Source organism: Eubalaena glacialis, chromosome 18, assembly GCF_028564815.1.
Source record: "Eubalaena glacialis isolate mEubGla1 chromosome 18, mEubGla1.1.hap2.+ XY, whole genome shotgun sequence".
Taxonomy (NCBI): domain Eukaryota; kingdom Metazoa; phylum Chordata; class Mammalia; order Artiodactyla; family Balaenidae; genus Eubalaena; species Eubalaena glacialis.
In genome coordinates, this window is record NC_083733.1 from 69788975 (window position 1) to 69933153 (window position 144179).

The 144179-nt window shown below is 44.1% G+C and overlaps 3 protein-coding genes, 1 long non-coding RNA gene and 3 pseudogenes across 12 annotated transcripts in view; 4 read left to right on the top strand and 3 right to left on the bottom strand.

The window, feature by feature from the left end:
• Positions 1-10779: 10779 nt before the first annotated feature.
• Positions 10780-32892, bottom strand: LOC133077952 (uncharacterized). Of its 3 annotated transcripts, XR_009697819.1 has the most exons (6): positions 32685-32892; positions 29576-29705; positions 15378-18012; positions 14730-14818; positions 14453-14582; positions 10780-12538 (listed from the first exon to the last, which is right to left on the bottom strand). It is a non-coding gene; the product is annotated as an uncharacterized LOC133077952 (long non-coding RNA). The 3 variants fall into 3 exon arrangements; XR_009697818.1 differs by having other exon boundaries at positions 14453-14579; positions 14730-18012; XR_009697817.1 differs by having other exon boundaries at positions 14730-18012.
• A 3477-nt stretch (positions 32893-36369) lies between these two features.
• On the bottom strand, positions 36370-45822 carry C18H19orf18 (chromosome 18 C19orf18 homolog). The gene is made up of 4 exons (XM_061172551.1): positions 45643-45822; positions 40794-40896; positions 37636-37802; positions 36370-36657 (listed from the first exon to the last, which is right to left on the bottom strand). The coding sequence occupies exons 1-4, from the start codon at positions 45722-45724 to the stop codon at positions 36539-36541; spliced, it is 471 nt and encodes a 156-aa protein (XP_061028534.1). The 5' UTR covers positions 45725-45822; the 3' UTR covers positions 36370-36538.
• A 1895-nt stretch (positions 45823-47717) lies between these two features.
• ZNF606 (zinc finger protein 606) lies at positions 47718-76938 on the bottom strand. Of its 7 annotated transcripts, none has more exons than XR_009697810.1 (9): positions 76569-76938; positions 75391-75486; positions 74599-74655; positions 73907-73995; positions 65555-65681; positions 65228-65326; positions 60039-60156; positions 50497-50957; positions 47718-48813 (listed from the first exon to the last, which is right to left on the bottom strand). XR_009697810.1 is itself a non-coding variant. In XM_061172734.1 (8 exons), exons 2-8 carry the CDS (start codon positions 75419-75421, stop codon positions 48888-48890), a joined length of 525 nt encoding a protein of 174 aa, XP_061028717.1. In that variant the 5' UTR covers positions 75422-75486; positions 76569-76938; the 3' UTR covers positions 47718-48887. The 7 variants fall into 7 exon arrangements, 4 of the variants coding, with proteins under 4 accessions (XP_061028717.1, XP_061028716.1, XP_061028714.1 ...); XR_009697809.1 differs by having other exon boundaries at positions 47718-48891; XM_061172734.1 differs by lacking the exon at positions 50497-50957 and having other exon boundaries at positions 47718-48891.
• Positions 76397-98053, top strand: LOC133077814 (uncharacterized; annotated as a pseudogene).
• Positions 98054-98303: 250 nt separating this feature from the next.
• Positions 98304-98975, top strand: LOC133077947 (ATP synthase subunit a-like; annotated as a pseudogene).
• A 2939-nt stretch (positions 98976-101914) lies between these two features.
• LOC133077815 (NADH-ubiquinone oxidoreductase chain 5-like) lies at positions 101915-103825 on the top strand (annotated as a pseudogene).
• A 29662-nt stretch (positions 103826-133487) lies between these two features.
• ZNF135 (zinc finger protein 135) overlaps positions 133488-144179 on the top strand; it is a 12300-nt gene continuing 1608 nt past the window's right edge. The window contains exons 1-5 of the mRNA XM_061172741.1: positions 133488-133571; positions 134914-134998; positions 140063-140189; positions 140910-141005; positions 142820-144179. The exon at positions 142820-144179 is cut by the window's right edge and continues 1608 nt beyond it. Coding sequence (XP_061028724.1) covers positions 133555-133571; positions 134914-134998; positions 140063-140189; positions 140910-141005; positions 142820-144179 — 1685 coding nt within the window. The 5' untranslated portion in view covers positions 133488-133554. The remainder of the gene's footprint in view (positions 133572-134913; positions 134999-140062; positions 140190-140909; positions 141006-142819) is intronic.

Consider the following 144179-nt stretch of genomic DNA (forward strand, 5'->3'; position numbering starts at 1 on the left):
TTTCCTTAATTTCTCTTTCAGATTTTTCATCATTAGTGTATAGGAATGCAAGAGATTTCTGTGCATTAATTTTGTATCCTGCTGCTTTACCAAATTCATTGATTAGCTCTAGTAGTTTTCTGGTAGCATCTTTAGGATTCTCTAAGTATAGTATCACGTCATCTGCAAACAGTGACAGTTTTACTTCTTTTCCAATTTGGATTCCTTTTATTTCTTTTTCTTCTCTGATTGCTGTGGCTAAAACTTCCAAAACTACGTTGAATAATAGTGGTGAGAGTGGGCATGCTTGTCTTGTTCCTGATTTTAAAGGAAATGGTTTCAGTTTTTCACCATTGAGAATGATGTTGGCTGTGGGTTTGTCACAGACATTTGTTTTAAAATGTCCAAAAGCAAAATTAAAAATTTGAATTGTACCCAGAAACGACCCCTGCAGTGGAAGCACGGCCTCCTAACCACTAGGCCTCCAGGGAATTACCAGACATTTTTATAAATTTGCTTGAGTTAATTAACTTAGCCTGGTGATCTTCAGTTATTAATAAATATGCAAATATAATACTGATTTCATCTCAGGAATACATATTACTTTTTTAGAAAGACTTAAGTGATTTCACAGCAATTAAAAAAAAAGACTCTTACTCATGAATCATGCCTTTCATTTCAATCTGACTCTTCTAGCTAAAAATTCAGAAAACTAATACTGAAAATGTCTCAGAGTATTTTTTCTTTTTTCTTTTTTCTTTTCTTTTTCTTTTATTTATTTATTTTATGTTTTGGCCATGAGGCATGGAGGATCTTACTTCCCTGACCAAGGATGGAAACCATTCCCCTGCATTGGAAGTTTGGAGTCTTAAACACTGGACCACGAGAGAGGTCCCTTTTTTTGTTTGTTTTTTAAAAAAATATAAGCTTCTATTTTAAGTATTACATACTTATAGAAAAAGTACACAGATCTTGAATGAATGAATGTATAGCTCAAAGAATTACCACCAAGGGATTTATCACCAAGTGAACCTGTGTGTTAGTGAGAAGTAAAGATCAAACTATCCCACTAAATAAATTTGAAGTAGGTCATAATCAAAATCATAGAAGCAAAAACAATCGAACACATCCAAGAAAACAGGATAAAATATGCCCAACGTGTGTCAGTCTATGTGTGGGGGAGAGATACGTATCTCTCAAAGGACTTATATCCAGAATATAAAAGCTCTTATATCCAGAGCTGTGATCACAATAGGACAAATAAGCCCCCAACATGAGCAAAAAACTTGAAGACACTTCACAAAAAATAGACAGTTGACCAATGAGCACAGGAAAAATGTTCAACATTATTAGTCATCAGGGAAATTCAAATCAAAGTCAGCATGAGATACCACTGAAGATACACATAAATAAATAAAATTAGAAAGATGGACATAGCAAATGTTGGTGAGGCCTTGGAGCAACTGGGAATCTCATCTACTGCTGATGGTAATGTTATCAACACTTTGGAAACCAGTTGGGCAGTTTCTTAACAAAGTAAGTACAATATGACCTAGTAATTCTACTTCTAGGATTTTTTGCCAAAGGGAATGAAAAATACGTGCGCAAAGACTTGCACGTGAATGTTTACAACATTTTTTGTCAAAATAGCCCAAACTTGGAAAACATCCAAATATCCAACAGCTGAACAACACATGTGTATACAATGTAATCTTAGCTTTATAAAGAAATGAACTGCTAATACACACAATACCCAAGAATATCAAAAACCTTATGCTGAACAAAAGCAGCCAGACACAAAGGAATATACATGATTCGGTATGTATGAAATTCTAGAAAAGTAGATCTAATCTCTGAAGACTAGTAGATCATTGGTTGCCTTGTGCTGATGGAAATGGTTGGGAAGGGGACAAGGGAATATTTTGGGGTGATGGAAATATTCTGTATCTCGATTGTGGTGGTTGTTACATGGGTGTATATATTTGTCAGAAGTCATGAAGCTCTACCCTTAAGTTTTATTGCATGTAGATTATATTAAGCTCATGAAAAGGTACTTCACACCAGTAGTCATTTGAGAAAAGCACATCAAACCCACAATGAGAAACTACCTCACATCTAAGACAGCTACAATTTAAAAAGCAGCAACAACAGAAAATAACAAGAATGGAGAGAATTAACAAGTGTTGGGAGGAGAACGTGGAGATATTGGAACCCTGTACTTGGCTGGCGAGAATGTAAAATGATGCAACCACTGTGGAAAACGATTTTGTCGTTCCTCTAAGTGTTTTTTGTATGTATGTATTTATTTATTTGTGGCTGTGTTTGGTCTTCATTGCTATGGGCAGGCTTTCTTTAGTTGCGGCCAGCAGGGGCTGCTCTTTATTGTGGTGCACGGGCTTCTCATTGCAGTGGCTTCTCTTGTTGCAGAGCATGGGCTCTAAGCGCACGGGCTTCAGTTGTGGCACATGGGCTCAGTAGTTGTGGCATGCAGGCTCAGTAGTTGTGGCTCGTGGGCTCTAGAGCGCAGGCTCAGTAGTTGTGGCACATGGGCTTAGTTGCACCATGGCGTGTGGGTTCTTCCCGGACCAGGGCTCGAACCCATGTCCCCTGCATTGGCGGGTGGATTCTTAACCACTGCACCACCAGGGAAGCCCTCATATGGTAATTTTAACTCTTAGAGGAGGGACTTCCCTGGTGGCACAGTGGTTAAGAATCCACCTGCCAATGCAGGGGACATGGGTCCGAGCCCTGGTCCGGGAAGATCCCACATGCTGGTGCAACTAAGCCCGTGTGCCACAACTACTGAGCCTGCGCTCTAGAGCCTGCGAGCCACAACTACTGAAGCCCGCGTGCCTAGAGCCCCTGCCCCACAAGAGAAGCCACTGCAATGAGAAGCCCACACACTGCAACGAAGAGCAGCCCCCGCTCGCTGCAACTAGAGAAAGCCCACGTGCAGCAACGAAGACCCAACGCAGCCAAAAATAAGTAAGTTTTTAAAAAATTACCATATGACCTGACAAATCTACTCCTAGGTCTATACCCAAAAGAACTGCAAACAGGGATTCCAACAGATACTTGTACATGAATGTTCACAGCAGCGTTATCCACAACAGCCAAAAGGTAGAAACAGCCCAACTGTTCATCGGCAGGTGAATGGATACACAATCGTGTTAGACAGTTGACCCTCAAACATCACGGGTTTGAACAGCAGGGGTCCACTTATACTCGGATTTTTTTCCAATAAATATGTACTACTACACTATCCATGGTTGTTGCATCCACGGATGTGAAACTGAGGATACAGAGGGCTGACTGGAAAGTGTACACAGATTTCTGACTGCATGGAGGGTCAGCGCTTCTCACCCCTGTATTGTTCAAAGGTCAACTGTACATACAGTGGAATGTCTTTCAGCCATAAAATGTAATGAAGTTACGATACATGCTACAACATGCATAAACCTTAGAAACATTATGCTCATTGAAAGAAGTTGGATGCAAAAGGACAAATATCTAGAAAAGACTAATTCTGAGAGGCAGAAAGATTTGTGGTTACAAGGAACTAGGAGGAGGGAAGAAATGGAATGATTGGGTACAGCGTTTTGTTTGGGGTGATGAAAATAATTTGGAAATGGGGTGATGGTTGCAAACATTCTGAATGTAATTAATGCCATAGAATTATACTCTTAAAAATTATACACTTTAAAAAAGTGTAAAATTATACACTTAAAATTACCAATTCTCAAAGAAATAAAAAGAAACAGTAATGGCAGTTTTTAATTTCAGCAAAAGAATTGAAAGCAAAAAAGCATAAAGATTGGGACTTCCCTCACAGTCCAATGGTTAAGACTTCGCCTTCCAATGCAGGGGGTGTGGGTTCGATCCCTGGTCAGGGAACTAAGAACCCACATCCCTCACGGCCAAAATAACAAAACAAAACAGAAGCAATACTGTAACAAATTTAATAAAAACTTTAAAAATGGTCCATATCAAAAAAATCTTTTAAAAAAAGTATTAAGATTTAAATTTTGTAAAGGTAATGGTTCTCAGAGATGTAATTTGATACTTTCATCTCCACCTGCCTATCCTACATCTTCACTTCGATGTCTAAGAACTGCCTCAACCTCACCCACGTCCAAAGCTATGACTTTCCACCCCCACTCTGTTCCTCCAGGTGCCTCCCCCATATTTGACACCTCTTCTTGTTTCTCAGGCCCAACCAATGGGGTCATTCTTGGCTCCTTCCTTTTCCACAAACTCCAGATCTGAATTGAAAAATAAAGCTGATTCTGATTTTGAAATACATCTATACCTACCCATATATGAGCACTTGCTTTATTACGATATGAGTACTGGTGAGCAGTGAAGCAGATTCTCAGTAAATGGTGCTTCATCAACTGACCATGTAGATGGAATAAAATTCATCAAGAGTCAATTCCAAGTGAATAGTGGATCTAAATGGGAAAGGTAAGAAAAACCAGAAGATGACGTAGGAGAATGTCTTCATGATCTCATGTAGGCAAAAATCTGAGGGCAGGAATTTGTGTCTGTGATGTCTAATGCTGCATCTCCAATGTAGACGCCCAGTATTTACAGAATGAACGTAAAGGAAACTTCCACACTCTCTGGAGGGATATACACACATACAAGTACTTGGGTCATTGTGAAGACACATAATGTTCTTAGTGGTCAGACTGAATGTCATATAAATGTCACTTATTAGTCTATCATCTAATGCAATCCTAATTAAAAACCATTCAGATTTATTTTCAGAATAATCTGATTCTAAATTTCATACAGAAAAATGAGCAAGAATACCTAGGAAAACCCTGAGGGGGAAAAAGGTGGGCCCAAGTAATGAGGTGTGATAAGGCCTACCAGGAGGTAAAACGTATTTTACGGCCACAATTATTACCATCTTGTTGAATCTAAGACACTGTATTATAAGGTGCATCACTGGTTCGTGTGCCACTAAGAAAAACATTGGCTATTAGGCTATGACTTGTTAGATGCCTCCTGATTCAAAGATCTCACAAGTGTGAAAAGATATCTGCCTTGGAATGGCATTGATGCATGGATTCTCAGACAGATGAACAAAACAATAAAAAGGCCAGACACAGACCCAAAATCATACATGACTTTAGTAGAAAATAAATATTGCAGATAGTTGGGAAAAGAGGGGTCTTTCATTGACTGGTATTGAGAAAATTAGGTAGTCATTTAGGAAAAAAGCCTCCTATTTCACACCTGATAGACACACACACATACACACACACTCCAGCTGGACCAAAGATGTGAAACCAGAAACCAAAAAACAGAAGAACAGTAGTAGAAGAACTCGAGGAATAATAATTTTTATATTATCAGAATAGGGAAGGTCTTTCCAAATATGTCATAAGTGGAGAAGCCACATAGAAAGTCTGATTATCTGACTGCTTCAAAACAAACAAAACCCAGTGGTGAGGCCAATGCTGCCCCAACATCGAAGTGAAAAACTGAAAGGCAAGCTGCGAGGTAGCCTGGCCACTCACCCTACCCCATCCAGGGTGTTTTCAGGGTCTCATTCTCCCCAGACCCCCACCCACATGGCTGCTGCCAGTGCCAGTCTATGTGGGACCTCAGTCACCTCCTAAAACGAGAGGGTTATTTTACACAAAGATAGTGGGTTGAATGGTGGCCCCAAAAGATGTGTCCCTCAGAACGTGTGAAGGGACCCTGTCTGGGAAAAAGGTCTTTGCAGGATTAGTGAAGGATCTGAGATGAGGACATCCTGGATGAGGGTGGCTCTAAATCCAATAACAGTGTCTTTATATGAGACGGAAGAGGAGAGGCACGGGGAAGCCATGTGAAGACGGAGGCAGAGATGGGAGAAAGGCGGCCACAAACTCAGGGACGCCTGGAGCCCCCAGAATCCAGGAGAGGCAGGCAGAACACTCCCCTGGAGCCCCCAGAGGGAGCATGGCCCGGCCCACACCTTGATTCATACATCTGGTCTCCAGGACTGGGGGAGGATGGATTCCTGTTGTTTTAAACCACCCCACCCAGCTTGTGGTCATTTGTTACAGAAGCCACAGAACAGTCACACAGACCCTGCTCTGTAGGATCCTGGAAGTGCGGGTCTCATTAAAGGCCAACAGAGGTTGGATTGTAGAGCCCTTAGAGTCAGCATTGGGCCCCCGAAATCCTAAAGCAGTGGCTGGACACCAGAACGTTGAGGGGTCAGTTGGAAGCCCAACCCTAAGGGCGCCGGCTGCACACGGCCTCCCCAGGTTTTTACGCCTGTACATGTTGGGGATAAGTATTTCAATCCTGACTCAGGACCTTTGATGTCACCATTCACATTGCTAATTAAGAACCCACCAGTTATACAGATGAAAACCCTATCAGGACACTTGCTCCAGTGGTAAACAATTCTGAAGTTGGTCACAGGTGGGGAATCGTCTCCCATGCAGCCAGCAGCCCCCCCGCCAGGAGCGTCCTCATTGCAAAGCTGGGGAACCGTGAGGAGGCGTCTCTGAGTAAACGTGAGCTGAGCCCCAGGCCAGCTGCTGCTGAACTTTTCCCACCCTTCCCAGGTAAAACACCTAAATGTGTGCAAAGACTTTAAAGCCTAGAGGAAAGGGCTTGGAGCCACACCAGCGACAGCACGCAGGCCGAGCTGGTGCCTGCAGGCCAGCCAGGATGGTCCTGGCCCCGGGCGCTCTTCTGGAAGCTTTCCATTTCCCTGCCTGAGTTACCCCTCCTGTCCTGGCCCCCACTGCTTTTTTCCTTCCTCACCTCTGCCCGGGGAGAAATTCCAACGACAGGTATGGGTGACACATCCTCTTCGTTAGCAGGTGGCAGCCCGGCAACTCCTGCAGAAAGTCCAGCAGAGCCCCACTCACACCGGGCCACCCACAGAGCTGTGACCCCCTCACTCCCTCCCACCAGCCCAGCCCCGAGACTGCTGACGGGGCAGAGAATATGGCGTCAGGCACAGCTGCAGGTACTCTTGCCTGGAGAGGGTATTTATATTGACCTCAACCCAGCTACACCTGGGGAGGGCTGGCCGGCCGGGTCAGGCTGCCCAGGTCAGCCAATCCTCACCCCTCAGGGGCTCAGAGTTGCTCAAAATGGGCCTTGCTGCACCGGCCAGGTCCAAGGAACAGGTGTGGGGTCCTGAGGGTCAGGATAGACAAGGGGCTGCAGCTCTGGCTTGTTTTCTAATCATTTTATACGGTCCATGAGTGGGAGACAACTTCAAGAAGACGGTCTCCTAATGAGAGGAACCCAGGAGTCAGGGAGAGGAGGGGTGGCGGGTGGAGACAGAGGCCTGGTGCCCCGGCTGCAGTGGAAGTCTCTGGAAGACCCCGTGGAGGGAGACGAGATAAGCCCCATGGGCTGCCCAGGTGAGTCCCATGTTCTGGAAGGTGCCTGCCCACCTTAGCCCCGTGGGCTGCTGAGTGCCTGCTCAGGTGAGCTCCATATCCTGGGAGGGGCCTGTGTAGAAGAGCCCTTGCAGTGAGAGGGGCTGTGGAACGAGCATCCTCTTTGCCACCAGCACACAGTTGCTTCCTCACCCTTGGGCAGTGCTGGGGTGAGATGAGAACCAGGAGACACTGTGGGCTCCTGAAACCCTGCGTGGGCTCACGTAGAGCAAGGAGGTCAGCAGGTGGGCACTGGCTGCTGTGCTGCAGACTCGTTTTGAATGTAGCTATTTGTTTTATAGCACTTCATATTATGTGAGTATAAATTCTTTATCACATGTGTATTTTGCAAATATTTTTCTCCCAGTTTCTGGCTTGCCTTTTGGCTTTCAGAATAAGGTATTTCACCAAGTACAAGTTTCAGTTTTATAAAGTACGTTATTAATTTTTTCCCTTTTGTGTGAGGGCTTCTCACGTGGTGTTAGAAATCAAAGCTCGTGATCTATGTGACCAAAACCATGGCCATGTCAATTTTCTTCTATATGATCTTCTATAATTTTTAAAGTTTTATATTTTAAATTTGCCTGTGGACAATTTGGAGTGACTTTTGGTGCGAGTTGTAAAGTCTGTGCCTACATTCGTTTCGTGGCACGTGGTTCCTAATTCTCCTGTAATTAGGTTCCAGAAGTCCTGGGATATCGGCCTCTGTCCCTTGGAATCTGCAGAGTGTAGTGCATTGAGCGGGGCTGCCCACAGGGAACTCAGCCTCCCCTGAAGTGGGAGTGGGTGCTGCCTGCATTTTCCCAGGTGGCCAGCGGAGGGCGACAAGCCGGCCTCTCTCACCAGCGCGGGACCTGCCTCTTCTGCACACAGGCTTGGCCCTGTGCACAGCTGACAAGGGTTAGGTCTCCGCAGGACCGGCCAGGGCTTTGGCTTCGGAAAATGCAGACCTGCATCCACATGAAGGGTAGCTCGGTTTCCTCAAGAACTTCCGGGAGGTTCCACCCTGGGAGGGAAAGGTGAGGAAAATGTGGTGGGATGCTTCCTGCTGGGGGGATGGGGCACGCGGAGATGCAGAGCTGCCTGCAGACGCTGCTACAGAAACCCCCGATTCTTTCCTGAGAATATTGGTGGAGGGGGGGCATTCAGGCAACAGGGCAAACAGCTTGCTCTGGAGGCTCTTGTGGGGAAGTGGCGGCATAGCAACAGGGGCTCAGCCCACAAAACCCCAGAACTGCTCCCATATCAGCTCTAGAACTGCTCCCAGAATGGCAAGAAGTGGGTCTTCCACCTACTAGACGTGGAGGAAAGGGGTGGGGTCTGCAGGGCCTCCCTCACCTTCGGGGACTTGCTGGGAGGTCACGGGGCTCAGCACATGCTGTGTGCTCAAGGCTAAGATGGGTCAGGACATGCAGTAGGGATGCAAAGGGGGATCCCTGTGCCAGCTTCTTCGTGACCCCTCCTTTCCTCAAGGGTCTCGAGAACGTCTCTTACCCCAGTGACGAAGGATAAAACCATGACATTTCCCCCAGGGAAGCTCATTAGAGACTTGGCACTCAGCTGGGGTGATTTCCACCCTCACCCTCCCAAATGCCAGGGCCCAGAAGGGGAGGCTTGTTCAGCATGAACCACATGGTTTGTGCAAACAGTGTAGGTGCAGGGGGCTGCCCCTAATGGGAGGGAGGTTTAGATAAGGGCGGGGTGATTTTCCAACTCTCCCCCACTCCCTTGGCCCCCAGGGCATTTTACAAAAGCCAGAGACTCAGCCAAGGAGGAGAGGGAGCAGGCCTCTTCCTGATCCACGGGCCTAGGATGCCCCATATGGCGAGGGCACTAGACTCAGGGGTCTCCTACACCGTGCCTGGTAGAGGGGCCCTGCAAGTTCTAGGGCTCTGAGACCACCCCACTTCTGACCTCAACTGCAAGACTGGGAGCCCCTAGACCACCCCAGGTTTTTTTCTTAGAGGCTCCCAGGACTCACTGAAGCTTTATACTCAGGCTTAGGATTTGTTATGGTGAAAGAAATCAGATAACATCAGCTGAGAGCAGAGGTCAGGAAGAGAGTTGGGGGTCCATCAGGTGTGGCCACCTAGGGAAGCGACCTGAGTCCTGGGGTGCAGGGTGTCACTGAGGTCCACCACGTTGACGTGGGGAACTCTGTGTGGCTGGAGTTTGACTCCAGCACCTGTGAGGGGCTCAGGAAGCCCCACCATGCTTCATGCCATCAGCACAGACCAGCCCAGTGTGAAGACCACGGAGCACGGACACTCCCATCTGATGCAAGGTGACCACCCGGAGCCAGGAGCAGAGGCCTGGCCTCTCTGTGGGCAGGTTTGCGGGTCTTTCACTTCTTGGGTTACATGTATTCCTAGGGGTTATGTCCTTTTTTTTTTTTTTTTTTAATTTTTTTTTTAATTTTTATTTTTATTTGTTTATTTATTTATGGCTTGTGTTGGGTCTTCGTTTCTGTGCGAGGGCTTTCTCTAGTTGCGGCAAGCGGAGGCCACTCTTCATCGCGGTGCGCGGGCCTCTCACTATCGTGGCCTCTCTTGTTGAGGAGCACAGGCTCCAGACGCGCAGGCTCAGTAATTGTGGCTCACGGGCCTAGCTGCTCCGCGGCATGTGGGATCCTCCCAGACCAGGGCTCGAACCCGTGTCCCCTGCATTGGCAGGCAGACTCTCAACCACTGCGCCACCAGGGAAGCCCGGGGTTATGTCCTTCTGATGCTATTGTAAATGGGATGGTTTTCTTCATTTCTCTCTCTGATGTTTCATTATTAGTGTATAGGAACACTGGACTTCCCTGGTGGCACAGTGGTTGAGAATCTGCCTGCCAATGCAGGGGACACGGGTTCGAGCCCTGGTCTGGGAGGATCCTGCGTGCCACGGAACAACTAGGCCCGTGAGCCACAATTACTGAGCCTGCGCGTCTGGAGCCTGTGCTCCTCAACAAGAGAGGCCGCGATAGCGAGAGGCCCGTGCACCGCGATGAAGAGTGGCCCCCACTTGCCGCAACTAGAGAAAGCCCTCGCACAGAAACGAAGACTCAACGCAACCAAAAATAACAAATGAAACTATTAAAAAAAAAAAAAAACCTACGTAGAAATACCACTGTTTCTAAAACATCCAGGTCATCCAGAACACCAAGACATGGTGGCTACTAACATAATCTTCCCGCCGTGCCCCTCCAACCTCTGCCATCCTACAGCGGTGAACTGAATCATCACTTTGGGGAGCAGGATCTGGGTAGGGCTTGGCCTCCATAACAAACTATGACATCTTCTCTACTTTTCTGTCCCTTCATTGACATGGTTGTTTTGAAAAGTAATTGACTCCGCAGTAATTTCCAAAGTCTAGAAAATTGTCCCTAGCAGTAGAAAAGACTCACATTTGCCATTTCACACTGAATTCTATATTGTGTTTTATGCAAAGCAGAAATCCTCTTCCAGGGAAGCAGCACGTGACCTCCAAGTGAGGACATTTTTATGGTTTCCACATTATAATCCAATCCACAGGCCCACGTCCACTTTCACCAGGTGCCCCAACGCTAGGGAAATGTCTTTTTCCATTCTGATCCAGGTTTCTTTTTCTGAAACATTAACAGATCCTTTCCCTCCTTTTCACAACCTTGATGGATCGAGAGCACACAACATGAGTATGACCTGGGTGGCCTTTTCCGTATGGTAACACAGATCAGTACTTCATTCATCGTTTGTTGTGACTAAATGGGCATCACAGTTAGCATCTGAACCATTTTTCAGTACACAGTCCTATGGCATTAACCACAGGCACGTTGTTGTACAAATATCCTCACCATCCACGTCCAGATCTTTTCCACTTTCACCAGTGAAATGCTGTACTTTGATTGGACACTAATTCCCCTCAGTCCCTGGCACCCACATTCTACTTTATGCCTTTGAATTGTACTTCTCTGGATACCTCCTGTATGTGGTAACTCATCATGTGTGTCCTTTTAAAGTGACAGGGCTATTTCACGGATCATCATGCCTTTGAGGTTTGTATATGCTGTAGGAGTTGTCAGAATTTCCTTTGTTGTTAAGGCTGAATGACATTCCTTTGTGTGGATATCACATGTAGTTTATCCATTCATCCATCGATGGACACTTGGGTGGCATCTGCCTCTTGGTATTGTGATTCACGCTGCTTGGAATGTGGGTGTACCCATTTCTGTTCCAGGCCCTGCTTTTAATCTTTTGGGTATGATCTTCTCTGACGAGGTGTTTTAAAACTTTTGAAAACTTTGAACAGACTTTCCAAATATCAGATTCTTTGAACTCCAGCTAACTTTGGGGTGCTTCAAAGGGCCCCTGGAGCATCCCAAAGAGAGATCCTAAACTAGTTGGGTTCACTTGGTGTGTTAAATTACATGGAAAACATTGTCCAAGCTCGCTGTTGCCTGTGGCAGATGGAATCATCAGGCTCTCCCCAGTTTTTTCATAGCCACCAAACAGACGGGAAAGGATTTGGGGTTCTTCTGCTGTCTAGTCTCTCACCTCACCCAACTTCCAAAAATCTAAAGAATTTCTCTGTTTCCCGGCCTCGGGTCTTGAACCCCTTGCCCAGCTCCACTTTCTCCAAGGATTCCTCTTTGAATCTATCGGACCGCCTTCACTCCAGGCCTTGGCAGCCCATACACTGCTACGGACAGCCTATCGGGCTGGCCGCTGCCCAGAAGCCCATATTATAAACTCTGTAGATGCTCCAGCGTGAGGAATACACCCCAGTGTAGGGAAACTTGTTATAGGACATAGGCTTTATAAACAACAGATCCCCCTCAGGGAGAGTCCTGGCAACGCACTGGCACTGGTTCAAACGTCCCCACCCCCAACCCCTGGGGACCCTCGTGAAAGGTACTGGGTTGCCCACAGACATCTGGTTGGGCGATGGGAGAGCAGAAGACACTGAAAACCCCATTAGGTTCTAAAGGAATTCGGAGGATGCTCTGACCCCTCCACGTTAAAGCCTCCTGGTAAATGTTTCCAGGACGCCGGACTCCATTTCTAGGAACGCTCGGTTGTAGGTTGCTCAACATCGGAGGATCCCCTTCTAAGCCAGAAGAAACATCTCTGGAGTGCATCCTTAAGAACTGGAAATTTTTACGGACTTCCCTGGTGGCACAGTGGTAAAGAATCCGCCTGCCAATGCACGGGACATGGGTTCGAGCCCTGGTCCGGGAAGATCCCACATGCCGCGGAGCAACTAAGCCCGTGCACCACAACTACTGAGCCTGCGCTCTAGAGCCCGCAAGCCACAACTACTGAAGCCCGTGCACCACAACTACTGAAGCCTGCACGCCTACAGCCCATGCTCCGCAACAAGAGAAGCCACGGCAATGAGAAGCCCGTGCACCGCAACGAAGAGTAGCCCCCACTCACCACAACTAGAGAAAGCCCATGTGCAGCAACAAAGACCCAAAGGAGCCAAAAATAAATAAATTAAATAAATTAAAAAAAAAAAAGTCCACAAACAACAAATGCTGGAGAGGGTGTGGAGAAAAGGGAACCCTCCTACACTGCTGGTGGGAATGTAAATTGGTGCAGCCACCATGGAAAACCGTATGCAAGTTCCTCAAAAAACCTAAAAATTGAGCTACCATATGACCTAACAATCCCACTCCTGGGCATATATCTGGAGAACAACGTAATTCTAAAAGATACATACACCCCAGTGTTCATAGCAGCACTGTTTACAATAGCCAGGACATGGAAGCAACTTAAGTGTCCATTAGCAGATGAATGGATAAAGGAGATGTGATGCACACACACACACACACACACACAACACATACTCACTATGGAATATTACTCAGCCATAAAAAAGAATGAAATAATGCCATTTGCAGCAACATGGATGGACCTAGAGAATATCATACTAAATGAAGTCAGAGAAAGACAAATATTATGTATCACTTACATGTGGAATCTAACAAATAATAAAAATGAATCTAATCATGAAACAGAAAGAGACTCACAGACTTAGAAAAAAAAACTTATGGTTGACAAATGGGAAGGGGGGGAAGGGTGAACTAGAAGTATGGGATTAACAGATACACAACACTATATATAAAATAGATAAGCAACAGGACCTTCTGTAGAGCACAGGGAACTATACTCAATATCTTGTAATAACCTACAATGGAAAATAATCTGAGAAAAACAAACAAAAAATATATATATAACTAAATCACTTTGCTGTACACCTAAAACTAACACAATATTGTAAATCAACTACACTTTGATAAAATTAACATTAAATTTAAAATAAAAATAAAAAAAGAGGGACTTCCCTGGTGGTACAGTGGTTAAGAATCCGCCTGCCAATGCAGGGGACATGGGTTCGAGCCCTGGCCCGGGAAGATCCCACATGCCACGGAGCAGCTAAGCCCGTGTGCCACAGCTACTAAGCCTGCGCTCTAGAGCCCGCGAGCAACAACTACTGAACCCTGCGCGCCTAGAGCCCATGCTTCGCAACAAGAGAAGCCACCGCAATGAGAAGCCCACACACAGCAACGAAGAGTAGCCCCCGCTCGCCACAACTAGAGGAGGCCTGCGCACAGCAACGAAGACCCAATGCAGCCAAATAAATAAATACATTAATTAATTAAATAAAATAAAATAAAAAGAGAATTTCAGAGGCGGGTCTTCAAGAACGGACCATGGTCCACATGAGTAGTGACCATGTCAGCGATGACAATTCCTGGCACAGGCAGGCATGAGGAAATGTCAGCTAGAGGAAAAAATTAGAACCTGGTGTACACAGGTGCCTTGGATCTGGACAGTTACCTGGCCAGGGCAAGGCCAAACAAGGGGGGGGTCCATTAAGGTGACTGCAAAACCTCTGCCTCTGACACCTTCCATGTGACACCACAGGAAGCAGGTGTTGGGGCTGCTCAAGGAGAGCAGAAGGCAGTGCTCACACATCATCCCAACCAACCACAGCACCACCCAGGGAAATGGAAAAGGAAGCAGTATCCGTGGTCCTGATGAGAGAAGGACAGAGCTGCCACTGGAGAAAGGGGAAGGACACAGGGGTGGATCTGAGGTTCTTACCCAGGGAGGCTGTAAGTGCCAAGTTCTCCAGCTTCACATCATGGTACAGGCATCTCCGAGACTCATCAAGGAGACCCCATTCCTCCCCGGAAAAGGTCACAGCCACATCTTCAAAGGTCACGCCATCCTGCTATGATGGTGACAGATGAAACCACAAACAGCCCCACTCCCAAGAAGCCACAATCCATTCTCCACCAACCCACCCACCCCCACATCTACCATATGCCCATCCTCCTCCCAACCTCCCCAACTCAGAGAAGAAACCAGGCCCTGGTACCATTGGTGCCTCTGTCTCCTCAGGGGTCCATTGATCACTGGGCAAAGCCATCAGCAGCAGGAGGCACATGGGCAATCAACAGCTAAGCTCTAGGACAAGCACAGAAGGATGTACCACCTCCACAGGCTATTGCCCGGGTGTGGCCACAGTCATGTGGTTTCCAGTGCAGTGCTCTAGACCATCAGACGTGCTCCCTGTCTGACGCACATCCCTCACAGCCCCATGCCCACGGCCACCAGCATCAGTACCCCTTACTGTAGGCGTCTTGTTACTCGTATTTCAGTCACCTCCTCATAACCCCACTGGTGAGGGTATAATTCCCACCCTAAAGGTGTGGCCAAACACATGACCCCTGACACTGGCCAGATGTAATCAACAGCCATTTATTAACCACATATTAACATGTGGGAGACAACACACAAGGCCATGGGAAGGCCACATGCTGGCGGAGTGACCAACCAAGGGCTGTGGGATGCAGTCTCTTTGGGATCGAGAGGGTACGGTGCCCTGCTTCCCGCAAGACGACATGATTGCCTTGTTTAAATGACTCTGCAGGCTGGTAGGGAACTGAAACTCACTACAAAGGGATAAGCAGGAACTGTGCCTGCTCCCTTTGATAAAAAGGGTTGTAAGGTTAGGAGACATTACCTGTGAGAAGCATGCGGAGGGAAACTTGCACCACGGCCATTTGAGGGCATCCTTGTTTCACCAGATGCCAAGGCAGCATATCTATTGGCCTTAATTTTAGAACTTACAACACAACTTGGCAGACAGCATCCAGAATATCCTTGACAAATTCAGAGAGGATCCAGTATGACTACAGACTTCCCATGGTTCCTGTTAGCAACCACAGCTCCAAATCACTCCATGCAGGTCTCATTCAACTCCTTGGCTCAGACGCAGCCACAGAGAACCATGTGTGGATCTCAGCTACCCATGGTCCTATCTGCTTTTTCTGCACTTGCTGTGCCCTCAGAAATCACACCCTTCCTCTGTCCATCCAACCATCATTCAAAGCCCAGCCCCACTGATAAACCACCCCAGGTCTGGTGACTCACAGATGACTGAATTTGCCCCTGATCATATGCACCTGGCTGAATGAAACATCCTAGACTCCACCAAAGTCCTCACAAAATCTTGGTGAGTCCATAAAATGGTGAAAAAGCACAAGTTTCAGCCTGAGTATATCTTTAAGTATGCACAATTTATGGCAAGACAATTAGTCAATCCTCATTTTTCATGGATTCTGTATTTGTAAATTTGCCTACCTGCCAAAACTGGAAACCCCCCAAATCAATACTTACATTTTTACACTTATTCACAGACATGTGGAGACACAAAAAATCCGAGTCACCCAGTGTACGTGAGATACATAAGATGATGCTCTGCCTTCTCTTTGCGGCTCTCATACTGTAAACAAGCATTCTTCCCATGATGTATTTAGTGCCCCATTTATGCTTCTTCTTGGTGGTTTTGTGGTCCAAAATGGCCTCCAAACCTGGCGCTTATGTGCCGCCTAAAGTGCCTAAGCCCAAAAAATGGGCCTTAAAGAAAATACATATTAGGTAAGCATTGTTCAGGCATGAATCATCGTGCTGTTGGCCATGATTTCAGTGTTAACGAATCAACAGTATACAGTAAATGAGTTGTCTTTAAACAGAAACACATGGAAAACCATGTTATGTACTGACCAGTTGACAAAAACGTTGTGACCAGAGGCTCTCAGGAACCTAATTCCAGATTTCCCCTAGGAACAATGGCTCTATATTCACTGATTCACTGAATTAGAGAACATGACTAGCGTGAATGACAACTGATTGTACTTCAGTAAAGCTGTTTAAAAAGCAAAGGTAACTCTTAAAATTTGTAACTTCCTAATTATTTCACTATGCTTTACTATTCTATACATTCTCAAGGTTATTTGCGTCTACTGTTACCAGTACGGCAAAAACAGAATACAATGAGGTACCTTCTTTGCACCTTTGTCTCTTTTCAGGCTGCCACAATAAAATACCACAGACTGGGTGGCTTAAAGAAATGTATATTCTCCTATTTCTAGAGGCTGGGAGTCTAAGACCAAGGTGCCATCAGGAATGGTTTCTGGTGAGGCCTTTCTTTCTGACTTCTAATCAACCACCTTCTTGGTGTGTCATTAAATGGCCTTTCCTCTGTTCGTGAACACAGCGAGAAAGTGAGCACCTTCCGGTGCCTTGTCTTCTTCCACAGACACAAGTCACAATGGATTAGGACCCCGTTCTTATGACCTCATTTGTCCTTAGTTATCTTCTTATAGGACATACCTAAAAACATAGTTACATTGGCTGTTAGGGCTTGAACATATGAATCTTGAGGGACACAATTCAGTCCATAACAGACTTACCTATATTATGTAAAGGCCTTTATTCCTTGTGAACATTCTGGTATTTTAGGAGAATGGGGTTGAAGGTAAAGGACTTTCCATTCACTGCACTCATAAGGCCTTTCTCCAGCGTTAATTCTCTGGTGTCTAATGAGGCGAGAGCTCTGGCTAAGATTCCCCACGTTCACTGCACTCATATGGCTTTTCACCAGGGTGAACTTTTTGATGCATGATAAGGTTGTACTTCTTGCTAAATAATTTTCCACCTTCCCCACACTCATAAGGCTTTTCTCTAGTGTGAACTCTCTAATGCTCCCTGAGGCTACAGTTTTTTCTAAAGGATTTCCCACACTCACGGCACCTGTAAGATCTTTCCCTCTTGAGGACTCTGGTGCTGAACAAGGGTGTGTTTGGGGCTGCAAGCTTTCATGCACTCTAGCCAGTTGTAATGGCTGTTTACACTGTGGAAGGCCACCACACACTCCGGTCCGCTGTTTGACTTCTCCCTGATGTGAGTGGCCTGTTGCTGAAGATGTCCCAAGCTGGCCAGAAAGTCCTTCCCAACCTCCTTACAGGTAAAGGACTTCCCTAACACATGGAATTAGCAGCTCTTCAAGAATAAGGCTCTGTTCATGCTGCTTTTGAAGCATTTCTCTCTAACATGCTGCTTGTGCAGCTGATAAAGGTCTGCAGTGAGAGGAAATTGTTTTCCACATGCCCCACACATGTGCAGTTTCTGCCTGTGATGTGTTTCCTGGTGTTCAACCAAGTGCAAACTGTCTCTCAACACGGGTCCACACATCTCACAGAGGTGGGCCTTCTGGGGAGACAGACCTGCTTTGACAGTCCTATCCTGTGGCATTACTTTGGCAGAAATGCTGTGCTCGGAAGATGCCTCCTTATCCTCCACTCCACACCAACAACCTGAAAGAAAGAAATGCTGGTGAAGTGCATGTTGATTCCGGTGAGAAGGGTAACCTGTAGAAAAGTGTGTGTGGGACAAACCCAGGAACAATCAGTGGGATTGTTCTGGGGACCAAAGAGTTGGGTACAGGTTGAGAATGGGTTGCTTAGCAGAACCGGGCCTCTAAAGATCACAGAACAGGGGAGGACTCACGAGGTTAAATACACCACCACTGGGTGCGGCACAGGGAGGAAAGGGTCTACAACTCCTTCCTTTGGAAACAACTCTCTCCAGAGATCTGGTCTTCTGCTGACATGGGTGTGTTATGTAGAAGAGTGTGTTCAGGCCCAAGAAAATGCAACTGCAACAGAGTAGCTGGTGTTCAATGACTGTTTAAGAATATGTGTGCGGGACTTCCCTGGCAGTCCAGTGGTTGGGACTCTGCATTCCAATGCGGGGGATGTGGGTTCAATCCCTGGTCGGGGAGCTGGGATCCCACATGCCTTGGGGCCAAAGGGCCAGAACATAAAACAGAAGCAATATTGTAGCAAATTCAATAAAGACTCTGAAAATGGTCCACATCAAAAAAATCTTAAAAAAAAAAAATATGTGTGCATGTTACGATGCACATGTAGAGGCCAATGTCAGAGTACTACAGGTGGAGAAATGAGAATGGCGAGTGACATGTGTAGCCCACAGATGTGGTGAACAGCCCTGAGCTGGAAGAGCAGAAGTGACAAATAGCAGAGCTGACAAGTTGGCAGTGTCAAGAATGGGAAAGGAAAGGCATTAGGCTGCCTTTGTCAGCAGCACCAAAATACTACTCAAACAGAATAGGTTTCTGTATGATCTGAGCACAGCTCAGACATCGTGCCTCCCCCAAGGCTAGGCTCCCATGGAATCCATACTGCTGTAGCTGGATTTATGCTACAAACTCAAATGTTTATGTCCCTGCAAACACCATATGTTGAAATCCTAACCCTCAATGTGATGGTAGTAAGAGGTGGGGGACTTTGGCAGGTGATTAGGTCATGAGGGTGAAGCCCTCACCAATGGGATTAGTGCCCTTGTACAAGTGACCCCAGAAAGCCTTCTCATTCTCCTTCTGCCATGTGAGGACACAGCAACAAGAAGGCCATTTATGAACAAGGAAGTGGGCCTCACCAGACACTGAAACTGCCAGTGCCTTGATCGAGGACTGCCCAGCCTCCAGACCTGTGAAATAAATGTTTGTTGTGTAAGTACCAGCCTATGGTAGTTTGTTATAGAAGCCTGACTGGACTAAAACAGAAATAGGTTTGAGAAGTGGGATGCTGCTTGCAAGAAAAACCTGAAAAATTAGAAGTGGCTTTGGATCTGGGTAATGGTCAGAGGTTACCAAGAGTTTTGAGGTGCATATTTGCAAAAGTCAATATTGTCAAGAATGCTAAGTAATTCTGGTAAGAGCTTAGGAAGAAAAGAGGGGAGTTATAGAGAAAGCTTCCATCTTCTTAGATGATAATGAATCATGAACAAAATGTGCATAGAAATATGGATGGTAAATGCTATTCTATTCTGACGAAGTCTCAGAAAGAAATGAGGAATATGTTATTAGACAAGGAACACTGAAGATCCTTTTTATAAAGTGGAAAACAACTTGGCTGAATTTTGTTCATGTTCTAGTGTTTTATAGAAGGTAAAATGTGTGAGCAATGAAATTTGATATTTAGCTGAGAAAATTTCTAAACAGTGCTGCAGAGTGGCTTGGTTCCTCCTGACTGCTTAGAGTAAGATACAATTAGAGAGGTGACTTGAGGATGGGATTGTTAAGCAAAAAGGAACCAGAACTTAAAGATCTGAAAAACTCTCAGCCTATCCATTTTGAAAAGAATGAGAAGGTGTTTTCAGAAGAGAACACTAAGACTTTGATAAGATTAGCATGCATATGACCCAGGAACCTCATCTGCCATCTCAAAAATGATCCCCCTTAAGGTGATCAGGGACCCTCACGGCTGCCACCCCCACCACAGGCCCAGAGAGCAAGGGCCAAGGGAGAGCAACATGACTCCAATGGGTGGGGCCACCTATCTAGGTCAGGCACACCACGATGTTCCTGCTCCGTGCCTCATGGTGGGGCCCCGGCAGAGAGCTGTGGTGTGCTTGGTGGACACATGGGGCCAGGGATTCACAGAGCCATAGCACCTGGACCCAACACCAACAGAACCACCAACTAACAGTGCCAGTCTGAGAGCCACCATCATGAGATCCCAATCCAGGAGAGCAGCAGAGGCAGGACTGCTCCCCACTGGGCCTGGAGGGCAGAACACTGAACCACAGAGGATTATTCTTGAGGCTTAAGGTCCAAAGACATTTGCCCCAGTAAGCTTTGGACTTACTCGGTACCTATCACTCCTTTCTCCCTTCCCTTTAGAATGGGAATTGCTTCATTCTCGGATGGGAATGTCTACCTCATGCCTGTTCCACCACTATATTTTGGAAGCACATAACTCATTTGGTTATATAGGTTCTCAGCTGGAGAGAAATCTGTTGCAGGGTAAACTGTATTTCAAGTCTCACCAATATCTGATATAAATGATATTTAGATGAGACTTTGGAATTTAGAGTTGAAGCTAGAACTAGTTAAGATTTTGGGGGCACGTTTGCTGGCCCTGCAAGGTGGAAATGGTGGCGTAGTAGGTTTTTGTTTTGTTTTGTTTTTTTCCTTTCCACCCACAGGGTTTGGGTTTCTGGCTGGGAGTCAGGTTTCTGGAAATCTTTGTGGAAAATTAACAGTATATGCAGTATCTGTCTTCAATAGGGCTAAAAGGAGCCCAAGCCCATTAACCAGCTGAACAAAGGCTATGATGGAATAGACCCTTGCTGAGATTTAGACTGGAGAGGTTGTGGAAGTGGGGCTGGGCCAGGATACAAAGAGAAATATGGGGGAAGAGAGAAGTTACTGAGAAGAATCAAGAGATCCTAGCATTCTTATTTGCTGTGTGATCCTAGTCAAGCAACTTATTCTCTTTAGGAATTCTTTTATAAAATTTGACCAACAGGACCCACCTCACAGAATTACTGAGAAGAAAAAAATGAGAATTCTATAAACCTGAAGAGTAAGCTTTTAGAAAAATCATCAGAAGGAAGGAAATTGTAGAAATAAAACTGGAAGCATTCAGAATCTTGATGGTGTGCCAAACCAAATGTCAACTGGAGCTCGACCAAAAACTAAAATGAGCAAACCAAGGCCCAGGAAAGCCATGTGGCTGACAGGGTCTTGGTGCTCTGGCCTGGTGTCAGGCCTGAGCCTCTGAGGTAGGAGAGCCGAGTTCAGGACATTGGACCACCAGAGACTTCCTGGCACCATGTAATATCAATTGGCAAGAGCTCTCCCAGAGATCTCCGTCTCAACACTAAGACCCAGCTCCACCCAGTGGCCAGCAAACTCCAGTGCTGGACGCCCCATGCCAAACAACTAGCAACACAGGAACACAACCCCACCCATTAGCAGAGAGGCTGCCTAAAATCATACTAAGTTCACAGACACCCCAAAAACCACCACCAGACGTGGTCCTGCCCATCAGAAAGACAAGATCCAGCCTCACTCACCAGATCACAGGCACCAGTCTCCTCCACCAGGAAGCCTACACAAACCACTGAAACAACCTCACCCACTGGGGGCAGACACCAAAAACAACGGGAACTACAAACCTGCAGCCTGCAAAAAGGAGACCCCAAACATAGTAAGTTAAACAAAATGAGAAATCAGAGAAACACGCAGCAGATGAAGGAGCAAGGTAAAAACCCCCCAGACCAAACAAATGAAGAGGAAATAAGCAGTCTACCTGAAAAAGAATTCAGAGTAATGATAGTAAAGATGATCCAAAATCTTGGAAATAGAATGGAGAAAATACAAGAAACGTTTAACAAGGACCTAGAAGAACTAAAGAGTAAGCAAACAATGATGAACAACACGATAATTGAAATTAAAAATTCTCTAGGAGGAATCAATAGCAGAATAACTGAGGCAGAAGAACGGATAAGTGACCTGTAAGATAAAATAGTGGAAATAACTACCGCAGGGCAGAATAAAGAAAAAAGAATGAAAAGAATTGAGGACAGTCTCAGAGACCTCTGGGACAACATTAAATGCACCAACATTTGAATTATAGGGGTCTCAGAAGAAGAAGAGAAAAAGAAAGGGTCTGAGAAAATATTTGAGGAGATTATAGTTGAAAACTTCCCTAACGTGGGAAAGGAAATAGTCAATCAAGTCCAGGAAGCACAGAGTCCCATACAGGAGAAACACGCCGAGACACATATTAATCAAACTATCAAAAATTAAATACAAAGAAAAAATATTAAAAGCATCAAGGGAAAAGCAACAAATAACTTACAAGGGAATCCCCATAAGGTTAACAGCTGATCTTTCAGCTGAAACTCTGCAAGCCAGAAGGGAGTGGCAGGACATATTTAAAGTGATGAAAGGGAAAAACCTACAACTAAGACCACTCTACCCAGCAAGGATCTCATTCAGATTTGATGGAGAAATTAAAACCTTTACAGACAAGCAAAAGTTAAAGAGAATTCAGCACCAGCAAACCAGCTTTACAACAAATGCTAAAGGAACTTCTCTAGGCAGGAAACACAAGAGGAGGAAAAGACCTACAAAAACAAACCCAAAACAATTAAGAAAATGGTAATAGGAACATACATATTGATAATTACATTAAATGTAAATAGATTAAATGCTCCAACCAAAAGACATAGACTGGCTGAATGGATACAAAAACAAGACCCATATATATGCTGTCTACAAGAGACCCACTTCAGACCTAGGGAAACATACAGACTGAAAGTGAGGGGATGGAAAAAGCTATTCCATGCAAATGGAAATCAAAAGAAAGCTGGAGTAGCAATTCTCATATCAGACAAAATAGACTTTAAAATAAAGACTATTACAAGAGACAAAAGAAGGACACTACATAATGATCAAGGGATCAATCCAAGAAGAAGATATAACAATTGTAAATATTTATGCACCCAACACAGAAGCACCTCAATACATAAGGCAACTGCTAACAGCCATAAAAGGGGAAATCGAAAGTTAACACAATAATAGTAGGGGACTTTAACACCCCACTTTCACCAATGGACAGATCATCCAAAAAGAAAATAAGGAAACACAAGCTTTAAATGACACATTAAACAAGATGGATTTAATTGATATTTATAGGACATTCCATCCAAAACCAACAGAATACACTTTCTTCTCAAGTGCCCATGGAACATTCTCCAGGAGAGACCATATCTTCAGCCACAAATCAAGCCTTGGTAAATTTAAGAAAATTGAAATCTTATCAAGTTTTTTTTCCGACCACAATGCTATGAGACAAGATATCAATTACAGGAAAAGAACTGTAAAAAATACAAACACATGGAGGCTAAACAATACGCTACTAAATAACCAAGAGATCACTGACGAAATCAAAGAGGAAATCAAAAAATACTTAGAAACAAATGACAATGAAAACACGACGACCCAAAATCTATGGGATGCAGCAAAAGCAGTTCTAAGAGGGAAGTTTATAGCAATACAAATCCTACATCAGAAATGAGAAAAATCTCAAATAAACAACCTAACCTTACACCTAAAGCAAATAGAGAAAGAAGAACAAAAAAACACAAAGTTAGCAGAAGGAAAGAAATCATAAAGATCAGATCAGAAATAAACGAAAAAGAAATGAAGGAAACAATAGCAAAGACCAATAAAACTAAAAGCTGTTTCTTTGAGAAGATAAACAAAATTGATAAACCATTAGCCAGACTCATCAAGAAAAAAAGGGAGAAGACTCAAATCAACAGAATTAGAAATGAAAAAGGAGAAGTAACAACTGACACTGCAGAAAAACAAAGGATCATGAGAGATTACTATAAGCAACTATATGCCAATAAAATGGACAACCTGGAAAAAATGGACAAACTCTTAGAAAAGCACAACCTTCTGAGACTGAACCAGGAAGAAATAGAAAATATAAAACAGACCAATCACAAGCACTGAAATTGAAACTGTGATTAAAGATCTTCCAACAAACAAGAACCCAGGACCAGATGGCTTCAAAGGCAAATTCTATCAAACATTTAGAGAAGAGCTAACACCTATCCTTCTCAAACTCTTCCAAAATACAGCAGAGGGAGGAACACTCCCAAACTCATTCTATGAGGCCACCATCACCCTGATACCAAAACCAGACAAAGATGTCACAAAAAAAGAAAACTACAGGCCAATATCACTGATGAACATAGATGCAAAAATCCTCAACAAAATACTAGCAAACAGAATCCAACAGCACATTAAAAGGATCATACACCATGATCAAGTGGGGTTTATCCCAGGAATGCAAGGATTCTTCAATATACGCAAGTCAATCAATGTGATACACCATATTAACAAACTGAAAAATAAAAACCATATGATTATCTCAATAGATGCAGAAAAAGCTTTCGACAACCTTCAACACCCATTTAAGATAAAAACTCTCCAAAAAGTAGGCATAGAGGGAACCTACCTCAACTTAATAAAGGCCATATATGACAACCCCACAGCCAATATCGTTCTCAATGGTGAAAAACTGAAACCATTTCCTCTAAGATCAGGAACAAGACAAGGTTTCCCACTCTCACCACTACTATTCAAGATAGTTTTGGAAGTTTTAGCCACAGCAATCAGAGAAGAAAAAGAAATAAAAGGAATCCAAATCGGAAATGAAGAAGTAAAGCTGTCACTGTTTGCAGATGACATGATACTATACATAGAGAATCCTAAAGATGCTACCAGAAAACTACTAGAGCTAATCAATGAAATTGGTAGAGTAGCAGGACACAAAATTAATGCACAGAAATCTCTTGCATTCCTATACACTAATGATGAAAAATCTGAAAGAGAAATTAAGGAAACACTCCCATTTACCATTGCAACAAAAAGAATAAAATACCTAGGAATAAACCTACCTAAGGAGACAAAAGACCTGTATGCAGAAAACTATTAGGACACTGATGAAATAAAGATGATACAAACAGATGGAGAGATACACCATGTTCTTGGATTAGAAGAATCAACATTGTGAAAATGACTATACTACCCAAAGCAATCTACAGATTCAGTGCAATCCCTATGAAAGTACCAATGGCATTTTTCACAGAACTAGAACAAAAAATTTCACAATTTGTATGGAAACACAAAAGACCCTGAATAGCCAAAGCAATCTTGAGAAAGAAAAACGGAGCTGGAGGAATCAGGCTCCCTGACTTCAGACTATACTACAAAGCTACAGTAATCAAGACTGTATGGTACTGGCACAAAAACAGAAATATAGATCAATGGAACACGATAGAAAGCCCAGAGATAAACCCACGCACATATGGTCACCTTATCTTTGATAAGGGAGGCAAGAATATACAATAGAGAAAAGACAACCTCTTCAATAAGTGGTGCTGGGAAAACTGGACAGCTACATGTAAAAGAATAAAATCAGAACACTTCCTAACACCATACACAAAAATAAAGTCAAAATGGATTAAAGACCTAAATGTAAGGCCAGACACCATAAACCTCTTAGAGGAAAACATAGGCAGAACACTCTATGACATAAATCACAGCAAGATCCTTTTTGACCCACCTCCTAGAGAAATGGAAATAAAAACAAAAATAAACAAGTGGGACCTAATGAAACTTAAAAGCTTTTGCACAGCAAAGGAAACCATATACAAGATGAAAAGACAACCCTCAGAATAGGAGAAAATATTTGCAAATGAAGCAACTGACAAAGGATTAATCTCCAAAATATACAAGCAGCTCATGCAGCTCAACAGCAAAAAAACAAACAACCCAATCCAAAAATGGCAGAAGAGCTAAATAGACATTTCTCCAAAGAAGATATACAGATTGCCAACAAATACATGAAAAGATGCTCAACATCACTAATCATTAGAGAAATGCAAATCAAAACTACAATGAGGTATCACCTCACACTGGTCAGAATGGCCATCTTCAAAAAATCTATAAACAATAAATGCTGGAGAGGGTGTGGAGAAAAGGGAACCCTCCTGCACTGTTGGTGGGAATGTAAACTGATACAGTCACTATGGGGAATAGTATGGAGGTTCCTTAAAAACTAAAAATAGAACTACCATATGACCCAGCAATCCCACCACTGGGCATATACCCTGAGAAAACCATAATTCAAAAAGAGTCATGTACCACAATGTTCATTGCAGCTCTATTTACAATAGCCAGGACATGGAAGCAACCTAAGTGTCCATCAACAGATGAATGGATAAAGGAGATGTGGCACATATATACAATGGAATATTACTCAGCCATAAAAAGAAACGAAATTGAGTTATTTGTAGTGAGGTGGATGGACCTAGAGTCTGTCATACAGAGGGAAGTAAGTCAGAAAGAGAAAAACAAATACCATATGCTAACACATATATATGAAATCTAAAAAAAAAAAATGGTTCTGAGATTGCCAACAGACACATGAAAGAATGCTCAACATCATTAATCATTAGAGAAATGCAAATCAAAACTACAATGAGGTATCATCTCACACCAGTCAGAATGGCCATCATCAAAAAATCTAGAAACAATAAATGCTGGAGAGGGTGTGGAGAAAAGGGAACACTCTTGCACTGTTGGTGGGAATGTAAATTGATACAGCCACTATGGAGAACAGTATGGAGGTTCCTTAAAAAACTAAAAATAGAACTACCATACGACCCAGCAATCCCACTACTGGGCATATACCCTGAGAAAACCATAATTCAGAAAGAGTCATGTACCAAAATATTCATTGCAGCTCTGTTTACAATAGTCAGGACATGGAAGCAACCTAGGTGTCCATCATCGGATGAATGGATAAAGAAGATGTGGCACATATATACAATGGAATATTACTCAGCCATAAAAAGAAAGGAAATGGAGGTGTTTGTAATGAGGTGGATGGAGTTAGAGCCTGTCATACAGAGTGAAGTAAGTCAGAAAGAGAAAAAGAAATACAGTATGCTAACACATATATATGGAATCTAAGGAAAAAAAAAAAAGGTCATGAAGAACCTAGTGGCAAGATGGGAATAAAGACACAGACCTACTAGAGAATGGACTTGAGGATATGGGGAGGGGGAGGGGTGAGATGTGACAGGGTGAGAGAGTGTCATGGACATATATACACTACCAAATGTAAAATAGCTAGTGGGAAGCAGCCGCATAGCACAGGGAGATCAGCTCGGTGCTTTGTGACCACCTAGAGGGGTGGGATAGGGAGGGTGGGAGGGAGGGAGATGCAAGAGGGAAGAGATATGGGAACATATGTATATGTATAACTGATTCACTTTGTTATAAAGCAGAAGCTAACACACCATTGTAAAGCAATTATACTTCAATAAAGATGTTTAAAAAAAAAAAAATGGTTCTGAAGAACCTAGGGTCAGGACAGGAATAAAGATGCAAACGTAGAGAATGGACTTGAGGACACAGGGAGGGGTAGGGTAAGCTGGGACAATGTGAGAGAGTGGTTTTGACATATATACACTACCAAATGTAAAACAGATAGCTAGTGGGATGCAGCCGCATAGCACAGGGAGATCAACTTGGTGCTTTGTGACCACCTAGAGGGGTGGGATAGGGAGGGTGGGAGGGAGATGCAAGAGGGAGGGGATATGGGGATATATGTATACGTATAGCTGATTCACTTTGTTGTACAGTAGAAACTAACACAACATTGTAAAGCAATTATACTCCAATAAAGATGTTAAAAAAAAAAAAAGAAAAAAGACTTTGGGGGCTGTTGGAATGGATAAATGTATTTTGTATGTGAGAGGACATGAATTTTGGGAGCCAGGGGTAGAATGCTATAGATTGAATGCTTGTGTCCCCCCAAAATTCATATGTTGAAATCCTAATCCTCAATGTGATGGTATTAGGAAGTAGGGGTCTTTGGCAGGTGATTAGGTCATGAAGGTGGGGCCATCATAAATGGGATTAGTGCTCTTATAAATGAGACCCCAGAATGCTCTCTAGCCCCTTCCAACATATAAGGACATAAAGAGAAGGTGGCAGATATGAACAAGTAACAGGGCCCTCACCAGAACAGGACCATGCTGGTGCCTTGATCTTGGACTTTCCAGCCCACAGAACTGTGAGAAATCAGTTTCTGTTGTTTATAAGCTACCCAGTCTTTGGTATTTTGTTACAGCAGCCTGAATGTGCTAAGACAGACAGGGATAAACATGTGGGTAAAAGGGTTTCGTAAGCTACTAAGCAACACACTAATGTAATGTATTATGTAATCATAATTTCTGCCCTTTAGCTCCCTTTCTACCTTTTAAACTGTCTCCTAAACTGCAGGTTTAAAATTTTACAGTGTCAGGATATAGTTCCTAGAATGTGAAGATCACTGTGCTCTACAGATCTAAAGGAGAATGAGGTTTGTTACTCATTTAAGCACTCCAGGTTGCAAGTGCTAAGGCAGGATTTGGAACCCTGAAGTCCCTAATGGGATTTGTGGGTGTTGAGGCCATAGTTCCTTGGACAAGCTGCTTCTCCTCTGTGAGACCCAGTTTCCTGGTTATTAACCATTTTTCCCATAATCTATGCTTGGCTTCTTTGCTGAGAGAGGCCATGTTTAGAAGTAGGATTGGTTGGAGGATGGAGGCTGTGAATGGAACCACACTGTAAAGACCCAACTGTTCACCAGAGCCTCCAGGAGAGGACTTTTTTGTTTTATGTCCTCATGGAATGTTGTCCAAATCCTGATAAGTTGTCAAAGAGAGGCAAACCATCCTAGGGGAGTAGACAGTACATACCTATTCTTTTCGTAGAAAAAGAGGAGGCTCTTTCTACAAGGCCAGTACCTTGATCTTCAACTTCCCAGACTCCAGAAGAGTGAGAAATAAATGTTTGTTTAACCATCCAGCCATGTTAGTTTGTTATAGCAGCACGAACTGACTAAGACAATTTATTTCCATTCTGTGAACCACCCAGGGCTCTCCACCACAACCCCAAGATGAGCAACTACATGGGACCTGGGTGATGGAAGTGTTAAGGGCAAGACAGGACAGATGGCATTCAGGATTGGTCCGGAATACTGATAGCCCACAGGAAAGAAAACTATTACAAACAGAACTTTCGGGGAGGCTCTTACAAGAACAGAACATGATCCACATAAGTAGTGACTATGTCAGTGATGGTAATTGCTGGCACAGGCAGGCATGAGGAAATATCAACTAGAGAAAGTTAGACCTGGGTCACACACGTGCCTTGGATGTGGACAAAGTCACCTGGCCAGGGAGAAGGCAAGTAAGGTAGGACTCAGGATGAGCACAAGACTCCTGACCCTGCATCCTTCCCTGGGAGTCTGCAGGAAAGCAGGTGTTGGGCCTGCTCCAAGAGAGGAGAGGGCAGTCCTACCAACCACAGCACCTACTCAGGAAACTGAGGGAGCAGTGCCCACAGTCCTGATCTGAGAAGGACACAGCTGGCCCTGGGGAAAGAGAAAGGGCAGAGACTATCTCTGGGCACAGGGGTAGGTTTGAGGGTCTTACCCAGGGAGGTTACAAGTGCCAAATTCTCCAGGATCACATCTTGGTGCAGGCATCTGTGAGGCTCATCAAGGAGATTCCATTCCTCCAAAGAGAAGTACATGGCCACATCCTCCAAGGTCACATTGCCCTGCTAAGATATGACAGAAGAACCAAAAGCAGTCCACTTCTGAGTCACAATCCCTTCCCCCACACATCTATTCCATGCCCACCCTCCTCCCAAGCTCCTTAACTCAGCGTTTTGAAAAACTAGGCCTTAGCACCACTGATGCCATTGTGTCTTCATGTGCCCATTAATCACTGGGTCCAGGAGGCAGGTGGACAAACATACAGTTGACCCTTGAACAACACAGGTTTGAACCGCAAGAGTCCACTCATACTTGGATTTTTTTCAATAAATAAATACTACAGTACTCATGATCTGTGTACAGGTAGGTTGAATCAGCAGTTGTGGAACTACAGATACAGAGGGCCTCACTGTAAACTTTTATGCAGATTTTCGAATGTGCAGAGGGTTGGTGCTCCTAACCCCTTGTTGTTGAAGGGTCAACTACATCTAAGCCATGGGCCTAGCATAGAGGATCCAGCGGCTCATATTACCCTGGTATTACCAAAGTCTCAATACCAGATCCTGGAACCTTCAGGTATACTCCCTAAGTTCACACCACTCTTTAGAATGCACATTCCTCACATCCCTAGATTCCACAGTCACATGCCCATGGCCGCCACCACCTTAGGGCCCACACCATAGGCATGTCCTTGGTCTCCCCACATTACTCGTGTCTTAATCAACACCTCTTCACCCCACTGTTGAGGGTGGAATTCCCAGTGTGTAGTTATGGAGACAGCCAAACATGTGACATTTGACACTGAACTTATGAGACAGACAGCAGTTTATAAATCACATATACTCACAGCCTGAGAGAGGAGGACACACCACACTACACAGGGCCACATGGAGGTTGTACTCCAGAAGAGAGGCTGTACACCGGGGGCTGTGGGACATAAGCTTTGTAGTATCAAGAGGGAGAAGTGTTCCTTGGTTCCCATGGGAGGATGTGATTGGCTTTGTGCAAAATTCCATGGATTGGTAGGAACTGAAACCTGCTACAAAGGGATGAACAGGAACTGCTCTGGTCTCCTTGCTAACAAGGGGGTATCTGGTAGGAGCAGAGTGGGGAGGGCAACTTGCACTGAGGACATCTGAGCCATCTCATTTTCTACCACCCATGTTAAGGCTACCCATAATGGGCCTATGCTGCAATTTGGCAGATGACATACAGATTATGCTTGACATAGTTAAACACAATCCAGTATGACGCCAGACATCCCATGGCTTCCACTAGCAGTCACAGCCCCAAAACTTTCTATGAAGATCTCCCTGCCTGGCTCAGTTCCTTGTCTCTGACTTAGTCACACAGAATCACACGTGTATCTCAGACACACATGGCTCTCCTCCACTTGTGTGCTTCACTTGCTGTCCCCCTACCACTCACAACCTTCCTCTGTCCACCTACCCCTCGTTCAAAGAACAGCCCACAGGTGGCCTACCCCAGGCCTAGTGACTCTCACAGATGACTACATTTGCTCCTGACCTTATCCTCCAGGCTGAATGAAAAACAAGCTCCATGGACTTCCCTGGTGGCACAGTGGTTAAGAATCCACCTGCCAAAGCAGGGGACACGGGTTCGATCCCTGGTGCAGGAAGATCCCACATGCCGTGGAGCAACTAAGCCCATGCACCACAACAACTGAGCCTGTGCTCTAGAGCCCGTGAGCCACAACTACTGAGCCCACATGCTGCAGCTACTGAAACCCGCACGCCTAGAGCCCGTGCTCTGCAGCAAGAGAAGCCACCGCAATGAGAAGCCCGCGCACTGCAACGAACAGTAGCCCCCGCTCAGCCCCTGCTCGCCACAACTAGAGAAAGCCTGCGCGCGGCAACAAAGACCCTACTCAGCCAATAAATAAATAAATAAATAAATTTATTTTTAAAAAAAGAGAGAGAAACAAAGCTCCACCAAAATCCTCACAAAATCCTGGTGTGTACAGAGAGTGGTAAATAAACACCAGTTCTGGCTTGAGTGTCATCTCACTTCAATTGCTGCTATGACTCTGCATCCATCTCATGTCCAGTCTTTTCTTGGGAGCCCTGGCCACCTGCCAACAATACTGTCTCTGAGAGCCTCCTCAATTCCTTTTCCACCACCCCAGGTGGGACTCAAGGACTGGGGAAATAGCACTTACGAGTCCAAAAACACCACAATCCAGAGAACATGTGATTCAGTGTCAGGCCCAGCGAGGGAACAGGACACCTTCCACTTGACTGTGTTGGTTCCATAAGCAGCCATGGAAATGTGGAACAAGTGATGAGTCTATGGAGGGGTTTGATGGGCTCAGGTTTCCATGTACCCCTGCCTGGCCCTGAAGTCTGGGATAGCTACTTAATCTCTGAGCCTCAGTGATCAGTTCGCCTTTTACAAGGTGTCCCTGTGCCTGTCACCCTCCCCCACTTGCCACCACACTGTCAGAAACAGGGCCCCACCAGAAACCTAGCAGGACCCTGAGGGGCTTCTGGGTACAGAAGCCTTTCTGTGTCTTGCATTTCTTGTTTGTAGGTCAAGGGATACGCATAACAGTATCCTTGAGCTCTACTGCAGAACTAAAACCCCCAACAAATAGAAGATGCTAACTACTTGATGAAGCATTCTTCAGAGAAGATCAGGAGACCACCTGAGGCCAGATTAAAGGAATGCAAGCCCTGCTCACACCCTGATCCTTAACAACAACCCCGCTCTTCAACTGTTGCTATAAAACTCCTCACCAAATTCCCCCGGGGTTGGGACAACAGGTTTCAGGGCACGAGCCCACTGTGTCCCCCCTTGCCTGGCAAAGCAATAAAGCTATTATTTTCTGCTTCACCGAAAACTGTCTCCGAGATTCGATTCGGCACCTGTGCACAGAGGCCAAGCTTTTGGCATCACACCCACGGCCGCCTCACCGTCCTGGACACCGGGGCCTGGGCTGCGAGCACGAGAGCAGGCGCCCCGCACTGGGAGCTTTAGTGTCTGCTGGGGTGAGGGCGGCGAGGGCCCGGAGGACAGGCATCTACCTGAGGCGGGTCCCTCAGCACCACCGCTGCCACTGGGGTCTGTGGGCAGAGCGGGACCCGGATCGGCAGTCCCTCTCCCAGGCCTGGCGCGGGGCATCAGGGCGGCGTCGCCGAGCCTCAGACCCGCTTTTGTCCTGGGGGAACAAGGCCTCTTCTCGGACCTTCTTGGCCGTCACGTCGGTGCAGACCCAGCAGTCTGGAGCCAGAACAGACCCAGAGCAGTTAAAATGGCCGCCACCAGAAGGAAACCGGAAGTCCCTCCCTTATGAATTGCACCTGATACGGAAACGCCCCTTTTATGAGACTTTGATTGGCTGAGTGGCGCTGCCGCCCGTCGTGGAGCGTTCTGGGTAATGTAGTTCCTGCAGAGCCACAGGCCGCGTGTGAGGATTCTCCCCGCTGACCTCTAGTAAAGAAGGCAGAAAAAAAAAAAAAAAAAAAAGAAGGCAGAGCTCCGCTGCCAGGGGCGCCGGGAAATGGTGCGTCTGGGTTCCCGGGCAGAGGAGGGACTTCGCTCCTTCTTGAAGAGGCCATACTCAGATTTCTGGGGAGCCCTTTCTGCAACTGATCACGCAGGTGTTTGGAGACGTATTAGTTTGGACTCCCGGGAAGCTCAGCGTGCTCTGAGAGGCTAAACAAATTCTTTCAGACGCCCCCAAAGGCTACAGATACAAATGAACCTGTCATTCCATAGAGTCACAAAAGTTGTGTCCCCGGGTATAGGAAACTCATAAAAATTATCGTATGCAATTCAAGCGTCAAAATTATAAAAATTCAACCATGTTTAGGAATTAAAGAAATTATCTTTAACAATCATACGGCAATGATCATAGATAGACAAAAATAAATTAACTATGTAAGTTTGAAGTAATTGCTCTGAAACAAATTGAGATATAAATATACAGTAAAAAACAAACACAGGGACTTCCCCGGTGCCGCAGCGGTTAAGAATCCGCCTGCCAATGCAGGGGAGATGGGTTCGAGCCCTGGTCCGCGAAGATCCCACATGCCACGGAGCAACTAAGCCCGTGCGCCACAACTACTGAGCCTGTGCTCTAGAGCCCGCGAGCCACAACTACTGAGCCTGCGTGCCACAACTACTGAAGCCCGCGCACCTAGAGCCCATGCTCCACAAGAGAAGCCACCGCAATGAGAAGCCTGCGCACCGCAACCAAGAGCAGTCCCCGCTCGCCGCAACTAGAGAAAGCTTGTGCAGCAAAGAAGACCCAACGCAGCCAAAAATAAATAAATTAATTAATTTAAATAAATAAATAAATATGGTCTGGGGACTTCCCTGGCAGTCCAGTGGTTAAGACTCCACGCTTCCAATGCAGGGAGTGCGGGTTCGATCCCCGGTCAGGGAACTAAGATTCCACATGCCGAGTGGCGTGGCCAAATAAATAAATAAATAAGGTCTGCAGCACTGAAGTACACAAATAGTAAAATATGAATTTAGACCTCCTCTTCAAACTATACACAAGTATTAGTTGCCAGTAAGGGCACTGGTAGATTCCAAACCTTGGGGCAGCTGCAGGGAGACTGCAGTCCTGCAGTGCCGGGCAACAAAAAGACTAAGGCAGAGGAATGCAATAGAATGTTTAATGCCCTGAGAAAAATCGGAGCAAGGGTGGGGAGTGAGACTATTAGGGAAATTAAGACATTTAAATGCAGCATAGGGACTCCCCTGGTGGCACAGGGGTTGGGAGTCCACCTGCCAATGCAGGGGACACGGGTCCGGGAGGATCCCACATGCCTCGGAGCAGCTGGGCCCAAGCGCCACGGCTACTGAGCCTGCGCTCTGGAGCCCGTGAGCCACAACTGCTGGGCCCATGTGCCTGGAGCCCGTGCCCCGCAGCAGGGAGAGGCCACCGCAATGAAAGGCCCAGGCTAGCCTCAACTGGAGAGGGCCCGCACGCAGCAGTGAAGACCCAATGCAGCCAAAAATTAATTAATTAATTAATTAATTAACTTTAAAAAAAGACTAAAAGGCTTTCAATCCTACTTTTAAAAAATAAAAATAAATGCAGCATACTGTATATGGTAGAACTGGTGAAACACACACACACACACATACACACACACACACACACCAGGGAAGATGCATGTCTGGAAAAAATCTGAGAAAGCCTGAAGCCTTCACACTGGGTTGATTAGTAAAGGTCTTTCCCTGCATGGAGCCAGTCCCTAAAGACTTGGACAGGTGGCTTAATGTAACAATTAAGAGAGCGACAATCCCATCACTTTTGCGTAATCACAAGAGTGACATCTGTCATATTCAAAGACCCACACTCAAGAGAAGGGAACTACACAGCTGTGTACACCAGGGGGCAGGAGTCTTGGGGCCATCTTAGAATTCTGCCTGCCTCGGTGATTCTTGCTAAGACACATCTGCCTGAGAAGATTCATGCTCTTCTCATTTGCTTGATACTTGATAAAAAGCAGTCCAGGGATTTCCCTGGCAGTCTAGTGGTTAGGATTCAGCGCTTTTGCTGAGGTAGCCCAGGTTCAATCCCTGGTCGGCAAACTAAGATCCTGCAAGGTGCGGCCAAAAAAAAGAAAGAAAGAAAGAAAAAGAGTGTATATATATATATATATATGTATAACTGAGTCCCTTTGCTGTACAGCAGGAATTAAAACAATGTTGTAAATCAAATATAACACTTGTCTCTTGAGTATTGGTCTTTTGAGTGGTGAGCAGCTGAACTTGGGTTCGGTACCAGCCTCCTCAAGTTACACTAATCTTTTTTTTCAACATTTTCATTGCCCCCAAGAGAATCCTCCTACCCACCAACCATCTTTCCCTTTTCTCCCCTCCCCCGGCACCTAGAACCACTTATCTACTTTGACCCTCTATGGATTTGCCTATTCTAGGTATTTTGTATAAATGGAATCATACGATGTGTGGACCTTTTGTGTCTAACCGCTTTTACTTAGCATAATGTTTTCAAGGATCATCTATGTTGTACCATGTGTCAGTACTTCTTTTTTCTTGCTTAATAACATCCCACTGTATGGAGAGACCACATCTTGTTAATTTGTTTATCGGTTGATGGACATATGCGGTGTTTCCACCTTTTTGCTCTTATGAATAATGCTGCTATGAACGTTTGTGTGAGGGTTTCTCTTGTGTGCAGATACATATATTTTCAATTCTTTTGGATATATACCCAGGAGTGGAATTGCTGGGTCAGGTAGTGACTCTATGTTTACCTTTTCAAGGAACCATCAGACTGTTTTCCACACCAACAACACCGCTCAGATTAAATCCTGCCCCTTTTGTGTTTCCACAGCTCTCGGTGACTTCCAGCTTACAGCACTCAGTACATCTGGCAATGCTTTATAGCTCTTTGCCCGCAGACCTATTTCCTGAACCAGGTCCCAGATCCCTAAAAACAAAGGTTACTGTCTGCTGTCATATTCATTTTGACATTCTCAGTCTTGTTATACATAAAATGGAAGCGAGCTTCTGGAATTAACAGATAATGTCACTGGGGAAGCTTTGTTTCATGAAAGTGGTTTCCTCACATGGTCTGGGAGACTTACCCGAAGAAACTACTGGTTAGGAGTGAGAAAAGAAAATCCTGACAATTTCTCTTTCACACTTAAGAAGTTGGATTTTTTTCTTTTCCAATTAAGTTATATTTATTCATAAACTCTAAGAACTAGGACGCAAGATTGCTATGAATTGCTATGAATAAATTCATATGAATTTATTTCCTGTTTTTACGTCTGGTGTTCTTCCTTTAGAGTGCTCTTGCACAAGGTTCTCCAGGAGCAAGTCATGCTCACATTCTGTCATCTGTCACTGTTTCCTCCACACTGGCTGGCATGTCCTGCCTCTCTTTCATTTCTTTTCACAGACGCCCTGGATTTGTGGTATGTACAGCATCCTTTATTTCCACTTCCTTTACCAACTTTTGCTCTGTGTTCAATCTCTTCTTTTCCATATGTTTTCTTCTTTTCGATCTAATGACTAAAATGTAAACATAACATTATTTAGATGCTAATAAATCAGGAATTAGAGACAAAAGAAGTGAGGAAATATATGGAAAAATAAAGGAACAAACAATGGAATTTTCAGGCTTTCATGAATGTTATTTGTCTGATAAGGATGGTGAAAATTGCATTTTGAAATGATTTTCCCACTTTCTGTATTCAAGCTTTATAAATATCCAGTTTTTAAAATTTATAATATTGTAAATCAACTATACTTCAATTTTTAAACATTTAGAAAAGTTATAATTCAATGCAATGAAAAGACATTAAAAAATATTTTCTAAGAGTACAAGGGCGGTCTGCCTCAGTAAGCATCAATTATCTCTTCTACTCTTGGCCTCTCAGCCTCTCTCTGACTACCTCTGGGGGTTAGAGAGCAGATCCATGCAGCAGATGCTTAATAGTATTGAATCAGACACTGAAATCTACATCATTTTGCTCTAGAATTTTTTTAAGCAAGTACTGAAGAATCTCAGAACTTCTACAAAATCAGGTTTCTATGAGCATATATGTTGTTCTTTCCTCACAAGGATTTGCAGGGGTAGTGGGCAATTCTCACTGAGTCGTCTCTGACCTGGGGGTAGTAACCTCTGTTTCGTGGGCCTGCATCCCATTTCCACATCAGACTGAGGCAGACAGCGCAGGAGGGCATCTGCCTGTCTGTGGTCAAAACTCGGCAACAACACGACACTGATAAGTATGTTTAAGGGAAATGTTGAGTCCAGGAAAAGTCTTGTTTCCTGAACTCTCTTTTCAGTCCTTGGAATTGCCTTGCAAAAGGAATCGAACAACCACACAGCTGTTTGCCCCTCTGTGTAATTTGATGTGAATGGCTCATTCCTGCATGTGTGGCTGTAAATATTCATTAGCTTTGCCTTTGAAAACCCAACCGTCATTGTCAGTTCAGCTTCCCTTGGATTTTGGATCTGACAAGATAAGCTTGTTGACCCTCTACCTGAATGAATGAACTTTTCCAGTTCCTTCTCACTCTCTGGAAGGAGGTGCGTGGACTCATCCTGGCCCTCATCCTCAGAGACCTCCTCTTCATCTCCTAATAATGGTATCTTGACATTTTTATAGAGCGACGCAAGTTGTTGTTTTTCCTCAGCCTGTACCAGTCGACTGGAGGACAAAATAGATAAATTTAAAAGCACAATTTTCCCACTAAATCATACTGTCTTAATCTTGTGACTTTCTGACTGAAAAGGGGTCACTAGTACATGGGGGAGGAGGCAGAAATAGACTTAAACCCAAATAATTATAGAACTCAGATTGGGGCTGACACGCAGAAAAGGGGTGACTGATTTGGAGCCAGGTGACGGGAATGGGGCACTCGGGCTGGGCACAAACCTCCATGATCAAGTTCAATAATATCTTAATGCAATATTTTACAAAAGAAAAATTAATGCCAAGAAATCCAAGAGGAACACAATGTCAACATTTTAAATGAATGTAGCATAGGTACTGCTGATTTTTCCTTTCGCTTAGTCTCCAATATGCTTTGGCCCGACACCGTCACTGATCATGTATTTAAAATGTTGATATTTTGTTCATCATGGATTTTTGAAGGCATTAATTTAGACTTAAAAATATTGCAATAAATTATTATTTTTCTTGACTACTGAGTTTCTTGACTACTGCACCCCCTTAAATTTTGCACCTGAGGTGAGTGCCTCGCTCTCCCCACCCTAGGCCCAGACTTGGAAGTGGATCATTGAACAGATATTTCTGTGTGAAGTGAAAATGGGTAATAGAGTGTTCTACTTTTTCCTAACATACTTACCTTCCTAATTGTGTTTGACTCATGTAATAACAAACCATTTTAGGGTTAGCTTATTTGTGTTCTAAGGGGCTGTGATGGAGGAAGGGATGTAGGGGGAACATTCCAGAATCATGCTCTGTAGCAGGAAGAAATGGCCTGATTGTAAACACTGTTACAGATAATCAGGAAGCTGGAACAGGACCAGATTTTGGGTGAGGAGAGTGAGGTGCTCGCTTTAGGTGCACAGTTTAAGGGGGTGCCAAAAAACTCAGTAATGGAGATAAATATTTTGACTTAATATTGTAAAAAATTGAAATGAGGGGATTCCCTGGTGGTCCAGTGGTTAGGACTCGGTGCTTCCACTGCCTAGGGCCCAGGTTCAATCCCTGGTTGGGGAACTAAGATCCTGCAAGCCTCATGGTATGGCCAAAAAAAAAAGAAAGAAAGAAATGAATGTGAAAAATCCATGATAAACCAAATATCAAAATTTTAAAGACAGGATCCATCAGTGCTGTGATGAACCATATGGAAGACTGAGTCAAAAGGAAAAATGTGAGTCCCTATATACATGTTTTTATATATTATTTTATGGTTCTTCTTTTCCAAAATATTAAAGTAGTTGAAATATATTTTAAAAATTGAAAAGTGCTGTATCAAAACTCACAGCATTATTTTAAGTTTAAATACTTTATCTTTACCAGAAACAAAATTTATTATAACTTTACTTTCCTGGTTTAAGTGAAATCAAACTTACCAATATATTTTCAAAAATCTACTTCTGGAAAAAATTAACCACTAAAAATTATGTAAAAACATGTACTTTGGGGCACACGTTTTTCCTTTTGCCTCAGGTCCTAAAATGTCACTAGGGGGTAACACAAATATAAAAGCTGTAAATGTTGACATTAGCTCAGTAATTTAATTGGGCACTGAAATTCCAGGAGGATACGTTGCAGTGAGTTACTTTAGCAATCTTCATATGTTAACATCTTTGTCTAGACTAATGAAATAAACTGAAATTCCAGTTACATAAATTGAGTCATAGATAACCCAGAACCAAACATACTGGGGACACTCTCTCCTTAGCAAAATTTCTTCAATTTTACCTTTAATTTTGCCTTCATTTGACATACTCCAACTGGTCCTAAAATGGCTACCTTAAAAAATATCCCATACATGGCAATACAATTCCCATGTACACACTTAATTCTGATAGAGTAAATAATTTAGTACTTCCTCAAGCTGTTTCTGATGGGATATAATGGAGTCCTGGAACTAAATCCTAGAATAAGAATCAATGTGTTGGTCCTGATCAGAGAAGCATGTTGTCACAGCGCGGCTCGCTTTCGTCTGACACTAATTTCAAAATGATCACATAACCTGAGCTTGACCACAAGCTTTATTTGTGCGAACAAGATGAAGTGTCTTCCCTAAACACTACTATTACCCCTACTATTGCATTGATAATAAGTTTCTAGTGAAAGAGAGAGTGGTCACTCTTTTCTGCTTTGCACTATTAAGATTCCTTCCAAAGTATCAAGTTCACTCTAGAAAGCCACATTTTGGGAGGATGACAGCATCTCTGACTGTGGCTTTCAAACATTTTTGATCATGATCCACAGTAAGAGATAAGATTTACCTCACAATCTTGAGTCTGAAAAGGTTGAAAATCAGCATTTACTTTTTGTTGTTGTTGTTGTTGACTGCGTTGGCTCTTTGTTACTGCACACGGGCTTTCTCTAGTCGGGGTGAGCGGGGGCTACTCTTTATTGCGGTGCGCGGGCTTTCTCATTGTGGTGGCTTCTCTTGTTGCAGAGCACAGGCTCTAGGTGCACAGGCTTCAGTAGTTGTGGTGCGTGGGCTCAGTAGTTGTGGCTCGCTGGCTCTAGAGCGCAGGCTCAGTAGTTGTGGTGCATGGGTTTAGTTGCTCTGCGGCATGTGGGATCTTCCCGGATCGGGGCTCTAACCCGTGTCCCCTGCATTGGCAGGCGGATTCTTAACCAGTGAGCCACAAGGGAAGCCCAACATTTACTTTAATACCTTCTATTCTACTAAATTGTATTCTGTCCTGTTTCTTTTTTGTTTGTTTGCTTGCTTTTTTTTTTATTAATTTCTATTTTTACTTTAAAAATTCTTTTTATCCAGTTTCTTTTAAATTTTTTCATTTATATCATGACCCAACATGAATATAGCCCATATTCTGAAAAACACTGTCTGAAAATGTATAATGACCATAGTAATTTAAGGATTATAAGAATTATCACCATCATCATCATTACTATCACAAAATAATAACCTAGTTAACTTATGTCTTACTTAAGGATGGTAAAAGTTATTTAGCATAGACTTACTATATCATGTAGGAAATAGTGATCCCACATATCAGGGCAATACTGAAGGCTATACACGCAATTGTAATTACTTGAACAAGAGCAGCTCTATGAGGAATCAGCGCTAAAAATGGAAAAAAAAGGTTCTCATAAAATCTCATTTTGGGTGTGACTATCAGTTAATATATTTGTTAATCATATTGTTTTGGCAGAATGGGAGAGAAAATCAGAAATAACCTTAAAAATAGTATTCTTAACTAAAAAAAAAAAAAACAGAGAGGCTAGATTGTACAGCCTGTGTGAACAAATATAATTTGAATTCCCACCCAATCTCTGATTCCTTTTTCCATCTGCCTCCTGTCTTTGGTCAAAGCCCTCTCTTATGAGACTGGATCCCTGACTCAGTACAGCAGAACCGGCCATCGATGTAGCTGAAAGGAGAGTGGCCTTAGTTTTACAACTCAAGTGTTGCCCAGATGGTCTTAGGTTGTGTAGTGCTGTTACAAAAAGAATATTGTAGGGCAATTCAGAATCTATTCCACAAACCTGTATTGGGGTTGGTATTTAGGCCCACTGAATGTGCTACAAAACCTTGGATGCTTTTTGTAGGCTCAGGTGTATCACTTCTCCCATTATCTGAAATAAAAATAAATAAACAGAGCTATTGTTGGTACAAACTGAACAAAAGAGCAATTGACTAAGTACATTACTCAATCACTTGTAGGAACTTCCCTGGTGGTCAAGTAGGTAAGACTCCACGCTCTCAATGCAGGGGGCCCAGGTTCAATCCCTGGTCAGGGAACTAGATCCCGCATGCTGCAGCTAAAGAGTTTACATGCCGCAACTAAGATCCCATGTGCCGCAACTAAGACACGACACAGACAAAATAAATAAATAAATATTAAAAAAAAAAAAACCACTTGTAAAAATCTGACAAATTGAAGTGCCTACCCCTTGTCGCAAACGTGGCCTTCCCTCACTTTCTGTCCCTTCACTGGTTCAACCACTGAGCTGAGAAATATTTTGAGATGCATACCTCAATGTGAAGTCAGCCTGACATGACAAAAAGAATCTGGACTGTAAAAATGCTTGCAGATTAAACGCTTAATTGTAGACTTTAGGTGTGGTGTACATAGATGTTCATTCTATGATTCTCTCAACTTTTCTGTGTTTTCAGATTTTCTTAATGAAATACTAGGTGGGGGGGGGGTAATGGGTTACAGTTGGTTTCAATACAGTGACTCCTGAAAATTGGTTGTTGGACTTGGCAATGGGAAGGTCATTGGAGACCTAGTCAAAGGAGATATTATCGATGTGCATGAGTGAAACAGGTTCGAGAGAGAACAGGGGGAAAGGAATTGGAGAGAGCAAGTTTTGGAAATTTCCTGAAGTGTTTTGCTGTCATGGAAGGAAGAGAAATGGGGGCAGCTCCCAGAGGGGGCTGAGGGATCAAGAGACAAGTTTTGTTTTTTAATATGGGAAGACCGACAGCATGTTCATATAAGAACGGGGATGATACTTTTAAATACTGTGATGTTCCTGGAAAGGGAGAGAGAATTGCCCGGGCTGTCCCCAGTTGGCCTGAGGGGATGTTAGCTGGTGCACAGGTGGGGGGTCAGTCTTGGCCTAGACAGGAGGAAAAATGAGAAGGTACAACTGCGCTAGATCAGGGGATGCAGACACTCTGCTTGTATTTTGTCAGTGATGGAGGAAGAAAGGTCACCCCCTAAGAGCGAGCCTGGGGTAGATATGTTGGGAGTATTTGTGGGATGAGAAAAATAGACGAGAAAGTCACCAAGCAAAAGAGGAGGGTAAGTGAACTAAGGAAATGGAGTAGCTTTCTTTCTTTCTTTCTTTCTTTCTTTCTTTTTTTTTTGCCGTGGCACATGGCTTGTGGGATCTTAATTCCCTGACCAGGGATTGAACTCGGGCCCTGGCAGTGAAAGTGCTAAGTCCTAACAACTGGACTGCCAGGGAATTCCCTGGAGTAGCATATTTTAAATAAAATTCCCAGAAATGGAATTGCGGGGTATATCGACTCTATTTTCTTATTTTCTGTATCTTTGATGGTCTACCATTTGGGGCCTTCATCCTGGGAAAGCTCCACGTCTCAGGGCTGGCTACTTCCCAGAGACAGCAAGCGACTCCCCTGTGGTGTCTTTGATATTCAAACCAACCATCAAACCCTCACACACCAGGCCAATACTCCCTCTGCCCTGAATCACCCCAGGGCCAGGTACTGGACACCTGAGAACCACTCCTATAGCCCAGGGCCCACCAAAATTATTCAAACTATGCAACACTAAGCTTACTCCATGTACCTACCCCACCTCACCCATTCCTTCCCTCAAAAACCCCAATAGAAGCTCTGGGTCATCCTCTCCCCTCTCCTCCTCCTGCCTCCTAACCCACTCTGGTCCTTCCCCACATGGCCCAGCATGGTGTGCCATGCCTTCTGTTTCTAGAATTCCATGTGTATAAACGTCTTCCTAAATGACGATCATTTCCATGTCTGCGTGTCTTACCATACCTGATTAAAACAAATCCCAGGGATATTTCAACACTCTGGGTCAAAAAGTGAATGCATTCTTTTTAAAAGAATTGCCAATTGCCCTCTGTAGAAGTTGTACTCATTCCTAGCCTACAAACAAGATATGAGATTATCTTTCCCTACTCCTTTGCCAGGAGAGTTTGTTGTGAAATATTTTGCCTATTTTCAACATGATAGCTGAAAACTGTAATTCTAGTGTATTTTCAATGTGTATTTTCCTTATTGTGAGGTAGGCATCTTTCCATATAACCAAGAGCTGAAAGTTACAGGAGAAAATGGGAGTCTTCCAGTGATCTGACTAGACAAACAATTCTGTCTCTGTCTCTGTATCAGAAGCTACACTTGGGACCCAAAGCTCAGGCGTGGCAGAGGTCTCAGCGAGCCTCTATTGCCATCTTACAAGACAAGTTAGTGTCAAAGTAAGGACTAGAATGTGGGCCTTCTGATACCTTGGCCTGAACTCCTTTTCTGGGCTTTGGTGCTGCGGGGTGGCGGGGGGTGAACTGGGAAGTGAAATATTATAGCTGAGCTTTAGGAAGGGTAATAACTTCTTTGGGATGGATGGAGGGATGGATTAATTGCGGGTTTGGTATTTTTTTCCCTGTATTTCCTGATGCTTTGACCTCTGTGCTATTTTCTAATCTGCCCCAAGCAACGTCATTACTAATCCAACCATGGGGCGGGGGGCGCCTTTTTCTAATTTGCACAAAGGGGCTGTACAGGTTAGTGACAAGCAGCGCGGGGTGCCCTCTGGAGCCACACAGCACAGCAGCTTTGTGAACGTCCATGGATCCCACCCACCCTCCCAGATGCCTTGACTTACCAGTACGCCCTGGGAATGACGTGGGTGTAGTACGTGCTGGAGCTACACGGCCGTTGAAGGGGATCCAAAAGAAGAGACATGTTTAAGATGCATTTAGGAAGATTAGGATGTAACTTGGTATTAGATGAGGGGGCCTAAAACGTAGTTTCCAAATAGCTAAGATGGTAAATGTTCTCAATAAGTTTATTCCAATGCCTAGTATTGATAGAAATGCGCGGCTTAATTTGCAAAAACACTGCTTGCATCCAGTGTTTCCTCTGATGAATCTGGACCATTAAGAACACAATGCAGGGGCTTCCCTGGTGGCGCAGTGGTTGGGAATCTGCCTGCTAATGCAGGGGACACGGGTTCGAGCCCTGGTCTGGGAAGATCCCACATGCCGCGGAGCAACTGGGCCCGTGAGCCACAACTACTGAGCCTGCGCGTCTGGAGCCTGTGCTCCGCAACAAGAGAGGCCACGATAGTGAGAGGCCCGCGCACCGCGATGAAGAGTGGTCCCCGCTTGCCGCAACTGGAGGAAGCCCTCGCACAGAAATGAAGACCCAACACAGCCAAAATAAATAAATAAATAAATAATAATTAAAAAAAAAAAAACAAACAAAACAGTGCATTTGGGTCCTGGTCTGCTTTTGCAGTCACGCAAGCTGGGAAACCTCCTCCCAAGCTGAGGACCTGGAGAAACTTGGCACAGAGCTGAAGGGGGCTGTGCTCTCATCAGGTCAGAGAGCCGGGGCCAGGGAGGGCCCAACAGTCACAGCCCTTCTGTCACTCAGTTTACAGAGAATGAAGAGTATAGGATGTAATTTCCAAGCAATGCTTATCTAGTTTTATTATTTTATGGACCATGCTACTAACAAATATACAAGAAGAGACACATTCGGCTTCCCTGGTGGTGCAGTGGTTAAGAATCCGCCTGCCAATGCAGGGGACACAGGTTCAAGCCCTGGTCCGGGAAGATCCCACATACCGTGGAGCAACTAAGCCCGTGCTCTACAGCTACTGAGCCCGTGCTCTAGACCCCGCAAACCACAACTACTGAGCCCACGTGCTGCAACTACTGAAGCCCGCGTGCCTAGAGCCCGTGCTCCGCAACAAGAGAAGCCACTGCAATGAGAAGCCCGTGCACTGCAACGAAGACCCACGCAGCCAAAAATAAATAAAATTTTTTTTAAATCTTAAAAAAAAAAGAAGAGACACATTGATATAGCACATAAGAGGACCCCAGAATACAGTTCTCACTTCACTGAACGAGTACTAACAATGACTCACCTCTGTGTTTTGAGAAAGCTCTTTGAACGTGAGATAATTGAAATTCCTTAGCATACAGTGTGGGCTTTTTGGTGACATTTGTGGGTCTTTGTGACTGTATATAACCTGGAAAAGAAAACTTGTAGCAGTGAAATGTAATTACTCCTTTTTACTTCCTCTAAAACAACTGAAAACATGCTTGAAGTGACCCATTAAGTGTGTTGTCTGTCCAACTGGTTTGAACTCACCTGCATAAGGCAAGCACAAATGAAGTGGGAATTCCATTAAAAACAAAAATAAAATGGTGAAAGAACTTTGAACCTTGTCCATCGTTCCAAAACTGCAAGTTTGTTATCGTATGGATGAAAGGAAATATTTAGTTGTAGGCTAGCATCTGTCCTATATTTCTCTGAGCAACTAAGGAGCTCTTCTCGCTACAGAATGTTTGGGTTCTGACTGGGAACCACCAGTGTGAGGTCAGCTCACGTTGCCACATGGAATTCTTTCATGGAACCAAGTCAGCCAGTGGGGAGCCTAACAGAATGAGTGAGCGCGTTGGGAGGGATGCTAAGCTCTTGGGTACAGGTGTGAATAAGACCAGGTCCCTGCCCTCAGAGACCGTCCAGATTAGTGAGGAGGCAGAAAGAAATCAATTATAATCCCATGTGAGGCCTTCCCTGGCAGTCCAGTGGCTAAGACTCTGTGCTTCCAGTGCAGGGGGCCCGGGTTCGATCCCTGGTGGGGGAACTAGATCCCGCATGCACGCCACAACTAAGACCCGACACAGCTAAATAAATAAATAAATATTTAAAAAATAATAATAATTCAATGTGACACATCATAAGAAGCCAACAGAGAAAACAGCAGGGCTCTGTGTTCAAATGCCTGAATTCTAACCCTCATCTCTGGCTTCCTAGATGTTTGAGCTTGATCAAGTTACTTACCCCTCTGAGCTTCAGTTTCCTCATCAGAAGAATAGGACAGGAACTAATACCTACTTCACAGGGTTACAGCGATGGCTCAATAAGGGAGTCCACGCAAAGCTCAAAAAGAGTGTGGGCACTGAACGTTAGTTCTGGTTGTAAAATGGGAGAGTATAATATTTGCAATAAAGCAATTCAATACTCCTCCAGCCTCTGAGGGTGCTGTTCAGAAACCTAGACCCAAGTTTCTTTAAAGGAGATTAAATGAATCATCTGAAAATGTGGAAATAGGATAGAAAACTAGATGGCATGGAAGAAGGTTGTCCCTTGGACGTGCCCTTTGCCCATCTGGTAGTTCCCACAATACAGAAAACAGGTTTTCATTCCTCCTACCAATTAGAATAAGTGAACAGACCAGAGACCTTTTGAGGTTTGTAAAGTCCCCTGGGGTTAGGAGTTGGTTCCTCGTGTGCTGTGCCCCAAAGGGCAGCTGTCCTTCCTGAATGTGAGGAGATGACAAGGCAGGCCTCCAGATATACGCCCGTTGTGGGCCATGAAGTTTCTTGCTCTGCTCTTACAACAGCCCAATCTGCCTTCCTCCCATCCTGCCATGCCCGGGGATGAGCCAGGTAAGAACAAGCGCCCCATGCTCTCTCTCTAAATCCCGCAGTCTCAGAGTCGCCCCCAATCAAGCCCGTCTGGATGAGTTCATCTGCTGTGTCTCTTTGAACTTAGTTTGGGGCTCCCTATTGGTACTGTGACCTTTAGACTGGATTTAGGTCTCTCAAGCTCCCCATGGACACCGCTGTCTTTGGGGCTGGTCTGGGATATCAACTTCCCAATGGTCACTACTGCCTTGCCCAATCCTTTCCTATAGGTCTGTGAACACCTGGCTCTTCCTAGACTTGGTTCTTACAGTCTGTGCACCCAGCCCAGCTGGATGAATCCTACAAGCATCAGAATACCACTGTGAGTTATTAAATAATGCTGACAGATGTGTAGAGAATAATACCAGGTCAAGCTATGAGGATTAGGCCAAGAGATAAGATCTTTCATAATGTCACCAAAACCTTTCAACAGGTTCCCTTAAATCCAGAGGTGCCTGACCTGTTCTCTTGGCTTTCTTCCAAAGTAGGGTGTCCGGTTGCAAAACTGTGTTCCCAACCTTCGTCATATGCCTTATAGGACTATTCCTCATTGTCACCTTTACCAAAATTTGCCGTCAGTGGCCATGTCCAGCCGTCCCAGTCACCTTTAGCATCTCCACAACCCAGGTGGAAAGTGTTATTCACCCCCAAATAATATTGTTAATGATGTTGGAGCACTACAGTGTGGATTGTATTGTAGTTTTTTTTTATTGAAGTGTAACTGACATTAACATTATATTAGTTTCAGGTGTGCAACATAATGATTCGATATTTGTATGTATTGTGAAATGATCATAAGTCTAGTTAACATCTGTCACATATACATATTACAACATATATAATTACAAAATTTTTTCCTGTGATTAGGACTTTTAAGATCTACTCTCTTGGGACTTCCCTGGTGGTCCAGTGGTTAAGAATGTCTAGCAATGCATGGGACGCCGGTTCGATCCCTGGTTGGGGAACTAAATCCCACATGCCGAGGGGCAACTAAGCCCTCGCGCCACAACTAGAGAGCCCGCACGCCACAGTGAAGAGCCCACGCACTGCAACTAAGACTTGACACAGCCAAAAATAAATAAATATTAAAAAAAAAAAAAGATCTACTCTTAACAGACTGGTGGTTTGCAAGGGGGAGGGATGGAATGGGAGGTTGGGGTTAGCAGATGTAAGCTTTTATACAGAGACTGGATAAACAACAAGGTCCTACTGTATAGCACAGGGAACTCTATTCAATATCCTGTGATAAACCATAATGGAAAAGAATATATTTTTTTTAAATGTATATATATGTATAACTGAGTCACTTGCTGTACAGCAGTAATTAATGCAACATTGTAAATTATCTATATTTCAATAAAAAATAAAAACATTTACTCTCTTAATAACTTTCAGATATGCAATACAGCATTATTAACTACAGTTGCGATGCTGTACATTACATCCCCATGACTTATTTTATAAATGGATGTTTGTACCTTTTTACCCCTTTCACCTATTTCATTGTATTGTAAAATTTTAAATTTTGTATTTTCCTGCTGCCTCAACATCCCCGCAAACAGGCTGTGAGCACCCCTCCCAGGGGACCAGGCTTATCAAGTGATAAGGCTGGCCCCTGCTACAAGGGGCTTCCTCTTTGCTCTCCCCTGAACATGACCTAGTAACATTCAAAAGCACCAATGACATACCTCATGCCTATTCCTGTGTATTCTACCCCCACCCCTAATAAAAGCACTTGCCTGTGGGCTAGTCTTCACTCTCTGCTCCCCACCTGCTTGGTTGAGCCCGCTCCCTGGCTTGCAGCATGTGTGGACCTTCGTGGCATGCCGTAACTCCATCTTTCTAGGACCTGTGAGTATAATAAACTTTGTTTCTTCCTGCTACTCTCCTGTGTCTCCTCTTATGGCTGCACCTGACTGACCATCACCTAAAAGAACATAAAACAGTGTTCATAACATTATTTATAATAACCAAAAAGTTATTATAAACCCAAATGTCCATCAACTGATGAATGGATAAACAAAAAGTGTATATCCACATGATGGAATATTATTCATCCAAGAAAAGGGGCAAAGTACTGATTTATGCTACAACACTGATGAACTATGAAAACATTATGCTAAGTGAAAGGATCCAGAAACAAAAGGCCACGTTATATCATTCCATCTATATGAAAGGTCCAAAATAGGAAAATCCATACAGACAGAATGTAGATTACTGGTTGCCAAGGGCTGGGGGGAGGAATGAATAGGGAGTAGAGTAATTGCTAATGGGGTTTCCTTTTGGAGTGATGAAATGTTCTGGACTTAGATAATTGTGATGAATGAACAATATTGTGAATATACTAAAAACCACTTTAAAAAGGTTAATGTTATGGTATGTGAATACCTCAAGAAACCTATTGTTTTTTCAAAAGACTTTCTTTTTTAGAGTAGCTTTATGTTCACAACAGAGTTCCCAGGTACCCTCTGCCCCCTCACAAACACACACACACACACACACACACACACACACACAGCCTTCTCCATGATTGACATCCCACACCAGAGAGGTACATTTGTTACAGCTGATGAACCTACATTGACACATCATAATCAAAGTCCCTAGTCTATGTTGAGGTTGACTCCCGGCATTACACATTCTATGGGTTCTGACAAAGGTATCATGACATGTATCCAATCTTATAAAATGTCATACAGCACAGTTGCCCTGCTGTAAAAATCCACTATGCTCCACCTATTCATCCCTCTCTCCTCCCCCAACCCTCTGGCAACCACTGATATTTTCACTATCCCCATAGTTTTCCCTTTTCCAGAATGTCATATGTTGGACTCATACAGTATGTAGCCTTTTCAAATTGGCTCCTTTCACTTATTAATACTTATTTAATATATTCTTTAGTAGTATGTTTCTCCATGTCTTTTCATGGCTTGGCAACTCATTTATTTTCAAAGCTTCCAAGTTCTTTTTAAAATAAGGTGTAGTTGATTCACAATATTAGTTTCAGGTGTACAACATAGTGATTCAAAATTTTTATAGATTATACTCCATTTAAAGTTACTATAAAATATTGGCATATCCCTTGTGATGTACAATATATCCTTGTAACTCATTTATTTTATACACTGTAGTTTGTACCTCTTAATCACCTACCCCTGTCTTGTCCCTCCCTGTCAAAGCTATTATTTTTTAAAAATGAGAAAAGCCTTTGAGTTTGGGTGATCTTAAGTGAAGCCCATGGACTATAACTCCCAGAAGGCCGCACAGGCCGCTGTCTCCCAGCGGCCTGAGTGCTCCCATTGGTCGGAGGCACGCCACGGTGCCTTCTGGGAGTTGTAGTCTGAGCCTCACAGGTGCTCCCCTGTCCGAGGAGGCCAGGGCTCGGCCTATGGACCACAACTCCCAGAAGGTTGTGCAGCCCAGCCGCGTCTCCTAGGTAACTGAGGATGGGCTCCACCAATCTCTTCCTGCTACGGTTGTTCTCCAGTTGCCTTAAGCTTTTTGCTCAAGGTTAGGAGTTTTTAATTATTACCGGAAAGAAGGTAAATCCGATCCAAGCTTCTCCACCATGACCATGACCTTTTCTCTTGGGCTTCAGTACTTTTTAATAATGTGGTTTCTTTGTGTTTCTCTTGCTCTGAGGTTCACTGAGCGGTTTGAATCTGTACGGTGAAGCGTTTCATCACTTCTCTGCACACTTCTGCACCACGTTGGTCCAAGTGTCCATCTCTTGCCGGAACGACCACAGTAGCCTCCGCGCTTGCCTTCCTTGGTAACGGTTGCCTCCATCAGATCATTATCCACACAGCAGCCACTAGGACCTCTTTAAAAACAAAAGCATTTTCTGTCCTTCCTGGTTAAAGTTGCTCAGTGGTTCCCATACAGAAACCCAGCCTTCGTGCGTGTCTGGGCAGCTCACCAAGGCCTTGTGGGAGATCATCCTTCCTGCTGTGGGTTCTGACCAGACCCAGAAGCAGGGCCTGGAGCCAACTTCTGCCAAACAGAAAACAAAATCAAGCTTAGGTAAGGAGAGACTACATTCAGAAAGACGATTCCAGTAAGGAGAGGGGGACTGTTGCAGTAGGGAGAACACTCTGACAGTAAGATCTGCAAGCATCTCCAAGGTTGCGCAGAAAGGAACTTTCTTTCACAGGGAGGAGTGAACAAGGCTAGAAAGAACCGGGTGTGGGGAGTGGAAGATCAGACTGCAGCAGGAGATGTCTTGCCGTCAGCTGGTTCTAGAGAGGGGCCACTTTCCTGCATTCGAATACTTATTTAACCTTAGGAGTAAGTCAGAGTTCAAGGGTCTTTGGGGAGGGAAGAAGCTGAACTAAAGTTTGGTGAAGTCAAGTCAACAGACTTTTGTTCTGATTGATCAGCGCGGACAGTCTAGCTAATCATTTATGAGAGTGAATGGAAATTTGGAGAGTCTGGCTCTGGCCTTGTCCTATGTGAAAGAGGGGTCAAGAGTCCTATCTGTCCTTTGCAGTAAGCCGTTTCCTGGAACACAAAAGGTTGGAGGGATTCAACTATCTCTGTTTTCCAGGAGCCTGGAGGTAAGGTTCAACATTGTCACCCCTCACCTCCAGGTTTCACCCCTCCTTTATCCCAGAACTCTTTGAAGAGGACCTTGGGGTTGCCCCTCTAGGCCACGTGAAGCCTGGGCTACCAGGCTTTTCCTATGGTGTCGTCATTGCATGGGGCCGGGTTAGAGTCCCTCACACCTTGCGTGAGTCCTGCCCAAGGTGGACCCATAATGACCCCAATCCAAGCTGGCTTCCTTCCATGTCAGGTCCCACTGGATGTCTGCTCCCAGCATGACAAGAATCTCCAGAGCACTGGGTCTAGCGGATCGGGGTTGGGGCCAGGAGGTCTATATTTTTAATAAGCCCCCAAGTGACTTTTAGGATCAGGAGTTTGGGGAGCAAGGCCAAACTTAGTGACTTCCTGCTGGAAAATCTGATCAGGTTCCCTGTGATTCGGGCCCCCAGTTCTCCACCTGGGGACCCTCCGTCCTCAAGGCATAAATACTTGTCTAGACTCTTCAGCAGTTCCTCCCACCACGAGGACCCACCTTGAGCACAGTGCTGCCCGTAAGTGCTACTCACTCCATCTGCAGGGGGATTTTGTCTCTGTGACAACACAAGGGAGGGTGTTGCCTGTGCAGACAGAACAGCATCTGCAGGGAAGGCTGGGATGAGCCCTGACCCTCGTGACTCGAAGACTCTGTGTTGCTGGGGAGCTCCCAGCACCGCCCACATTCCTGGCCACTTCTCTCCTCTGCCCACAAGGTGAGTCTGATTTGTAGCATCTCTGATATCCACCCCCACCCCCCATTTTATGGTCAAGCCTTCTGACTAGTCCTTCTCCCACATACAGGGGTTCTTGACCATCTGTCTATGATTGCAAAGCCCTTCTCCCTGTGGGCACCACCCCACAGTCACCCCCAGTCTCCTCTCCATGGTCAGAAGACCCAGGATGATGAGAACTCATGGCCACCCCACCTGATGAGGTCGGGCTGCTGGGAAGCACAAGCAACAACCTGCTGGTGTGTTCCAAGCACTCACAGAACCACAGGTGCTGTGCTGGACACTAGGGACACAGCACGGCCAGGACCAACGAGGTGCCCTCCCCCATGGAGCTCACAGCCTAGTGTATGGTGTCGGGAGATGGTGTGAACAATAGGAAGGAAAAAAATAGACCAGGTGATGTTCCATAGAGACGTGTGCAATGAAGCAAGTAAAGACAGGGCAGTGAGGTGGAAAGTGAGGAGAATTCGTTGACTGGACGGTCCGGCATCACCCACAGCTGCAGTGACACAGCCTCTGGTTCAGGCTTCCTGAGGAGTGGAATCAAGGCAGGGCTTCGGAGTAGCTGAGAGACAGGCAGAGACTACATCACATCAGGCACATGTTTCTCCACCCTGCCTCCACAGAGCCCTGGGCTGGTGAATCACATTTCAGTTATCTTGTGAGGTAAGAAGTCAGTGATTGGCTTTCTGATGCCTTCACCTCTCCATCCTAGGATCCATCCTCCCACCCCTGAGTTCAGTGGGGTTTACAGGGACCAGGATCTGATCCTGTCTCATGTATGCATAAAAACTGATGGAGTAGCTGCTTCCCTAAGAGAAATAAATGTGCTCACTGGCCAGGCAGTAAGCAATTTTCTGAGCATAACTATTTCAAAAAGAAAAACAACACACTGGATTACAGATTCCACCAGAAGCACGTATATTAGAACAGATGGACCAAAATTTTAACTTAGTCAATTAAGTACATTTAAAGAGATAAGGCATGATACTAACAATAGGAAATGAGAATAAGAACACATAAAAGAGAATCAAGTAGAAATATTAGAAATGTAAAATAGTGGTTGAAATGAAGACACAATAGAGGAAATGAGCAGCAAAATGGACAGCTGAGAAACAAATTAGCAAGCTGAGGAAATGTCCAGACAAAAGGAAGAAAGGAGAAGGAACTAGAGAACACAAAAGAGCAGATAACAGATATGAACAACAGACACAGACACACTGACATCTAAATAATAGGAGTCCTAAAAAGAGAAACTTTTTAAATGGCAAAAATGAAATATTAAAAAATAAGAGATAAATTTCCCAGAATGTAAAACAGAATAAAGACATCAGATTAAAAGGTCCATAGAAGTGTCTTATGAAGTTAAACATTTACTTACCATACAACTCAGCTATTCCACTCCTAGGTTTTTACCCAAGGTAAATGAAAACCTGCATACACAAAAAAGCCCTGAAGAAGAATGTCCATAGCGGCGGTATTTACACTAGCCCAGAACTGGAAACAAGTCAATGTCCATCTACAGGTGAACAGGATGACTACTACCTGTGGCACATCTGCATAATGGAAAGCTACTCAGCAAAGAAAGTAGACTACTGATAAATGCTACAACGTGGATGAGCCTCCAAAACATGCTGAGCAAAAGAATCTGGATACAAACGTAGCATATGAATAGAATACTGTATGATTCTATCTTTATAAAACTCTAAAAGACAATTCTAATATGTACTGACAAAGCAGACATGTGGTTGCCCAGGTCTTGGGGTAGGGTGGAGATTAACTGTGAAAAGACATGAGGGAACTTTTTGGAGAAGGGCAAATATTCTCTATTTTTATTGTAGTGGTGGTTGCAAGGGTGTTGACAGTTTTCAAAACTCATCAAACTGTGGCCTTAAAGGGAGAGTCATCAGCATACCAGTGGTGTTTACAGGGCTTCAAGACTGGATGAGATCAAGGCACTGTGAGCAGATGGGAAGTGGGCAGTCTGACAGTAAGAGGTAAAGGAGGTGGGGAAGGAACAGCAAAGGGGGCCTGAAATGAAGGCCAGAGAGGCAGGAGGCAAGTCCCAAAAGCCAGGTGAACGTGTTTCAAGGAGGAAATGATCTATTATCTAAGAATCTAAGATGCTGCTGATAACGTCAAGGAAGAAAACAGAACTGACCACTGGATTTAGCAATGTGGAGGTCATCTGGCAGCAAGGTAGGTTTTGGAGTGGGTCCAAGAAAGAATGGAAAGGGGTCTTCCCTGGTGGTCCAGTGGTTAAGAATCCGCCTTCCGATGCAGGGGACACGGGTTCGATCCCTGGTCGGGGAACTAAGATCCCACATGTTGCCAGGCAACTAAGCCTGCGCGCCACAACTAGAGAGAAGCCCATGCGCCGCAACGAAAGATCCCGTGTGCCCCAACTAAGACCCGACGCAACCAAAAATAATACATTTTTTTTTTTTAAAAAGAAAGAATGGAAGGGAAGTGAAGACAGCAAGAACAGACAACTTTTGAAATATTTTGCTTTCTGAAACAAAGCAGAGAATGATTCAGGAGCCAGAGACTTTTTTGTTTTGTTTTTTTGAAGTATGTTTACATGTCCATGGGGATAATCCAGTATATATAGAAAACCTGAGGATACAAGAGATAAGGGAAACTTGCTGGAGCGATGTCTTGGAGTAGTGGACATGGGACAGGCTCTGGTGCCAACCCAGTCAGTTCATATACAGGCACCAGTGGGAAGGCACGGAAATTATGGAAAGTGGGTAGAGAAGGTGGACAGATGTCATGCAAGGCCTCTGCTGGCTTCTATTCACTCAGGGAAACAAGAAGCAAAGTCGTCTGCTGGGAGCAAGCGTAAGGGAAGATTCAGTGAAGGGATTGTTGAAATCTTGGTACTGAAAAGCCAACGAGCTTAGGAAAAGACATTTGAAACCGATGGTGGGGAGGTTCCAGTCACTGGTAATGGAATGCTCCTAGGGATGACTATGGGAGTGACCGTCTGTTGCAGGGAGGGTGACAAAACCGTGAGCAGACAGGTCAAAGAACTGTGAGGTCAGGACACAGGAAGATCATCTACCTGGACAATAAAATCAGGAAGTATTATGATGGGGGTGGTTTTAGATGCAATACAGCAAGGGCTGAAATCTTTACGGATGGGAAGAGTGAACCATTCATAAGGTGATTGCAACAGAGGGAAGCAAGAGTGATACGACAGTTTGGTGTCCCAAGAGTCAGAACTCAGTTTTAGAGAGAAGGGAGGGAAAACAATCTAGAAGCAACAAATGAAGAAGAGTGGGAGAGAAAGCAGCTACTCCCTGCAAGGATCATAAGAAAAGGTACTGTGCAGAGGGGAGACCCAAGTTTCAGTCACAGCAGAAGATGGCTGAATGGAGAGTTCCAACTGAGCCCAGCAGGTTTCAGAGTTGGGGAAGAGTGGAGCGTGGGGATCAAAAGGGCAATGAACTGAGCTACATGTGGGTTAGAATAAGGGAGGTAAGAGGGGACCTGGGAGCCCTGGGCATACATAAGGTTGTGTAATAGGTGGTAGGGAGGTAGGGAATCCTTCTAGGAGGAAGCAGAAGTCTGGGACCCTTTTAGAAGGACACTTTAGAAGTCCAGGAGGCCCATTTAGAAATATTTTTTAAAAGATACTAAGCTTGGTGGTACAGTTACAGAACTTGCCAGGATGCTTGTGGAATATTTGTGTATGACTTACAAAATCCTCTGTAGTCCCTAAATCAGAGAATCTGGGTTCAAAGTATATTACTTTGGGTGTTAGAATACAATACCCATATGTTGGCAATACACCTCTTGATGCATTAGGCTGCTGTCTCTTACAGAGGTTAATAGTGCTGCCTCTATTCTCTCCAAGGATCTCTGCACAAATCACACAAGAAATCCAATTAATTTACCCCTGCAACCGTTACTGGGCAACCCCTATACATTAAGGTAGGGTCAGTGTTACATACCTATGGAAGCGCCAGCTACGGGAGTCTGACAGTGAGTACAGAGTCCCACCATACCAGCAGGCCACTTTTTCTCAACCACTGGAGAGTCATGGACCCCTCGAGAACTAGATGAACCTTCTGTACCCTGGATTTCTAACCAATGCCCTTGAAACCCATCCAGGAAGGCCTGCTGGCCCCTAATTATAGCCCTACCTTAGGGAAATACAGGAAATATTTGTGAACCGAAGAAACGCCACCCAAGTCCTCCTATCCATCTTGCCCCCTTTCCACTCTGAGCACTCAGAGAAACTTCCTCATTTTATGACTGATTAGTTCCCTTCCCTTCTGAATCCTCCCTACTATCACGTAATCTCTTCATCTGGAGAAGATAAAGAAAATATAAACATTGAATTCTAGGGAGACCTTGAGAAATGGTGCTCTCATGTGCAGATGTGTTTCTTGCCCTCTGCCTCATGAAGGGCATTCTAAACCCATCAAGGGGCATTTCCTCTGACTTGCCCAAACCTCCAGTGAGTCCTCCAGCCCCTGCTCTGCTGTAATCTTCAGGGTCATAGGTGGTGAAATTCTAGGGAACGCAGAGCCCAGAAAATGCACTGATTCTGAATGTCCAATCCAGACTTCATATTCCAAAGGGAGCTTTGCTCTCATGCTACCCAAAATCCCACAGGGCAGAAAGCCAGGTAACTTTACTTCTCATTGTTTAGGAATTTGATTTTTATTATCAAATATCTACTATAAGAACACTGAACAAAATTTAAAAAAAAAAATTAGGGGAAAAAAATCACTGCAGAGGCAGTGCAATACAGTGGTTAAAACAATCTCTGGAGCCAAACAATCTTTCTACTCCTAACTAGCTGTGTCCTTAGGTAGGTTTCTCATGATTTCTGCCTCAGTTTCTCCCTTTGTAAAACTGGGATAATAATAGTACCTATCTCATAGAATTAAGGGGACTGAACAAGTTAATATTTGAAAAGTATTTAAAACAAAGTCTAGCACATGATAAGTGCTGTATGTGTTTGTAAAACTTAAAAAAAAAACCTTAACTGGGTTAATTTATCCATGGGTCTTTCCAGTCGTTATGCATATACACTTTTTAGATGTTATAGTAGATATGTATATACAATTTTGTGTCCTTTTTATTCCTTTTTTTGTTATGTATATTGACTCAGTATCCATAATTATAACTTACAGTGACTGCCTAAAACAGATTACAAACGAATTGTCCAACAATGCAGTAATGAGTAAACCATGGTCACTGACACACTGGGTTATTAAGTATCACCTTTTGTTCCAACAACATCAGTCTCATACTTATGGGCAATACATTTCCATCATTAGTAATCTCATTTACTAATCTTTTCTAAGGTTAATCTTGATCAACAGTAAATATCCCATTCAACACTTTTTTTCCCTTAAATTCAGGTTTAGTATTCCACATTCTATTCCTTAAAGGGCACCCAGACCCTCCCCTTATAATAGCACAATCTGTGTTTCCGTAATGATGCACAAAATGTTATTGTAAAGCTTCCATCCAATATTCCAGCTTGATGCAAAACAGCATATTTCTAGTTGAAACACTTTTCCTAGGATAAAGTTTTTCCTTTAACAATGCACTCTGATCCACAAATAGTTGAGATCTCTTACTAAAAGATGTCTCATTCCCTACGTTCATGTTGCTCAAGTAGGATTCCTGGTGGACCATGAGGGGAGTCTGGTGTCCTCTTCACTGTAATTATTTGATGTTAAATAAAGGCTACACAACTGTGGAAGGCTTTTGCCTATTCTTTTCATTCACAGGTTTCTTCTACGAAGATAATTTCTACTGATTAATAAGGGGAGAAGTCTTACTGAACTCGTATTAAAAATTTCCCCTCTTGATTATACTTATACGGTTTTTTTCAATGTGTTATCAAATGTACAATAAAAGAAAAATCTCTCATCAATTCAATTCACAGAGTTTCTCTTCACTATGATTTCTCTGGTGTTGAAGTAGGGCTGAGTGACCACTAAAGGCTTTTCCACAGTCAGTGCATATAAAGCATTTCTCTCCACTATGCATTCTCTGATGAATAATAAGAGAAGAATTCTTACAGAAAGCTTTCTCACAATGATTACATTTGTAGGGTTTTTCTCCAGTATGGTTTCTCAGATGTACAATAAGGGAAGAACTCTCATTAAATGCTTTCCCACATTCATTACATCTATATGGTTTCTCTCCAGTATGAGTTCTCCTGTGTGCAATAAGATGAGAGCTACAGTTAAAGGATCTTTCACATTGATTACATTTGTAGGGTTTCTCACCAGTGTGGATTCTCCGATGGGCAACAAGGTGGCAACTCTGGCTGAAGGATTTTCCACATTTATTGCACTCATAGGGCTTCTCTCCAGTATGAGTCCTTTGATGTCTAACAAGGTGAGCCATCTGGCTGCAGGATTTTCCACATTTATTACATTCATAGGGCTTAATTCCAGAATGAATTATTTCATGTTTAGTGAGGGCTGAACGTTCTCTGAATGCTTTGCCACACTCCTGACAGTTATAGGGTTTCTCTCCTGTGTGAGTTCTCTGATGGGCAATAAGGTGGGAGCTCCAGCTGAAGGATTTTCCACATTCAGTACATTTATATGGTTTTGCTCCAGAGTGAGTTCTTTCATGTTTACTAAGGGCTGAGTAATCCCTAAAAGCTTTTTCACATTCATCACATTTAAAGGGCTTCTCTCCAGTATGCATTCTCATGTGGGCAATAAGATGGGAGCTCCAGCTGAAAGATTTCCCACATTCAGTACATTCAAAAGGTTTCTCTCCAGTATGAGTTCTCTGATGTCCAATAAGATGGGAGTTCCAGTTGAAAGACTTCCCACATTCATTACATACATAAGGTTTCTCTCCTGTATGAATTCTCTTGTGTACAATAAGATGAGAATTCCAGCTGAAGGCTTTTCCACATTTATTACATTCATAGGGTTTGATTCCAGTGTGAGTCCGTTCATGTTTAGTAAGGGCTGAACGATTCCTAAAAACTTTTCCACATTTATCACATTCATAGGGTTTCTCTCCAGTATGAGTTTTCTTATGTTGGATAAGGTAAGAACTCCAGATGAAAGACGTCCCACATTCATTATATTCGTAGGGTTTCTCTGCAGTGTAAGTGCTTGTATGCTGTGTAAGGAATGAGTCATACCCAAAGACTTTCTCCCATTCATTGTATTTATATGCTTTCTCTACAGTACCAATTTTTTGATGTTCCATAAAGGATGAAAAGTAAAAGATATTCTCATATTCTTTGTAATCATACTGGTTTCCTCCAATATGAAGTCCTGGATGTTCACTAAATGATGGGCTCTGGTTAAAGATTTGATGGCATTCCTTATATTCATATAGTTTTTCTCCTGTATGCATTCCCATATGATCACCAAAATGCAGTATATGATTGAAAGATTTAACAGCATCAGTACATTTGAAAAGATTATCTCCAGTTTGCACCCTTGCAGGGTGAACAGGTTGCATGGAGTGGTAGAAGGCTTTGTCATACTCATTATTTTCACAGGTAATCTTATCTGCATACATTATGGCTGAGTTACATCTCCAACTTTCAGCATTTGTATCAGGCTTATAGAAATGTTCTATTTGAGAAACTTTCTGAGATGGAACAATGCTTAGGCTCTGGCTACACCCTGCCCCAAGTTCACAGAACTCAGAGCCTCTCTGAGACAGTACTTGCTTTTGCATGAAGACCATTTGCCTCATAGCTGTACTCTGGTTCATGTGATACATTTCTAATTGGTCTTTACATCCCAAAACTTCTAACCTGGAGAACCAAGGATCATCCCATATGTATCTCTCCAACTTCATGCTATGGGACTGTTCCTCCTCAAGAATGCTGTGTGTTGGGATCAACGCTTTGCTTTCAAGATTTCTCATCCATTCTGAAATAAACAGAAAAAATCCATGAGAGCATAGGGAAAGAACTTCTAAGAGTACAGTGGAAAAGGTAAGATTTACTGTCCATATTATTGAAAAGGTAAGCATGAACTTGTTTCCAAATAGACTTGTAACCCAGAGGAAGATCGTAATAGGAAAGAGAAGAATGGTAAAAAGTGAACAAAAGTAGTTAACCAGAATACAAAGTGTGCACTGAATATGAATAAAACCCATTTAGGAGTATCTTCCCATGAAAAGGAGGACCAGTTATTACGTGTGTGCAGGAAAGAGTTAACTTTACACACATGAGTTGGTCACACTTTGCACATTCCCAAGAAGGCCTGTTTCACGACTGGCCCTCGGCCAACTCCTAAGGACTGAGATCCTGGAATGTTCTAACTCATAAGAGTGTTCTGCATGCTTGAACCCTTGAAGTATACTGTACCAACTTCTCTAGATAGTTTGTACATTTATGGTGAACACCTGCTTTCCTTCTGGGGTTCTGGAGCTTCCATGATTAGTCAGTCAGTCATGTGCGTCTAAATGACCAACCCCCAATAAACACCCTGGACTCGCAGGCTTGGGCAAGCTTCCCTAGTAGATGACACTTAACACAACTCATTGCTGAAGGAATTAAGTGTGTTCTTTGCAACTCCACTGGGAAAGAACTACTGAAAGCTTGCATTTGGTTTCCTCCAGACCTAGTTCCATGCACCTTTACCCTCTGCTGATGTTGCTTTGTGTCCTTGCACTGTAATAAACCATTACTCTGAATATAATGCCTTTTGAGTCCAGGGAGTCCTTCTAGTGAATCACTGAACCTGGGGGTTGTCTGGAGGATCCAGACGCATTTAATACTATTAAGGTGAAAAAATAATAACTGGCTTAACAAAAGACAGATGAACAACCAGCCCCTCAGCAACTAATGTTTAAATTATTAAAGTGTGCTAATTCATTTCTATGTTATAATGTCCTTACTGTTCCCCTACTTTGACACCTGTCAAAAAAAGAAGGGGATGGGGTTAAGAGAAAGTATCACCAACAAAGGCTTCAAGCTATCACATTATTTCCTATCTCACAGAGTTCAGTCAATAACACAAAATCATCTGCCCGAATGGCAAAAATCACATGGTTTCAGGATACTCCTAAAGTTCTTCTAACATGTGTAGAATAATGACAAAAGAGATAGACTTGAAAGACAGCACACTGCAATGAAGCAGATACAGGAGTTATAGTCTGATAATCTGTATTTAAGTACTGGCTCTGCCACTATCCTTACGTGACTTTTCTGAAGATTAAATGAGATTGTGAATCCAGCAAAATGTCTGGCAAATTCAATATGTGGAAGCTACCTATCATCACTGCTGAGGTATCAGTCCTCCAACAACAGGGGTCTGTATTAGTTTCCTATTGCAGCTGTAACAAATTACCACACATGTAGTGGCTTAAAATAACAAACTCACTCTCACAGTCTGAAAGTCAGAAGTTCTAAATGGCTTTCACTGGGCTAAAATCAAGATAGCTTTCCTTCAGAAGCTCTAGGGGAAAATCCACATCCTTGCCTTTTCCAGCTTTAAAAGCTGCCTGCATTCTTTGGCTTGTAGTTCCCCCCTCCATCTTCAAAGTATATCATTCCAACCTTTGCTTCTGTCAGTCACATCTCTGTGTCTCTGACACTCCTGCCTCACTCTTAGAACGACCTCACGATAACATGGGCCCATCCAGACGATCCAAGATAATCTATCTCAAGATCCCTAGTTTAATTCACATCTGAAAAAGTCTCTTTTGCCATATAAGGCACCATATTCACAAGTTTCAGATGTGGACATTTTGCGGGGGCGGGTATCATTATTCAGCATACCACAGGGTCTAATGCTGCAGATACCCAACAGGGCCTAGACCCTTGTCCTCTTTCTCCAGGTTTTTCTTCTTTCTTCACTATACACAATTTTCCCCCTTTTACTACCCAAGTCCATTACAACAGAGAGAGATCCTACTCTGCTCAAGAAATGGCACTTACTATCAATTTTAAGCTTAGCTCCTAGTAGTTAGGGAATGATCTTAAAACAACTTTTGAATTTTTCCAGTAGAAACTTTAAAAAATGGTAGCTGACCAAGTCACTGATTAGATAAACAATGTCCGTCCAGCTTCATACTCAGTACTTATGGCCTGAGTGTCTCTTCCACCTGTAAATTATAATCTATGTGATGAGGTGACAATCTAAACAGTTATGAATACACACATTACATCACTGAGAGTTTGTGGGGTTGTAGATGCTAAGCGGATGGGAGGTCAGAAAAGGAGACCACGACAGAAGGAATCAAGGAAGGTTTCACACAAGAGAAATGACATGAGCTCAGTCTTCGGGCATGGCTCATATACAGACAGACTGCTGGTATGGCATGAGCAAAGGCATGCGTGATGTGACTGAAATGTAAGGAGGGCCTTAAGGATGCCAGCTGAGTAAACTGCAGGAACGAGTCAGGAAATGAGCAAAATAATAGAAAAAAATTGGAAGGTCTTGAAATCCGGTCAGAGTTATTTAAAAGGCAACTCAAGTCACTGTAGGTTTACTGGCAGAGACCTCATAATGGAAGATTTCAGGGATATAAATCTAGAAATAACATCTGAGGGGGCTAATAACAAATAATAATTCACTCACCAACTTGAGCTGGAATTTTATGAGGGTGCCTACCTGAGGGTGATTTGGTGGAAGCTGAATGACACAGCTGACATTTCAGAGGAAGAAAATCTCAGAAGTCAGACAAGAGATTACTTCTTAGAGAGGAAAGAGCAGGGAGTCAGGATGACTTCCCCATTTCCAGCTTAGCAGACTCACAGAAGGTTGGCATCAGGGATATAGATCAGGAAGACGGGGAAACAATCTAGAAGGGAGAGACGAGATTCCTGGTTCTATCAAGATGAAGGAGACAGCTGAGATGATTTCCAAGAAGGCAGAAGTGTAAGGATGGAGGTGGTGGAACCACAGGGCTCAGGACAGTTACTTAGAATGGTCAGCACTGACCATTAAAGCTACTGGAATTCATGACTCCTTGGTGGAAGGTTTCAGATCCAGATAGGGGGCAACTGGTAAGACTCCACAAAAGTCCACTTCACTAGATGGGAAGATGTCCAACTTCAGGACTCAAGAGGGGGCCATGGTACATCGTTAAATTAAAAACAACAAGATACAGAACGATATGTATTGTATTCTACCTTTGGAAAGGTGAAAAGTAACTACATATGCCTATGTGCTTATAGTTGCACAAAGAAACTCAGGAAACAAACAATAGAAATTATTGCAAGTAATTAACCTCGGTAAGACGTCAGTGCAATTTCACCACTCCATAAAAGCAACCATAAAACTGGCAAAACCTGACAGAATAAGTTTCTTCAGAATTCTCTAAATTAACCAAAGCCTTGCAGCAACCCAGGGAGAGTTTATTCAAGGAAAACGGCTGAGTTTCAATAATAACGGTGAGTTTTGTGGCATTTTAACTTACCCTAATCCCATCTGACTCCTCAACTCAGCAGTAGCCTTGGAAAATAACAGCTCACATTTCTGGTGATAGAAGGAACAGAACAAAGCTAGAGCTTTTTCAAAGCCTCATTCCCAAAGAACAGTCATTATCTGACCTGTTTGGTGGTTCCCAGGAAGACCCCACTTGAAAGGCTTGTGGGAACTTGCATAGCGCTAAAAACTTCTAGGAAGTAGGTATTTGTCAAACATTTAATGGCAATGTTTTAAAGCGTTACTGTCTGAGGTGATGGAAAACAGACGGGGTACACAATACACAAACCAGAAAATGAAAGGAAAACCTGAGGAGTGAGATGTCCATAGATCTGAAAAGTTCTAACATATTCCTGCAAATCTAGAAGGCCCATGCATACACACTGTAATTAAACTTTCAAAAGCCAAAGCCAAAGAGAGAATCCTGAAAGCAACAAGAGAGAAGCAAGTCATCACAGACACGGGATCCTCAACAAGATAAACAGCTTATTTCTCATCAGAAACCATGGAGGCCAGAGAGAAAAGAAAATATGTCAACCATGAATTCTATACCTGGCAAAACTATCATTCAAAAATGGAGAAATCAAGACATTCTCTGATAAACAAAAGCTAAGAGTTTGCTGCTAGTAAACCTGCCCTACAAGAAATGCTAAAAGGAGTTCTTTAGGTTGAAATGAAAAGACACTAACTCGAAATACTGACCACCAGTAAAGGTAACTACATAGGTAAATACAAGAAGACCATACAAATGCATTTTTTGTTTGTTTCCTATCTGATTTAAAAGACAACTACATAAAGCAATAATTATAAATAAATAAATCTGTTATGAATCTATGTTGAGATACAATGTACAGATGTAATTTGTGACAATAATAGCACAAAAGAGGGAGGACAGAGCTATACAGAAGCAAAGTTTTTGTATACTATCAAAATTAAACTGATAGTAACCCAAACTAAATTGTTATAAATTAAGATGTTAATTATAATTCCCAGGGCAACCACTAATAAAATAACCCCAAAATTTATAGTAAAAGGAAAGTGGTTACCTGTGTGTGCCTCTGTGTGTCTGTGTGTCTGTCTGTGTGTCTCTCTGGAGAATAATAATAATGTGGATAAGAGGAGAGAGTATAAATGAGATTTTTTTCAGCTTACACATTTTATATAGCTTTGAGTTTTTTGAATCATGTAAATACATTATCTATCTTAAAAAAAATTTTTTTGTTGTTTTTTTGAAAGAAGAGTCAGTGACTACAGGCCACAAGTTTGGCAATAAAAAATTAAAAAGCAGGTAAATGAATGAGAAGTCTTCTTAGACAAAGGGACAAAGCAGAGAACATGAGAGGTGAGGAGGGAAACTGTAGCATACAAAACTGTTACCGTGTTAAAAAGGTGGGCATCTTTGCTCTGAATCAACAGCAGAAAAAAGTCAATATAAGGGATAAAGCTCCTTGGAAGGAACTGTGACCGTCTCTGAGGAAGTGAACTCCTCACAGCCTCAGCCCACTTCTCAAACAAAGAGGGCTTGGAGGAAGGTTCCTCGCTCCCACCTGGGGTCTGCTCTCACCTGGACAAGTGCCTTGAGGAGGATATGCCTGCTCCACTGACCACGGCTCTTCTCCTTGCTCCAACAGGGAGATGACCTCGGGCTTGGCGATCTGATTCCCTACATGTGGAGGAAAAACACAGACTTGTAGAGCCATGTAACCCTCCCTTGCCTATTTCTCATGAATGACTTCACTTCATGCTTTATGAGCAATAGGGATTTCGTCCTTGAACCTCAGGGCTCAAGATCATCTCAGCCCTTCTGAGGCCTCGTAAGCTTGTAAACAGAGAGTAGCACAGGGGATCACAAGGGGGACAGCATCGTTTACTTGGGCAGTCCCCGCCTTACCCACAGAGAGCAGATGCCCATAGGTCTCCAGCATCACATCACGGTACAGGGTCCTCTGAACAGGGTCCAGCTGCCCCCATTCCTCTTGGGTGAAGTCCACAGCCACATCCTTGAAGGTCACTGGTTCCTAAAAGAGCACACATGTTCCTCCTCAGCCCGGAGCCACCCCCGCTCCAGTGTTTTCTGGGGCTGGAGTGAGGCTTACAGCCCTGGGGAGGAGAAAGTACATAGAGGAATTGTCCTGGATTCGTTCAGTATTCTCACTGACGTGGGTCAGGTCTCACTGGGAGCCACCCAGGACCCTGCATTTGGGATGTACTCTTAGGGAGTTAGATATCTGGGCCCACAATAACCACAATAAAGATGAGCAGGTCTCTCCTAAGATCTTGCCCAATTCTAGTTAACACTGGCTAGTATGGACAGGACTCCCATCTGGGCAATTCCTCCTGCTTCTCTGGAACTGCAGACACTTAATAAGACCGAGACCAGGACCAGGGTGGATGCAGACTCTGAGCCCTGGTCACAGACCAGAGAACCTGGGGCTCAAGTCTGCTCCATGTGTGGATCTAGGACCTGGAAGGGTGACCGCCTTCCTGGCCACAGCAGAGACACTTCCACTCCCAGATTGTCTCCGACCCAAGGACTGGAGGTAGGGGTGAGACAGGATTGAGCAGAGCAGCCCAAGCCAAAGAGAATCACTTACAGTTGCTGTCAAAGCACTTTGAGTTTGAAAAAGTTCAAACTGATGTTTTTAGGAAAAAGAGAACCAGGAATACCCACTAGAAAGCTAAAGGGAAGTCTGATTTTTGCAATGAATGCATCCCTTACAGTCCTTTGAAGCCATCAACGTGAGCTTCAGGTATCTGGGCACTTCCAGGGTGGGGCAGGGGGACTGGGGAGCAAGCTGTGCTTCATGGGAGGTGAGCGAGCGACAAACTCCACAGCCCCTGCTCCTTCCTAGGGCCCCCTCTTGGCCTGTCTGTGCACTACGGTCCTCCTCTCCATGTCAGTGCAGAATCATCCCCAGGACAAACACCCACTGAATGGATACACGCGCAGTGCGCTTCCACTCCAAGCATCCTTCCACTTCCTCACAGCCTGCTAATCACTTCCCTTCCACCCGCATGCGGCCTTCCTTTCTGTCCTGCGAGTCATCTCCGATCAGGGCCAGCCCTCATGCTGGTCTTCAATGTAGACTTTACTCTGCTGGTCTGAACTGCTCCTCCTCCACCTTCACATGACTGGCTTGAAACACAGAACTGCTTCTGCTCCAGTGATTCTCTAACTCCAAAAAGCATTTACAACTGCTAATCACAACCTCCTTTAGTGAAACCCTCCCTAACCTTGGACTCCTCAATTCCAATTTTTTGATTTTCCTCTTACAGACATGCCCAGGCCTCAGTTTCCTTACTGGCTGCTGCTTCTACATTTTTTGGGTAAACTTTTTTACTTAAATGTAACATTCGGGTAGAGAAGTGCACAAAACCTAAGTGTGCACCATACCTAAACTCAATGCACTTTCAGAGAGATCACACTTGGGAGAACAGCTGGGAGGCCAGGCTTCCTGCCCAGGGTGCTCCTGGTGTGCCCGTCTCATGCTCCCTAATCTCCCTGAAGGGTGGCACCTACTTAGATGGCTTCAAAGTTCAATAGTTAACAAGGTCCAAACCCACACCGTGGCAGCTGTCAAGCTGGTGGACTGAGCCACAGGTTCACCTCTTACCCTTCCCAAGACCCCAACAGATCCCCATACACATACTTAAAAAGGAACAAAACCACCACATCTAATTGACACAGAAGGAATGAAATCACTAGAGAGATTCTGCAACCCCTAATAAAATAGTGGACATTGGCAATGATCATCGATGACTGCTAAACCACAGGTGAAAGGCAGAAAGGGAAATGTCCGATGGAGGGGTCAGGCTGACAATACCTGCACCCACTAATCCATCACATCACCTGGAAATGGGCCAACCAGACAACCTGTGCCCACTGATGCAGGACAGTAAGAAGGACCCAGCACCACCTATCAAGTACTCTTGTCCAAAATACAAAGCCTGAATCTGCCCTAGCCTCTAGCTCAACTACCAGTCTATGGGAGACAGCAGGATAGAGGAACTCATCCAAGGACATCACAAGGGCAAAATCAGGCAACCCAACAAGACAGGTGACCTGGTTTCTTCAGTACATGAAGCACATGCAACGTGTGGTCCTTGCTTGGATCCTAATCTGAATAAACCAACTGCAAAAGACATTTTGGGGACAAGTGGGGAAAAGTGAATACGGGCTTGGTATTAGGTAATAGTAAGGAATTACTGTTGTTAATTTGTTGGGTGTGATAAAGGTATTGTGTTTATCTTCTAAAAGGTATGTATGTCTCAGGTACATACACAGAAGTGTTTAGGGGTGAAATGATACAGTATCTGTGCTTCACTATAAAATACTCTAGTTTTTTTTTTTTTTTTAAAGGTTGTCCGAATAAATGAAAAGGCAGAAAGCTGGAAGGTGACATTTGTTAAGGCTGGTGAATGTGGGTGTCTGTCGTCAGCTGAATAATGGCACTGCCAAAGACGTCCATGTCCTAATGACTGTTACCTTAATATGACAAAAGATGTCATAGTTACAGAGATGTGATTACGTTAAGGATGTTGAGATGGGAAGACTATCTTGGATTTTCCGGTGGGCTCAATGAAATCACAAGGGTCCTTACAAGTGAAAGAGGCAGGAGGGTCTGTGTCAGAGAAAAGGAGAGAATGCAAGCAGAGGTCGGAGTGATGCACACTGAAGATGGAGGAAGGGGCCATGAGCCAAGAAATGGCAGGTAGCCTCTAGAAGCGAGTGAAAGCAAGGAAGCAGCCTCTCCCCTGAGCCTCCAGAAGGAACACAACCCTGTAGACCCATTCTAGACTTCAGACTCCAGAACATGAGAATAAATTCATGTTGTTCTAAGCCATTAAGTTTGTGGTAATCTGTTATAGCGGCAACAGGAAACTCTTAGGGTTTTAAAATCTCCTAAAGTTTTTTTGAAGAAAGTAAATGATAACGGGCCAGCGAAGAGGCCATCGGCATGTGGTGTTCTACACATTCCCGCAAGATGGGGAGCAGATGAGTGTGGCTGACCGAGGAAACAGAGCAAAGGAGACCCCAGGCCTGCACGTTAGAAGGGGCTGCAGGGGAAGCAGGACCCCAGGACAGGCTCTGGGCTCTGAGCTTAAATGCCACTGAAGTCATGAGAATCAGGCTGCAAGGTCTATACTCAGGACCTCTATATTCAGGACAACTTTGCCAGTTGCCCCACATCCCTGCCAGCCACTTTGCCTTGTGGGCAAAACTCCCTGGACCCTCCTCATACTCAAGAGTGTGGGAGGTTCTCAGGCTGCCTGGATGAGTGACTACCCTGGAGTTGAGACCCCTTCAGCCCAACACAGGGAGAGGGGAGGGGTCTGTGGCCTAACAGCCAGCTGTGCACCCAGGAAACCGGAAGCAGAACCGACCTGGTGATCCTGGCCCACTGAGGCACATGGAGATTAGAGTGAGACTTGTCAGGGGAGGGAGGGAGAGAGGGAGAGAGACAGATAGAGACAGAGACCTAGAGGCAGGTCAATCAGGAATCAGACCTGCTCAGGTGCACAAAGCAGATCTGTCAGACACAGCCTCACAGCTCTTCTCTGGTAAACAAAGACAGACCAGAGGGCCCCTGCACACATGAGGAACATCTGCACAGGTGGAAAGACCGAACTTAGCAGCTAAGAGGACAGAGAATCCAGGCAGCAGTCACATCCAACTTCCAATGACCTATACTTCTAATTCCCAGATTGGAAAGATTCGGTATAAAATAGGACAGGATAATACAAGAGGCTCAGAGAATATGAAGAAGAGATAAAACAACACAGCAGTCAGGGGTCATCTAACAGACAACCTCAGAAAAATAATATAGAGGAAAACAGGAGGGAATTTTTAAGAAACACAGGACTTCTTTAAAAAAGACACAAAACACTAGCCATAAACAAAGACAGATATTATTTGACAAAAATATACCAAAAAACATTTCACTGATAAAAGACACCATAGAGACAAGCTACAGATTTGGAGAAGATAATCCATATGCGGCGAAGACTCAGGATCCAGAAAGCATGAAATGCCTATATATTAATGTGAGATTCAGAAATCTAGGGATGGGAGACACACAGAGAAAGAAGGAAATACAGATGGCCAATAACTCATTTAAAGATATTCAACCTCACTAGCAATCAAGGACATGCAAATTAAAATAATGCAGTACACTTTTGTGGTCTTGAGGTAAACAAAAACTAAAAGACCCGATATTAATATTGTCCAGTGGCAGCGAAGATGCAGGGAAATAGGCACCTTCTCTGAGTGGGGAGACTGAGAAGGGGCTTTGCCCTTTCAGAGCCACGTGGCAGCACTGGTCACACTGAAAACACAAACACCCTAAAACTCAGCAAAATGCTGCCTCCAGGGTATGCCTAGATAAACTTACATGTGCGCACAAAGTAAAACTATAAGAACTTCCACAGGGCTTTGTTTGGAATAGGAAAAATGGTGGGAGGAGGAAGGACTTATAAGCCTACTCTCAGAAGAGATGAATAGAGTGCGCTTCTCTGATGTGGCAAAAGGAATGGACTTGACCTTCATCTACCACATGGATGGACCTCAAAATTGACCTTGAAAGGTGTAGAAAAGCTACATGTAGAAAAAGCATTGTTAAAAAAACCAGATTATTACCTTATAATGTCTACATAGTTTATTACCTACATATGAGTATGAAAATGGATTAACTGTGTACATATCTTAAGTGGTTGTTGTCAGGAAGGGTGGGAAAAGAATGTGATTGGGGACTAAAAGGAACGAAAAGCAAATATGGCAAAACATTAACGATGATTAATTTGGAGTGGGACCCTGTCTGTTTAATCATTTTTTACACTTTTCTGCAGCTATGGAATTTGTCAAAATAAAAATTTAAATAAAAAATATTTTCAGAGTTGAGAGATGTCATCAAAACTGGAAGGGTCCATGGACTGCCAATCAGGAAGAAAAAAGACCCCCAGCGGAATACGCCCCAATGTCAGGGCCCACAACTCGTGGAGGCCTTAGGGATGCAAAGAAAACGCAAAACTGAGGCTGGTGATGAAACAGAAGAGACAGCAGAAGATAGGCACCTAGTCTCACCAGCTGTGGAGACAAGAGGTGGGGCTGGGAGACGAAAGTCTCACTGTTACCTAACGCTTAGGAGCAAGGAAGCAGGACAGAGAAGGGCCCCACCCCCTAGGTAGGAGTGAGCCCTTCCATTTCACAGGTAACCCTTACCTGAACTCCTACTTTCCAAATATCATCTGCCAGGATGACTTGCAAAGATGTTTCACCCAAATTCTTGTAAACATTTTTGGACATGTTGCTTTGTACACAAGTATAATCGTTTATCTAGACATTCTAAGGCACTTTATGAAATCTGACACACCAGCCTCACGTTTAAACTACAGGAGGGTTTAAGGGAGGATGTAGGGGGTGCTGAGCTGGGTCTTAGCTGTTTGGCTGACAGCTAAGGATCTCATCTGATTGCTCCTACATTACCTGAATTCTCTGACAACTGGCCCCTTCATGGAACCTGGGGAAGTTCAGATATACTCTCTGGCATCTTCAGAATTTCATTACTTATTAATATTTTAGGGCAAGCTCTTAGCAGAGAAGGAAAATATAACTAAACTGTGCTCATCCTTGAGACAACCAAAGATGGAGGCAGAGTATTCCATTAATTGGTGTTTTGTGTGAATGTTTACTGTGAAGAAATCTTTGGTGGATTGTTATAGTGGGGGTTTGAGAGTTTCCACATTTGGGGGGGCTGGCTGGGGTTTTTATATGGGCTGGGATATTATTATTATTTTCCCTATTCATCAAAATAATGGGCTCCCACTAGCTGAAACTTCACTAACCAACATGTTTGTAAGATCGGACTATTCAGATGACAAGGGATGACAGCATTTGATATTTTCACCAGGTGAATGCTTTATTTCAATAAATATTTAATTTGGAGGGAACAATAGAGGGATAAGGGGCTCTTGTTTGTGTTCCCAAGACCTCACTTAATACAAAACTCACACATTCAAGTCTTGAGTTTCCCACAGGGAAAGATCCAAAGTGGGTGTGGGGAGGGGCCAGGAGTACATGCTCACAAATCACAACTCTTCAGACATTAGAGGGTGGTGTTATTTTAATTCTCCATTTTATTTTCTCGGCATTAACTCTAATAACTCTCAGAAACCCTCACATAAATTGACAGCAGAGTGCAGCACAGTGGTTATTAGAACTTCTTCACAGCACTTCACTACAGCTAACTTCTGTTCCCAAGCAACTGATCAGGGCCCATCTTTCAGCCTAGTCTAGCTTCACTATCGATTGTCTGCAAATGACCGCACGTTGTAAGAGCAGCGAACACCAGTCACCCAAGCTGTGATGCCCTCATTACGTGGCTCAGACCTGAGACGGCAGTACTGTGACGTGGGGACAGCATACTCACGACGTGCTTCACCAGTCAGCCTTGAAACCGTGGGAGGTTTCGTTAATTTTTTTTTAACTTGGCGGGAGGCATAAAGCTAAGCAGAGATGTTATTAACATTTTTATATCACAGTATCTCACATTTGCTTGATTTATTATTTCAACTTAGAAATGAAAAACCTAAATATAGTGATGAAATTATTTTTGTCTTTCACAGCAGAGAATCATTAGAGCACATGTAAATTTGAAGAACTAGGATAAAAAATCTCTCATTTAGAAAAAACCCTAAGAAACTGAAACAGTCAGTTAAAAATGGCTACTTCCAAGTCATGAAAAGAAATAAAATACTGATAAACGATATGACATACAGGACCCTTGAAAATATGCTAAGTGACAGAAGCCAGACACAAAAGGCCATATATTATATGATGCCCTTTATATGAAATGCCCACAGTGCGCAAACACAGAGAAAGTAGATTAGTGGTTGCCAGGAGCTGAGAGTTGGGGGAAACAGGGAGTAACTACTAATGGGTACAGGGTTTCTGTTTGGAATGATGAAAATGTTCTAGAATTAGGTTGCAGAGTCCTGTGAATATACTAAAACCCACTGAACTACATACTTTAAAAAGTTGAACTTTACGGTACATGAATATTTTAATAAAGCTTTTATTAAAAAAATTTTTTTAAGTGGCTGCCTCAAGTAAGGGGGCTGAGCAAGAGGGGAGGAGGGAGATGACACCTGTCCAACATCATGAACTGTGCTGCCCTATTTCTCTCGGAAGCCACCCTTGTGCCCTTACAGTCACAAAGTCCTCCTGCTTCAACTCCCTTATACCTCTCGGATCTTGCTTCCAGGTGCCGGTCAGACTGAAGCCTGATACGCCAGCCTGCTTCCCACAGCCCCCCTTCTTTCCACTCCCCTGCTAGGGGCAACTTTCCAGCCACATTCTAGACCCTGGTTCCTCCTACTCCCAACACTTCTGAGGCTTCTTATTACCACCAGGATGGAGACCCAGCTCTGCGGCGGGCATTCAGGATGCGGCTGGGTTTGTCCTGGCCTCTTTGGCCTAAAATCTAATTATGGTCAGCCTTCACCCAGATGCTGGTCATGCAGTGTGTCCCCATGGTGCTACAGGAGGCCAGATTCCTGCTCACCAGGCTATGCCTACCCGGCTGACGTGTCCCCTTTACCCCTTGGCTCAGGGGTGTCCTATCTCCCAGGCAGCCTCCTCTCCTCAGCAAAAGGACCCCAGGTGCTCTGTGCCCCATGGCCTCTATGCAGACTCTCCCAAGGCATCAGTTGTGCTCAGCTCTTCCAGGGCTCAGGGCCTCCCTAAGCACCTCCGGCTTGTGTCCTGAACCACATGTGCAGCACTAGGCAGACGGTGAGGTCTCAGCAGTTGACTGAACCACCCTGGAAAGTGGCACGGGAGCGCCTCAGGATGGGGGCTAACACTTCACCTTGTTCTCCTCCCAGTAAGCACAGAGCTCAGCAGACATCATCAACCTGAGTCAGGCACTGAATACGTGAGGGAAGGTGGGAGGGAAAGAGGAGGGGGCTGCTAGCCAAACGGGGGTTGCCCCTTATCCACCAAACAGCCCACAGCACAGCTGGGGCTTGGGACTCTGAACAGGCTGGTTGACAGTGAGGCTGCAAGTCATGGAAAACAGAATTCTCCCAACCTGTGCTCAGGAATCAATAAACTTCTAGCTGATTCTCTACCCAAACCCTAACTGTGGTAAACTGAGGAAGTACATCGACTGGGATGGCCGGGAACACCCTGAACACCTTAGGGAACAGGGCAACCCTTCAGGAAAAAGCAGAAGCCCCATCTCACCTGGGCCTGGGCTGTCGGAAGCCTGGGGGCCCTCCTCCTCTCCTCAGGGGTCTTCTCCACGCACCAGGTAGAGTCCTGAGGACACAGAGCTGGGGGAGGAAAGTGAAGTCACAGAGGCAGTTCTCCCTGCCAGAAGTGAGTCCCACCTCCTGACCCTGTCCTTCCCCTTTGGGCAAGGGAAAAACCCTACCTCCTCATGCTATAGATGAAAGCAGTGGTGCCGAGAAGTTAAAGAATGTGCCTAAACACATGAACCATCCCCCCTTGCTCTGAGGCACTGTCTTAGACAAAGTGTCTCTTCACAGACTTTCTAGGCCTGAGCCCTAAGTGGCCACACATTCATTCTCATGCATCCTGTCCTGGAGATATCATCACACTGTATCCCCCAGTGGAGTGTTCTGCCCAGAGACAGAGCTGGACCAGACCCCATGCCCCCGGCCCCCTCCTCCCCAGCTCTAATTCCCTGGCAATGGCAGGTTACTGCTGGGAGAGACCACAGCATGTTAACCAATGTGCCTGATGGGGACACAAGTTGTTTTTTTTGTTTTTTGGGGGTTTTTTTGCCACACCATGAGGCATGTCGGATCATAGTTCCCTGACCAGGGATGGAACCCGCATCCCCGGCAATGGAAGCGTGGACTCTTAACTGCTGGACCACCAGGGAAGTCCGGGGACAAAAGTTCTTGACTCACCCCAGGAGGCCCACGGGTCAACAGCCGCCATCCCCCAGGACTGGTCCGTAAGGATACCTGCATCAGAGGATCCGGTTAGGACAAGGAAAGGAAAGAACTGTGACACCAATCCTAGTGACTAAAGGCTACAAATGGAAAAGGAGAACTGTCTCACTAATGCGTAAAACAAAATTCCATAAGTAGAGTCCAAGGACGTGTGAAACAAACCCAACATAAGCTAGATTTATAGCAGAAATGCACAGGTGGGTCACTTTCAGGAATTTTATTGATATGATACAGCAACAGAACAATTAAGAACAGAACTCCTTAAATGGGCTGGAGAGATATTTGATAAAATTTAACATTACTTAATTTTTTAAAAATATTAGTAGAAAGATACTCCGTTGATGTCTTTAATGACAGATACATGAAAGCTCGCTTAAAGATAAAACACACCACTGACACTATTTTAACATTGTTCTTATATTATAAACCACTGCTATATAGTGAGAAACAATAATAATAGTAAAAAATACGGAACTAGTAGAGAAATTTTGGTTGTATGTATGACCGTCACACAAATCACTAGAAAATCTCTTAGAACTAATGAGACTTCTCAGGAGATGACTATGAAATACACAAAAATTACATTGTCTTTAATACAAACAACCAATTTTTTAAAGAAATCTCACTCAGTTCTAATTCTGTACCAAGACAGAGAGACCCCCCCCCCCCTCCAATCCCAAAAGCCCTCAGCCCCTCTCCAGCAGATCACTGCTGGGGCGGCCCAGAAGAAACAAGATTTGTACTCACCCCAGGAAGCCCACGGGTTGATGGCTGCCATCCTGCAGGATTAATCCACCAGGAACTTGCCCAGGAGCAGTGGATTTGGGTGATTACTGAAAGCAACTGCAATACCCACCGAGTGATAAAAGTGTAAAAAGACAAAAAATGGTCTTTTCTCACAGAAGATCCGGTGGGAATAAAGAGAACACATCCACAGAAACAACAAAAGACTCCTACAGGGCATTATAATTTACATGTCAAAAACATAACAGAATTTCTTAAGAGAAATGAAGGGTGACAAGAATTAGCTGAAAAATGGGCACGTTCCAGAATAAGAGGGCGGAAATCTGTCACCAGTTCTCAAGAGACAGCTACTGACAATGACAAGGTAGCTTTTCTGTTGATTTAACGAAAATTACTGTAAAATCTACCTACAACCTTCACACGTAAGTGGCTGTCTAGAGCAGAGAGGAGGCAGTAACGGGGGAATGACTACTTAACGGGTTCAGGGGTTTTCTACTTGGGGGGGTTATGAAAATGTTCTGCAATTATATAGTGGTGATGACTGCACAACGTTCTGAAAACACAACAAAATCACTGACTTGTACGATTAAATGGTTAATTTTATGTTACGTAAATTTTATCTTAAAAAAAAAAAAAAAATCCACCTGGAAGACCTACCAGGCCCAAGTCTGTCTGTCTGTCTCTGCTGGTGCAGAGGCCAACAGAAAGCCGGGTTTGGAGCCCAGACCTCCGCCAACTCCCTAAGTTCTAGGTTTACTTATGCAAGTCCCGCGACCTCTCTGAGGGCACCGACGCCCACTGGCAGAGCTCTGCGGATTCCTGGGAGCGTGCATAAAGCACTGGGACGCCCACTGGGCACCAGGAGCACCGAGATCTGCGCCCGAACTCCAAGTCGGCCCACTGAGTATTCTGCACTCTTGCCTGCAACTTGACAAAGTCCTCCGGTCACTGTACGTTTAAAGGAGCCCTGGGCTGTTCCCAACCCCCTTCTGACTTGCCTCCGCGTCAGATGAGAACGGGCTCGTACGAGAAACGCCCGCCGGGGAAGGAAAAGTGGACTCCCCGGAACGGCCTCGGAGGCGTCCTCGCCTCCCGCTTCCTGGCCTCCCGCCCCGGATTTCCTCCGCAACCCTGCCGCGGGTGCGATGCTCACAGCCCGTCCCGGGAACGGCCGGACTCACCTGGTTCGCAGCCACCGGCCTCGCACCCCTGCGGGCCGGTGCCCGCCGCTCTTCGCGGGTGACTTAACAAGCTCGCGTTTGCTTCGCCGGGGACGTTCGGACCGGCTCGCCCGTGCGTCTGGGGTTCCCGCCCGGGGGACAAAGGCCCAACGCGCAGGGCTCACCCGGGCCCGCCCAGCTGCTCCAGCGCGGCCGCGAGGCCGGAGGCGGGCCGAGGGACCCGCCCTGGCGTCGCGCCCACCGCGAGTGTAGGCGTCGGCTCTCCCCACCCGTTCTCCCGACCCTCCCGGCCGGCGGCAGCGGCAGCGGCAGCGGCAGCGGCAGCAGTAGCAACCCCACCGACTGGGCGACCGCCTCACCTCAGCAGCGGACAATGGCGGCCGCTCCCCCCCCGCCCCGGCCCGGCGTCGACCGGGACGCGCCGCGCAGACTGCTGGGAGTGGTAGTTCCAGGCGGAGCGCTTCCGGTTGGACCGGAAGCGCCACCTTGGCAAGTTCCTGGAGGTGCTCGGCCTCCGAGTTCCGCCTTCTAGGGATTTACCCGGACCGCCGTGCCAGAGGCCTCGGCGAGGCGGGCCGTGCTTTCCCAGCCGCGGACCGCGCTCCCCAGCCACCGCTGCCTGACGTTAGGGGGCCTCGGTAAATCGCCAGTGGGCGAGCCTCAGTTTGCCCGTCCGTAAAATGGCGGCTCGCGGTAGCCGCACTTAGCAGTGGGAACTTGGTTGAAGTCTGAGCACTTTCCTTTTCGTTCAGTAGTTACAAGATTGTAAGGAAGTGGTTGTTATGATACCCTTTTCGGACAAGGAACCTAATTTTGAGCTTCCGCTCACATATGAAGCCCTACTCCTTGTTACCGAGACGAATTTGAGTCCGCTGGACCGAGGCCTCCTTCCCAGCTGTGTTGGGGGTGACCCTTGCCCAGAGCTCCCTAGCCCCTTCCTCCTTGCTCCTTATTCGCCATGCCTGTTCATTTCTCCACCCTAGTTTCGACTGTTTAGTTGGGGGAACAGCATGGTGGTCAGAGAGAGAGTGGCCAATTGCAGAGAGCCTTACGGGCATCGTAATGGCTCTGGCTGTGAGCCAGGGCATGGTTCTGAGCAGAGCAGTCATGGGCTCTGGCCTCCTCAAAGGATCACTCACTCTGGCTTCTGTGTGGAGGGCAGACTTAAAGAGGGTGAGGGAAGGACCAGAGTGACCTTTGTACCAATGCAGTAATCAACGTGGGTAGTGATCCGTGGTCAGATTGTGGAAATGTTAGTGTTCTAAAGGTAGCGCCAACAGGCAGTAGGTTAAAGGTTGTGCATCATGGGCTGCAGTCCAGTCTGTAATACCCAGAACAAGGAAGGGCATGGAGGAGGCCTCTCAGTGCAGAGCTGTTCACCAAGGGCCGGTGGGGAGTGGGTTACAGGTGTATGATGATACTGCTTCCCTCATACCCAGGCCCTCTCCTACTTCAGGTACCCCAACTTGTTGGATGGTACCTTGTTCTCTCTGTGTCATGAGGTGGCAACGCTGGGGCGAACAGCCATCTTGGATACCACATTATGGAAGTCTGGGCTACGTCTGGGCTGTAACTGAGGTTTCTGAGTGGGGAGAGACCAGAGCAGTAGGAGAATCTAGGTTGTCTGTGGACATGCCCTTCCTCTGAGAGGTGCCCAAAATGTGGTCACCCCATGCCACGTGAAGGGCTTCAGCTGGTTCCATTTCCTCATAACCAGATAAGAATGAAAGGTAAAGGGAGGGGCTTCCCTGGTGGCTCAGTGGTTAAGAATCCACCTGCCAATGCAGGGGACACAGGTTCGAGCCCTGGTCTGGGAAGATCCCACATGCTACAGAGCAACTAAGCCCGTGTGCCACAACTACTGAAGCCCGCGCACCTAGAGCCCATGCTCTGCAACAAGAGAAGCCACTGCAATGAGAAGTCTGCACGCCACAATGAAGAGTAGCCTGCACTGGCCACAACTAGAGAAAGCCCGCATGCAGCAAGGAAGACCCTATGCAGCCAAAAATAAATAAATAAAAATTAATTAATTAATTTTTTTTTTTTTAAAGGTAAAGGGAGGAGGAGTCCAGGATACATTACTTGGAACAAGTAGGGTATTTTATGAACTGGGTTGTAGGGTCACCAATAGTATAATAACTAGCACAAGTCAGCTAGACTTGAAGTTACCTTATGCTCTCAAATCCTAGGATTAACTCATCTTCTCCAGTGAAGAGTCCAAGAGTCACTAAGGTCAACACTATGGGATTCTGAGTCCCCCTAGAAGGACGTCAAGATGCTTCTCTACTGCTGGTGACCATGCAGAAGCTCCCCCTTCCACAGCTTTTCTTTGCCACCAGTTCACCATTCAGCGTTCAGTTTCTCACATCCTTGGAATTTAACGTTAGACGTCTGCTCGTTTTTCTTTTAAGAAAAATATGTAAAACATAGTAAACTCGTAAGAGATTCAATGAAACCCTGTGAACACACTCCTAAGCTGAAAAAAAAAAAAAACATCAACCACAGGCTGAAACACCTGTGTTTCCCTCGCCAATAGAAACCCCCCTTCCTCCAGAGGCAGCCACTATCCTAAATGAGATGTGGATCACTCCATACATTTCCTGAAACTTTACATGCCCGTATTTGAGAGCAATACAAAGCATGTTTTGCATTCATATAAATGCATAAGATTTCATCTGCAACTTGCATTTTTTGCTCCATATATTTATCATTGAAAGATTTATCCTTTCAGTGTTTTTTTTTTTTTTTTTTCCATGTGGCATGTGGGATCTTAGTTCCCCAGCTAGGGAATCGAACCCGGCCCCCTGCAGTGGAAGCATGGAGTCCTAATGCATTATTTTAAAACTGCATTATTTATTTATTTATTTTTTGCATTATTTTTAAAGTTTTTTTTTTTTGACATGGACCATTTTTTTAAAGTCTTTATTGAATTAGTTACAATATTGCTTCTGTTTTATGTTTTGGTTTTTTGGCCATGAGGCATGTGGGATCTTAGCTCCGTAACCAGGGATCAAACCTGCACCCCCCTGCACTGCAATGCAAAGTCTTAACCACTTGACAGCCAGGGAAGTCCCAACGATTGCCTTTTTATATGCTTGTAATGAACAACTGGAAATTGAAAATAGTAAAAATACCATTTACCACAACATCAAAAAATATGAAATACTTAGGGATAAATGTGACAAAAGATGTGAAGAATTCGTACACTGAAAACAAAATATTGCTGACAGAAATTAAAGAAGACCTAAACAAATAGAGAAATATACTTGTTTATATGTTAGAGAACTCAATATTGTTAGGATGTCAATTATCTTCAATTGATCTATAGATTCAATGCATTTCCAATCAAAATCCCAGCAGGAGTTTTTGTAGACATGGAATCATATGAAAATGCAAAGACCTAGAATAATAAAAACAACTCAGAAATGAAGAAAATTGGAGAGTTAGCACTATCTGATCTCAAAAATTATTATAAAGTACATAATCGAAACAGCATGGTATTGGTATAAACAGATACATCAATGAAACAGAATATATAGTTCAGAAATAAGCCCATACATCTATGGGTAACTGATTTTTTACAAAGGCACAGAAGGCAACACAGTGGGAAAAGGATAGCCTTTGCAACAAGTAGTACTGGAACGACAGAATATCTATCTTTATATTTTTTAAAAAAAGAACTTTGATTCTTAACTCACACCGTGTACAAAAATTAAATAAAAGTGGATCAACTATAAGAACCCAATTTTTGAAAAAAGGGTAAAATATTTTCATGAAAGAAAATAGGCAAATGACAAACAAGCACTTGAAAAGATGTTCAACATCAATAGTAATTAGAGAAATATAAATTAAAACCACAATGAGTGGCTTCCCTGGTGGCGCAGTGGTTAAGAATGCAGGGGACACAGGTTCAATCCCTGGTCTGGGAAAATCCTACGTGCCACGGAGCAACTAAACCCATGCACCACAGCTAGTGAGCCTGCGCTCTAGAGCCCGCGAGCCACAACTACTGAGCCCACGTGCCACAACTACTGAAGCCCACGCACCTAGAGCCCATGCTCTGCAACAAGAGTAGCCACTGCAATGAGAAGCCCACGTACCGCAATGAAGAGTAGCCCCCACTCACCAAAACTAGAGAAAGCCCATGCGCAGCAACAAAGACCCAACACAGCCAAAAATAAATAAAATAAATAAATTTATTAAAAAAAAAAACACACAACGAGAATCCAATACACATCTACTGGAGTTGCAAAAATCAAAAAGACTGACCATACCAAATCTTGATGGGGATGTGGAGGAACTGGAACTCTCATACTTTGCTGATGGGAATGTAAAATGATATAACCACTTTGAAAAACAAAATGACAGTTTCTTAAAATGCTGAACTTACACCTACTGTATGATCCAGATATTTTAATCCTATTTATCCAAAAGGAAATATATGTCCATACAAAGACTTGTACACTATACTAGTGTTCATAGCAGCTTTATTTGTAATAGCCCCAAACTGGAAACAACCCAAATGTCCACCAACAAATGACTGGATAAACAAATTGTGGTAGATCCATAAAATGGAATACTAGTCAGCAGTAAAATGGAATGACCTATTGATACATGCAACAACATCAAAATAATTATGCTAAGAAGCCAGTTCCCCCTCCCAAAAAAAAGAGTATGCAACATATCATTCCATTTATATACAAGTCTAGAAAATTCAAGCTAATCTATAGTAACCGAAAGCAGACCTGTGGTCATTTGGGAACAGAGGAATGGGGAAGGGTGTGGAGAGGTAGGAGGAGGGACTTCAAGGGGCATGAAGAAACATGCAGGGGTGATGGTCATATTCATTTTCTTGATTGTGGTGATGGTTTTACAGATTTAAACGTCAAAATTGGAACTTCCCTGGAGGTCCAGTGGTTAAGACTCAGCGCTTCCACTGCAGGGGGCACGGGTTCAATCCCTGATAGGGGAACTAAGATCCCACAAGCCGCATGGTGTGGCCAAAAGAATAAAAAATAATTTTTTTAAAAAAGGTCAAGGGGAAAAAAAAAGTCAAGTGGACTTCCCTGGTGGTCCAGTGGTAAAGAATCCACCTTCCAATGCAGGGGACGCAGGATCGACCCCTGGTCAGGGAACTAAGATCCCACGTGCTGCAGGGCAACTAAGCCTGTGCGCCTCAACTAGAGAGAGAAGCCCGCGTGCCCCAACGAAGGATCCTGCATGCCGCAGTGAAGATCCCGCGTGCCACAACTAAGACACGATGCAGCCAAAAATAAAATAAATATTTTTTTAAAAGGTCAAAATTTATGAAATTGTACACTTTAAATACGTGCAGTTTATTTTTATTTATTTTTTTGGCTGCGTTGGGTCTTCGTTGCTGCGCTCGGGCTTTCTCTAGTTGTGGTGAGCGGGGGATAGTCTTCATTGAGGTGCGCGGGTTTCTCATTGTGGTGGCTTCTCTTGTTGCGAAGCACAGGCTCTAGGCACAAGGGCTTCAGTAGTTGTGGCACACGGGCTCAGTATTTGCGGCACACACGCCCTAGAGCGCATGAGCTCAGTAGTTGTGGCTCACAGGCTCTCGAGCACAGGCTCAGTAGTTGTGGCGCACGGGCTTAGTTGCTCCACAGCATGTGGGATCTTCTAGGACCAGGGATTGAGCCCGTGTCCCCTGAATTGGCAGGTAGATTCTTAACCACTGCACCACCAGGGAAGTCCATGTGCAGTTTATTATGTGTCAATTATACTGCAATTAAGCTGATTAGAAAGTCTTAGGAGAAAATACAAGATACTATTTTTAGGACCCAAACGTAGTTGGGATTTTGAACTGAAGACATAAAACACAAACAATGAAAAAAAAAAGACATTTTTTTAAATCCTTCTTTTCTTCAAAAGACACCATAAACAAAGTAAAAGATAGGACTCCATGCTTCCACTGCATGCACAGCTTGCGGGATCCCAGTTCCCCCACCAGGGATTGAACCCAGGCCACGGCAGTGAAAGCACCAAATCCTAACCACCAGACCACAAGGGAACTCCCTGCAATTAATTTTTTTGAGTACTTAGGATTTTTGTTATTTCAACTGTTTAAAAAACAACAAAAACAAAATGGAAAAAGATCTTTCCAAAATGATTGGATATTTACCTAAGGAAATTATTCTCACATAAAATCTCTAGAAGAACATCATTAACAACAACAAGAAGAAGAAGTTACTGTGGCCAATAACACTGAAAATGTTCCTCTTTTTATAGCAAAACCCAGGCCATGGCAGTGACAGTGCTGAACCCTAACCACTAGACCACCAGGGAGCTCCCTGCAATTTTTTAAAAAAATATTTATTTTTATATTTATTTATTTGGCTGCACTGGGTCTTAGTTGTGGCATGCTGGATCTTCGTTGCCACGTGCCAGATCTTTAGTTGCGGCATGTGGGCTATGTTAGTTGCAGCATGCGGGATCTACTTCCCTGACCAGGGATCAAACCTGGGCCCCCTGCATTGGGAGCGCAGAGTCTTAACCACTGGACCACCAGGGATTTTTGAATATTGATCTTGTATCCTGCAATCCTGCTATACTCACTTGCTAGTCCTAATAGTTTTTTTTTTCTTTTTGATTCCATCAGATTTTTTACATTGAAGATCATTTAATCTGTAAATAACAACAGATTTTACTTCTTCCATTCCAAATACGGATTCCTTTTATTCCATTTTCTTGCCAATTGCCTTAGCTAGAACCTCCATTACAATGTTGAATAGAAGTGGTGAGATCAGACATCCTTGTCTTGTTCTCATCTTAGGGGTAAAGCATTCCGTTTATTTCTATTGAGTGTGATATTACCTGTAGGTTTTTGTAGATGCCTTTTATCAGGTTGAGGCAAGGGACATGAAAGAACTTGCTAGGGTAATGGAAATGTTCTGTGTCTTGATATGCATTTGTCAAAAATGATTCTATGGTGCCTCTAAGATATGAGCACTTCACTGTTCTGGGTACACAGCAAAATTCTAGGCCAAGGGGATTCTCAGGATGAGAAAATTACTTTTGCACTTGGAGTTCTTCCTGCCCCAAGTTTGGGGCTCTGTTCCACCCGCTCACTGTTGTCCAGGGCTCTGCTGCTCTCTCCTTCTTTGTTCAGAGTTGCTCTAGACAATTTTGAGGCCTACCTGCACCCAGACCAGTTGCTTGTCCCCAGCGTGCTCACCTGTGAAGGGGTCACCTCCTTGAAATGCATCAAGGCTTCCTTGCTCCCAACCCCTCTTTGGTAGTGTACCATAGGAGAGTATAATTTTTAAACTTTGTTTTACTCATTGTTACATTGGGAGCTAAGGTTGTTCATGCACTCCTACGTCTTCATTGGAAACAAGTTCGAGGTTGTCATTTTCTTTAAAGCTACCTCTGTGATTAAAATGTAGTCAGGGGGAGAATCACAGGTGAGGGCCCCAGTAAGCTGTTAAGGATCTGAATCTTAAATTCTGGATAAAATGGGAAGACACAGGAACTTTCTCCACAGAGGCTGGCATGACAGGAGTTACGTTTCAGCAGGATTTCTACCTGCTGTTTGAAGAATAAACAGGTAAACAAATCTTTGCAAACTCTGATAAATGGTGTGATGAAGGATCAGCTAGGTCTGGTTGGTCATGAATGTCCTTTCTAAAGTGATGTTTAAGCCCAGACCAGAAGGATGGGTCTCAGCTTCCCAAAGGTTATGCTGGGTGGACTGTGGTTCCAGATGGAGGGAAAAACGTTTGCAGGCACCTTGACAAGATTCCAGGAACCAGAACAGGGCCAGTGCAAGCCAAGCAGGGTGAACACCTGGGACAGTGCTATGGTGGGAGCATTCAGAGGCAGGCAGAAACCAGACACAGGCTGAGAATTCTGGGAACTGTGCTGAATAAGTAAGCTGCATGTGTATCAAATGGTACACATTCACTGTAAACAAAATCGCTTAGGAAAAGGTAGAGCAAACATTGCTTAAAAGTCCCATCACCCATAGATAATGAATGTCAACATGTGGGTGACATTCTTCCACAGAGTTCCCCTGAGATTTACGGTTTCATAGAGTTGGGATCATCCAGGTTGTTATGAACCTAATTTTGTCTCCCAACAATATGCCATTTAATTTCTGCACCATAGTTACTTAAACATTCTCCTATTGGTGAGCATTTCTTAGTTTGCTGTTACAAACCGTGCTATAACAAAGGTCCTATGCCCGTGTGCGTTCATAACTGGGCAGTTATTTCCACGGGTGAGACTGCTGAATCAACTCATGAGCATACTTTACATATGGACACTTCTAACCTGACTACCCTTTAAAGAGGGTGCACCCATATAACCATCCATGGGTGCTGAATAATAGGGTCCATTTCCCTACTAGTTTTGCCTACATCCAACACAGTCTTTTAAAATCCTTGCCAGTCTTTACCTGTCAGTTAGCCTCCTGGGACTGAATTTTCTGCAGTCTAAACAGAACTTCCTTACTAGGATTTTTGTATTAAATGAGGTTACTTAGACTGAATGCTTGGGGTACTGCCTACCTCATAACAGGTGCCCAAGTATATACTTTTATCATTTTTATTTATATCTCTTTGATTATTGATGAGCTCATAGACTTTTCCATGTATTTATTGTCCATATGTACTCCTTTTGTGAACTGCCTGCTCATACATAAGGACTGGTGAGCAACCTTGCCTTGGTCCTTCCTGAATGGAACAGGAATGGCTCTAGGTCAGGGATTGGCAAAGCTTTTCTGGCATTTTGGCTTTTCAGGCCATGCGACCTCTTTCACAGCTACTCTACCTCATAAAGCAGCTACCGACAGCATGGAAATGAGTGGGTACATGCTATGTTCCAACAAAACTTTACTTACAAAAACACATGGGCCAGATTTGGCCTGTGGCCCCTAGTTTGCCAACCTCAGCTCTAGTGCCACCATTAAGCCTGATATCATCATATTATAAAAATACATTTTCCGTTACCAGGGTTTTTTTCCCCTGAAATAATAAATATTAAATTTTATCAGCTTCTTTTTCATTAATCATTGAGATGACTTGTTTTTCTCCACTGCTTGATTAAAATGGAGCATGGTAGTTGTATATTTCCTAATACAAAGTACCCGTTTACTGCAGTGATTGTTCTTAAATCCAGGTGTACTCACTGTAATGTCTGATCTGGAACTTTTGCATTAATATTCCTGAGAGATATTGGCCTTTTTCTTTCTTTGAGCTTTGACAGACTGGTATCACAAAAGAGGTAGCATTCAACTTTCTATATGTTCTGGAATAGTTGTATATCAAAGAGTTTTCTATTTCTTGAAGGTGGAAATAATTCAGTGGTAAAATAGCTTGGGCTTGAAATTTTATGGAGTAATTCCCAGAGAACTTTTTCAATTTATTCCGAAATGTTTAGTGTATTAGGTTTTCTGTGTCTTCTTCAGTCAATATTATGTTTTCCTAGAAAACTGTCTTTTTCATCTAAGTTTTTCAGGTGTGTTAACACAAAAAGGTACAAATCTTATGATATAATTTTCTCTATGTTTATTTCCCTTTTCATTCCCAATGGTGCAAATCTGTGTGTTATTTTTCTTGACCGTGTTAGTTTGGAACTTATAGTTTGTTTTTCTCAGAATCATCTTTTACCATGTATTTTCTCCTTTTATCACTATTACATCCTTGTTTCTGCCTTGATTAGAAATATTTTTTTCTAATTTCTTGTGTTTAGCACTAAATTTATTTCCATTTCTTCTTGTTTTTGCTACTTTAGTGCACCCATTTCTAATGATTCAGACTGACATTTGAGCTTCTTTCTCCTCCTTGTATTTTTATGTGTTGTAAAACTGTACCAATTTTTAGAGAAACAAAAAGGCACAGTATTCCCAGACTCTTATTAAATTAGCTATGTTCATTTCTGTTTTCTTCTAAGCCCTTGTCCAGATGCACACATAGGACAACACAGCCACAACAATTCTGCACTTCTCAGTACACATTACAGGTGCTTTCCATATTTCTACAGTGTTCATAATAACAGTTTATGGTGACTTCCTGAAACAAATTAGAAGTACCCTAACTTTCTAGCATTGGAGAACAAAGAAGTAAATAATAGCACTCTGGCTCTTTGAAATAGTACATTCAGTCTTTGAGTCAAATATCATCAACCTATTCTGACTTCTCAGCAACAGCCTTTCCCACACTGGTTGATTGTATTAACTAGTATTATTGAAGGGAGTTTTGATTTTACTAGTTATTTTTCATTGGCAATTTACCCAGGTATCAAATACCACCCAGTCTCAGCCCTTCTCTGGAAATGGTTAAAAAAGACAAAATCTACATATACTTGTATAGCTTTTGTGAATTGTGTAATTTCCTCCCCCTGGTATGAGTTCTTTGGTGCCCAATAAAGTTAGAACCTTGATTGAAAGCTTTCCCACAGTGATGACATTCATACGGTTTCTCTCCAGTGTGTGTTCTCTTATGTTGAGTGAAGGATAAATGAAAACTGTAAGTTTTCCCACATTCATTACATTTGTAGGGTTTCTCTCCAGTATGTGTTCTCTTGTGCACATTAAGATTACACCGTCCACTGAAGGATTTTCTACATTCATCACATTTATAGGGATTCTCTCTAGTATGAGTTCTCTGATGTACATTAAGGTGAGAATTTTGGCTAAAAGATTTTCCACATTTATTACATTTATAAGGTTTCTCACCAGTGTGAATTCTCTGGTGCAAAATGAGGTGAACACTCTGCCAGAAAGATTTCCCACATTCATTACATTCATAGGCTTTTTCTCTACTGAGATTTCTTAGATGGAGAGAAAGACATGAAAGCTTCTTAAAGGCTTTCCAACATTCATTACATTCATAGGATTTCTCCTTACTATGAGTTCTCATGAACTGAGAGAGGTGTGACCTATGGGTAAAGAAATCCCCACTTTCCTTATATCTGTAACATTTTTCTCCAGTATTAATTATCTCATGTGTAGAAAAGCATATGCTCTGGTTGGTATATTTACCATGCTCATTCAACTTACACAATTTTTCCAGGACTTTTCCACATGGATTGCATTTACAAGATTTCTTTTCTACCAAGATTTCCTGATGATTCTGTAAAACAAAATTATGCTGTAAACTGTGAACTCCTGAGTCACTTTGATGAAAATGTTCTTTGATAAGAAATCTCTGTGAAGAAACAAAGTCGGAATTGAAGCTGCATTTCCCCACAACTTCAGCATTTTCCCAATCCCCATCCGGGGTCACTAGTTGCCCTTGTTCATATTCCACTGGCCCCACACTAACACTGTACATCTTCTGCTTTTCTGATTCATCCTCAGATTTCCAGTCATCTGCTACGGTAGAACGCCAGGAATCACCCATTGTGTATCTTTCCAGGTTCATGCTGCTGGGTAATCCGTCACCAGAAATGGCCTCTGTTGATGGTGACTCTTGGCTTTGAGGTCTGTTCTTCCATGCTGGAAGGAAATGAAAAACAGGTGCTTGGGAAAAAACTCCTAGAGTGAGAATGATGAGATAAAAGCAACAAGACGTGCACAATACAAGTAGATGTTTTTAAATATCAACTAAGGGAACAGATGGAACTTTGAGAAGAGAAGCCACAAAATGTACACACAGAACAAGAGGAATCCACAGGAAGACTGATCAGCTAAAAAAGTCATCAGCAAAACAGGGGGAGAAGACACATTAGGGGAAACATCATGGAATAAGCAGACATCCCAAACATAAAATATTCTGAACAGCCACCCCTCTTTAATGCTTAGATATCTCCAAATTCTGATCCATCTCCCTAGTTAGGTCCATTCTTCCTGTAACTGACATCATATTAACCTTCCTAACAAACAAGTTTCACAATGTCAAGAGAATACCTCTTTAGACCCAGTCCTCCCGAGCACTCAGAAACAGGGTCAAACTACCACAGCTCTCCTTGTTCCTTTTTCTGCTGGTTTTCTTTAGTTCTCCCTGTAAGTGACCATTTCCCCCATTAACACACAGTTCCTGTCTGTTTGAGGACCTGCCTTTGATCCCCAAGGTCTCAGGTGACAGCAACCCTTCCCTTTCTTCTCATCATTCAGGTCACAACTCCCAGGTCACCTCCTCTAAGAGACCCTCTCTGACCTCCCCTCCTATATGGGTTCCTCCTCATTTTCCAGCTCACTGTCCTGTTTTATCTGCTGCTCAGCACTGGTTAGCACTATTTAACATCACCTTGTTCTTTTGGTCCTTTATTGTCTGCTCTTCCCCAGACACCAGCACAGCACTGGTAGCTCTGTGGGTGCCTGGGACATGTCTGTGAGGTGGACAGAGTGTACACAATTGTGCTCCTGCCAGGTGGGGAGGCCCTACATTCCTGTCCACAGGGAGGAGGCTATGGAACTGACTGTGAGGAGGGCTTTGCAAAGTCAAGCAGAGCAAAGGAGGGGACCCAGAAACCTGCAGCGGGTTTCTCCATGAGTCCTTAGCTGGACCCTAACTGCAAATGTATCGGAAAAGGCTCTCAAAGACCTGGCAAAGAACAGCTGCTAGGGTTCTGAGCAGAGGTTTCAGGAGTTACACAATGTTGGGAGGCATTAGAGTTCTGACCCAGCTTGGGCAAAAGAACTTCAGTAAGCACCCAAGGCATTCAGCTGAAACCCTAGAAAGCTACATCCCAGAAGGAGAGACCATGCCCAAGAATAAGGGCTACATCCAAGGATTAAGCAAAATCAAAGTAACTCTACCTTAATCAATCCTAAACCAAGCCTCATCAGGATTAGGGTGATTTGTAATTATTTAACCACCTACCAAAACAAAATGCACACTCTTTAGAAGAAGACAACAATCTATAGTCCCTACAATGTATCATCCACAGTGTCCAGTATACAAAAATATGACTAGAATCAGGAAATGTAAGAATCAGGAAAATGTGACACATAATCAAGAAAAAAAAGTCAACAAAAATAGATATCCCAAACATTAGAAGTAGCAGGAAAAGATTTTAAAATAACTATTATAAACATGATAAATAATTTCATGGAAAAAAAAGAAGAAAAGAACCAAAAAAATTCTAGAGCTAAATAAAAATATAATATCTGACGTAAACCATGAATGCACTTAACTGCAGACTGGACACAGTAGAAGAAAGGATTGTGAACTAAGGCAGGTAAGTGGAAACTTTATGATGATACAAAGGAAGAGAAAAGAATGTAAAAACAGAGCATCTGACACAGGATTAATGTGTAACGTGTAATGTTACAGCAGAGAAACAGAAAGCAGCAGAAGGCATATTTGAAGAGAAGTGGGAGAGAGTTTTCCTAGATTGATTAAAGGCACCATCCTATAGATCCAACAAGCTCAGCAAACTCCAAACAGAATCATTTCAAAGAAGACCTCACCTAAAACATCACAATCTGTTGAAAACCAAATAAAAAGTAAAAATCTTAAAAGTAATCAGAAGAAAACAACAGATTACATTCATGGAACAACAAGAAGGAAAACAGCTGACTTCCCACAAGAAACAATGGAAACAAGGAAACAAAAGACAAACATCTTTAAAGCTGAAAGAAAAAACCTAAAATTTTATATCCAAGAAAAAAATCCTTCCAAAATGAAGGCTTAATAAAGACATTTTTAGGCTCGCATGTTCATACACACACACACACACAAAGTGGAGAGAATTTTTCACCATCTGAGCATATCACAAGAAATACTACAGCATGTTTTGTTGTTGTTTTTACATAGAGTAGTTTATTCCCTATCGCTCTACAGTCATAAGAAGTGATATAACAATAAAACTGAAAGGTAACTAACATAATCCTGATGATGAAACTCAATAACAAAGCAGGTACCTGAAACTGAACATCGTTTAACAAAATGGAGGAAAAGCCACGAGCTGATGTTGTCTTTTAACCCTTGACCCTCTATCTTTTCACTACTGCATTCAGCCAATATTCCTTAATAGTACTGGCTTCTATCAACTGCCTGCATAATCTGGGTTTTAGAAGATTACATGTCTAACTAGAAGCCTCTCCCCTTCCACCATTATCCTTCATAACAGCAGAAGTATAGGTATGTACATTTATTTCCTGGCAAATGTTCTATCCCTAAGGTCTGAAATTTATAACATTAGCTTTTAAATTTTATTATTATCTTTCAAAAACTATTCTTCTGGTTGTTAAATCAATTATCATCGATGTTAATTTTTTATCTACAGGTAATTTCTATTGCTAATACTCTATGGTGATAGTAAAGCAACGTCAAAACTCTAGCATAAGGTTACCCTCTGAGAGTTAATCTAGTAAAATTAACAAATAATGACTGAGACTCATCATCTGTATAAATAAACAAAGTGTCAATTATTGTAAATGTCTGCCTCAATCTCAACCAGGGTAACGGCAGTCTGATCTTGGGGAGAAATTACTGATACATGATGTTAAGTAAGAAAGCTAGAACCGAATCAGTACAAGAAAGATCATAATAACAGAAGTAACTTGGATGGTGGTATTTGCAAAGCACTGAAATCTGGCATGTTACATCTGTTAGATATGTAACCTGATATATAACCAATATTTACTGAGTTAAGTAATCTGAACTGAGAATAAAGAAGCCAGATATGGTGATAATGTAGTCCTTACCCTAATAGATGTTTACTGTTCAAGGGCAACAACCTGCAGAGAAAATCTTATGATTCTGACGTTTGACATCATATATTTTAGCATGTCATTACATACTTCAATGTATGCTAAATACAGCTAGTAAAGTCATTCTAAATGACAATCTCTGGGGGAAAGATATACATGAAAACCAGATTTCCATTTTACCCTCTCCCCACTTAATTTCCATTTTTTTAATGTAACTTTTTTGTTGAGCTCGTATTAAACACTTATCAAAACAGAATCAAAAAAGTGAAAGGTCACAGGCAGTGTGGGTTTAAACTTTAAAGCACCAAACTCAGAGACACAGGAACTGAACCATCAGTTCTAATCTCATTAACTTTTTCCCTGTAGATGCTCTCTGCTCCCTTAAAAACAGTTCATGAACTGCACCTCCCTCCCAGAGAGAAGTGAGACACATGGGGGAGCCTCATCCAGGCTGGAATGACAGAAGAAGCAGCCAAGACTTTAGAATGATGACAGACTCATCTGAAATCTCCTCCGGGTACAGCATGTTTTTTAGCCTGAAAGGAAACCATCAAAGATAGAAGCCTGGATCTGCAGAAAGGAATGAAGAGCAACCCCAAAACTAATTAACTAGGAAAAAAATATTGTACAAAGTTACTTTTAAATTCCTTTAAAATGCTGGTGACCATATAAAGCAAGAATAACAACAATGCATAATGGACTTATATAATATGTAAAAGTGATACATACGACAACAGGAAAAACTGCAATTATACTAATATATAAGTTCTTACATTAAGTGGCATAATATTAATTCCAGGTAGATTATTATAAGATAAAATTTGTATTGTTAACCTTAGAGCAAATAAAACATAAGATTATACAATACTACAAAGACATAAAGCTAAGAAGAAATAAAAGGAGATGAAATGGAATAAATACCCAATTAATCCAAAAGAAGGCAGAATGGAAAAACAAAGGTACAAAGACCAGATAAGGCAAACAGAATAACAAGGTGGCAGACATAAACCCAAACATATCAGTAATTATATAATAAATACAAATTTACTGAACAAATTAAGAAATAAGACTGCCAAAATGGATTACAAACAAAACCCAATTAAATGCTGTTTACAAGAGACTCACTTTAACATTTCAACAGGTGAGTTGAAAGTAAAAATAAAGAAAAAGACATGTGGGACTTCCCTAGTGGTCCAGTGGCTAAGGCTCTGTGATCCCAATGCAGGGGGCCTGGGTTCGATCCCTGGTCAGGGAACTAGATCCCACATGCAATCTTTGCATGTGGCAATGAAGATCCTGCGTGTGGCAACTAAGACCCGGTGCAGCCAAATAAATTTTTTTAAAAGTGTATGTTCAATAGGAAGACCAAACAATCTGCCATGTCATTAAGCCCAGTAACATAGCTTCAAAATACATGAAGCAAAAATTGGTAAAAAATATTCAGAGATACAAACTACTATGTATAAAATAGATAAGTAACAGGATATATTGCACAGCACAGGGAAATACAGTCATTGTTTTGTAATAACTTTAAATGGAATATAATCTATAATACTGAATCACTATGTTGTACACCTGAAACTAATATAACATTGTAAGTCAACTATACTTCAATAAAAAAATAAAGTTATGCTAGCTTCATAAAAACTTTTTTTAAGTTTTCATCACAAGAAATAAAAAATTATAGCTATGTGGTGATAGATTTTAACTAAACTTATTGTGGTAAATATTTCAAAATATATAAATAGATCAAATCATAATGTTGTACAGCTTAATGTAATACAATTTTACATGTCAATTATATCTCAATAAAACTAGAAAAAGAAAAAAGAATTGATTAAAAAAATATAAAGAAATCCAGTAATGGTTGGAGATTTTAACACTCTTCTGTCAGTAGCTGACGGAACAAGCAAACAAGAAAATCCATGAGAATAAAGTGTGCAACACAACTAAGCAACTCAACTTAATTGACATTTATCAAGCACTGTGCCTAACAAGAGCAGAATACACATGCACTAAAATAGATCATATGCTGTCTCATAAAGACATTTCTCAATAAATTTAAAAGGACTGGATACATACAGAATATGTTATTTGACCACAATGGAATTAATCTGGCCATCAATAATAAAAATCTCCTCATATTTAGAAATTAAACAGTGTATTTTACAGATCAAAGAAGAAATCAGTTTCATATATTCAAAGAACTGACCGCTAATGAAAATATAACATATGAAAATGTGCAGGATGCAGTTAAAATAGACTTAAAGGAAAATGTGTAGCTATAAATGCAAGCATCAGAAAGGAAGGATTAAAATTAATGACCCAGGGACTTCCTGGGTCCAGTGGTAAAGAATCTGCCTTGCAATACAGGGGACATGGGTTCGATCCCTGTTCAGGGAACTAAGATCCCACATGTCACAAGGCTGCTAAGCCCACATGCCACAACTACTGAACTCACGCGCCTCAACTAGAGCCCACATGCCACCAACTACAGAGCCCTGGAACATGTGCGCCACAACTAGAGAGAAGCCCGAGTACCACAACGAAGAGCCCAGGCCACAAGGAAAGATCCCGCATGCCTCAACAAAGATCCCACGTGCCGCAACTAAGACCCGATGCAGCCAAAAATAGATAAAATAGATAAATAAATAATAAATAAATCTTAAAAAAAAAATTAATGACCTAAGCTTCTACCTCAAAAAGCCAGGGAAAAGGAAAGCAAATTAAACCAAGAAAAAGTAACAAAATAGTCAAGTGGGGAAACCAACAGAACAAAGGTAAAAAAAAATACAATCATGACAATACATGCATGTAGAGTATTTGATAAAATATAATGCCCATTCATGATAAAAACTCAGCAAACCAGGAATAGAGTGCCCTCAATCAGACTGCCCTCAATCAGATAAAGGGCATCAGATCACATTTAATGGTGAAATACTGAATGCTATTTCTTGGTATCATGAGCAAGGCAAGTATGTCCATTCTCACTTTTATTCAAGATTGTACTGGATAATCTAAAGTAACAGATATCATATAACAATGGTTGTCACCTCTGGGGGTACTAACTGGAGAGGGACATAAAGGAAATATATGGGGAGATGAAAATATTCTATGTGTGGATTAGAGTATAGGTTACATAAATATACAGTTCTAAAACTTTACTGGACTGTACTCTTAAGGACAGCATGTCTCACTGTTAAGTACCAGAGATCCTAGTCAGTATAGTTAACATTAAATAAGGAAAACATAAAGGCTGGAAAGGAAGAAGTAAAGCAATTTTTTTTTTTTTTTTTTTGTATATGACATGATTGCGTAAGAAATCCAAGGAAACTAACAAATTTCTAGAACATGTAAATGATTTTAGCAAATTCACAGTGATGAAATAAAATTTATATTTTAAGGCAGGACAAGAAAAAATTAAACATAAAATTCTCTGTGTTTGTTTGGGCCTTCTCCCTCCCTCCCTAATGTGCAGCGTGAATCTGCATTACACATTAACCAGAGCTCCTCAAAGATGGGAGTGCCTGCTCGACGGTAAAGATCAATTTTTTTCCCTTTCTTCTGACTCTAGCAACGTAACTTCTTAAAAGAACAGCATTCTTGGGACTTCCCTGGCGGTCCAGTGGTTAAGACTCCACCCTTCAAATGCAGGAGGCGCAGGTTCGATCTCTGGTTGGGGAGCTAGGGTCTCACATGCCGCGCAGCGCGGCAAAGAAAAAAAAAAAGAACAGCATTCTTTCCCAACTCTGTAGGGGTCACAGTGACTTGCTGCTCGCTTTGTACGTGCTTACCTGGACTATCTTTGGAGAACTTTATATAAAATATAAGCATTTTGATGTACCACCCTCCTACTCTCAATAGGAGGACTCCCACCACTATCAGGATTCATGCCTAAATGAATGATTATTCAAGAAATAACAAAAAACAATACTATTATCCTACCCACACTCATAGCTACCACAGCACTGCTCAACCTGTACTTCTACATACAACTCACGTACTCCACAGCACTGACCTTATTCCCCTCTACAAACAACATGAAGATAAAATGACAATTCAACTCTACAAAACAAATAATCCTTCTACCAACCATAATCGAAGTATCCACAATACTTCTACCTCTCACACCAATACTGTCAATCCTAGAATAGGAATTTATGTTAAACCAGACCAAGAGCCTTCAAAGCCCTAAGCAAGTACAATTTACTTAATTTCTGCCTAATAAGGATTGTAAGACTATATCTTACATCAATTGAATGCAAATCAAACACTTTAATTAAGCTAAATCCTCACTAGATGGGAGGCATACATCTCCCACGAACTTTTAGTTAACAGCTAAATACCCTAATCAACTGGCTTCAAAAAAAAGGTGGGAGAGGTCCCCGCAGGGTTGAAGCTGCTTCCTTGAATTTGCAATTCAAAATGATCAATTCACCACGGGACTCAGCAAAAAGAGGACTTAACCTCTGTCTTTAGATTTACAGTCTAATGCCTGCTCGGCCATTTTACCTATGTTCATAAATTGCTGATTATTCTCAACCAACCACAAAGACATTGGTACTTTATACTTACTATTTGACGCTTGAGCCGGAATGGTAGGCACTGGCCTAAGCTTATTAATTCGCGCTGAACTAGGCCAACCCAGAACACCGCTCGGAGATGACCAAATTTACAACGTGGTAGTAACGGCCCACGCATTTGTAATAATTTTCTTTATAGTTATACCCATTATAATTGGCGGGTTTGGAAACTGGCTAGTACCCCTAATAATTGGGGCGCCCAATATGGCTTTTCCCCGTATAAACAATATGAGTTTCTGATTACTCCCTCCTTCTTTCCTATTATTACTAGCATCATCAATAGTTGAAGCCGGTGCGGGTACAGGTTGAATTGTATATCCACCCTTAGCTGGAAACTTAGCACACGCAGGAGCTTCAGTTGACCTTACTATTTTTTCCTCTACATTTAGCTGGTGTATTCTCAATTCTTGGGGCTATTAATTTTATCACTACTATCATCAACATAAAACCACCCGCTATAACCCAGTACCAAACACCACTATTCGTATGATCAGTACTAATCACAGCAGTATTGATTCTACTATCCTTACCTGTCCTAGCAGCCAGAATCACCATGCTATTAACTGATCGAAACCTGAACACAACTTTCTTCGATCCTGCAGGAGGAGGAGACCCAACCTTATATCAACATCTATTTTGATTCTTTGGACACCCTGAAGTATACATTTTAATCCCACCTGGATTTGGAATGATCTCACACATTGTAACCTACTACTCAGGTAAAAAAGAGCCTTTCGGGTATATGAGTATGGTATGAGCTATAATATCAATCGGGTTCTTAGAGTTTATCATATGGGCCCATCAAATATTCACAGTAGATACAAACGCTGATACGCGAGCATACTCTACATCAGCCACTATAATTATTGCTATTCCTACAGGGGTAAAAGTATTTAGTTGATTGGCAACACTCCATGGAGGCAATATTAAATGGTCCCTGGCCATGAGGTGAGCCTTAGGTTTCCTCTTCCTTTTCACAGTCGGCGGACTAACAGGTACTGTCCTAGCTAATTCATCATTAGACATTGTCTTTCATGATACCTACTATGTAGTCACACACTTTCACTATGTGCTCTCAATGGGAGCTGTTTTTGCTATCATAGGAGGATTTGTACACTGATTTCCACTACTCTCAGGATATCCACTCAACATGAGCAAAAATTCACTTCGTGATCATATTCGTGGGTGTCAACATAACCTTCTTCCCACAACATTTTCTAGGCTTATCTGGCATGCCTCGACGATACTCCGACTATCCAGACACCTATACAACATGAAATACTATTTCATCAATAGGCTCATTCATCTCATTAACAGCGGTCATACTGATAGTCTTCATTATCTGAGAAGTATTCACATCCAAAGGAGAAGTATTAACAGTAGAACTTACTACTACAAATTTAGAGTGGTTAAATGGATGTCCTCCACCATACCATACATTTGAATAGCCAACCTACGTTAATCTAAAGTAGCCAAGAAAGGAAGGAATCGAACCCTCTTTTATTGGTTTCAAGCCAACATCATAGCCGCTATGTCTTTCTTCATGAATGAGGTATTAGTAAAATTTTACATAACTTTGTCGAAGTTAAGTCACAAGTGAAAATCTTGTATACTCTACGGCATATCCCTTCCAACTAGGTTTTCAAGACGTAAAATCACCCATGATAGAAGAATTGCTACATTTTCAAGACCACACACTGATAACTGTTTTCCTAATTAGCTCCTTAGTTCTCTATATTATTACGCTAATACTTACAACTAAGCTAACACATACTAGCACAATAGATGCACAAGAAGTAGAAGCTATCTGGACTATCCTACCGGCTATTATCTTAATCTTAATTGCCCTGCCATCATTATGAATCCTTTATATAATAGATGAAATCAACAATCCATCTCTTACTGTAAAAACTATAGACCACCAATGATACTGAAGCTATGAATATACTGACTACGAAGACCTAAATTTTGATTCTTATATAAACCCAACACCAGACCTAAAACCAGGAGAGTTACGACTGCTAGAAGTAGATAACTGAGTAGTTTTACCTATAGAGATAACAATCCAAATACTAATCTCCTACGAAGACGTATTACACTCATGGGCCGTACCCTCCTTAGGCCTAAAGACAGACGCAATCCCAGGGCACCTAAACCAAACAACCCTAATATCAACACAACCAGGCTTGTATTACGGACAGTGTTCAGAGATCTGTGGGTCAAACCATAGCTTCATGCCAACTGTCCTTGAGCTAGTGCCCCTAAAATACTTTGAAAAATGATCCATGTCTATGCTATAAACTCATTAAGAAGGTAGATTAGCGTTAACCTTTTAAATTAAAGACTGAGAGCTAAAGTTCTGCTTGATAGCATGACACAACTAGATATATCAACACGATTTACTACTATTTCATCTATATTTCTAACATTATTTATTATATTTCAACTAAAAATCTCAAAACACATCTACTACCCCAACCCAAAATCAGCACTCACTAAAGTGCAAAAACAACCTGCCCCTTGAGAAACAGTATGAACGAAAATCTATTTGCCCCTTTCGTAACCCCAATAATAGGCCTCCCTGTAGTCGTTCTAATTATATTCCCAAGTATTTTATTTCCAACATCAAAAGGACTAATTAATAATTGCATAATTCCCCTTCAATGACTAATTCAACTCACATCAAAACAAATAATAGGTATCCATAATCATAAAGGACAAACCTGATCACTAATACTAATATCACTCGTTCTAGTTATTGGCTCAACCAATCTCCTCGGACTATTACCCCACTCATTTACCCCCACCACACAGCTCTCAATGAATGTGGGAATGGCCATCCCTCTATGAGCCGGTGCCATCATTACAGGTTTCCGTAATAAAACAAAAGCATCCCTAGCCCACTTCTTACCACAAGGCACACCCACCCTCCTTATCCCTATGCTAGAAATTATCGAAACTATCAGCCTATTCATACAACCAGTAGCACTGGCTGTACGACTAACAGCCAATATTACAGCAGGCCACTTACTAATACATCTAATCTAAGAGACAACCCTAGTGCTAATAAGCACCAGCACATTCACGGCTCTCATTACATTTATCATTCTCGCCCTACTCCCCATCCTCGAATTCACTGTTGCTATAATTCAAGCCTATGTATTCACCCTCTTAGTAAGCTTATACCTGCATGGCAACACATAGTGACCCACCAAACCCACACGTATCACATAGTAAATCCTAGTCCTTGACCCCTCACAGGAGCTCTTTCAGCACTTCTCATACGATTCCACTTCAACTCAATAGTTCTACTAATACTGGGCCTACTAACTAATATTCTAACAATATATCAATGATGACGAGACGTCATTCGAGAAAGCACTTTCCAAGGCCACCACACACCAACCATCCAAAAGGGACTTTGAGACGGAATAATCTTATTTATCGTATCAGAAGTCCTATTTTTTACCAGCTTTTTTTGAGCCTTCTACTACTCAAGCCTCGCCCCTACCCCTGAATTAGGCGGGTGCTGGCCACCCCTTAGGCATTCACCCCTTAAACCCCCTAGAAGTACCACTCCTCAACACTTCTGTGCTATTGGCCTCTGGCGTATCCATTACCTGAGCCCATCACAGCCGTATAGAAGGAAATCGTAAGCACATACTTCAAGCCCTTCTTATTACAATCGCCTTCGGTGTTTATTTTACACTCCTACAAGCATCAGAGTATTACGAAGCCCCATTTACGATCTCAGATTGAGTCTACGGATCAACTTTCTTCATAGCCACAGGATTCCACGGACTACATGTAATTATTGGGTCTACTTTCCTTATTGTTTCCTAGGCCAATTAAAATTCCACTTCACATCCAACCACCACTTCGGCTTCGAAGCTGCTGCTTGATACTGACGTTTTGTAGATGTTGTATGACTCTTTATGTGTCCATCTACTGATGAGGCTCATTAATTAGTACACCTGACTTCCAATCAGCTAGTTTAGGTACACCCCGAAAAAGAACAATAAACCTAATACTGAGCCTATTAACAAACACAATACTAGCCTCATTACTCGTACTTATCGCCTTCTGACTTCCTCAACTAAACACGCAGAAAAAACAAGCCCCTACGAATGCAGATTTGACCCTATAGGATCCGCCCGCCTACCCTTTTCCATAAAATTTTTCCTAGTAGCGATCACCTTCCTCCTTTTCGACCTAGACAACCTAAAAACAATACTTACCATAGCCCTACTTTTAATCTCATTATTAGCAGTTAGCCTGGCCTACGAATGAACTCAAAGGGGATTGGAATGAGCTGAATATGGTATTTAGTTTAAAATAAAACAAGTGATTTCTACTCATTAGATTATGGTTAAACTCATAATTACCAAGTGTCCTTAGTACATATAAATATTATCATAGCTTTCACTATATCCCTCATAGGGTCACTAATATATCGGTCCCACCTAATATCCTCACTACTATGCCTAGAGAGCATGATATTGTCACTATTCATCCTAGCAGCCCTGACAACCTTAAACTCACATTTCACCTTAGCCAGCATAATACCAATCATCTTACTGGTATTCGCGGCCTGCGAAGCAGCCCTCGGATTAGCCTTATTAGTAATAGTATCAAACACATATGGAACCGATTACATACAAAACCTCAATCTTCTCCAATGCTAAAATTTATCATCCCCACAATCATACTAATACCCCTAACTCGGCTATCAAAAAGTAGTATAATCTGAATTAACTCCACAACCCACAGCCTACTAATTAGTCTCACAAGCCTACTTCTTCTTAACCAATTCAATGACAATAGCCTCAACTTCTCATTAACATTCTTCTCTGACTCCCTCTCCCCACCATTACTAATCCTAACAATATGACTCCTTCCCCTAATACTAATAGCCAGCCAATCTTACCTACTCAAAGAGCCACTAATCCGAAAAAAGCTATACATCACAATACTAATCATGTTACAAACATTCCTAATCATAACATTCACCGCCACAGAACTATTTTACATTATATTTGAAGCCACACTAGTTCCTACCCTCATTATCATTACCTGTTGAGGTAACCAAACAGAGCAACTTAATGCAGGACTCTATTTTTTATTCTACACACTAGTTGGGTCACTCCCGTTACTAGTGGCACTAACATATATACAAAACATCATAGGCTCTCTAAATTTCCTAGTACTTCAATATTGAGCTCAACCACTATTCAACTCCTGATCCAACGTCTTTATATGATTGGCCTGCATGATAGCCTTTATAGTAAAAATACCCCTCTACGGCCTCCACCTTTGACTACCCAAATCACACGTAGAAGCTCCTATCGCAGGCTCTATGGTCCTTGCAGCCATACTACTAAAACTCAGGGGCTATGGCATGCTATGAATCACATCAATACTCAACCCCCTAACAGAGTTCATAGTATACCCTTTCCTTATGCTTTCCTTATGGGGAATAATCATAACCAGTTCTATTTGTCTATGTCAAACAGACCTAAAATCACTCATTGCCTACTCCTCAGTCAGCCACATGGCACTTGTTATTGCAGCTATCCTCATTCAAACCCCTTGAAGCTACATAGGGGCTACTGCCCTAATAATCACCCACGGCCTCACATCGTCTATATTATTTTGCCTAGCAAACTCAAATTACGAACGAATCCACAGCCGAACTATAATCCTAGCCCGAGGCCTACAAATTCTCCTCCCACTAATAGCCACTTGATGATTACTAGCAAGCCTGACAAACCTGGCCCTACCCCCTACTATTAACCTAATTGGAGAACTGTTCATAGTTATATCAACTTTCTCATGATCAAACCTCACTATTATCCTAATAGGAACCAATATTGTAATTACATCCCTATACTCTATGTATATACTAATCACAACACAACGTGGCAAATGTACGCACCACATCAGTAATATTACACCCTCCTTCACACAAGAAAACGCCCTTATCCTACCACTTCTACTCCTGTCACTAAATCCTAAAATCATCTTGGGCCCCCTATACTGTAAATATAGTTTTAAAAAACCACTAGATTGTGAATCTAGCAACAGAAGACTAAAACTTCTTACTTACCGAGAAAGTACTGCAAAAACTGCTAATTCATGCCCCCATGCCTAATAGTATGGCTTTTTCAAACTTTTAAAGGATGGTAGTTATCCATTGGGCTTAGGAACCAAAAAACTGGTGCAACTCCAAATAAAAGTAATAAACCTGTTCTCTTCTTTTGCCCTAATCACATTACTAGTACTAATTATTCCAATCATGATAACTAGCACAAACGCCTACAAAAGTGATAAATACCCATATGTAAAAAGTACCGTCTCATGTGCTTTCGTTACCAGTCTAATCCCAACAATAATATTCCTTCATACAGGCCAAGAAATAATCATTTCAAACTGACACTGAATCACTGTCCAAACCCTTAAATTGACACTCAGATTCAAAATAGATTATTTCTCAATTATGTTCACACCAGTGGCATTGTCTATCACACGATCCATCATAGAGTTCTCAATATGATACATACATTCAGATCCTTATATCAACCAATTCTTCAAATACCTACTCCTCTTCCTCATTACTATACAAATTCTTGTTACAGCCAACAACCTCTTCCAACCTTTTATGGGGTGAGAGGGGGTAGGAATCATATCTTTCCTACTCATCGGGTGATGATATGGAAGAACAGACGCAAACACAGCTGCTCTCCAAGCAGTCTTACATAACCACATCAGAGATATCGGATTCATTATATCAATAGCATGATTTCTGTCCAACTCAAATGCATGAGACCTACAACAGATTTTTATACTCGACCTAAACTCTCTAAACCTCCCCCTCACAGGACTCATACTAGCCACAGCCGGAAAATCAGCCCAATTTGGACTTCACCCCTGACTCCCTTCAGCAATAGATGGTCCTACCGCAGTATCAGCCTTACTCCACTCAAGCACAATGGTCATAGCAGGAATTTTCCTACTTATCCGATTTTACCCTTTAACAGAAAACAACAAACTCATTTAAACAATAACATTATGCCTAGGAGCTCTTACCACCCTATTCACAGCTATATGCACTCTCATCCAAAACGACATTTAAAAAAATTATCGCTTTCTCTACCTCAAGCCAATTAGGTCTGATGATGGTAACAATCGGTATCAACCAACCCCATCGAGCATTCTTACATATTTGCACACATGCTTTCTTTAAAGCCATACTATTCATGTGCTCTGGATCCATTATCCACAACCTAAACAACGAGCAAGACATTCGAAAAATAGGAGGCCTATTCAAAACCTTGCCCTTCATTGCAACAGCCCTTATCACTGGGTGTCTGGCACTGACAGGAATGCCTTTTCTCACTGGTTTTTACTCTAAAGACCTAATCATCGAAACCGCCACCACGTCTTATACCAACGCCTGAGCCCTATTAATAACTCTAATCGCTACCTCCCTCACAGCCATCTATAGCACTCGCATCATCTTCTTCACACTACTGGCACAACCCGCTTCTCTCCCTCAGCTCCTATCAATGAAAACAATCCCCTCCTAGTTAATTCTATCAAACACCTACTAATCGGAAGTATCTTTGCTGGATTCATCATCTCCAACAACATTCCCCCAACAACCATCCCCCTAATAACCATACCTTTGCACTTAAAACTAACTGCCCTCATAGTAACAGCTCGGGTTTTGTACTAGCATTCGAAACCAACCTTAACACACAAAACTCAAAATATACTTACCCTCAAACTCCGTTAAATTCTCTACTCTCCTAGGATATTTCCCTACCATCATACACGGCCTACCTCCCCATCTAAACCTATTAATGAGCCAAAAATTAGCAACCTCCCTCCTAGACTTAATCTGACTAGAAACTATCTTACCAAAGACTACAGCCTTCATTCAACTAAAATCCTCCACACTAATCTCAAACCAAAAAGACCTTATTAAACTATACTTTCTATCATTTCTCATCACCATCACCCTTAGTATACTCTTATTTAATTACCCCGCGTAATCTCCATAATAACCACAACACCAATAAATAATGACCAACCAGTAACAATCACCAACCAAGTACCATAACTATATAATGCCGCAATCCCCATAGCCTTCTCACTAAAAAACCCAGAGTCACCAGTATCATAAATAACCTAATCCCCCAACCCATTAAACTTAAACACAATTTCCACATCCTCATCCTTCAAAATACAAAACACCATTAACAATTCTACTATTAACCCTAAAAGAAACGCCCCCAATACAACCTTATTAGAAACCCAAACCTCAGGATATTGTTCAGTGGCTATAGCCGTTGTATAACCAAACACAACTAATATGGGGAATGTTAGTATGTAATGTAATCATTGATATTACATAATACATATATATTATTGATCGTACATAGTACATTAAGTTAAATCAGTTTAAATCAACATGCTTGGAATCCCGTCCATTAGACCACGAGCTTAATCACCAGGCCACGTGAAACCATCAACCCGCTCGGCAGGTGTCCCTCTTCTCCCTCCGGGCCCATAACTTGTGGGGGTTTCTACTGAACTTTATCAGACACCTGGTTCTTACTTCAGGGCCATCTCACCTAAAATCGCCCACTCTTTCCCCTTAAATAAGACATCTCAATGGGTTAATGACTAATCAGCCCATGCTCACATATAACTGCGATTTCATATATTTGGTATTTTTTATTTTTGGGGGGGGAAAGTGCTTAGACTCAGCTATGACCTTAAAAGGTCTTAACACAGTCAAGCAAATTATAGCTGGACCTGGATGTATTTATTAATTGGCAAGAGCAATCTGCGTTGTACAATCAGTTAATGGTCACAGGACATAGCACTTTACTATTCCCCGCCCCGGCTTAAAATATTTATCCATCACAATAAATCAACCTCAATCCCCTCCCTATCATACCAATGAGCTACTTAGATATTCACCACCCATATAGACAGACATCCCCCTAGATTTGCCAGCCATTTTATCAAAAATTTAATACTAAATCTGACATAAGCCACATAATACAACCATACAAACACAACCTATGTGCAACAAGTTAATGTAGCTTAAACATTTCCTAAAGCAAGACACTGAAAATGTCTAGATGGGCTCACTAGCCCCATAAACATAACGGTTTGGTCCCAGTCTTTCTATTAGTTTTTAATAGAATTACACATGCAAGTATCCGCACTCCGGTGAGAATGCCTTCTAAATCACTAAGACTAAAAGGAGCAGGTATCAAGCATGCTACACCAGCAGCTCACAACACCTTGCTTAACCACACCCCCACGGGAGACAGCAGTGATAAAAATTAAGCCATAAACGAAAGTTTGACTAAGCCATATTAATCAGGTTTGGTAAATTTCGTGCCAGCCACCGCGGTCATACGATTGACCCAAATTAATAGAACTACAGCGTAAAGCGTGTTAAAGAACCATACAAGATAAAGTTAAACCTTAATTAAGCTGTAAAAAGCCATAATTAAAATAAAAATAAACTACGAAAGTGACTTTAACATATTCTGATCACACGATAGCTAAGACCCAAACTGGGATTAGATACCCCACTATGCTTAGCCCTAAACCCAAATAATCATAAGAACTAGACTATTCGCCAGAGTACTACTAGCAACAGCCTAAAACTCCAAGGCCTTGGCGGTGCTTCACAGCCCTCTAGAGGAGCCTGCTCTATAACCGATGAACCCGACAAACCTCAGCAGCCCTGGCTACTCCAGTCTATATGCCGCCATCTTCAGCAAACCCTAAAAAGGAGCAAAGGTAAGCACAATTATAACAACTAAAAACGTTAGGTCAAGGTGTGACCTATGGGGTGGGAAGAAATAGGCTACATTTTCTACACCAAGAACACCCTTTATCCTCACGAAAGTTTTTATGAAACCGAAAAACTAAAGGAGGATTTAGTAGTAAATTAAGAATAGAGCGCTTAATTGAATAAGGCCATGAAGCACGCACACACCGCCTGTCACCCTCCTCAAGTGCCATGACAAAGCCACAATTCATTAACACATGCTAAACAATTATACGAGAGGAGATAGGTCATAACAAGGTAAGCATACTGGAAAGTGTGCTTGGATAAAACAAGGCATAGCTTAAATAAAGCACCTAGTTTACACCTAGAAGATTTCATAAGCTATGTATGTCTTGAACTAAACCTAGCCCACACCTTTCCCACCATACTAACACAAGCTATTCAAATAAAACATTCACCAGACATCTAAAGTGTAGGAGGTAGAAATTTAGACACTGATGGCGCTATAGAAATAGTACTGTAAGGGAATGATGAAAGAAATACTAAAAGTAATAAAAAGCAAAGCTTACCCCTTGTACCTTTTGCATAATGACTTAACTAGCAACAACTTAACAAAGAGAACTTAAGCTAAACTACCCGAAACCAGACGAGCTACTTATGAACAGTTACTAGAACAAACTCATCTATGTGGCAAAATAGCGAGAAGATTTATAAGTAGAGGTGACAAGCCTAACAAGCCTGGTGATAGCTGGTTGTCCAGGAAAAGAATTTCAGTTCAACGTTAAATAATACTAAAAACCATAATAAGCTTCCACGTATATTTAAACGTTAGTCTAAAAAGGTACAGCTTTTTAGAAATGGATACAACCTTAACTAGAGAGTAAAAACAAACAACACCATAGTTGGCCTAGAAGCGGCCATCAATTAATAAAGCGTTCAAGCTCAACAACAAAACACATCTCAATTCCAATATTAAGTAAATCAACTTCTAGTCTTATTACTGGACTAATCTATAAGATTATAGAAGCAATAATACTGTTAACATGAGTAACAAGAAATATTTCTCCTTGCACAAGCTTACATCAGCAACTAATAATATACTGATAATTAACAGTAAATAAATACACTCCAACACTAATCTATTTATTAAATACACTGTTAACCCAACACAGGCGTGCACTCAAGGAAAGATTAAAAAAAGTAAAAGGAACTCGGCAAATACAAACCCCGCCTGTTTACCAAAAAATCACCTCTAGCATCACCAGTATTAGAGGCACCGCCTGCTCAGTGACAACCATTAAATGGCCGCGGTATCCTGACTGTGCAAAGGTAGCACAATCATTTGTTCTCTAAATAAGGACTTGTATGAATGGCCACACGAGGGTTTTACTGTCTCTTACTTTTAGTCAGTGAAATTGACCTCCCGGTGAAGAGGCGGGGATAACAAAATAAGACAAGAAGACCTTATGGAGCTTCAATTAATCAACCCAAAAAACCATAATCTCAAACGGCCAAGGAATAACAAAATTTCACATGGGTTGACAATTTCAGTTGGGGTGACCTCGGAGCACAAAAAACCCTCCGAGTGATTAAAGCCTAGACCCACTAGCCAAAGCATAATATCACTTATTGATCCAAAAAATTGATCAACGGAACAAGTTACTCTAGGGATAACAGCACAATCCTATTCTAGAGTTCATAACGACAATAGGGTTTACGACCTCGATATTGGATCAGGACATCCCAATGGCGTAACCGCTATTAAGGGTTCGTTTGTTCAACAATTAAAGTCCTACATGATCTGAGTTCAGACCGGAATAATCCAGGTCGGTTTCTATCTATTACGCATTTCTCCCAGTATGAAAAGACAAGAGAAATAAGGCCCACTTTAAAAAGCGCCTTCAAAACAATTAATGATCTAATCTCAACTTAATAAGCAAGCACAAACTAACCACCCAAGACCAGGGTTTTGTTAGGGTGGCAGAGCCCGGTAATTGCGTAAAACTTAAACCTCTATGCCCAGAGGTTCAAATCCTCTCTCTAACAAAATGTTTATAATTAACATTTTAATGCTCATCATTCCTATTCTCCTAGCCGTGGCATTCCTGACATTAGTAGGACGTAAAATCCTAGGCTATATACAACTCCGAAAATGACCAAACATTGTAGGAACTCACGGCCTACTCCAACCCATTGCCAATGCAATCAAACTATTCACTAAGGAACACCTACGACCAGCTACAACCTCCACCTCCATATTTATCATCGCACCCATCTTAGCCCTAACCCTAGCCCTCAAATATGAATCTCCCTACCCATGCCATACCCCCTCATCAACATAAACCTAGGAGTATTATTCATACTAGCAATATCAAGTCTAGCCGTATACTCTATTCTATGATCTGGCTGGGCCTCCAACTCAAAATACGCATTAATTGGAGCCCTACGAGCAGTAGCACAATCTCATACGAAGCAACACTAGCAATCAATCCTCTTATCAGTACTCGTAATAAATGGATCCTTCACCCTATCAACCCTAACCACAACACAAGAACAACTATGACTAATCTTCCCATCATGACCACTAGCCATAATATGATTTATTTCTACCTTAGCAGAAACCAACCGAGCCCCTTTTGATTTAACAGAAGGAGAATGCGAACTCATGTCTGGCTTCGATGTAGAGTACGCAGCAGGCCCCTTCGCCATGTTTTTCCTAGCAGAATACGCCAACATCATTACAATAAATATATTCACAACAATTCTATTTCTAGGAGCATTCCACAACTCCTACACCCCAGAACTATATACAATTAACTTCACCATTAAAACACTACTACTAACAATATCTTTCCTATGGATTCGAGCATCCTACCCTCAATTTCGGTATGACCAACTAATACACTTACTCTGAAAAAGCTTCCGACCTCTAACACTAGCCCTATGCATATGACATGTATCACTGCGCGTCATAACAGCAAGCATCCCTCCACAAACATAAGAAATATGTCTGCCAAAAGAGTTACTTTGATAGAGTAAATAACAGAGGTTCAAACCCTCTTATTTCTAGAATCATAGGAATTGAACCTACCCTTAAGAATTCAAAGTTCTCCATGCTACCATATTACACTACATTCTACAGTAAGGTCAGCTAAACAAGCTATCGGGCCCATACCCCGAAAATGTTGGTTTATAGCCTTCCCGTACTAATAAATCCCATTATCTTTACCATTATCCAGACAACTGTCATTTTAGGACCTATAATAGTAATTACCAGCTCTCACTGGCTACTAGCCTGAATTGGATTCAAAATAAATATAATAGCCATCATCCCTATTACAATAAAAAACTTTAATCCACGAGCCAGAGAAGCCTCCACTAAATATTTTCTAACACAGGCCACCGCATCCCTACTACTTATAATAGCAGTCATCATTAACCTATTACACTCCGGCCAATGAACCATCGCAAAACTATTCAACCCAACAGCATCAACAATGATAACACCGATAAGATCAGTGCCCGGATATATGCCTTACCTGATGACCTCGTGGAAGTGAAACCCAAGATGGTTACGACAGTGTTTGCATGCTTAATGGGAAAAGGACTGAACAAAATAAAATAATGAAACATTTATTATGATTTTCTGCCACATTAAACACATTGAAGGCCTCACAGTTTACAGAATTCTGAAATGTAGTGGGTATAAAACCAGAGATTATTTGTATGCTCAAAACAGTTGTATGAATCATTAATGAATTTAATATCCTGTTCATACTAGCTAGGATTTGTTGGCCTTTTTGGATAACACAATTAATTTACCAGTCGATACTGATAAGAGTGTGTTCATTTTCAAGATGATATTTTATGGTTATTGTTTCCTGAAAGTCTCATTAAAACAAGACTAATTCATTCTTTTTCATGGCTATGAAAAAGCTAATTCACTCTATTTCATAGCTATAAAACTAGGACTATCCCCTTTTCACTTTTGAGTGCCCGAAGTAACACAAGGCATCCCTTTAACAGCAGGCCTGATCCTACTAACATGACAAAAACCTTCACCCCTATCAATCCTATATCAAATCTCACCATCAATCAATCTAAACCTAATACTAGCTCTATCCATACTTTCCATTCTAATCAGAGGTTGAGGTGGTACATAAATAAAAAATAAAATAGATCTACTGAGACGTGGGTCAAAATATGAATATAAAAAAAGGACATATCATGTTGGCACAGGGCGAGCAAAATAGATCAATGGAAGAGAAGAGAGCAACAAAATAGATCCACACATATACATTCAATAGATTTTCAACAATACTATGAAGGAAAATTTTTTCATTAAACGGTGCTGAAACAACTGGACAACCATAAGAAAAATAAATGCCTTGTCTACTACCTCACACTTACATAAAAATTAATTCAAGGTGGATATTAAGTCTTGATATAAAAGCAAAAACTATAAAACTACCAGAAAACAGGAGAATATGTTTGGAGTTTTGGCAAAACTTTCTTAGGACATTTAAAAAAAAAAAAAACTCACACAAAAAAACTAACCATAAAAGAAAAAATTAATAAAATCAGACCTTGTTAATTATGACCCAGCAATTCCACCCCTAGATATTTTCCCAAGAGAAATAAAAACATGGTTCTACTAAAAGCACTGTATAAAAATGTTCATAGTAGCATTACTCATAAAAGCCCAAAACGAGTGACAACTCAAATATTCATCAACAAGATAATGGATAAATAAATTGTGGTTCATTCAAAAAATGGAATATTACTCAACAGTAAAAAGAAACAACGTAACAATGCATACAATGTCATGGATGAATCTCAAAAATCTTAGGGTAAGCCTTACACAAAAGAAATAATGTATGATTCTCTTTATATGAAGTTCTAGAAGAGGCAAAAGTTCTATGGTGGAAAAAATCTGAACAGTGGTTGCCTTTGTTAAATGGAAAGAGGTGGGCTTCCCTCGTGGCGCAGTGGTTAAGAATCCGCCTGCCAACGCAGGGGACACGGGTTCGAGCCCTGGTCCAGGAAGATCCCACATGCTGCGGAGCAACTAAGCCCGTGCACCACAGCTACTGAGCCCATACACCACAACTACTGAGACAGTGCTCTAGAGCTCGCAAGCCACAACTACTGAGCCCAAGTGCCACAACTACTGAAGCCCGCGTGCCTAGAGCCTGTGCTCCACAACAAGAGAAGCCACCACAGTGAGAAGCCCGCGCACTGCAACGAAGAGTAGCCCCCGCCCACTGCAACTAGAGAAAGCCCACGCCCAGCAACAAAGACCCAACACAGCCAAAAATAAATAAATAAATAAATAAATAAAAATTTTTTTTAAAAAATGGAAAGAGGTAACAAAAGGAATTTGTGAGGTAATGAAAATGTCCTCAAGCTCAATTTGAATGATTACATATAGGTATACATTTGTCAAAATTTTTCAATTGTACACTTAAAATCTGTGTACTTAACAAAGCACTGTTAGCAAAAATACATACAAAAAGGCCCACTGTCTAAGGTTTCTACCTTAGCAGAAACCAACAATAGCAGAAAGTAACAATAATAAGATGGAGAGTTGACTTCTCAACAGAAACCATGGAGTACAGAAAACAATAGCATGGTGTCTTTAAAGGGCTGGAAAAAAAAAAAAAATGAACTGCCAACTTAAAATTCTCTGCTTAAAGTATCTTTCCAAAATGAAGATGAAATAAAGACATTTTCAGGCAAACAGAAAGTGGGGGAATTCTGTCACTCTAAAAGAAATGATAAAGGGAGCTCTTCAGACAAAAGGAAAATGATCCTAGGAGGAATTATGGAAATACCAAAGGGAGTGAAGAGTATACGAAAGGGTAGATATGAAGGAAAATATAAATATTGACCGTAAAGATCCTTTCTCACCTGGGCAGGAATCTTGGGAGAGTCCTCTGTCCATTATCCATGGCTCTACTCTGAGTTCTAGCTGGGCCACGATAGCTGGTTTGGAGATCCAAGACACTGTCCAAGTGAGAGATCAGGCCTTGACGGCTTGGAAGAAGAGAAACCCTTCTAGGGTTCACTGACCCCACACTCCCAGCCAGGTCACACCCACTCTGCCGAGACCCCAGGCAGATGCAAGTCAGCACAAGGCACAGCCTCACCCACAGTCACCAGGTGCCTAAAGGTCTCCAGCATCACGTCGTGGTACAGGGTCTTCTGGCCAGGGCCCAGCAGCCCCTACTCCTCCTGGGTGAAGTCCACAGCCACAACATCGAAGGTTACTTGCCCCTGAAATGTCACCGTCGTGTCTGCTTAGCTAAGACCCTGATCTCTGCAAAGCTCCCACAAGGGCTGGGAGCGGCATACCTGAGAACGTGAGGATGCACTCAGGGGTACACAGAGATGTCCTGAGAGGGTTCTGGCTTCTGAGGGATACTCAAGGCTCCCCGGGGGATCTGGGGGCCTGCATCAGCCATTTCAGAGGAGAGCCCCCATAATACTGAAATGTTTACCCCCTAAGAATCTCACGCATTTCTTGATAAACTAGGGATCCTCCACAAGATCAAAATGTACAGTCATCCTTCAGGATTCCTCTTCCTTTTTGTATACCAGGCATAAAAAGATGATGTTATTAACTGCTGATAATAATGTTAACATTTGCCAAGAGTTCTCCAGGCTGAGCGCAGTGCTAAGTCAGCACTTTCTCTAACGGAAATTCACTTAACCCTGGAAACAGTCTGAGAAAGTAGTTGCCACTTCCTGGAGTCTGTTTTTTTGTCCTTCCAAAGGAGGAGCCTGAGCTGAGAGAAGTGCACAGGTTTTGGAACACAGGTTACGCGGGCTTCATAAGAATTAACAGAGACACGCTCCCTCTTTTAGACAAATCATTCCAGATGATGGAAAGACCAGAATCGTTTGTTCCTTAAACGGGTGGTAGCTGAAGCCATTCGGGTCAGGAAGTTTCTTGCTGGGGGGGCTTTGTGACTAGATCTTCACTGGCTCTAGGGCTTTATCGATACACTTAAGGACTGCAGGACCAGGCAGGTTTCTGCCTCTTCTGTTCATCCGTCCTCGGCCAGAACGACGGGCTGAGGGTCCCAAGTTGGAGGAGTTATGCCCCCCCAGCCTGGGGTCCAGGACCAGCCCATCAGGAGGGAGAGGAGCGGCCACTCACCGGGAGGCAGGCAGCCAAGAGCCCCGTGGCCGTCATCTCTTCCGACTCCGAGATCTCGACCGAGTCAGAGTTGGGAAAGGCGAGTAACAAACCTCGACGGCGGTCAGGTCCGACCAGCAGGGCCCACCCCCGGAGTCTCTGCACACAGGGAGGGGCCAGGGCCACGGTTCTCCAACCCCGTTAGCTCCCGACACCGTCCGCCCCAGGCCCCGGCCGGCCGGACCCCGCAGCTCTCCCAACGGTTACTCCGTCCCCAGACCGCGGACTCCGGAGACCCCGGCCCAGAGCGCCCTCCGGGGAAACTACCACGACCAGGAGACCCGCGGCGCGGCCTGCCGACCAACACGTGTGCGCCGCTGCCGGAGCCCTGTTCCTGAGCGCACAGAGAGTCAGACTACATTTACCAGAAGGCCCTGTGGCGCGACCTACCGACCAACGCGAGAGCGCGACGGGGGAGCCCGGGACGTTGAGACGCCGCTGCGCTGGGGCTTCTGGGAGTTGTATTCCTGCAGCAGACTCTGGACCGGGGCGTCCAGGGAGCCAGACTACATTTCCCAGAAGGCGTGGCGGCGCGGGGGACCGCCCAATGGGTTTGCGGGGCTGGACCTAGGCTGGGAATAGGGCCTTCGGGAATTAAAGTCCTGGCTCCCGGGCCAGGCCTAGGACGCGCTGAGACCACTTTATCTCACTGTAACACACAGAAGCGACTGTTGGGTGGGCATCCAGAGGGTCCGGGGAGCCTGAGGATGAGCGTTCTGGGCGTTCAGGGCGTTCCAGGAACTCATAATCACACTAACCTTGTCCGCCAGGCGGCGCGCGTGGGCACCTAGAGCGTCATACTACATCTCCCAGGGGGCTTCGCGGTGCGGTGGGCGGTTCCAGTCTGCGACCTCTTGGAGCGAGGCATTCTGGAAGTTGTAGTCCATTGTCTCGAGGCCTCTGAGGACAGCCTGCCCTTCACACCAGGTGTGGAAGATGCTGCCTTCACAAATATACCTTCCTGGAGATGAAGTAAAAATAAATGTCACCTTATTTGTTTATTTGGTTTGTTGTTATTGGGTTTTTTAAAATAAATTTATTTATTTATTTGGCTGCGTTGGGTCTTCGTTACTGTGTGCGGGCTTTCTCTAGTTGTGGAGAGCGGGAGCTACTCTTTGTTGCAGTGCGCAGGCTTCTCGTTGCATTGGCTTCTCTTGTGGAGCACGGGCTCTAGGCACATGGGCTTCAGTAGCTGTGGCACGTGGGCTCAGTAGTTGTGGCTCGCGGGCTCTAGAGCGCAGGCTCAGGAGTTGTGGCTCAAGGGCTTAGTTGCTCCGCAGCATGTGGGATCTTCCCGGACCAGGGCTTGAACTCGTGTCCCCTGCCTTGGCAGGCAGATTCTTAACCACTGCGCCACCAGGGAAGCCCTGTGGTTTTTTTTTGTTTGTTTTTTGTTTTTATAAATTTATTTATTTATTTTTGGCTGTGTTGGGTCTTCGTTTCTGTGTGAGGGCTTTCTCTAGTTGCAGCAAGCGGGGGCCACTCTTCATCGCGGTGCGCGGGCCTCTCACTATCGCGGCCTCTCTTGTTGCGGAGCACAGGCTCCAGACGCGCAGGCTCAGTAATTGTGGCTCACGGGCCTAGTTGCTCCGCGGCATGTGGGATCTTCCCAGACCAGGGCTCGAACCCGTGTGCCCTGCATTGGCAGGCAGATTCTCAACCACTGCGCCACCAGGGAAGCCCTGTGTTTTTTAAATGAGAGACAAAGATGTGTTTATTTATTTTGACAAAGACATATTTAAATATTATATCCTGTGCCTGGGTGTTTTTGTTTATTAGGTGGGTAATGAAGGCAAGCATCAGTCGTAGGTTGTTGGATAGTTCTTTCATAAAATGTTATTTTTCATCTTTTTTCAGCTGCATCACTCCACGGCCACAGTGGACTTGCCATGTAAGAAGAGGAGATTGGGACACAGATATGCACAGAGGGACGACCATGTGAGGACACAGGGAGAGGGTGGTCATCTGCAAGCCAAGGAAAGAGACCTCAGAAGGAATCAATGCTGTCGACATTTTGATCTTGAATGTCCAGCCTCCAGAACTGAGAAAATTAACGTCTGTTCTTTAAGCCACATCGTCTGTGGTATTTTGTTACGGCAGCCCTTGCCGACTAGTACAGCATCTCTCACCCATTCTGCCACCCCTTCCTTTGGAGATTAAATTGCTGTTCTGACCACAATGAGATAGCATCACACCCCACAAGTCAAAAGACCCAACAACCCAAAGGCTGTCAAGGATGGGTATGTTGGGAGGTGGGATGTTACCCCCTAAAGCCACACACATCCTTTACACACTTTAAAGTGTCAAAAATAAACACACTCATTAACATGACCCAAATCTATGCTACCCTACAATGCGTAGAAATATGAAGTCAAGGTAGAAATACAAAATCTAGGGAATTCCCTGGTGGTCCAGTGGTTAGAACTCCACGCTTTCACTGCAGGGGGCCCAGCTTTGATCCCTGTTCAGGGAACTAAGATCCTGCAAACAGCACGGTGCGGCAAAACAAAAACGAAAACAAAAACACCAAATCTATTCTTTGAGACCAGACTTTCAGTGTTCTGTCTTACTTAGAAGTTGTTCCAGTATCCAAAGATCGTTAAATAATTAAGAAATTGGCATGAGTCCAATCTCTTAATGTTAAGTTAGGTTCTTGGAAATTATCCTTCAGTTGATACCCCATGGATGATAATTACTATTGATATAAAAATGTGTCAGAATGATAATTCAACTTAGTTGAACATGTTTTTTGTTTGTTTGTTTTGGCCGCACTGTGCTGCAGCATGTTGAACTTCCCTGACCAGGGATGGAACCCGTGCCCCTGGCAGTGGAAGCTCAGAGCCTTAACCACTAGACTACCAGGGAAGTCCCAGGTTACATTTTTTAAACATCTTAAACATTATGTGAAACTAATAGTCATATATCTGATTGGATTCTAAAAGAAACAGAACACAGTTAAAATTAGCTCTTTCAGGACAAATACCATATAATATCACTTATAGGTGGAATCTAAAATATGACACAAATGAACATATCTATGAAACAGAAACAGACTCACAGACACAGAGAACAGACCTGGGGTTACCAAGGGGTAGGGGGTGTGGGGGAAGGATCTCAGAGAGGCAGCAGTGAGTGGTGGCGTGAAGCAAGATCTTAATTCCCTGCCCAGGAATTGAACCTGAGGAGCCTGGATGAAAACCAGGAATCCTGGCCACTACACCCCATGGCTTTTGCCCTCAGTGAAAAATGCATTTCTCACGGAGGCAAAAACTGTAAAAACAGGTACAGAGTTTATCATTAGAGACATAGCACAGCAACAAGTGGGAGAGCACATAGAGAAGCAGTTTGTTTCGTTAAGACAGAAGCAAGGCAGAGATGCACACCCGGAGAGAAAGGGTGTGGGCATCCTCCCTCAGGAGGAGGAGTGCAGTAAAGAGGCAGTTAAGTCATTCATATAGGGCAGTTCTTCCGGGTCTCTGTTTACCTCTGGCCAATTATCTGCTTTCTTTTTCCACACCTGCCCTGCCCTAGGACCCTCCCCAACATGCGTGCTCAACTTTTTTTGAAGATGGATTACAGCCCAGAGGCCTATGGGATGGCCTTAGCATCACCTATTATGGGGAGGTGCCCCCTCCTTTTTGACCCCCAAGGAACCTTTCTGCGAGTGTGCAATGTTTCCCTTGCTCCAAGGATAGGAAATGTATGACCTCTTGATCTTTTAACAGGGTTTAGTCCCACTCTGTCCCTCCCATAAAAATGTCCAATGTCTGATTATTTACGCTATTTTTGTTGCTGGTTTTCATATCGAGGTGCAGACCTCGAAATATAGACAGGAGTCCGGTCATAAATATGTAGTCCTGGAGCCCGTTTGTCTCTTGCTTCAGGAAATGTAAACAGGGGGCTGGTAATGAATGTCCAGCCTGGAGCCCATCTTCTTCTCACCCTAGGAAGTGTGAACAGGAGGCCAGTTGTAAATGTCTAGCCTGGAGCCCATCTATCTCCTGCCTCCAATGGACTGGGAGATTGGGATTAGCAGATGCAAACTATTATATAAAGGATGGATAAGCAACAAGGTCCTGCTGTATAGCAGAAGAAACTATATTCAGTATCCTGTGATAAACCATAATGGAAAAGAATATGAAAAAGAATATATATATATATATATATATATATATATATATATATGTATAACTGAGTCACCTTGCTATACAGCAGAAATTAATACAATATTGTAACTCAACTATACTTCAATAAAATTTAAAAAATAAAATTAGCTCTTTCAGAAGTGAGGGAAAAAAATTCTGTATTTTTTTGTTTGTTTGTTTGTTTGTTTAACTGGGGCATGACAATTCAGCCCAAGCCCCAGGGGTTATTCTGGTAATTTTCTGAATCTCCTCTCTCTGGGCAGATTACGCAAAGAATCGCCTTTTACTACCTGTTGCTAAGAATGGTCTGAATATGCCAAGACCAGTTTGGCATTTTAACAGAAGGAAAACCAAATTCCAAACTTGTATTAATATGATATTTGACAATAACAAATTCACAAGGCTCTCTCTCTCTCTCTTTTTTTTTTTTTTTTTTTTTTTTGCTTATGATATGAATGAAGTCTTATTATTGTGTTACCACCTGATCAATTTATTTTCAAACTGGATCATCATTTCAGTTGAGGCAATGCAGCTACAACCATCTATGTGTCTGTCTTAAGCAAGGACCAATTGTTTCTGCAACTTAGCAGCTTAAAAAATCACTGATTTTTTTTAGCTAACATCTTCTGTGGGTCAGGAGTGAGAGCATGGCTTACTTAACTGGGTCCTTTGCTCAGAGTCTCCCATGGCGGCCATCAAGGAATCAGCCAGGGCTGGGGTCTCATCTGAGGTGTGGAGTCCACGTCCAGGACCATTGGTTGTTGGCAGAATTCAGTTGCTGGCAGTTGTAAGAGTGAGGTCCTGTTTTCTTGCTGGCTCTTGGTGGAGGGCCCCTCTCCACTCCTGGAGGCCACCTCAGATTCTTGTCACATGGCCTCCTACTCTCACAATATGGCCGTTTCCAAGAAGGACCTACTGTACAGCACAGGGAACTATACTCAAATTTTTGTAATAACCTATAAGGGAAAAAATTCTGAAAAAGAATATATATATAAATATATATATAACTGGATCACTTTGCTGTACACCTGAAACTAACACAACACTGTAAATCAACTCTACTTCAATAAAAATAAGTAAGTTAAAATCTAAAAAAGTTTTTAATAAAAAGATAAATTATCTTAAAGGAAAAATATCAATATGGCCGTTTAATTCTCCTTTATGTCAGAGGAGAAAAGTGTCTCTTCAGCCTACACTGTCGAGTCTTGTATGATGTAACATAATCACGAAAGCGAGGGCCCCAGCGCGCTCACAGGTTGCTCTGGCCGCTCAGGGTCGGGGACCGTAGGGGGCGTGTGCACCCGCAGGCAAGGATCTCAGGGGACACCTCAGCATCCTGCCCCACACACAAGCGTTCTTCTTTAGATGGCATCTTGCATTCACAGCCCTGTCGGAATACACAGATAGCTCCCCCCAGCTTCTTCCCCTGTAACAGCGGTGTGGTTACTTGCAGAGGTTCTATAAGACTCCTTTTTATCAGGAGAGAACTGGACGAATCAGTCAGACAGCCGAGCCCATACCTGGAGTGTCACACTTAAGAATAAACCCCGTCACATGACAAGCCCTCCGAGGAGGAACCAGGGTTGGACTTCCTCTGTGGCACCCACACCCCCAAAGCCCCCGCCCCCAGAAATGCCCTGGAACCTATTCTGTGACTTATAAGGCCCCAGCTTCACGGGTAGGACGGAAATCCTCTCCCGGCAGGCCTGGGAACCTAGCAGATTTAAGGCTTCAAGGAGAGAATTCACTCCAATATATAGTTTCAAAGTCAAAATGAATAGATTTAAATTGGAATCCTCAGACCATGCTGGTGGGAATGTAAAACCGTGCAGCCACTTTGGAAAATGCTCTGTTAGTTCTTCAAATAGTTAAACATAGAATTACCATGTGGCCCATCGATTCCACTCAAATAACCAAGAGAATTGAAAACACACATACACAAAACCTACCCTGTTCACAGCAGCATTATTCACAGCAACCAAAAAGCGGAGACAGCTCAGATGTCCCTCAGCTGATAAACAGACAAACACGTCGTGGTCCATTCATACAATGGACTGTCCCTCAGCCATAAAATGGAATGAAGCTCTGATAGACGCTACAACACTGATGAACCTTGAAGACATTACGGTGGGTGAAAGAAGCCAGACACAAAAGACCACATGAGACATGATTCCATTTATATGAAATGTCCAGAAAAGGCAAATCCATAGAGATGGAAAGCAGATTAGTGGTTGCCAGGGGCTGAGGATGATGGGAAGTGGTGGCTCGTGGGTTTGATGTTTCTTTATTGGGTGATGACAATGTCCTCTGATTGTGGTGATGTCTGCATAACTCCGAGTGTAGACTAAAAGCACTGAACTGTCCACTTTAAGTGGGTGAATGGCGTAGTGTGTGAATTCTATCTCAACAAACCTGTGAACGTAGGAGCCAAATTTAGAGGAAGACAAGAAGATGACCATCATCGTAGGGATGATGCCCAGGGCCTGAAATTTGGGGAACGCCAGGTGGTGGCATTCCAAGCTTGCCTGGGTGAGCTTGGACCCATCATTGATTTGTTTCTAAACCTCAGTTTCCTCGTTGATGTCACAGGGATTGAGGTTCCCTCACCACCAGGTTATGGCGTGGAGTAAAAATAGTGTCTGGCACATAAAGCATTAGGGGGAAACCTGGCTGGTAGTAGCAAAAGCACAGTTTGTGAAGGGGACAGGCTTTGGGGTGATTCACCTGGGGAAATTTATAGAGCCTTAGGAGCCAGGCCATGGGGATGTGCAGGGCTGACCGCATGTCTCCCACTAGGTGGCCACGCGGGATCTTAGTTCCCCGACCAGGGATCAAACCCGTGCCCTCCGCAGTGAAAGCACGAAGTCCTAACCACTGGAACGCCGGGGAAGTCCCAGGCTTTTTTTTTTTTTTTTTTTTTGGCTGTGTTGGGTCTTCGTCTCTGCGCGCGGGCTTTCTCTAGTTGGGTGCACGGGCTTCTCATTGCGGTGGCTTCTCTTGTTGCGGAGCACAGGCTCTAGGTACGCGGGCTTCAGTAGTTGTGGCTCGCGGGCTCTAGAGCAGGCTCAGTAGTTGTGGCGCACGGGCTTAGTTGCTCCGCTGCATGTGGGATCTTCCCGGACCAGGGATCAAACCCGTGTCGCCTGCATTGGTAGGCGGATTCTTAACCACTGCGCCACCAGTGAAGTCCCGCAGGCATTTTTGATAACAGGCAGCAAAACTTGTTTTTCCTGTGTCTATTTCATATTTATTTGACTAATTGGTTTTATATGGTCCGATAGCAGACAAGGCAATCCTCTTTTTCCTTTTTCATATGTGGTATCATCCCTTTGTTATCCTTGGGCTTTCATCGCTTTTTTTAAATTGAAGTATAGAAACTAATATTATATTAGTTTTAGGTGTACAACATAGTGTCCAGTATTTTTATAGAATATACTCCATTTAAATTTATTACAAAAGAATGGCTATATTTCCCTGTGCTGTACAATAGATCCTTGCAGCTTATCTATTTGAAGTTCTTAAAATACACTCAATGTGAAACATGCTAATCTTAAAAAACACTCACGGTTATCTGCAATTCAATTCTTAACTGGGCCTCTCCTAATTTTTAAGTTGCTAAATCTGGAAATCCTATACTGGGACATATTACACTAACCAAGACATTTTTTTTTTTTTTAATTTTTTTGGTACTTCCCCGGTAGCACAGTGGTTAAGACTCTGCGCTCCCAATGCAGGGGGCCCGGGTTCCATCCCTGGTCAGAGAACTAGATTCCACATGCATGCCGCAACTAAGAGGCCACATGCCACAACTAAGGAGCCCATGTGTGGAAACTAAGGAGCCCGCCTGCCTCAACTAATACCTGGCGCAACCAAATAAATATTTTTAAAACAAAATTTTTTTAACATACTAAATATGAGACACACTCATAGTCAAAAAGAAAAACTTTCCTCATTTGTCTGGAATTTCGGCCTGTCTGGCAGCTGAATTGTAAAGGGAGCACGTTTGCACAGCACCGCTCAGAGGCAGTGCAGACACTGCACATTCTCGGCCCCCTCTCCGGACAGGGCACCCTGTTGCCATGGCGACCGAATCCGGGTCCCGGTAACACCCGGACTCCACTGGGGCGGTGAACCCATCCTAGGCGGCTTCCGATTGGCCACTAGCCTGGTAGAGGACCTCACCCAGATACCGTGGCAGGAAGGTGAGGGGGCGGCCGCACCGAGAGCCTGCGGGTGCCCAGTTTGGGCTCCAGCCCACGTCTCCATGGCCCGGTGCCCACAGATCGCTTCTTTTTCCTCTGGGACTTACAGTGTTGCATCCAGCCAGCCCTGCTCTCACCCCACCACCCGCTCCAGTCCCAGCCCCCTCCCCGCCCGCAGCGCCCCAGGCCATCCCAGCAAACCGTGTCCCTGCACACGTCCTGCCCAACATGCATCGAGTTCCGTGCACCTGTGCTTTTAATTTTTCTTTTTTACATAAATGTCACTGTGCCGCACGCCTCTGCCTCACTTCTCTCTCTTCGTCGGTAACTGGAGAGCCTCCATTTTACCACGTGTCCATCTGGCCTGCGGCTTGCGTCTGTCTGCTCTCCCTCAGAAGGACACCGGTTCCCCCGGCGCTGCTCCAGACCAGGCTTGCCCCCGACCCGGACCCTGGGCCCTGTGGGAAACCCTCCCCTGCGCCAGGTCGGTGGGGCGCAGACCCCGTCCCAGAGACTCGCGGGCTGGTTGTGCAGATGGACGCCCGGGTCTGTCCGGGAAAGCTCAGCAGAGGGGACTCGCCCTCGGGCGGCCCTGACCCCACGCCGCTCTGGGCTCCCCTTTCCCCTGAAGAGACTTCGTCCCTCCTTGTGCTGTCTTGCCCCTGTGACCCCATGTGAGCTTGCATCCTCCCAGGGCCGGCTGCATGGAACAGAGCTCGCTCTTTCCTAGGAATGTCAACAAAAGTGCAGGAATTGGACTCTGAGGGGCCCCCCAAAAGCAGACGTGGATGCGAAAGCCAGGCGACGCAGGGTGGAATAGCGAAGGCTTGTGGGAGGAGTGTCAATGAGTTCATGGTGAACAAGAGGGGAACACCAGGCGGAGGGCACAGCAGGAACAAGAGTCAGGGGTGAGAAGGGCCATTCTGTGCGCGGGTGCACCCTCCTGTTGCCAGCTCCAGGAGTGCATGGGGTCGCGGGCGGGATTTTTATCCATCGTGCACGTGGTCATTGGTGCCTGGCTGCCCACCATGTGGTCAGGCCCCATCACAACGTCTGGAGCAGGTCCATCCCGCATGAGTGCTGAGATTAGGGCGTCTCCAGGCCCTCGGTTCAGAATGGACTTGCCGTTTACAGAAAACAGGGTTCCCGGTTCCGCACGCTGCCCCGGGAAGCCGGCTGACACATGCGGCTTTGCAGAGGCACGAGCCCAGTCCGCCTCCGCAGGCGCTGAGTGGTCCAGGTTCCTGTGGCATCGTGGCGACGTGCGGCGAGGCAGATAAAGTAGCCCTTGGAACTCCTCCCCGTTCCCCGGGGAGAGGAGCCCAGAAGCATTTGCTATGGTGCTTGGGGGACCCGCGCAGCCTGCAGGGCCCAGGCTGGCTTTAAGGCTTCCCCGTTGCCATCCTGAAGTTCCAGCAAGGGGCCTTCCTCTATGTTGTGCCTGGGTCTGTGGAGCAGTGAGGTTATGGGGGTGGCGGGTGGCTGGGCCTGATATGGCTTCTCCACCTCCCGCTCCAAGTCCTGGGAGCCAGGGACACGGCAGGTGTATCACACGCTGCTCCCTAGGAGGCTGGGTTTCATTCCTCAGATGGGAAGTTCCTGAAGGGTGTTAAGCGGGAAGGGGGCAGAGAAGGAGGACAGCAACGGGAGCACAGAAGTCGTGAAGACCGCGGAGAAGGTGGGGAGGAAGGCGCCACAAGGCATAAAAATGTGGGGACACCAAGAGTTGAGAAAAGGCCAGGAAATAGACTCTTCCCTGGAGCCTCCAGAAGGAACGAGCCCGGCAGACACCTGGGCACAAGCGCAGGGCAAGTGACTTTGGACTTGTGGCTTCTAGAGCTACGGGAGTTAATTCACTGTGTTTTCAGCCACTGAGTGCACCAAGCTTTGCCTAGGCTGGGCAGGAGCTCATACGCACCACACCAACCAAGGCAGAGAGGCCAGAGGAATGTAACCTGTTACAGCAGGCATGGGGCTCAGACACACTGTATACACCTAAGCAGACCAAGCAAAGGCAGGGACCCAGGGTTGTATTAGGACTTTTGTGGGCCCTGTGTGTTTTTGCTCCATAAAAATAATATCAAAACTTAACATTTGCGGTACTTCCCTGGTGGCACAGTGGTTGAGAATCTGTCTGCCAATGCAGGGGACACGGGTTCGAGCCCTGGTCTGGGAAGATCCCACATGCCACGGAGCAACTAGGCCCATGAGCCACAACTACTGAGCCAGCGCGTCTGGAGCCTGTGCTCCGCAACAAGAGAGGCCGCGATAGTGAGAGGCCCGTGCACCGCAATGAAGAGTGGCCCCCACTTGCTGCAACTATAGAAAGCCCACGCACAGAAACGAAGACCCAACACAGCCAAAAATAAAAATTTTTTTAAAATAAATTAATTAATTAAGGAAAAAAAAAAAAAGACTGTGCTTTCACTGCTGAGGGCACGGGTTCAATCCCTGGCTGGGGAACTAAGGTTCCACAAGCCACACTGTGTGGCCAAAAAACAAAAACAAACAAACAAAAAGTTATATTTGAAAAAAGATATAATGAGCTAGAGATCAAGATGGTGAAATAGGACATGGAGCCCACGTCCTCCCACAAGTACATCAAAAATACATCTACATGTGGAACAGTTCTCACAGAATACCTACTGAAAGCTGGCAGAAGATCTCATACAACCAAAGCTGCAAAAAAGATCCCCAGATTGGGTAGGACCAAAGGGGGAAAAAAAAAGGAATTGGATGGGACCTGTGCTCATGGGAGGGAGCTGTGAAGGAGGAAGGGTTCCTTTTCCCTGGCAATCCCCTTCACTGGCTGGGAGATCAGCCAGCACAGATAGGGAGCCTCAGAGGCTCAGAGGAGAGTGCAGCAACCACCTTGCATCAGGCAGGACGGAGAGAGAGCAGCACAGACGGTCCTGGCCACCTCGCTGCACTTCCCAGCCAGAGATGCTCACCAGCTGGAGTATGCAGTGCCTGGGGGCTGAAATTCAGGCTTCAACAGACAGATCCAGGGAGAGGATTGAGGTCAGCTGTGTGGGGACAGCCCAAAGGGCCTGGAGTGTGGTCCAGGCCACAACTGGGAGGCCATTGTCAATGCACACGTAAAGGGGAGGGCATACCCCCCCCCCAATAGCAGCCTCATTCTCAGCGTGCTCACAGCAGGCTCAGCTCAACCTCTACAAGGTCTGGGAGCGCACGAGTGCCTGCAGGTTACCCACATGCAGAGGCAGGGCTGAAATCTGAGCTGATTCCCTGCGGCTGTGTGACTTCCAAGGGTTTACCCGCTGGGGCATCTGGCGCTCCCGTGGCTGGGGCAGGTCTGGGATCAGCAGCCACGGGCTTCTTTTTTTTTTTTTTAGCTGTGTTGGGTCTTCGTTGCTGTGCATGGGCTTTCTCTAGTTGTGGCGAGCAGGGGCTACTCTTTGTTGCAGTGCATGGGCTTCTCATTGCAGTGGCTTCTCTTGTTGCAGAGCACGGGCTCTCACACAGGCTTCAGTAGTTGTGGCACGTGGGCTCAGTAGTTGTGGCTCATGGGCTCTAGAGTGCAGTCTCAGTAGTTGTGGTGCATGGGCTTAGTTGCTCCGCGGCATGTGGGATCTTCCCGGACCAGTACTCGAACCCATGTCCCCTGCATTGGCAGGCGGATTCTTAACCATTGTGCCCACAGGGAAGTCCAGGATACAAGATTAACATGCAGAAATCTGTTGCATTTCTTTACAGTAACAATGAAATATCAGAAAGAGAAAGTAAAAAAAAAAACCCTTTTAAAATCGCATCAAAAAAATAAAATAAAATACTTAGGAATAAACCTGACCAAGGAGGTGAAAGACCTATATGCTGAGAACTATAAAACATTGATAAAGAAAATTATCATACACAATGTAAAGCAAGTATACTCCAATAAAGATGTAAAAAAAAAAAAAGAAAGAAAGAAAATTAAAGATGATTCAAAGAAATTGCAAGATATCCCATGCTCATGGATTGGAAGAATTATAGCTAAAATGGCCATACTACACAAAGCAGTCTATAGATTTAATGCAATCCCTATCAAATTTCCCATGACATTTTTCACAGAACTAGAACAAATAATCCTAAAATTTATATGGAACCACAAAAGATCCAGAATTGCAAAAGCGATTCTGAGGAAAAAGAACAAAGCTAGAGACATAACCCTCCCAGACATCAGACAATAAGACAAAGCTACAGTAATCAAAACATTGTGGTATTGGCACAAAAGTGGACATATGGATCAACGGAACAGAATAGACAGCCCAGAAATAAACCCACACACTTATGATCAATTAATCTTCGATAGAGGAAGCAAGAATATACAATGGGAAAAAGATACTTTCTTCAGCAAGTGGTGTTGGGAAAGCTGGACAGCCACATGTAAATCAATGAAGTTAGAACACTCCCTCACACCATACACACAAATAAATGCAAAATGGCTTAAAGACTTAAATATAAGAAATCACACCATAAAACTACTAGAAGAGAACATAGGCAAAACATTTTCTGACATAAATTGTAGCAATGTTTTCTTAGGTCAGTCTCCTAAGGCAAAAGAAATAAAAGAAAAAGTAAACAAGTGGGGCCTAATCAAACTTATAAGCTTTTGCACAGCAAAGGAAACCATAAACAAAAGGAAAACAAAACCTACAGAATGGGAGAAAATATTTGCAAATGATACGACTGACAAGGGATTCATTTCCAAAACATACAAATAGCTCAGACAGCTCAATATCAAAAAAAAAAAAATCAAAAAATGGGCAGAAGACCTAAATAGACATTTCTCCAAAGAAGACATACAGATGGCTAAAAGGCACATGAAAAGATACTCCAAATCGCTAATTATTAGAGAAATGCAAATCAAAACGACAATGAGTTATCACCTCACACCAGTCAGAATGACCATCATCAAAAAGTCTACAAATAATAAATGCTGGAGAGGGTGTGGAGTCAAAAGAACACTCCTACACAGTTGGTGGGAACGTAAATTGGTGCAGCCACTATGGAAAACAGTATGGAGGTTCCTTAAAAAACTAAAAATAGGCTTACCATATGATCCAGCAATTCCACTCCTGGGCATACATCCAGAGAAAACCCTAATTCAAAAAGATACATGCACCCCAATGTTCATAGCAGTACTACTTACAATAGCCAAGACGTGGAAGCAACCTAAATGTCCATTGACAGATGAATGGATACAGAATATGTGAGATAGATATATCTATATCTATGTAGAAATATATATAACAGAATATTACTGTCATTAAAAAAAGAATGAAATAATGCCGTTTGCAGCAATATGGATGGACCTAGAGATTATCATACTAAGTGAAGTAAGTCAGACAGAGAAGGACAAATACCTATAACTTATATGTGGAATCCAAAAATGATACAAATGAAAACAGAAATAGACTCACAGACATAGAAAACAAAATTATGATTACCAAAGTGGAAAGGGGGGAATAAATTAGGAGTTTGGGATGAACAGGTACACATTATTATATATAAATAGGTAAACAACAAGTTCCTACTGTATAGCACAGGGAACTATATTCAAAATCTTGTAATAACCTATAATGGAAAAGGATCTGAAAAAGTATATCTATATCTATATGTACATACAGATCTGAATCACTTTAATGTACACCAGAGACTAACACAACATTGTAAGCCAACTTTACTTCAATTTTTAAAAAGTTATATTTTATGACCATGCTGGTATAAAGATGAATATATTCCAGGCTGTAGTAGTCACTATGTTCATTTTTTCCTCATCTGATTTTAAAAGAAATTAAAACATTATCACAGACTTCCCTGGTGGCACAGTGGTTAAGAATCCGCCTGCCAATGCAGGGGACACGGATTTGAGCCCTGGTCCGGGAAGATCCCACATGCCACGGAGCAACCAAGGCCGTGAGCCGCAACTACTAAGCCTGCTCTCTAGAGCCCGTGAGCCACAACTACTGAAGCCTGCATGCCACAACTACTGAAGCCCACGTGCCTAGAGCCAGTGCTCCACAACAAGAGAAGCCACCACACCACAATGAGAAGCCCGCACACAGCAACGAAGACCCAATGCAGCCATAAATAAATAAATAAATTTAAAAACTTATCATAAGAAATCTCCTCCTCTAAGAAAAGTTTTATGGGTCCTGGGCACTAGGTTTCCAGTGCCTGATGGAGAAGTCAGCCCCGGGTGGAACACAAGTGCCTGACAAATAGCCAGATGTGTAGATGGAACTCCTTTTCCATCCTGGATTCTCCCCATAGGCGTGCTCACATGCCATCTCCACGCACAGCAAGGAAGGCCTGGGCTTGACGAATTCCTTCTTTCTTTCTTTCTTTCTTCCTTCCTTCCTTTCTTTCTTTTCTTTTCTTTTCTTTCTTTCTTTCTCTTTCTTTCTTTCTTTTTCTTTCTTTCTTTCATCAGTTTCAGGTGTACAACATAGTGATCCAATATTTATATATACAGTGGTCCCCCCTTACTCAAGGTGCATACGTTTCCAGACCCCCAGTGGATGCCTGAAACCACGGACAGTACAGAACCCCATATATACTATGTTCTGTCCCTATACTTACATACCTTTGAGAAAATTTACTTTATAAATTAGGCACAGTAAGAGGTTAAGACAATAATTAATAATGAAAATGAACAACTATAACAATATCCTGTAATAAAAGTTAGGTGAATGTCATCTCCTGCAATTTAAAACTTATGAATTGTTTCATATTTCTGGAATTTTCCATTTAATGTCTTCAGACTGCCACTGATCCAGGGTCACTGAAACCACAGAAAGTGAAACCTCAAATAAGGGGGACTACTGTACTATGAAATGATCACCACAATATATCTAGCTAACATTCATCACCATACATGCACAGGCATATTTTGCTTTATTGCCATTTGCAGATATTGCATTTGTTACATATTGAAAGTTTGTGGCAACCCTGCATTGGAGCAAGTCTATTGACACCATTTTTCCAACAGCATTTGCTCACTTCATGTCTCTAAGTCACATTTTGGTAATTGTCGAAATATTTTAAACTTTTTAACTATTATTATACTTGTTATGGTATCTGTGATCAGTGATCTTTCAGGTTACTACTATGACTCACTGAAGTCTCAGATGATGTTTAGCATTTTTTAGCAATAAAGTATTTTTAATTAAGGTATGTATATTGTGCTTTTAGACATAATGCAATTGCACACTTAATAGACTACAGTATAAACATAACTTTTATATACACTGGGAAACCAAAAAATTTGTGTGACTTGCTTTATGCGACATTCACTTTATTTCCGTGGTCTGGAACCAAACCCGAAATATCTCCGAGGTCTGCCTGTACTTACAAAATTTTTTTCTTGTGATGAGAACTTTTTAAGATCTACTCTCTTAGGAAATTTCAAATATACAATACAGTGGTCCCTCTTTATCCAAGCTTCTACTCTCCATGGTTTCAGTTGCCCGAGGTCAACTGTGGTCCAAAAATCTTAAAAGGAAATTTCCAGAAATAAACAATTCGTAAGTTTTAAGTTGCACATCTTTCTGAGGAGCGTGATGAAATCTCAGCAGTCCTGCTCCGTCTTGCCTCGGATACCCAATCATCTACATCATCACGTGATGATCCTGGATCACCCGAAGCAAATGATCCTCCTCCTGAAGTATCACCAGAAGGTCAATAGCAGTATCCTAACAGTAGGTTACGATACCTATGTCTTTCACTTCACTTTAATCTCACCCTGTAGGCATTGTATCATCTCACATAACAAGAAAAAAGGTGAGTGCAGTACAACATTTTGAGAGAGACAGACCATATTCACCTAACTTTTTTTTTTTTTTGGCCGCGCCTCGCAGTTTGCGGGATTGAACCCCCAGCCTCCGCAGTGAGGGCGCAGAGTCTTAACCACTGGACCGCCAGGGAATTCCCTTCACATAACTTTTATTACAGTCTATTGTTATAATTGTTCTATTTAATTATTAGTTATTGTTGTTAATCTCTTAATTTATAAATTAAACTTTATCATAGGTATGTTTGTATAGGAAAAAACATAGTATATATAGGGTTCGGTACTATCTGTGGCTTCAGGCATCCATTGGGGGGTCTTAGAATGCATCCCCTCTCACCCCCATAAAGGGCGATGCCTGTATAGTAGTATTAACTATAGTCATCATGCTGTACATTACATCCCCAGGACTTATTTTATAACTGGAAGTTTGTACATTTTAACCATGTTCACCCATTTCTTGACTGTCCCCCCCATTGCTGTCCCTGAAAGCAATAAATAACCAGTTGGCAGTCACATTTCCCGATTACTCTTCTTTGCTTTTCTTTCGTTGGTTAGACGACGGATCTGGGTCCCCAGGTCCCACTCACCGCCCTTCGCAGTCTCTGTAATGATCAAAGCCCAGGTCCACAGGACTTTCGGGATGTTTCCTGTATTTGGAGGTACAGACAGGGCCTGGGAATGTCCTGGTGTCGGTGCCCAGCCCAAGCGTGTGTATCTGGACACCTCTGGATGGCAGCCCATGCCTCCAAGTGGGGAGGGGGTACTAAACATACCCTAACGTACCCCCCAACACACACACGTCCTGGTCTTCTCACTCACGCAGTCCCTCTGCATCCTTGGTCACGGTCACAGCCACTGAGGAGGTTGCAGGACTCACTGCTGCTGAGGGTCTCAGGGTGTCACATACAAGACAGAAGAGCGAAGGGAGTCCTGCCTTCCCCCTTGTGGACGGCGGGTCCTCTGGTGACTATTACAGAATTCAACGGTGTTTGTTTTACAATCAAACCTAGTGTTTAGCAAGAAACAAAAAATCCAGAATCCAGCCACACACACCATTCCACGTATCCCCAACCTGAAAGTGGAATAATCTTGCACCACCCCATCCCAGCTCCCTCCCGCCATCAGTCCTTCCTCACCCAGCCCCCCAGAGCCCAGCTTCCGTTAGAGGCTTCAGACCCCAAACCCCCGGGGTCTGAGCTCAGCAGCTGCTGAGCCTGGTCCTGGGTGCTGCAATGCACTGCTAGCCCTCATCATCTCATGCACCGGAGGACCCTTCCCCACCCCAGCCAGGGTCTCTGGGGTCAGAGGACGGTTGGGCATTGCTAGGTTTTGAGGCTCCCGAAATGATATTTTTTTTAAAGGAAAAAATGTATCCACAGGGCTATGTAAACATTGTAGTATCTTTAGATGTACATATCAAACAAATTAACAAAAATGCAGCCTAATGCAGTTGTGCTTTCCAGGATATGATTATAGAATTCCTTGAAAGTTACACTGATTTGTAATGCAGCTGCTCATGGTGGATCCTGTCACAGATACATGGAGGTGCCCCCCTGTGGTTGGAGAAAGACTGGGCTCAAAAAGACCCAGCCAGTGGTGACATCGTGGTCTGGAGGGTGAGGTCAGCTCAGAGGTAGCCTTCAGTATATGTTATTTGACTGGCAGAATGTTATAAAAAACTTTGAATCCCTGCCAGCTTTTAAAAATCAAGAGATTTCACACACAAATGCAGACCTTTGGCTTCTTTTGAGAAATCCAGACCCGGGACACTGGGCTTACCTGTCCACATGACACCACTTGGCTGGAGCCATTAGTATCAGCCCCTTTAGAAAAAACCCAGCCCTTGCAGGAGTTTAAGCTTGTGAAAGTTGGTTGGGAAAAAACAAGAATTAGATGGTCAGAGGCAGGGGACAGAGGGGCACATCCAAGGGGAGCTGAGCAGGGCGACCTGGCCCAACGTCAGGGCTGGGGTGCGTCCTCATGGGCAGGCAAGCCTGGCACGGCACCACCAACAGCTAGCTCATCACCAGGACTCTGCCCAGACCTCTGGGGAAAAGATTTCATCAAGACAAGTGTGTTCATGCTCCATGATCTGGTAAAAGGAAACTGGGGAGAAAAGGGTACACATTTTGTGGAAGAAAAAGTTAACAGAAAAAAAAAATTAAGTCTTTTTTTGCATTTGGATTTGTGGGTAAGGGAAGTGATAACTGATGTTTTATGTACATTTTAAAGGTTATAGTCTCTGAATGTACAGGACACCTTTAAAGAAAAGCTGCTAAGCTTGGCTTTGCTTTGTTTACATCAGTGCATTCCAATTTTGAGCCATCTGTCATGTCTCCTCATAACAACCACTGTTATAGAGCTTACAAGATTTAAAGTCTTTCACTCACACGTGAACCAGCCAAATCTTTTCACGTGTCTCTGTACGTGTAAAGAAGATGTAACCAGATAGGTTTTTTCCTAACATGAGAATTCTTATTGTCTTCTCTCCTGTTTTCAGAGTCAGAGTTTTTCCAAAGAAATAGTTGTTTCAGTCAAAGAAAGAAATGCCCTTGTCTTGAAACATTTTCTCAGCTTCAGACCCATCATGCAAGCCCCAACTGATCGGAATCAATCAGTCCCTTCTTAAAAGGGCAAAGGCACATGGCTCAGCCATGGTTAGATTCTTTCCATTCACTACTCCACGGATGTTCCACCTGCATTAGTGAAAATAAGTCCAGCTCAAGTGGGGGAATGGTGAATGTTCTCACCTTGTACACTTGGCTGCTGTACCCTGGGCCTGCCACCTGGTAGGCCTTGGTCAGTGTTCACCAAATGGCGAATGCAATCATGTGAGGGCACATCAGCTTTGAATATTATGCTGCTGTTGAAATGCACCATTTTGACAATTACATAGCAATGTGTAAAGTAGTTTTAAAATGTTCAAGTGTCTAGCCTGTGATGTTTCTTATAACCATGTACTAAATACTGGCAACTGTTCAAGCCTGGGTCAGTGTGGCAAAATGTAAACTGTTCTTGTGTTTGAAGTTTTTGTGAATTTTTAGTTTCTTTTCTTTTCTTTTTTTTTTTTTTACTTTTTGGCCGTGCCACACAGCATGTGGGATCCTAGTTCCCTGACCAGGGATCAAACCCACGCTCCCTGCAATGGAAGCATGGAGCCTTAACCACTGGACCGCCAGGGAAGTCTCTCATTTCAATTTTTAATGTATTTTTAAACACTGGTTTGTTTTACAACAATAAAGTTTACAGTATAGTTTCCAATATTGTTACCAAACTGAACTCGTGTCTACTTGCCCTACGTGCCAATCTAATGACACCAGGTGTGGTGAAGAAAAGTGTAGTGTTTATTGCAGGGCGCCAAGCAAGGAGAACAGGCAGCTCATGCTCAAAAGACCTGAACTCCCCCTTGGCTTTCAGGGAAGGGTTTTTAAAGGCAACACTGGGGTAAGGGTTGCAGCTCATGGGCTTTCTTCTGATTGGTTGGTGGCGAGGTAACAGGATGATGTTTTTGGAGTCAACATCATCAACCTTCTGGTTCCAACTGGCCTGGAGTCTATGTGCTTATGGTCAGCAGTTTCCATCTGATGGGAGTCTGGTTTCTGTAAAAACCACTTAGGAATGTAAGTCTGACATTGTTATCTATGTCCTTCAGGGAGGAACTAAAGGTCCTATGACTCTGCTATATGGCTGATCCATTATTTAAATTGTTACAAGTTCTCCAGCTGGACGTCTGTTCTTTGTCTCTGCTTGCTTTCACTCCTCTGATCATTAACCTTCAAGCCAGACTTTTTGAAACTCCGGGAAGGTTCAGTGGACTAAAGTTTTTCTTTAAGCAAGAAATAGAGAACACAAAGGAGTCTGTTACCAAGACAGCCCATCCAGGGATTGCTCCCTTTCACTCCTGAACCCTCTGCCAAAATTAGTCCCCCAGCCAATCACCCGCTGAGCGCCGGTGCCACGGTCATAAGGCTCCTCACACATCAGCGGGTAGGGAATATTTTTCACGGTGACACAGGTACATGCGTCAGAACTCGAACTCCTGTCCTAGATGAATCCAACGGGAGCGGACAGATGCGCAGGGAGGCCGCGCGTGGCCCTCTGGGAGAGTAGTTAAGCGCCCTCCGCGCAGGTGCCGTCCCGGCCCTTGGCGGTACAGCCTTCCTCCTCCCTTCCATGGAGCGCAGCAAAAGGAGGTCTCCGAGCCGCTCAGTCTCGCCCCGGGCTGGAGCGGGGCGACCAGGGAGATGACCGGAAGTGCACGCGCCGCCCTCTGGGAGATGTAGTTCGGCGCCCGCCCACCCAGGCGCAGTAGCGGCCCGTGGCGGGCGTGGCCTTCGTCCTCCATTCCAAGAAGGAGCTCGGCGTGGGAGGGGCCCAGGGTGGGAGAAAAGGCAGAGCTCAGCATTCGAACCCCTCAGCCTAGGCCCTGGGCGGGGGCGGGGCGCGCCGGAAGACGACCGGAAGGGCACGTGCTGCCTTCTGGGAGATGTAGTTAGGCGTCCCTGCGCAGGCGCAGGTTGGTTGGTGGCTGCCGTGGCCTTTGTCCTACAGTCCGGCGGGTAAGTGAGATTCGGGGTGGCCGGGGCGGCGGAGGCCGAGCCGGGAGCGGGTCCAAGGTCTTCTATGGGGCCCCGGCCCGGGTGTGTACCTAACGGCGCGCGTCTGTGTCTCGTCTCTTCTGCTGCTTTGGGCCCAGGGCGGGTCGCTGGGGGTAGTATGGGCGGGGCCGAGTGGGCGGGGCCCGGTTTGGGTAGGGGGTTGGGGGTGGTCTCAGGGTCCGAGAGGAGGGCTTGGGGCAGGGGTTGGGTACTGGCTTTGGTGGAAGGCATTGGGGTCTCTGGCTTCGCGAGCATAGTAAGAGATTGGCTGGCCAGACCCTTCAGAGCCTGGAGCCAGCCTGACCTGCATCCCTTCCCTGTTTTGGCGGGACGTCCAGGGTTTGGAAAGTGGGTAAGACCAAGGCCCCACCACAGTGTCATCTCTGGAGCTTCACCTTCCTGAGGGACTTCTGTCTAAAGAATGAAGGTGAGGGAGAGCCAAAGCACCAGATTTTGATCCTAGCCACCTGGGACCCAGGAAACAGACTCATTGTATTAAAATCTTATTGAGCACCGACTGCATGCCATGCACCATCCAGGCTCCTTCATTAATTCAACAAGCAGGTATTTATACGTCCTGGGTGCCAGGCCCATCTTATATCCTAGAGCCCCCCAACATTGTCTCCACACTGGATGCCGCAGGAGAGTCAGGGAGATGATGATAAGCCCAAAAAACATCACTAAACAAGATAACTCCCATCCAGGAGACTGCAATGAAGACAACGGAGCACAAGCTGGATGGGGCAGAATCAGGGGTGCATAGGCAGGGTCATCAAGGGACAGTACAGAGAGAAGGGAAACACCTCCTACCTTTGGCCTGACTTTCATTTTGGGCAATCAGCCAGGGAACGGCTTGTAAATCACTGGGAATTGGGCCGTGCATGTAGTAGATGCTAAACAGATGCTGACTGAAGCAAGAGACTTCCCTCCCAGCAACAATCGCCTTCCTGTGTATTCTGCTGCCTGCTGGGCTCCATTTCCAGCCGTTTTCACATTTTAATTCCCATAAGCTCTGTGCTGGGTCACCACCCTCATTTTATGAGAGGGAAGCTGACGCACACCATACAGTGCCCAAGACCCCCGTACTGTCTGGCTTTCTGTCACAGTAAGTCATCACCCTGGAAATCATCTGTGCAACCCAGACTGTGCTCCTTGCCCACCTGGCGGTCAGTTTTCCTGTCTGGAATGGGTAAGGAAAATTTGAGCTCATACTTCTACAGTGCCTGGAATAGCACCTGGGTGCACAGCAGGAGCTCGGGAAATGCCAAGCTGAGGTTGCACTGCTGTTGAGTTTGGCCTGGGTGCTGAGCTCCTTCCACCTGCACGCAGGGCTTCCAGGGCCTGGGGTTACTGGTCCAGTCTCTCACATCCCCTTTCCCCCTAGAACTGCCTGCCGAGGAGCTGGCTGTTCCTGCAAGAGGCCCGAGGAGGAGGGAATGACCGCCGGGCTCCTCACTGCCAGGGACCCGGTGAGTACACCACCACCTCACTCTCAGGCCTCCCAGGCTCTACCTGTGGTCCCTACCAGGCTCGTTCTGCCCTCAGGGCCTCTGCCCTCACCAGGAATGTGCTTTAATCAGCTCCATGTCCTCCTCCACATCTCACCTCACCACCTCTGAGAAGACCTCCTGGATTCCCCCCCGCCCCGTGCCACCCTGGCAGACATGGTTCATCCATCCCACTGATGTGTCTGGCACTTTCTCAACACAGGGCTCTAGGTCTGTTCTCCCAGCTCACTCTCTTCATCCAGTCACTTGGCCAACCTGTGCTGAGCACTGCCAATGAGCAGGCACCATTCCAGGCACCGTTCCAGGTACTCCAGGTAGAGGAACAGACAAAATGAGCAGAAATCTCCATCCCCGGGGGCTCACAGACCATATGAGGAATGTAAACATGCCAAGTGTTGGGCAGGGAAACGAGGCCCAGAAGAGGGTGGGCTTGGGGACCAGGCATTAACCAGTACAGCCCAGGAGGCCTCTCTGAGGAAGTGGCCCCCAAACAGACCTGCAGGAAAGGAGAGGGTGAGGCCAGGGCCCACAGGGAGAATGTTCCAGGTGGAGGGAACAGCATGAGCAAAGGCCTGGAGGTGGGACCACGCCAGGCACGTAACATGCAGACCAGGCACACGTGTGGCAGGAAGACTGAGAACCAGGTCTCCTAGGCCGGCTGCAGGGGCCTGGGGCCTTGGGAAGCAGTTCTGGCCATTTTGGCCACGTGCAAAGGCCCGGCACACAGTAGGTGCACAGTGAATGGGTGAACAATGAATGTTCGGAACTCTGGTCAGTGCTGGACACATGTCACTCTGTTCAGCCCCCACATCAGTCCCACGAGGTGGGATGAGGAGGAGATCAAGGCACAGGGGCAAGTCACGCAACTGGGAGTGGCTGAGGCAGGCGTGAGCTCAGGACCCCTGGCCTGGCTCAGACCACCTGCCCCCTGAGGTCCCCAGTGCCCAGCACACATCCTGCTGCCTTCATGGCTCCTCCTCCAGATCCCTGTGTGGCTGCCCAGCAGCATCCCCCCATTTTCTCCAGAGCACTGGCCTCTCCTGGGGTTTTCATTTTTGCCAGCTCCCCGACCCTGCAACTAGCATACAAGCACCAGGAGGCGGGCTGTGTTTGTCCTGTTTCCACGGCCTCTGCAGTGCCCAGAACGGTGACCTGCACTCAGTAGGACTCCGCAGATAACCACTGAGCGAGACCTAATGAGTCTGGAAGGTGTGGAGCAAGCAGGGAGGGTTGGTGAGAGAAAATAAAACCTCCCCGGGCCCCCCAGCACAGCTGTTTGAACGGTGGGTCCTCAGGTAAACCACCCACTGTGCACCGGGCCAAGGGTACACACTTCCTGTGAATTCCCTCACTCCTCCCAGCAGCCCTCGGGGAGCTCCCAGTAACTTGCAGATGAGGGCAGGGAGGCACAGCGCAGTTAAAAGACGGCTGGTGCTGGAGTTTGAATCTCCATCATGTGGATCCAGGGCCGGGTCTTCACAGCGTCACCTCCCAGATGCCCAGTTCTGGTGGGAGAAATTCTAGCAGAGGCGGATTCTGCCTGGTAGACCAGGGTCCAGGATGTGGGCCACCTTGTGTCCCTGACTCCCGCCCACATGGCCAAAGTCTATAGACCTTGCATCTCCCCCACTAGCCATCCATAGCACTTGCTTCTGTGAGATGAAACTCCCTTTGTGGAGGATGTCTGCCCAAACCTCACGGGCCTTAAGGAAAATCATAAACTCCCCACTTGATCACGGAAGAAACTGGCCTTGTTCTCTATGAGTCTGCTTTTGTTTTATTATATTCATTCATTTCTTTATTTTTTTAGATTCCACATATAAGAGATAATACTCAGTATTTGTCTTTCTCTGTCTCACTTATTTCACTAAACACGGTATTCTGCAGGTCCATCCATGCCGTCGCAAATGGCAAAATTTCATTTTTTTATGGCTGAGTAATATTCCATTATGTGTGTGTGTGTGTGTGTGTGTGTGTACATATATACATATATATATATTTATATATATATATGGCACATCTTCTTTATCCGTTCATCTGTTGATGGACACTTAGCTGCTATGAACACGGGGGTGCATGTGTCTTTTGGAATTACTGTTTTTGTTTTCTTCAGATATATACCCAGGAGTGGGATTGCTGGATCATATGGTACTTCTGTTAACACATTATCTAAATGTCCAAAGTTGAAGACTAGGAAACAGTCCTCAGGGGTCCTGCCACTGGAGACCCCCACCCATTTCATTTTCCTGGCCACTCTCCATTGGCTCTTTGTCTCCCCAGCCCCTCTTCTGTGTATTCAGGCGTCATTTATGCACAGCGTAGATTTATCTGAGTGTGCAGCCTGGCAACTGCATGTATGGACACCAGTGGATGGTGCAGCTGAGGCACAGGAAGTTCCCAGCCTCCCTGGGGCTCCCTCGTGCCCCTCCCTCAGTCGCTGCTTCTGTGACATCTCAGGGGTCCTTGTTTGTCCAAGGAGGAACTGATAGGAGGGTGCGAGTTCCTTGCCGGCCCAGAACTTCCATTCTGACCCCCGGGGTGTGTTTTTCTCTCACTTGTCTTTCAGGGAGGTGGTTCAGCCACATGGCCAGTAGGTGGACGCGCTGGACCCAGACTACCCAAGTTCAAATCCTGGCTCAACCCTTTCTCCCTGGGTGATTTTGGGTGACTTCGTTGGCATCCTCCAGTGGGTGAACAGTGGTTGGATGTGATCACCCGTGGCCTGGGGTTATTAAGTGAGCAATCCACGTGCATCTTTCAGCACCATCTATGTGTTTGCTCTGAATTTTTTTTTTAAGGTTCACAAATTTAAAGTTCTTAATGTATCAAAACCCTGATATCTTTCATAGTGATTTCTAGGTTGATGAATTGGCTTATTTATTTTTTTAAGGCCACACAATCCCATAATGATATTCTCATTATAAAAATGTCAAGCAGCACTTATAAAGTCCCCCTTGCACCTCAGCCCCGTCTCCCAGGCTTCCATCTAAAGTTGCTGCTGCTGTCACTTCCATGCGCCTCATTTTCCTGTGTTTATGTACACATTTTCAGACAAATATTAGAATTAGAGCTTTGTTTCCTTTTACATAAATAGCACTGGGCTGGCAACTTCCCACCATCCAGGATTTTTCCATCTGGAAGGTTATTCCCCAGCTGTGCGTATCAGTGCCCCCCGTCTTGTGCTTGGCTGCAGATTTTCCAGAACCTGACTTTGGCTGCTCTGCCACGATGGGCATCGAGGCCATTACCAGTTGCCTGTTATGACATTGCAGCAGGGGAGCAAGGTTCTTGGGGGAAGGGGGAGATGGAGGGGAAGTGGAATTGCTGGCGTAACAAGTGTATGTATTTTTAAAAACCTGCCAATTGTGAAAGCAATCCATGCCTGGGTACTAAGCCATCCTCTTCTCAGAAGGACCAGACTCTCTGTCCTCTTGTTTGCCTTTTACTTACTGATTTGTCAGCTCTTTGCATGTGCTGGCCACTAATCCTTTTCCTTCCATGTATGTGGCAAATATTCATTCTGCTGTCATGGGTCCTTGAAGTGGCTTGTAGAGACTCTGTCATCTAGAAGTCATGAATTTGGATTGCTGAATGTATTATTTTCCTGTCGATTCTGTAACAAATCCTAACAAACTTAGTGGCTTAAAAACCACACAATTTATTATTTTATGGTTCTGGAGGTCAGAAGTCTGTAGTACAGCTCATTGGGCTAAAATCAAGGTGTCAGCAGGGCTGGGTTCCTTCTGGCAGCTCTAAGAGAGAATCCACTTCCTTGCCTTTTCCAGCTTCTAGAGGCCTCCCACATTCCTTGGCTCCTGACCCGCTTCTATCTTCAAAGCCAGCTTTGGCCATTTGAGTCTTCCTCACATACTATTACTGTGAGGCTGACTTTTCTGCCTCTTCCCCATTGAAAGACCCTTGTGATTATATTGGGCTCACCAGGATATTCCAGGATAATCTCCTTATTTTAAGATCAGCGGACTAGCAACCTTAATACCATCTACCATCTTTTTTTTTTTTTTTGGCCGCACCATGGCATGTGGGATCTTAGTTCCCCGACCAGGGATCGAACCCATACCCACTGCAGTGGAAGCACAGAGTCTTAACCACTGGACCGCTAGGGAAGTCCCATCCGTCCGCCATCTTAATTCCTCCTTGCCATGTAATCCAGGGATGGTAGTGACACAGTTCTGCCTACCACACTCATTTTTCTTCTTTCTGACTTTTAGTGTTTTATATTTTATTTGTGAAGACTTTCTCTACCACCCATTTATTAAATTCATGGCCTATACTTTTCCAACTTTTTCCTTTTTTATATTCATCTCTTTAAGATTTCTGGAATTTATTTTTATTTATGGTGAGGTAGGGATCTACTGATTTTTCCCCCTAACAGAGGGCCAGTTGCCCTGGTGTGTCCATTGCTTTGAAATGCTCCCACTACCACACTGATTTTCCACGTATACATGGATCTTCATGTACTTGAATTTAGTTTACACGTGAACAGATTCTTAATAAAGTCACCCAGATTCAATCCTTGGATTTGCTGCTTACTAGCTATATAACTTTGGGAAGACACTTAAGCTTTCCCAGTCTCCGTAAAATGTGCTCGTGGCAGCATGGACCCTCTCATCTCTTAAAGAGGGCTTTGTTTCATTCATTATATATGCATCTTGGACCCATCAGGATGTTATTTTGGCCAAAGGGTGAGGCAGGGAGCCAACCTGACAGTTTCCAGATGCTCCTTTCTCGCTGCCCAGACCCAGCTGCTTCTCGGAGGGGCCACCCACGCAAGCACACTTCCTGTGAACCCAACACGCCAGGACCGTCCTCCCCTTCATTGATGACGCATCAGCAGCATTTCTCATTTCAAGAGACTCTTCTCCAGCAGGGTCCCAGGCCCCGCAGTAAAAACCTGATCCAAATCCCCAGACCCTCCCACCCACTTGGCCAAGGCCCCCATTCACCAGATGCTGCCATTGGCAGCCACGCCGGGGACACTGAGGACGCTCATGTGTGACGTTTCAGGAGCAAGTGACTTTTGAGGACGTGGTCGTGGAGTTCACCTGGGAGGAGTGGGGGCAGCTGGAGCCGGCCCAGAGGACCCTGTACCGAGATGTGATGCTGGAGACCTTTGGGCTCCTTGCCTCTGTGGGTGAGGCCACCCCCGTGCCCCTGATGGTCTGCCTACAGTACAGATTCTAATTTTCCTGGGATAAAAGTGGGAGTAGATCTAGGCCATAAAAGCAAATACCTTAAAAGCAAATACTTGGCCTTCAGGGACCTGTTTCAGTGCAGGGAATGTCAATTAGGATGTTTTGGTTGCGAATGACAGACCCTAGCTAACAGTGCCAGAAGCAGAAAGTCATGGGGTAAGAGGGACATACCGGGTCCCGTGACCACAGAACCCCGGGTAGACCTGGATCTTCCTATGGTGCTGTCGGGACCCCTCTGCTGCCCGCCCCCATACCCCTTTCTGCCTCCTTTCACAGACGGGCCCCTCTGAAGGTGACAAGACAGCTGAGAGGGTGCCTCTCCCAGGTTTGAGACCAGCAGAAGAGGCAGGCTCTGTGTCCCGGGCACCCATAGAAGGCCCCTGGGTTGTCTTGGTTTGGCAGCCAGGTCCCCTCCAGGCCGGTCATTGTTGCAGGCACGGGACGAAGCAGAGCTCTGATTGGCCACACCGGGGCCAAGGATGGGGTCGGGGACTGAGTGAGGGGAGGAGGTCCCTAAGGAATGTCAGAGGCTGTTACCACACCATGGCCTCCTGGAACCCCAGCCACTTGGGTCCTGGAAGACTGAGGGTGGAGTGGGCAGAGGGCTGGGGAGGGTCCTGGGACACAGATGCTCACTCCATGGGTTTCTCCCTGAGCAGGACACTGGCTCCCAAAGCCAGACGTCATCTCCCTGCTGGAGCACGAGGCGGAGCTGTGGGTGGTGGACAAGGGAGCCCCCCGAGGTGTGTGCACAGGTGAGATGAAAGCCCTGCAGGTCTGGGAGGAACCCATTCACCCCCCAGGTTCTCTCTCCATTTCTGCCCTCAGATTCTTCAGAGCAAATTAACTACTCAGTCTTTCAGGGAACATTCGCCAAGCATCCATTTTGCTGTGAGTGAGACCAAGTTCCCATCTTCACTGAATTTACATTTTTGGTGAGGGAGAGGGGCACACGATAAATAGCTAAAATAATAATAACAGTGAACAAGATGATTACAGATTATGATGAATGCTGAGAAATGGAAGCAGGGGATGAGGTAGAGACTAGGATTGGGGTGAGGACTGAGCAGAGAGATGAGGGCTAGCCTCTCCAAGGAGGTGGTGTGCAAGCTGAAGCCTAAACCATGAGAACAATGTGACCATGAAACAATCTGGGAGGACAGAACTCCAGGCAGAGGAAACAGCAAGCACAAAGCCACCAAGGCAATGCAACAGCCAGCTCTTGCCATGTAACAAACACTCCAGCCTCAGTGGTTTAAACCAAAGAATCACTTATGACTCATGCATCTGTGGGCTGGTGGATCCAGGCTGGGCTCTTCCATGTGCCTGTAGGTTGGCTGGGTAGTTCTGCTCTTCATACCTCTTGTCCAGCTCCTGAGACCAGCAGGCAAGTCTGTTGGGAATGGGAGTGTCCAGGCCCTCTGGCGACAGGCCCTGACCCTATATAAGCAGTGGCCCATCACCAGGGCCTAAGAAGGGATGAGCCAGTGTGTAGGGGGTTTATAACAGGGTCTCCCTAGCCTCGAATAATAACCAGTCCTTACTTAGTATATCAGCTTCCGATTGGTGCTGTGACAAATTACCACAAACTTAGTGGCTTAAAGCAACACAAATTACCTTACAGTTCTAGAGGTCAGAAGTCCAAAATGGGTCTCCCTGGGCTACAGTACAGTGTCAGCAGGGCAGTGTTTCTTCTGGAGGGTTTGGGGAAAATCCGTTTCCTTTCATTGTCCAGCTTCTAGAGACTGCCCACATTCCTTGACACAAGGCCTTATCCATCTTCAAAGTCAGCAATTGCTGGTCAAGCCTTCTCACATCATGTCCCTCCTGTCTCTCTCTTTCACACTGAAGAACTCTTCTGATTACATTGGGCCCACCCTGATAAGCCAATGAGGGTAATCACAGATGATTGCTAATGTCAAATGATGAGCGGCCTAATTCCTCCTTGACATGTAAGGTAAGCACAGATTCAAAGGTTCCAGAGATTAGGATGTGTATATATTTGGGAGCCACTGTTCTGCCAACCACATCTGGCTTGACCTTTTTTATTTTTAGCTTTTCACTAGAGTGTAACATAAATGGGAAAGGTGCCCATGTCACACCTTTAGGCCAGTTCGGTGTCAGCGTGGGGACACCAAAGCCATGGCTGTGCAGAGAGGGCCAAAATGAAGGAGGAGGAGGAGCAAATGTATCTGTTCGTTCAGCGTGCCCATTGAGCTCTGCTCGGGGCTGAGGGTACTCCAGGCCCGGGGCGTCTGTCAGCAGTTTCCCTGGATGCTAGCTCTCTCCTCAGCACCGTCTCCCACCCTCATTCTCTGTGCTCCCCCTGAAAACCCCATCCACACCCCTACACCAAGTCCCCCACCCCTGGTTATTCTCTGTGCTTCTCCTCCCTCTCCCGTTGCTTCTCTGATTTGCAAAACTCTATTTTTTTTAATGGACAAAGCCACCTGTGCCTTGGACCTTTCAAAACCATCAGTTATATTCTTCCATCCACCCACCCAGCCACCACAAACTCTTCCCCCAGAACTGGGATTAAGGGACATTTCCATTTTTCTGTTCCTTTCAGACTTTGAAACTGGACAAACCAAACTATCAACTGTGAAGCAAGACATAACTGAAGAAATACCCAATAATGCCCTGGTAGAAAGGTTCCTGTGGGAAAGTCTGTGGAACTCCAAGGGTGAAAATGCTGAGGGCCACTGGGAACAGGGTCGCAAGAGGCCAGATAGCCATGTGGTGCAGGCTGCCTTCATGCCTGTGAAGACACCCACTCAGGAGCAGCAGCAGGGGAATGGGTTTGGGGAAAACTTGAGTCTGAGGCCTGATCTCCCAACTCAACCAATGACTCCTAAAAGGCAAGGCCCCCCCATGTGGGGAACACATGGAAAGAGGGAGAATCCAGACTCAGATACTCAACAGAAAACCTGTGCAAAAGAGAAGCCCTACAGATGTCAGGAATGTGGAAAGGCCTTTAGTCACAGCTCAGCACTCATCGAACACCACCGAACACACACGGGAGAGAGACCTTACGAATGTCACGAATGTGGAAAAGGCTTCCGAAACAGCTCAGCGCTTACCAAACACCAGAGAATCCACACTGGTGAGAAGCCTTATAAGTGCACTCAGTGCGGGAGGACCTTCAACCAAATTGCCCCACTGATCCAGCACCAGAGAACTCATACAGGTGAGAAGCCCTACGAGTGCAGTGAATGTGGGAAATCCTTCAGTTTTAGGTCCTCCTTCAGCCAACACGAGCGGACGCACACAGGGGAGAAGCCCTACACGTGCAGTCAGTGCGGGAAGGCCTTCCGGCAGAGCATCCACCTCACCCAGCACCTGCGAATCCACACTGGGGAGAAGCCCTACCAGTGTGGAGAATGCGGCAAGGCCTTCAGCCACAGCTCGTCCCTGACCAAACACCAGCGGATCCACACGGGGGAGAAGCCCTACGAGTGCCAGGCATGTGGAAAAGCCTTCACCCAGATCACACCACTGATTCAGCATCAGAGGACACACACAGGCGAGCGGCCCTACGAGTGCAGCGAGTGCGGGAAGGCCTTCAGCCAGAGCACGCTCCTGACCGAGCATCGGAGGATCCACACAGGAGAGAAGCCCTATGGGTGCAACGAGTGTGGGAAAACCTTCAGTCACAGCTCGTCGCTTAGCCAGCACGAGCGGACACACACGGGTGAGAAGCCCTACTCGTGCAGTCAGTGCGGGAAGGCCTTCCGGCAGAGCACACACCTCACTCAGCACCAGAGAATCCACACCGGGGAGAAGCCCTATGAGTGTAGCGAGTGCGGGAAGGCCTTCAGCCACAGCTCGTCCCTGACCAAACACCAGCGGATCCACACCGGGGAGAAGCCCTACGAGTGTAACGAGTGTGGCAGAGCCTTCAGCCAGCTTGCTCCACTCATTCAACACCA

What these genes read in the sequence shown, in the direction of transcription:
- C18H19orf18 (XM_061172551.1), bottom strand. Translation starts at nt 45,724, where the DNA reads ATGGACAAGGTTCAAAGTTCTTTCACCATTTTATTTTTGTTTTTAATG. An exon ending in TTTGTGCTTGCCTTATGCAG is followed by an intron (nt 40,897 to 45,642) that starts GTGAGTTCAAAC and finishes TTCCATTTTTAG; the next exon opens with CGCTGATTCCTCATAGAGCT. An exon ending in GGAAAAGTTCATTCATTCAG is followed by an intron (nt 36,658 to 37,635) that starts GTAGAGGGTCAA and finishes TTTACATTTTAG; the next exon opens with TCATTAGATCGAAAAGAAGA.
- ZNF606 (XM_061172731.1), bottom strand. Translation starts at nt 75,421, where the DNA reads ATGGCAGCCATCAACCCGTGGGCTTCCTGGG. An exon ending in CAACCCGTGGGCTTCCTGGG is followed by an intron (nt 74,656 to 75,390) that starts GTGAGTACAAAT and finishes CCTCTGATGCAG; the next exon opens with GTATCCTTACGGACCAGTCC. An exon ending in TCCTCAAGGCACTTGTCCAG is followed by an intron (nt 60,157 to 65,227) that starts GTGAGAGCAGAC and finishes TGTTTATTTCAG; the next exon opens with AATGGATGAGAAATCTTGAA.